Here is a 133770-nt window from a genome sequence, read left to right as displayed (position 1 = left end):
TATAAGGAGGTGTATTTCAGATAAGCCTGAATTTTATGCAGCTAATATTGAAATGTTCACTAATGCTGTATACAAATCTTTAGAATTCTAGAGTTACTAAGGCTTGGGCAGATGAGGCAGGAAATAAGTAATTTCTTCACCTGTCATAACACTGCTTTGGTTGGTCGAAATTCTGAGACATCGTGGAGCCTTCAGAGGCGAGGTAGTTTGATTGGATATATTGAAACAAGTGATTTAGTGTGCCAACAGGGGGGATCCAAACCATATACCTGAAGCTATAGTTTGGAAGGAGCTGGGAGGTAGAGTTCCTTGTCTGCTGGGGTGTAGTAGAGTGAGACTGTAATAAATGAGGGCCAGTTATCCACAAAAGTGATTAACTGGTTGTCTCGGTTTTGAAAGACAGGTGTCTGCTAAGGAAGGCAGAAGCCTCCCTTGAAGTGGCAGATATAACCCCTTTCCCTCTGAGTTATTATAATTTTGAAATCAAGGGCCTTTAGGCAAAGATGTGGGAAATAGGAATAACAGTTCTTTACTAGATAGATAGATAGATAGATATACAACCAGTCAAACAAAACAACAACTATGACAGTAACAGCAAACACAAACCCAGTCCCAGCCCTCTCGGCTATCACGCTATTTCCCCTCGGGTGCAGTTCCGCTCGCAGCCGGCAGGGATCGCTGGCGGCTCCCGGTGAGCAGGGCAGGTGCGATGGTTCCCCTGCGGCTGCAGGGGGCGCTCCGGAGAGAGCTTGGGGAGCACGCGGCACTGGTGCCCTGGGATCCCGGGGAAGGATGGGACAAAAGCTTCACAAACCCCTGGGCAGCCGATTCAGACTCTCGGGAACAGCAGGCTGGAACAGCAGGCTGGAGCGGCAGGCACAAACACAAATCCCGGGTGGCGGACAAGATGTATCCAAAAGGGGAAACCCCCCCAGAGGTCCAGGCAGGCAGGGCGAGCACGGCTACAATGCAGCAAAGGCTCAAAGCAGCAGCGGGGCAGGGCGGCCACAGCCCAGCCTCCAGCAGGGCAGGGAAAGCAGCCCTGGGATCCTGGCGTTGTTTCCAGCAGAAAGAAAGACGGCTGAAAAAAAAGAACCAGCAGCTCTTCTCTCTGCGGCTTCTCTCTCCAGACGCTGAGAGCAAACTCAACTCACACCCAGGTGAAAACAAAAGCCTGGCCAGGCCCTTTTGTCTTCTCTTAAGTACGGCCATTTATCTCCTAGCAACAGGCATATGGGAAAAAATTCCTTTAACAGAAAAAAACTAGGACTAAACTAAAACCCCAACATTATCCACCCCGAATTTTTTCCATACTAACATGTTACATGAAACTTAACCTTTTTAACCATATAAATACATGCATCACCCGAATTATATACATATATACATGCTGATACTGATACACTGATACAAGTACAGAGCCATGGGTAGTTCACCCTAAAACAAGGTCCCCTTGCGGTATGCATCGGGTCTCTCCATCCCTTTGCATCACCCAGCAGGTGCAACCTGGTCCCTGAGCAAAAACAACCCCATGGATGGGTTTGTCTTTGCTCAAGGCAGACTTTACCCAAACAGTTTTTCCAAGCATACCTCTCATGTGCACCACTGGAACCTTATTCCCGTCTGTCGTTTGTAGGGGTTCGGATTGGGCAGGGCCTGCTCGGCTGGTGGAGCCTCGAGTGTTAACTAACCAGGTGGCTCTTGCTAAATGCACCTCCCAGTTTTTGAAAGTCCCCCCACCCAGTGCCTTCAAGGTGGTTTTAAGCAGTCCCTTACACCGCTCAACCTTCCCAGCTGCTGGTGCATGGTAAGGGATGTGGTACACCCACTCAATGCCATGTTCTCTAGCCCAGGTGTTTATAAGGCTGTTCTTGAAATGAGTCCCATTATCAGACTCGATTCTCTCAGGGGTGCCATGCCTCCAAAGGACTTGCTTTTCGAGGCCCAGGATGGTGTTCCGGGCAGTAGCGTGAGGCACAGGGTAGGTCTCCAGCCATCCTGTGGTGGCTTCTACCATTGTGAGCACGTAGTGCTTGCCTTGGCAGGTTTGAGGCAGTGTGATGTAATCAATCTGCCAGGCCTCCCCATACTTGTATTTGGACCACCACCCACCATACCACAGGGGCTTCACCCGCTTGGCCTGCTTGATCGCAGCGCATGTCTCACAGTCATGGATCACCTGGGAGATACTGTCCATGGTTAGATCCACCCCTCGGTCTCGTGCCCACTTATAGGTGGCATCTCTGCCCTGATGGCCTGAGGCATCATGGGCCCATCGAGCTAGGAACAACTCTCCTTTATGTTGCCAATCCAAGTCTATCTGGGACACCTCTATTTTCGCAGCCTGATCTACCTGTTTGTTATTACGATGTTCTTCATTAGCCCAGCTCTTGGGGATGTGAGCATCTACATGACCTTCACAGATAGCTTCTTTACCTGAGTGGCAATGTCTTTCCACTCCTCAGCAGCCCAGATTGGTTTTCCTCTGCGCTGCCAGTTTGCCTTCTTCCACCTTTCCAGCCAACCCCACGGAGCATTGGCTACCATCCATGAATCAGTGTAGAGGTAGAGCTTTGGCCACTTCTCTCTTTCAGCTATGTCCAGAGCTAATTGAACGGCTTTGAGCTCAGCAAATTGGCTCGATCTACCTTCTCCTTCAGTAGCCTGTGCAACTTGTTGTGTGGGGCTCCATACAGTAGCTTTCCATTTCTGGCTAGCGCCTACAATTTGGCAGGAACCATCAGTGAAGAGGGCATATTGTCTTTCACTCTCTGGTAGCTCGTTATATGGTGGGGCTTCTTCGGCACGCGTCACCTGCTCCTCTTCTTCTTCAGAAGCTAACCCAAAAGTCTCACCTTCCGGCCAGTTCGTAATTATTTCCAAGATCCCATGGCGACTTGGGTTTCAAATTCAGGCGCGCTGCGTGATGAGGGCGATCCATTTGCTCCAAGTAGCGTCGGTGGCGTGATGCGTGGAGGGAACCTTTCCTTTGAACATCCACCCCAGCATTGGTAGTCGGAGTGCCAGGAGGAATTGTGCCTCTGTGCCGATTACTTCTGAGGCAGCTTGGACTCCTTCATAAGCTGCCAAGATTTCTTTCTCTGTGGGAGTGTAGATGGCTTCAGACCCTCTGTAGCTTCGGCTCCAGAATCCCAGTGGTCGGCCCCGAGTCTCACAAGGCACCTTCTGCCAGAGGCTCCAGGACAGGCCATGGCTCCCGGCTGCAGAGTAGAGCATGTTCTTCCCCTCTGGTCCTCTCCTGACTGGGCCAAGGGCTACGGCATGAGCAATTTCCTGCTTGATCTGGGCAAAGGCTTGCTGCTGTTCAGGGCCCCAGTGGAAATCGTTCTTCTTGCAGGTAACCAGGTAGAGAGGGCTCACGATCTGGCTGTACTCAGGAATGTGCATCCTCCAGAAACCTATGGCGCCTAGGAAAGCTTGTGTTTCCCTCTTACTGGTCAGTGGAGACATCACAGTGATCTTATTGATGACCTCAGTGGGAATCTGATGTCGTCCATCTTGCCACTTTACTCCCAGGAACTGGATCTCTCGAGCAGGTCCCTTGACTTTGCTCTTCTTGATGGCGAAACCAGCTTCCAGGAGAATTTAGATTATTTTCTCTCCTTTCTCAAACACTTCTGTTGCGGTGTTCCCCCATATGATGATGTCATCAATGTACTGCAGGTGTTCTGGGGCCTCACCCTTTTCCAGTGCAGCCTGGATCAGTCCATGGCAGATGGTGGGACTCTGCTTCCACCCCTGGGGCAGTTGGTTCCAGGTGTACTGCACACCCCTCCAGGTGAAGGCAAACTGAGGCCTGCACTCTGCTGCCAGAGGAATGGAGAAAAATGCATTGGCAATGTCAATAGTGTCGTACCACTTTGCTGCTTTGGACTCCACCTCGTACTGGAGCTCCAACATGTCCGGCACAGAAGTGCTCAATGGTGGAGAAACTTCATTCAAGGCACGATAGTCCACAGTCAATCTCCATTCCCCATCAGACTTGCGCACAGGCCAGATGGGGCTGTTGAAGGGTGAGTGGGTCTTACTGACCACCCCTTGGCTCTCCAGCTCACGGACCATCTTGTGGATGGGAATCACAGCATCTCGATTTGTCCGATACTGCCGGCGGTGCACTGTCGAGGTGGCAATTGGCACTCGTTGCTCTTCCACTTTCAGGACCCCAACTGCAGAAGGATTCTCAGATAGTCCAGGCAGGGTGTTCCAATTGCCTAATGCCCTCTGCCTCCACAGCAGCAATCCCAAACACCCACCTGAGTCCTTTTGGGTCTTTGTAATAGCCATTCTGGAGGAAGTCTATGCCCAGAATACACGTGGCCGCTGGGCCAGTCACAATCGGATGCTTTTGCCACTCCTTCCCAGTCAGACTCACCTCGGCCTCCAACAGGGTCAACTGCTGTGATCCCCCGGTCACCCCAGCGATGGATACAGGTTCTGCCCCCACATGTCCCGATGGCATTAAAGTACCCTGTGCCCCAGTATCAACCAATGCATCATATTTTTGTGGCTCTGATGTGCCAGGCCATCGAATCCACACCGTCCAGAAAACGTGGTTCTCCCGTGCCTCTTCCTGGCTAGAGGCAGGGCCCCTCTAGCCCTGGTTATCATTCTTTCCCTGGGTGTACATGCTCGAGGTACCTTCAAGGGGATCTGACATATCATCCTCTCTTTTGTAATACCTGGCAGCTCGGTCACAGGAGGCTGAGGCTACTTTCACCTTAGTGGAACCCCCTCCGTTAGTGCCTCCCTCCTTGAGTTCACGCACCCGCGCTGCCAGGACAGAGGTGGGTTTCCCATCCCACCTTCTCATGTCTTCCCCATGCTCACACAGGAAAAACCACAGCTCAGCTTGTGGGGTGCACCCTCTCTCTCTAGCAGGGGGAGGACGGGCTCTGACTTGGGGGCCTGTGACTCGCACTGGTGCCACACTGACCTTCCTCATCTCCTCCATCTCCTCCCTCATTTCCTTCCTCATCTCCTTCATCTCCTCTTTGAAGTCCTGGACCACAGCAGAGACATGAGCTTTCAGTGGACCATTGACCATACTGTCATAATTCCTGAGCCTGTTGGCGACAGAGCCCACTGTTTCTCGGGTATTGTCAGCATCAATCATTGCAATGAAGGTGGTGTATTGCGATGGCCCTAGCCTTGCCAGGTTCCACATCATCTGTCCTGTGCACCTGACCTTATCGGGATCATTACCGTGCTGTCCATCCTTCCCAAAGAGTACCTCTAATACTGCCACCTCTCTTAGCTGTTGGATCCCTTCCTCAAGTGTCTTCCACTGCATTCTACGATGGTACTCCTGCATTCTTTCTTTATGAATGAACCTTTCTCTCACACTCCTTAAGAGCCGCTCCCAGAGAGAAAGGGGCCCTGGCTCTCTCACAAATATCTGGTTCACACCTGGGTCCTGGGTCAACGATCCCAGATACCTTGCCTCACCACTGTCCAGTTGCACACTTGTGCCCATAAGGTCCCAAACCCAAAGCAGCCAGGTTGTATAAGGCTCATGTCCCCGTTGCACAATGTCTTTTCGCATACCACGGAGACTGTTGTACTACAGGGACTCAGTGATGATTTCTGGCTCTGGCTCTCTTGCTGGTTGTGAGGGCCCTGGTTCCCCATCATCATTAACTGGGCATACTGATTTGGTCTTACACTTCCTCCTTTGCACAGGGTCAACTGATGCTGGCTGTGGTTGTCCTTGTGGTTCAGCTGAAACCTGGACGGTTGTAACATCTGTGTGTTCCACTGCTGTACCATCGGACTCACCCTCTTTGGGGCAGGGAGAGGGTTTTTCACTAGCTGAGGAGGTGTATTCCCTTAGCACCTGGCATATCTCCTGGCGCACCTGGCCCATCTCCTGGCATATCCCCTGGTGCACCTGGCCCATCTCCTGGCATATCTCCTGCATCCCTTTCGCCAGTACCCCCACCCAGTTCGGGTAGTCCATTTCTGAGGTGGGCTGTTGGGCGGTATCAGGCTGTGGGGCAGGGTCTCTAGTGTCTGCGGCTGTGTCAGGCTCTGGGGCTGAATCAGGCTCTAGGGTAGGATCTCTAGTGTCTGGGGCTATGTCAGGTTCTGGGGCAGGATCAGGCTCTGGAGTAGGATCTCTACTCTCTGGGGCTGGTGTCTGGGTAGTTATCCAAGTCAATCTCAACTTATCTTTAAGTGCTAAATAGAGTAGGCCTACCAGCAGCAGATGGTTAGTATTCAGAGGGAATATAAACCCTTCGAAAACTGATGGGGTGGGTCCAAAGAACTGGTTGAGGGGCTGGGGGAAAACTTCCCCTGGTGTCATTTCCTCACAGAAGGTGCCATTGTTAACATAACCCCAAAACCATGAGCTCAGTGTGTGATAGCCGTTTATCCATGTGCCCACATTCCAGAGGAAGTTAAAAACCCATGAATTCCTCACCTTATCAACCCATAGCGCAAGCTGGATAACAGCAATGGTAGCCTTAGTCAGAGGACCCATATTCAAGTAAGGAGCTGCAGAGGGGAAGAATATAGCCACAGCCACATGCCACCCGAACCAGGGTAAAGTAGACCACATATTGCGGCCTAACAAGGTTCCTATATCCAGCACACAAAATTAATTTATCCAGGAACTGTTATTCCTTTTTCACCTCTCTCTCTTAATGCCCTCAGGCCCTACGGTTGGGCGCCAAGATCTGTCTTGGTTTTGAAAGACAGGTGTCTGCTAAGGAAGACAGAAGCCTCCCTTGAAGTGGCAGATATAACCCCTTTCCCTCTAAGTTATTATAATTTTGAAATCAAGGGCCTTTAGGCAAAGATGTGGGAAACAGGAATAACAGTTCTTTACTATATATATATATATATATGTAGATATACAACCAGTCAAACAAAACAACAACAACTATGGCAGTAACAGCAAACAATCACAAACCCAGTCCCAGCCTTCTCGGCTGTCACGCTATTTCCCCTCGGGTGCAGTTCCGCTCGCTGCCGGCAGGGATCGCTAGCGGCTCCCGGTGAGCAGGGCAGGTGCGATGATTCCCCCACGGCTGCAGGGGGCACTCTGGAGAGAGCTTGGGGAGCACGCGGCACTGGTGCCCTGGGATCCCGGGGAAGGATGGGACAAAAGCTTCACAAACCCCTGGGCAGCCGATCCCGGACTCTCGGGAACAGCAGGCTGGAACAGCAGGCTGGAGCGGCAGGCACAAACACAAATCCCGGGTGGCAGACGAGATGTATCCAAAAGGGGAAACCCCCCGGAGGTCCAGGCAGGCAGGGCGAGCACGGCTACAACGCAGCAAAGGCTCAAAGCAGCAGCGGGGCAGGGCGGCCACAGCCCAGCCTCCAGCAGGGCAGGGAAAGCAGCCCTGGGATCCCGGCGTTGTTTCCAGCAGAAAGAAAGACGGCCGAAAAAAAAGAACCAGCAGCTCTTCTCTCTGCGGCTTCTCTCTCCAGACGCTGAGAGCAAACTCAACTCACACCCAAGTGAAAACAAAAGCCTGGCCAGGCCCTTTTGTCTTCTCTTAAGTATGGCCATTTATCTCCTAGCAACAGGCATATGGGAAAAAATTCCTTTAACAGAAAAAAACTAGGACTAAACTAAAACCCCAACACTGGTGATTTATTAAAACTAAAGAGAACAAAACAAAAAGACCAGGTGGAAGAACCAGGAGGGGGAGTAGCCCTCTCCTCTTAACCCAGAGGCAGGAGGACCTCGCAGTGGCAGGTTTCAATCACAGGAGGACTTCACCGTGAGAGTCTTGAAGACACAGGAGGATGTGTTCTCAGGTGAACACTGCCTTTTATGGTCTCTTTCAGTCCTTCTAATTGGTCAGTCCACAGGGCTGCTGCTTAGCAACTCAGTTCATTGGCTTAGATTTCCCACTTCTCAGGTGATGATTGGCTCATCGCTAGGTCTCTCTCTCTCCCCTCACGGTGCATCGAGTGATTGGTGCAAGGTCCAGGTTGGAGGGAGGCTGGTGATTGGTGGGTGCAGCTGCCTCTCTCAAGGCTGATGTCATCCCGACGGGGCTTAGGGACCTTCAATACTCTATATCACCAACTCCTGGCCTCTTTATATTAAGTGCAGTCTTTTTAAACAAAGGGCTTCCAATTCCATTCAACAGTTTAAACAGCGTAACTTCATACAACCCAAATCATAACCTTCAACCATCCTACCTAACACCCATACAACCCAAATTAGAACTCATCAAACCCCCTAAACTGGAATAACTCCTATAACAAGACAATGGTTTATTTTAATATATCCAATCTTATGCTCTCATTGTAAAATTAACTTGTGAAGTGGTGCCTTCAGGTTCAATTTAATGTTGGAATAGTTTCCATTTGATTTAAAGCTGGTGTTCAGATTTGGCTTCAGCATTTTCAGTGCCGTGGAGGGAGAAGACTGTTCATAGTAACTGATAAGAATGGAGGACACAAAGGACAAAACTCACAGCGGGGTTTTGACTTCTTTCATTGTGGGGTGTAATTTCAGATGTATAACTGGATACACAGAGTGAGATGTGGTGGCGGCAGCAGTTACGTATTCCCTGAGATAGGTGGAGCCACTGACTTCAGCTATAGAGCACATAAAAAATTGGCAAGAGAACCAAGTGTCTCAAGTCCCTGGGTCCTGCTTATGGAAGCAACTTTTGCAATACTCCCAGAGAGTATCCACCTCATCTGACAAAGTCAGGCTGGTGTATGTGAAATGGGGAAAAGAAAACAGTTCTGAAAAAAATTCCAGTTCTTTTTAACAAGAAGGAATTACAGCACTGGTGATCAGAAACAGGAATGAGTTTCATGACTATTGTGGTTTATCTTCTAGGGATGTTGCATTCTGTGGAAGACAGTGGTTCCCTGAACCTATTCGTTGAAGGTGAGAGACAAATGCCACATCTCAATTACTAGCAGTTTGTGAAGGGGAGAATCTGTCTTGTCTGATACCTATAGTGGAATGCTCAGCTTTGACACAGTTCAAGTGGGGAAGATCATCTATTTTCTATCCATGCAACGAAAATGAGTGGTCTGCTCCAATATTTGGGGGCAGGGGAGTGCCTGCACATTTAAATATTTAACGTTTCTTTCACAGGTTCTGTGTGTGTCATGAATTTAGTATCAGATGTATAACAGTATGTCCTGGGTTGCAGTGTATTCCATTACCATCCTCATGAGCTGTTGAAATCAGGTGGGGCAGTGTTTCCTTGCCTCCTCCCCCCAGACTATCTTGCTGTTAATGGCCCATCAATGCCATGCTGCATGACTCAGAGATAACTCCCTCTGGACTATCTTCTGTTAATTAGCCTAATCAACACTTGGCCTCATGACTCATTACCCCATTGTGAGATGCTCCACCCAGAGGGAGGAACCAAGCATTCCATCCTGGATATAATCTGAGATGCTGAACACCAGAGACAACCTTTCCACTGGACTCCCAGAGGACAGGAGCTACATAGCCACCACTGGACCTTCTGAAGAAGAGCAGACCTTCTTTCTACAGGATCACCGCTTCAGGAGGACTGCAGCCACCATTCCACCAGACTGCTACCACCACCCTGACTAACAGAGTGTCAGGTTGTATCTTGACTCTATCAGTTTGAACCAGTGATTTCTTTTAGTTTTTTCCCTTTTCTTTAATTTCCCCATTAAATTGTTATTCTGACTTGGTGCCTCCCACTGGTTTGTTGTCAAGCTCGTACACAGTGCTTCAATTTTGGCATTGTTGGACCTGACCAAATTGTTAAAGCAAGTGGAAATCTATGGGATCTACTGCTTTCTTCTCAGGAGTAGAGGGTGTTTGTGATTTAGCTGTATAGACTGTAGAGTCCTCTTTGTGAGCAGTTCCTCATTAAAAAACTGAAGGAAACATCTGCAGGGCTGACAAAGGAATCTCTGCAGTCCAGTTAACCTTGGGCGCCTCTGCTGGGTCTAGAGATATTAGCAGTGCAATGATGCATTTCATGTCCAACCGTGAAAACTAAAAGGAGCTATGACAAACTTATTCCAGAGGGATTTTAGTTTTCAGACACTTGCTTGAAATGGGGTTGAAAAGGTGTCAGAGACTGAAATATTATAGTTTATGACTTAAACATTTTCTTAAAGGACTTTTAAAACTGTATTACAAAAGCTGCAGAGAAGACTACTGCACCCTGAATAGAGCCCTGACTGAGGCCTTACATGGCTCGCTGATGTATGTAAGATAAAGTAACAACTCAGGGCTGGGGACATTCACAAAGCACAAGCTTAACACCTCCAAGGTGGAGACTTGGCTTACTTGATAGACCCAGGGCTGTCAGCTGCCAGGCTCACACAGAACCTTGCGCCAAAGGGTGGGGGAGCAGAGGCTTTGGGTGTCTTGGAAAAGCCTCTGGTCAGAGGTGCAGTGACTGCCCATCCTCCACTGTGCAGAGGAGCCCAGCTGAGGGGCCCTCACATGGGGAGGGGAAAGCTTATCCACAGCAGAAGGGTTGACATGGCTCATCAAAGGGGCCCTCCTCAAAGGCGTCCTCAGACCCTGCACCAGAGCACCAGAGATGATGCAACAGACCCTCAGTGTTGCAAGGGACAGCGTCAAGCTAGCCCCTGCAAGGGAGACACATGGGCGTTCCCACCTGGCCCAAAGTGTATATTAATCCACAGGATTCTGTACTCTTTGGCATGTGGCGGCATGGCCATAGCGGTGATGGGGGACCCTCACTGTTGGAAGACATACCAGTTTAAAAAATTTTTATATAGAACTTTAGCCGGGTTTGTTCACCTTTGGCCTGGGGGAAGGGAACTGAAGCTTCTTTCCCAGGCATTGTTTCTCTAGGTGAGGTCTGATGGGCTTGGCATTTCAACAGACTGGGAGTAGCCAGTTATAAGTGTTATAAGTGGTTTGATCTCCGCTAATTAATTAGGTAAATGAGTAAATGAATTAAGTTAATAGGCTGTTTGGGGTTAGAGGATTCAGGTATAATTGATTGTTAACTGAAGTTCAATGTTAAGAATAGGTTTGTATTTGGAGTAGCACTTATGTCTCACCATTGGACAGCGCCTGGGACCGGTTGGTGGGTTGGAGTATCTAGAAAGTTCTGAGATGGACATTATATCATCACTTACTGCACCAGAGAGGATAAGGATTGGACTATAAGAGCAACCAATGAAATTGCCCCTTGGGCAAATGATTGGTCAGGAATGCACCCCTAAATGAGCCAGTGACAGTGTGGATCAAAAGTGAGACTGACCAATCCGGAGCGAGCCAAAAGACTGTATAAACTGCTCCGGTGCCTGGCACCGGGTCCTCCTTTGCTGACATGCCTGTCAGGGGAGCACCCAGCGTTGCGTGCGCTGCTTTACCTGCCTTGTCATTTTGGGTTCTTGAGCTACTCTCGGTTCCCATTCTCAGTCACTGTTAATAAAACCAATTAAAATTGGTAATGTTGTCAGCCTGTTTCTGACACCAATGAGATAAGGCCATCAACAGAACATCAACAGAACATCAGCAGCCATCTACGAACATCTACCCCAGACTCTGCCTCTGGCAGAGTTGGAGACATCTCCTCTGGAAAAGACTGATAAGGAATGAAGATCTAATTAACATCAGAAGTGAAGAAATCTCCAATAGGAGACCAAATACTAAGAACTACACAATTTTACACCAATGAACACTGACCCAATTCGTTTTTATGAGTTTTGACTGTATAAAAGATCTGAAAATTCTAGTAAAGGTCATGTATCATAGAATGATTCTCTCTGCACACCCGGGTTATGTGTGGATGAGATGATTTCTGTGGTACGTCCTGGCCAGATAATAAAGTAATGCCTTGACTCTAGCGTTAAAAATGTTGTTGGAGGGTTTTTGTTTTTCCTGCCATTTTGGTGACATCTCTACCAGAAGGCCAGATGGAGGGGAGCAACGAGATGTTGTTGGGACCCTCGGATGGGTGATACGCGTACCTAACCCCTGTCACCTCTCCCTGTTCTTCCAGGCCCCAGGCACACTTCTTTCTCTATGTCTTTCTTCTTTTGATAATGGTTGATCAATAGTTATCTCATGTAAACACAGTTAACTATTAAGAGACAGCAAATGGTAATTACAAAACCTAAGAAGTGAGATTTGCCTTAATCTTGTCAAGATAAAGGAAGCAGGAATTCATTTGGAATCAACACACAAATTGCCGAATCATTCCACAAAGGACTGCACATTCTTTGCAAAGAAAGGTTAAAAGCGCATTGTGATGAAGCCTACTCGCCTTCATCACAAAGACCCCCAAGGAAGAAGAGGAGCCTCCCTCAGTGTGACCACCAGGATAGACCACACATGCCCATGCGTGCATGGCACGTATGCTAATGGTATTAATGACTTCCGAGAAATAATTTGTATAACACTCCAATCCCAAGGAATGTGATGAATATTCATGAATTTTACCCATAATAATGTGTTGTAGGAAAGTGCCAGTGTGTGTGTTTGGAGGAGAGATCCCCCACAACCACCGTGCTGAATAAAGCAAATACCTACTTCTCTGACTCTGTCTCTGAAGTGTCTGCTGGCCCGGTGTGGGGTGATTCACTTTCCTTCTTTTCTCTTTCCTTGTCTTTGACTCTTTTATTATTAAATAAAATACATCAAATTTTTTGGTGCCAACATCTAACCTTGTTTTGTTTTAATCTTGCTTTTGGGAATATTTTGAACCTTCTCTAAGTTCCTTCCAGTTATACACAAAGACTTAGTTTTCTTTGCTCTTCTTGGTTTAAGCTGGATTGCAACATTTTAATTGGCGTCATGGAATAACAGAATTCCCTTAAAATGGGAGTGTTTTTTCCAAAAAGTCAATGAATTGCTAATTCTTATGATCAATCATTTTAGAAAAACAAAACAAAGTACATTTCTACATTTCTAAATACCTCTCTACTTTGCTTACCCTCTCTGACTCATTTGCTTGTTTGTTTGTTTGCTTGCTTGCTTGTGTTTGCACGTGTACCTGTGCTAAAACGGTGCTCCCAAGGCCGAAGGTCTGGGAAATTGGTACTCCCGAGGTGAAAGACCTGGGAGATCGGGAAGTAACTTTGTGACTTGTAACTTTGGTAAACACTAGGTGCTCTCGAGGTGTAAGGAGTAGGACTTCAGAAAATATTTTATAAGGGGTGCCCCTAGAGAGAGACTACTCTGCTGTTTGTAACTTTATTTTTGTTTAAGAGGCGCCTTCGCAGAGAGAGGAGTGAGACTTTTGAAAATTCGCTTTTAAGCAGGGCACCCTCTGGGAAAGATCACTCCGACATGTGTGGTAACATAAAATACCTTGCACAAGCTTTGTTTCCTTTGTTGAATTAATTTGATGCCAGCTCATCTTCCTCAGGGATGGTCTGTGCACTGAAATGATTGGTGTAACATCCAAGTGGTCATTATTGTTTAATTCTCTACTCTGCTGGCGGGCAAGAGATAAAAGAGACTGCAGGCCGAGCCATTGCCTGCTGCCGAACTTGATTGTCATGTCCAAAGAAAGCTTTGGAATGCAAATGAGAGAGAATTTTACGGGGAAAAAACTGTGAAGTTTTGAACCTGTAACATTCTCTGAAGTGTGGTCTAAAGTAGTATGTAGACCCTGAATTAAAACTCACAAGGGTCAGAAAACTACTACTGAAACGGTATGGCTACTGAAAAATCAAAATTTGGCCATAAGCCCGGCAAAACTGGAATACAGTCAATAAAATGTAGTGAAACAGTAATGTACTAGTTTGAAAACAAACCAGTGGGAGGCACCAAGTCAGAATAACAATTTAGTGGGGAAATTAAAGAAAAGGAAAAAAAATAAAAGAAAACACTGGTTCAAACGGACAGAATCAAGATACAACCTGACACCCTGTTGTAGCAGTCTGGTGGAATGGTGGCTGCAGTCCCCTGAAGCGGTGATCCTGTAGAAAAGGGTCTGCTCTTCTTCAGAAAGTCCAGTGGTGGCTGTGTAGCTCCTGTCCTCTGGGAGTCCATTAGAAAGGGTTGTCTCTGGTGTTCAGCATCTCAGATTATATCCAGGATGGGATGCTTGGTTCCTCCCTCTGGGTGGAGCATCTCACAATGGGGTAATGAGTCATGAGGCCAAGTGTTGATTAGGCTCATTAACAGAAGATATTCCGGAGGGAGTTATCTCTGAGTCATGCAGCATGGCATTGATGGGCCATTAACAGCAAGATAGTCTGGGGGGAGGAGGCAAGGAAACACTGCCCCACCTGATTTCAACAGCTCATGAGGATGGTAATGGAATACACTGCAACCCAGGACAAGTAAAAAGACTGGGTGAACAGCAAAACTGAATAAAAGGAGCAGATGTTATGTGCGAAACTGATAAGACCAATTGCTCCAGGCAGAAATGCCCTGAAAAATAAAGGTAGTTCAAATGTCTAAACCACTCTCTCGGCCGAACTTAAATCAGCTGGAGGAGACCCCACTGAAAAACTGTGGGACAGAACATGAAAACTAAAACCCTACCTAAATAATAATAATAATTTTATGCAATTAACAACTTGTTTTACCCAGGCATATTTTGCCTGGGAAGCTTTTTTTCTCTTTCTAGGAATTCCAAACATCCCTGCACTAAAGAAAAGGAGAATGAATTAGGGAGTAGCAAAACTGCAAGCAGCAGATTCACACATAGATGTGATAACCATCTCTTCACTTTAAGTACCATCACTTTGTAATAACTATAAGAAGTTTTTGTTTTCTTTTAAGATCAGTCTGTAGTAGGCTGAATTTTTACTTTCCTTTTATGGGAACCTACCAACAGATGAGATGGAGCTGTGTGAGAACCAATGGAACTTTTAAATTGTCACCATGACTGCTTGCATTGTCAATTAATTTCTTAATATTTGTAATTTGTATGTGTTTGCATTGCAAGGAAATCAAATATTAGTCAAAGCATTTTATATATTGTTAAGTTTGAGTTCTTTTGCCAAGGACTTGTGGCAAAAAGTCTTATGAATGTACAATTTTTTAAACTGATTTTATCTTGAAAGTTGGTACAAGAATATATACATATATGAAATCATACATACATATATGTATTGCCCTTCCCAACTCTACCTAGGAATCATTATAATTTGACTAATTTTTTTTCTCTTTTTTTCAAGAGTTATCAATTAGTCAACTAAAGAATCCTAACGGAATACAAGATAAAATAAAAAACAATCTTCTACCAACTCTCAAACACACTTTAACATCTTTAATGTACTTTTAAGTTTCCTATGTCCAAGAACATTTTAATTCTACCTCACTTCTTCTAATCATGCTACTAAAGTTCAAAAGAAAAAAAGTTTCTTAGAGTTATACAACTAAATTTAAAGGAGAATTATTTCTTCTCTTCCCTTTTGTTTTTTTTTTATCCCACCAATAACAAAACTACAGTTTCCGTTTTGTGTCAAAATTAAATTACAACAGTGCTATAATCTATTCCCTGACAAATGGAACATAGCCTTGGTGTAAAAATGTGTTTGCATGAAAATCTTTTGTATGAAAATGTTTTTATATTTTTTGTGAATTTGATATGATAGAAGTTAATTTTTCATAGATTTACCCAGCAGAACAGGAATACTACCAATTAAATTCTTCCAACTCTATGTGAATGCAGTCAAGAAAAATCCTATTTTTCAGCCTTGAAGTATGCAAAAGCACACATCTTCAACAAACATATTCACATTTGTTCCAGGGTACAATTATATTACTAGAGCTTAAGATCTCCTGGAAACTCGACTGATTGATACAGGTTAATAGTTTAGTTTAGTTTAGTTTAGTTTAGTTTAGTTTAGTTTAGTTTAGTTTAGTTTAGTTTAGTTTAGTTTAGATGGAAAAATTAAAACCTGCTGTGTAACTCTATGATCAATTTCAAAACATATAAAGTCAACATCCAAGAAACACCATATTGGGGAATCCCTCACACCCACTATCCAATAAAGAAAAACTGATCTTTGGGTTCACAGGGTGGGAGGCACCTACTAATAATCATTGGATTAATGATTGCAGTTGAATTTACATTTTTGATGATTGGAATAACTATTGTACTACTTGCATTATTACTACTTCTTCTATCTTTTCTCTTACTAACATCTCTACATATCACCCACCATGGGTAACCCATAAACTGAAGAAACATCAGAAGAAAAGTTTAAGTCACAGGGTGGATTGTCAGAGACTGAAATATTATAGTTTATGACTTAAACATTTTCATAAAGGACTTTTAAAACTGTATTACAAAAGCTGCAGAGAAGACCAACACACCCTGAATGGGGCCCTGACTGAGGCCTTACATGGCTCAATAATGAAGATAAGATAAAGTAACACTCAGGGCTGGGGGCATTCACAAAGCACAAGCTTAACACCTCCAAGGTGGAGACCACAGCCCCAAGGCTGTCAGCTGCCAGGCTCACACAGAACCTCCACCAAAGGGTGGGGGAGGAGACGCTTTGGGTGTCTTGGAAAAGCCTCTGGTCAGAGGCACAGTGACTGCCCATCCTCCAACTGTGCAAAGGAGCCCAGCTGAGGGGCCCTCACCTGGGGAGGGGAAAGCTTATCCACAGCAGAAGGGGTGACATGGTTCATCAAAAGGGCCCTCCTCAAAGGGGTCCTCAGACCCTGCACCAGAGTGAAAAAGATTAACAGAAGAGCTACATTTTTTATAAATATATTATTGAATATTTATTAGTAGAACAAAGGCTGGGGCACTTGGCAATACTGCCAGAGGCATGCTCCATTCATTTTACTGTGGACTTAAGTACTCTCTTAAACTGTTACATATTCATTAAGCCCAGGAAGTAATTTACACTTCTCTGGTCTCTGTCCCCTTCCACCAGTATAATGCCGCGTCAGACCTCTGGATAGCTTCAGAATTGAAGGCAGGCACCCCCCTCCGGTGCCTCCTCAGTTTCCAGCCTAACTTGTAGTTGACAGTTTCCATGGGAGGTTTGAGTTTTGATGAGATAAAAGTCTTCCTGGGATGCATGCGGTTTATCTTCTTTGTTTCTCTAAGATATCTTGGTTCCTGGCTCTGTAGTTTCTCAGCTCAAAAGACATTTATTAACCATGTGTTTATTAATACATTTCTTAACAGATTACAACTATTTCGAAGTTACAATTTACCTAAATCTCTTTCTACTTTAACTACATTTTACCTTAACATTATTTCTACATAGTACATTATCACTTCTAAATGTTAAAATCCTAGATGCGAAAGACAACATTTACCATTCACTCATTTATCACCAGAGCACCAGAGATGATGCAATAGACCCTCAGCGTTGCAAGGGACAGTGTCAAACTAGCACCTTCAAGGGAGACACATGGGCGTTCCCACCTGACCCAAAGCCTATATTAATCCACGGGATTCTGTACTCTTTGGCGTGTGGCATCACGGCCACAGCGGCGACGGGGGACCCTCACCACCAGCAGATCAGATGGAGGGGAGCAACGAGACATCGTTGGGGCCCTCGGATGGGTGAGATGCTTCCACCTAACCCCTGTCATGTCTCCCTGTTCCCCCACCCCCCATGCACACTTCTTTTTCTATTTCTTTCTTCCTTTATTTTCTCTTTCTTTCTCTTTGCCTCTTTTACTATTAAATAAAACATATCAAATTTTTTGGCATCAATATTTAATCTCGATTGGTTTTAATCTCGTTTCTGGGAATATTTTGAACCTTCTAAGTTCTTTCTGGTTTATGCACAGAGACTTAGCTTGCTTTGCTTTTCTGGGTTTAAACCGGATCATAACATCTCCCCAGTGGTGTTGTCTGTAAATACAAAATCACAAAGGGTTTGTATACAAATGCATCCTTTTCCAACATACACTAATACAGCTTCAGCAGGTTAATCAGTGTCCTGGGTTGCAGTGTATTCTATTACCATCCTCATGAGCTGTGGAAATCAGGTGGGGCAGTGTTTCCTTGCCTCCTCCCCCCAGACTATCTTGCTCTTAATGGCCCATCATTGTCCTGCTGCATGACTCAGAAATAACTCCCTCTGGACTGTCTTCTGTTAATGAGCCTAATCAACACTTGGCCTCATGACTCATTACCCCATTGTGAGATGTTCCACCCAGAGGGAGGAACCAACCATCCCATCGTGGATATAATCTGAGATGCTGAACACCAGAGACAACCCTTTCTAATGGACTTCCAGAGGACAGGAGCTACACAGCCACCACTGGACTTTCTGAGGAAGAGCAGACCCTTTTTCTACAGGATCACCGCTTCAGAGGACTGCAGCCACCATTCTACCAGACTGCTACCACCACCCTGACTAACAGGGTGTCAGGTTGTATCTTGACTCTGTCCGTTTGAACCAGTGTTTTCTTTTATTTTTTTTCCTTTTCTTTAATTTCCCCACTAAATTGTTATTCTGACTTGGTGCCTCCCACTGGTTTGTTGTCAAACTAGTACAATCAGGATGTTTCAAAATGACAAACATTTTGTTCAGTGTCAAGACAAGTGTCTTGGGCCATAATGGTATTGCTTTCCCAAATAAATCTGTTGTTCCTGTACAACACATGCATCAACACCCCACTCTTGTGACAACCCCTGCCCTCTTGATCATCCCCTCCCCAGCCATGCTAAAGCCCCTTCAGCAGTTTCGTGAAGTGGGGTCCCATGCCCACTTTTTACTTTCTTTAATTCCTTTCTATTGGCATGTAAATCTCAACTATTAATTTCATTAGCTCTCATTAAAATATGTTTTATACCAACACTTCTGTGGACATAGATATTGAATATATGTTATGTATACATACATATATAAAGTGTATCTAGTTATAAATAAAAAATACAGACATGTTTTTACACTCATATATATATATATATTACTGTCTACATATATGTACACATAGTCAAGCATGGAGGGCACAGAGTACATCAAATACCAATCACCTCAGAGGAGCTGGTCCAACGGGATCAGTGCCTTATCAAGAGAAAAGATGCATGCACAGCTCCCCTCTCACACTCCCCATAACTGGCCAGCAGTGCAATTACATGCTGTAAAGTATTTGAATAGTAAAGCACGCTTCCAAGGCTTTACCTTTATCCCTACTGACAGGCAGCGTAAACAACAATTTTAGCTTTCCACTTATGTTTCTCATCCACTTCCCCCTCACATTTCCTGCCCTTTTCCACCTCATGTTTTCCACCCTTTTTCCTCTCACCTTCCCCACCTTTATCACCTTGCATTTCCCGCCCTTTCTCCCTCTGTTGAAATACTTAAATTGTTAGAAAAAGGGGGGTTTTCCCTCAATCTAAACCCTTAAAATCAAGGGAAAACAGGGATTCCCTTGGTATTTAAACCTTAAGATGGTGAAAATGGGGAGCTTGCCCTCAACCCATAAAATGGCATTATAAAGGTTTTCCCCTTCCCTTTAAACCAGAAAAGAACAATTCCCCATCAACTGATACCCCTAAATTGTGGAAAATACAGGTTTTCCTTCAATTGATACCCTTAAAATCGTGGTGAATTGGAATTTAAACACAGACAATAATGGAAAAGGAGGTTTTCCACCTCAATTTTAACCCTTTTCCCCTCAAACCCCTCTTTTTCTGGGGTCACTGGTGTTATAAACATGAATAATTCGTGGACCAGTTATGGTTATACAGTTAAATGAAGTTATAATTGTTATAATATTAAGAGTTGGTTGGGTTATATTGGGGCTGAGTTTTAAGGTTGATTAGTTGTTAGCAGAAGTTAATTGGGATAGGCGCATGCGTGATGTACGGGTGTAATGCCTCTGGAAACTCGACAGATGGCAACAGCATATGGGTAGGTTAGGTGAGAATTTTCTAGAAGGATTCAACAGGTAAAGTGACATCATCCCGAGTGTGGATTGGTTAACAGAGAGAGCCAATGAGACACTTTTTGAGAGAATGACTGGTCAGGAATGCACCCTGGAATGAGCCAATCTGGAGTCCCCTACATGAGCCAATGGAAGAGCGGATTGAAAATCGGCCCAATCCTGACCAACAAAGGACTATACGAACTCTTCTGGTGTTCTGCACCAGGTCCTCCCCTCGTGTCGTGTGGCTCAGAGAGCACCCAGTGTCTCGTGAGTGCTGTTTTTCCTCTGCTTTGTTGTTGGGGTCTTGGGCATATCTGGGGTTCCTATCTCCAGTTGTTTGTTTTGTTTCATTAATAAATCAGTTAACCTGCCCAGGTGACTGACTGCATTTTTATTACTGGGATGGACTGAGGAGGGACTGGGATGGGATTGAGAGCACTTGGGAGGGACTGAAGGCACAGGGATGGGACTGGCAAGATGAAATCGAAAAGAGAAAGAAGATCTTCATCTCCACACACTGCCCCACCTGCTCAGGTGCACTGCTTCCCTCTCCTGCGCTGCCCTGTGGCAGAAGGCTTGTCCCTTTGCACATCCTGAGTAATGCTCCAAGAGCACCCAGGTGTTCCCCTGCTCCTACAGGATGTTCTCATTGTTGTCCTGTGAGAGATACTCGGAGATGGCCCACTCCAGAGACTCCAGTAACCCTCCTGAAAGCAGCCCTCAACAGGGCCTACCCCTCCTCACCCTCACTGACCACACCTGGAGCTGCCCCACCCCTCCTCACCCTCACTGACCACACCTGGGACTTCCCCACCCCTCCTCACCCTCACTGACCACACCTGGGACTTCCCCACCCCTCCTCACCCTCACTGACCACACCTGGGACTTCCCCACCCCTCCTCACCCTCACTGACCACACCTGGGGCTGCCCCACCCCTCCTCACCCTCACTGACCACACCTGGGGCTGCCCCACCCCTCCTCACCCTCACTGACCACACCTGGGGCTGCCCCACCCCTCCTCACCCTCACTGACCACACCTGGGGCTGCCCCACCCCTCCTCACCCTCACTGACCACACCTGGGGCTGCCCCACCCCTCCTCACCCTCACTGACCACACCTGGGGCTGCTCCACCCCTCCTCACCCTCACTGACCACACCTGGGGCTGCTCCACCCCTCCTCACCCTCACTGACCACACCTGGAGCTGCCCTAGGCACTGATTTACACAGGAGTTTCACTAAATCCCACTCTGAGTCTTGCTCAATAAGATGAGAAAACCTTGCTGCTGTTCATATCAAATATGAAGCTGACTAATATGGAAAAATATGAAGAAATAATAGAATCGACGCGGATTACAGCGGTCATTGCGATAAAGTTTGCCTGGTTCGGGTATGGCATCGGGGAAAACCCGGACTGGATTTACCAGGAATACAGAATGGGGGAACCTCGGACTGGATTGCGGCTCGATCCCGGAATTGGTGGAAAAGCTGGGGTTTGATCCCAGTTTTTTGTACAGAGATGTACAGCTGATACTACACACACATTACATAAATACCAAATGGGCGGGAAGAACCCTTTCGGGGCGGGTGCGCACGGGAGGACTCATGCCCACCTCGGCCCGCGGGAGGAGAGGAGTTTTGGTGCTACTGCTCGCCGTAGGTGGAGCCGCCGCGGCCGCGCAGCAGCGAGGTCGTGTCCTGGGGAAGTCGCCGCGGTGGCTGTGCCCGGGGCGGGCGGGGCGATGTCGGGGGCCGGCGGCGGCGCGGCGCGGGGCCGGTTCGCGGTGGTGGGCGGTGGCATCGCGGGGGTCACCTGCGCCGAGAAGGTAAAAGGGGCCGGGGCCGCGGCCGCGCCGCCGCGCGCGTGCGCACGGTGCTCTCCCTCCGCTCCTCCCCGCCTTCCCGCGCGCGGGGGTGCGGAGCCCGCTCGGCGCCCGCCGGGAATTGTCCCCCGGGATCCGGGAGGATCCCCGACCCCATGGCGGAGCCTTAGTCTGTCAGGGCCCTTGGCGGCCCTGTGCAGCCGCCTGGACCGGCCGTGAGCTGGTGGAACCGGGCTGCGCGGCTGGCGGGACCGCCCCGGTGCCCGCGCTTGCTTAGAGGCATAAACGCTCTCAGGGGCATCCTGTGCACGGTCATAGAAACAGATCTACACAGTAATTGCGTAAATATTCGCGTGTATACTGTAGTTCCATACTCTGTCCTGCTCCCCCCTAATCCCCACTTCTTAAAAATCATTTGTCTCGCTTGGGAAAGCAAAAACCAAACGCAGCCCCAGGACCGCAATACTGTAATATAACGATATTTATCTGTGTAGAAATACGTCTCAAGAGGTTCAAACCTCTAAGGCTATTTTGAAGCAATTTACGGACATTTCATAGAAGGAGAGTTACAACTTCATAACTGCAGAAAGCCGGCACTCTGTGCCCTGGTCCAGAGGTCGGGGACATCAGTATTCCTGTAGGAATTAACTGCAGGAATTACTCCTCATAGCCATAAAGGCCGAGCTGAAGGCTGCTGTGATGTGCTTCCTTTTATTAATACTGCTCAGTTTTTACAGGATCCATGTTCTAGAGCTGTATACCAGCTCTCTGAGAGCCCAAGCTCTAAAAGTAAATTAACCTGTTTCTTGGTTTCAAGGTTTTTGATGTTTTAACGTAACAGTAATTGGAGGTAATTTTGTACCTGTAGAATGAAATTATGTGGGTATTAGTTTGGTGAGAGTATTTTATCTGTTAGAACTGCAGAGCAGGATAAAGGCTGTGTCTTGGATGCATGTGTTCTCTGGTGATGTCAGGGTCTCTCCGGATGGCATCCTTTCCCTACAACAGCACCACTTGCCTTGGTGTACCTGTCACCTTGCTGAGCAATGCACATTTAAAATGGAAATTCTTCCCTTTTGCTTGGGGCTTTAAAAGTCTTGAATTGCTTAACGCACCCTGAAGATGATAATCTATTTATCAGTTTACTATGTAGGGTTTAAAATATCCAGTAAAAATCAGCATTTCCTCTGTGAAAATGAAACCTGTAACCAATTAGTCCCTGCTATGCTGTAAAAAAATGTGTATCCAGCAACTGGGTGTTTCCAGAAATCACATGATCATAGTCTGATCTATCAGACGGTCTTTGGAATATTATTACAATAAAGTAGTCCTTTACACTATGGCTGCAGTTCTTGAAGGTATATTTATGTATAAATGAAGGTATATTTATGTGTGAATGAAATAAATGTCTCCAGATTCTCTTCAGTCATTATCCTTCTGTTATCCTGAAGTAGTGTTTATTCAATAAGATTCTGCAAAATCAAAGTAATGTATTAAGATATGCTACTTTTCACCAATAGTTTTATTGTGTTAAAGTCTGATGATGGCTCTCATCATAGTTTCTGTTTCTTTACAAGCTGGCTGCAGAATTCCCATCAGAAGACATTTTTTTAATAACAGCTTCCCCAGTTATAAAAGCTGTAACTAATTTCAAGCAGGTAAGAGACACTTAATTTTTCTTACAGCAAGACATCTTCAAAGTTTTTATGTGCAGATAATTTAGAACCCAGTGGTGAAAATGCTCATGACATTGTGCTTGTTTTCCTATTAGTGTGACTGCAGTGGTGTTAGTAGGACTGATGAGCTGTTTTATAGTGGTGTTAGGAAGACTGATGAGCTACTTTATAATGATCCATTATTAGTAATTGGTGAATATATTAACACAATTCAACGAAAGGTTAAACTAGGTACTTACATGGTTGAAGTGTTTCGAATTACTGAAGCTTTATTTCACTGCTTTATTAGTGAGCGACCTCTTTTAAGCACTGAAATGGTATCGTGGTCTTGCTCACATTTATATTTGGGGCTAAAACAGCCTTCTGACAAGTAGTGAAAGAAGGGACAGCCTTCTGGGAAATTGCCTTGAGCTTTATCTACTCCAGCAGCTGCTGATTCAGTGACATCTTTCCTGCTGGTTTGAAAAAGAAAATCAAATTCATGCATGAATTCAGATTTGTGGCTAGTAGGGTCATTAAGCTGAGTCTTAGAGCTCTCTGTGAGATTGTTGGAGTAGCACCCAACTAAAGAATGCTTTCTGAAAGTGCTGGCAGCAGTGCCATGAGTGTCCAGTAAAAACATTTGCACAGTGCAGAGATGTAAAGTCTATCATTCAAATCAGCGAAACTTTACATACCTGAAGAATAAGGGAATAGCTAAGCATTATTTAAAGGCAGCAGCATTTATGTTTTGGACATGAGCATCTTCATTTCTCTCTGAATTGCAAGCATGATGTGGCTTCTGGTTCCTAAATGTGTTCCAAACTCTGGATATTCAATAAAGTAGCAGGCCTGGAGGTTTCCATGCAGCCACTCTCTTTTGGAAAAAAAACCAAATTGTCATTACTTACTTGAATGTTTTTCAGGTTCTGGTTTGCCTCTTTGGGGTTTTTATTTTGTTTGTGTTTGTTTTCTGCTTGGTGTTGCCCATTTCACCCCCAGGTCTCTGAAATATCAGATAGTGGCTCTGGATGAGTTATTTTATCAAAGTTACAACAAAGAGAAAAACAGGATTTTAACGCTATGTCAGATAAGTTAAAAAGCAGCGTTAACAACTCTGATAATAGACTTATTTATGGAATAAAACACTGTAGCAGTTAAAGCAACTGTCAGGGTTCTCCATTTTTGCTTAATCTCTATCTTTAGGATTAAAATTCTCTGTAGTACTTTGACTCTTTAACCAGGAACAGGCATGGAAAGATTCTGTATTAAAAAAGGAACTTTTATCAGTTACATGATAACAGATCTTCAGACAATATGGGCTTTATGTTGTGAGTTTTTTACTGGAAATGAGCACCTTCTGTCAAAAGCTGTAGAAGAAGATATGGATAAATGATCCATACTTTTAAATAACTCTCTTTCTCTTACAGGTCTCCAAAACACTTGAGGAATTTGATGTCGAAGAGCAGCCAAGTTCCTTATTAGAAAAACGATATCCCAATATTAGAGTTATACAGTCTGGAGTAAAGCAGTTGAAAAGTGATGAACATGTAAGATAATGTTTTCGTTTTTATTTGGTTTTTCAAGTTATGTATATAAAAATAATTTAAGAAGTAGTTGAATGTTTTGGGTGAGAAATTTTATTCAAGAACATTCTGGTTATTGAACTGATAAGTTACCAAAATTACAAGAAAATACTTCCTAATTTTAATTTCACTTACTGTATAACACTGTTTCTCAAGTAGAAATATATACAGGGGACAAAATAAATCTTGAAAGAACCAACATTTCCCCATTTTCTTCCTTCTATTTAGCAGGAAATACGTTGCAAATACGAGCAATGGATAGCATGTACACACCCTTGTTAGCTCTGTGTCAACATGTTATTTTTCACTTCAGCACATCCAAAGCTCACTTTGCTCACTTTTAAGTCTTGGAGATGTAATTTTGGGTAGATTCTGCTAACATTCTGAATCCAATGGTTTTCTTACATCATTACTAGGATAGTGTTTTAGTTTAGGTCTTGGTGGACACAAATAATTAATGCATGTGGATTTGGAGGATCTTTTGCCCAAAACCACTTTAAACTATGCAGCTTCTAGTTTGTAGAACAACAAATAATGTCATAAAATGTTAAAATGTAAGGTCTTCTTTCTCAGAATGATGTAGCTTGTTTAGTGCCTCCACCTTTTCTTCAGCAAAGAACAGATCTACAGTCTTTCTAAACTGTGTGCTATCCTGTGCCTGGTTAACACAGAGCTACTGCTGTTGAAATGTTTTGAGGGAGATTCTCAATTGCTAACATACACTAGTGCATAGTTCTGTTACTATAGGCCAGAGGGACATTTGTCACATAGAAAACACAGCTCTCTTCTGGCACAGCCAGTGAGTACAAAGTGCCACCAAGTGGTAAACTTGATCTTGCTTGGAGTGTGCTGTGTACACCTCCCATTTTATTGGTGACATACTTGTGGTGAGTGTGATGGGAATAAATGACACACAGTCAGTGAGGGTATGAAGGCTTGTTCCTTAAGAAGCCCCTTACAGTTTTTAATCTCTGCAAATTACTATGACATTAAGGAAGAATGTTCTGATGTTCTCTTAGATGTCTTGATTTAGATTAATTCTCTTAGATGAATTGATTTTTACTTTCTCCTCATTGTTAACAGAAAATTTGCACTGAGGATGGGAAAGAATACATATATGAAAAACTTTGCCTGTGTGCTGGAGCCAAACCGAAATTAATTGTTGAAGGGAACCCGTATGTATTAGGAATCCGGGATACTGACAGTGCACAGGTAAATGTGTTTTGGACTTAAAAACGTGTCATATATTCCTGCTTCTGGTGCAAAATACCAAAATTATTGTGGAGTGAAATGGAGATGCAGAAAATAATGTTTGTTATTATATATTCTTAAATAGGAACATTTTCACTAGAAGAAAAACAGCCTTAAAATGCCAGTAAGTAAATTAATTAGCCACTACATTTGTTAATTTTATAGATAGCTCATACACAGTATTTCTAACATGATAATATGGAATAAATGATATTCTTTCATCCTCCAGGCAGAATCCAATTGGAAAATATAAACAGGAAGTAGGCACTAGTAGAAACTTCCCTGGGAAGGTGTGTGTTGTACATGGTACAGTGGGCTGCTTCTTACAGTGGAAAGCTACTGAAGGAATGACTTTTTATTTCCTTTTAGTTCTACTGTAGCTTCTCCTCTTAGTGTAGAAAAGAGTTAGTTATAGTCAAAGTTGTGGAAAAATTTTCACCTGAGAAATTATTTAATAGACTAAAAATGAAGCTTGGAAGCCAAAGGTGAAGTTTCACTGCTATAGGTCTTCAGAATCAGAAGAGGCAGGGGGAGCACTGCTTCTCCGTAACAGGGAACTGCCATTCATCAAATGAAGTTGGACCTCGAGGATAAAAAAAGGAGTTAACATTTTCAAATAATCTGAAGTGAAACTGAAATTGTTTGTTACAGCAGCTTCTGTTACAGATCTCAACCTAACTGTATGTGTATCAATAGTCTGAGAAAATCAAAACTAAGAGCAAGAAAATACTGAAAAGGATATAGTTAACTGGTGTGAGGGAACATGCTCTAAGTTCTAACTGACATTTTTCCTTTCTTAATGCAGGCTTTTCAGAAGAATTTAGCTCAAGCTGAGAGAATAGTTGTGGTAGGAAATGGTGGGATTGCCCTTGAATTAGTGTAAGTAAACAAAAAATATATATTCAAATAAAATCTTTAACGATGCAATGCTAAATCTAGTGTACATGAGTTTGGGGAGAAGGTTGACTTACAAAATTGTATCTCTTAAAGCAGTTAGTAGCAAAACTGATGACAGTTGTGGTTTTTTTTGCAACATAGTGGTTCTTAACTGACACATAAAATTAGGAAAGCTCCAGAAGAAGCTTTGACACAGAGATGTCAAGAATATACAGTTTGTGTTCCACATAGTGCAAACAAGACCCAAATGCCTGGTTTTAGCAGTGGAGTCCAGCAGAAATCCACTCCTTTTTCATTATGGGGAGCAGGAAATACTAATTATTACTATTACAAATTTGACCTGCACCCCCCCCCACCACTCCCTGCCCCAGTTCAGTCGAGGTTGTGTTGGTGAGAGTATGACTTGTCAATTTGAAGAGATATTTTTTAATGGGTTCCTTGTGTAAATATTTAGAAGTGGATTTGATAGGTTGGAAAGTCTTGGATCCCCTAGTTCTGGCTTCTGGAAGGAAACTTGACACACTTCTGCTTGTGTTGCTAACAGTCAGATCCTTTTCAGGCAGTCTGTCACTTTATCCCTTGTTTAAATGTCCACAGGTATGAAATTCAAGGCTGTGAAGTAATCTGGGCTATCAAAGACAAAGCCATTGGAAACACTTTCTTTGATGCAGGAGCAGCTGAATTTCTCATTCCAAAGCTCACTGCTGAAAGCCGAGAGACTCCAATCGAGTGTAAAAGAACCAAGTACACAGTGGAAGGTATGGGGGGTTTAGTTTCCTGACACTGCAGCCAGCAGTATTTTGTATTAAAGATAGTCTGAAAATCAGTCAGTTTAGCAGCTTGGAATAAGGCTTACTGTTATCTTTAATGACATTTCATTCTTCCAAAAACTGAGAGTAAAAAAGCAACATGAAAACGCATCCTGAATTTCTGTAGACAGAATGTAATACAGTTACTTGCAAACTGTAAAAAAGTGCTAACCTTTGTGCCAAATTTATATTCCCTGTATTTTTTCTGCTGAAGAACTTGTTCTATTTTCTGTAATGTTTTGAAGTGAACTATCTCACCATTATATAGGAAGGAGCTGTCGTGTAGTAAGATACTGGAGGAGCAGATGAAACCTCACAGAACATTATTACAGATGGAGTGAAACTGCAGTCTCAGAAACAACAGTTAACTAGGACTGCATGAACAAACATCACACAAACATATGTAGGACCAAAATCATCACAAAAAGAAAAGCATGGTTCTAGACATCAGGCAGGAAGAAGAAGGATATTACTCTTCCATCTTCCCCTTTGGCAGCCAGATGGTATTCTTCTATTAATTGAGAATCTTTGTTCTGAATTCTGTGGACAAGGAAGTATGCACACTAAATCTGATATACTCCATCTCTTTCCTTAAGGAATTGAGGAAAAAGGAAGACCTACAGCAGCATGTGACAAGCTGGGCAGTGCCTTAGGCCCTGACTGGCACGAGGGCTTACACCTTAAAGGGACTAAAGAGGTATGGGTGTAACCTTGCTTTCATATTTGTTTAAATGTTGTGGGCATGAGCATTGTGTAGAGTTTCCTGTTTGCAATAAAGCAGAAATCCTCACATATAATTTTTTTCTTCATTTATGAATTCCTTAGCTGTTAGATGTTTGCATCTGTTTCACATTTAAAAAATGCAGGGCTGATCAGTTGTAGACCAGCTAAAGGATGGTTAGGATATTTTGCAGCTTAATCAGTGGTGATTTGTCTGTTGAAGGTGATGGAACTGTATTTGTGTCGTGGAGAATAAAACAAGGCCCAAATTCACAAAATAATTTAGAGAAACAGGTAACTTTCCAACTTCTGGTTTGAGCTCGGAATATGGTTGAAATGTGGGTTGATGTACAGAATACTTTTTCTTTTTACAGTCTTTAGAATAAAAACTTATTATTATTATCAGAATTTAATTCATGATAGAAAAACAAAGGATTTGCAATCCTGAAAGACGGAAAAGATAGTTTACTTTATTCTGTTAAGTTTTGAACTCACTTCCTGTAAGCTCAGGGGAACTTGAATACATTTTCTGGCATGCCAGAAAAATCCAATTGTTACGGACTTTCAAGGAACATCAGATACGTGCTGAAAAAGCAGGTAAATTGCCATTGGCTATGGCTAGATCTGTGCCAAAAGAGGAAAAAGTGTGGGAATTCAGTTAGTGGGCTGGGATATATGGTGGGGGGTTTTCCAGCTTAGTAATGTCAATTTAGGTGAAGATATACTTGCTATTAACAATCTTGTGATTGCTAATCATTATAATTTTGTCAATCTTTCTTTAGTTTTCTCATAAAGTACATATTGAAATACTGTGTGAAGTAAAGAAAATACACTTACAGCAAGAATTTATCCAGCTGCAGCAGACTTCCTTGACTTTTCCTAAAGAAGAAAATGTAGAACCAGATGAGGGTGAGTGCCAGTGCTGATAAGATGTTGAAGATAAATTTGTGCTGGAGCATGTTTGATCTTGTTTGCTGTTTTAAAGCAAATACAGATTTGAAAAATAAATCTTTTATCTCTATAAATTGAGGTCTAGCAGTTTATAGTAATTAAATTTATGGGCTACAATTAAATTACAAAATCTTATGGATCAGACCATTTTTTCCACAAAGTAACCAAAATCCTGTATGCAGAATATCCCATCCTTAACACAATCCATTAAAATAATATTTTAATAGTGAGGTTAAAACAGGAGAAAAAAACCACCAACATTTTATATCAAAACTGAAGTAAACCTTCAAAGTAGAGGAAAATATCCCTTTTTTCATTTTAATTCTGCCTATAATTTCCACCTAATTAAAATGAATATTTAAAATACTATTTTAGTAATCAGTTACTTTCAGCATAAGTCAAATCTGTGACATTCTTTTTGCTTTTGAGGCACTTCCTGTGCATCTGTAAATTTCTATGCAAAAGAATATTTGGCAATTGCATACTTGAGAGAACACCCCTCAGGATACAGTATCTTCCCCCTACAAATGAGGGCTTTAATTGAGGAAAATTCTGAAAAAAGTTATTAGTAGGAGTTGGACATCCAAAATAATTTTGTTCTCTAGTTCTGAGCAATGGTAAGAAATGTTATAGGTGACTTCTGATAATTTTTTCCTTTTTTTTTTTAAATTTTAATCTTTCTTTACCTATTCAGTTACGTCAAAGGTTTTGTGGGTTTTTTTCTTTCATATCTTATCATAAGACATAATTAATAAAATAATTTGTTGGTTACATTCTAAGCGCAAAATTTTCCCCTTTTTCAGTGTTGTGGCCTGTATATGTGGAATTAACTAATGGAAAAATTTATGGATGCAATTTCATTGTCAGTGCAACTGGAGTTGTGCCTAATGTTGAGCTGTTTCTTGATGGCAATAACGTAAGTATACTGATTTCTTTTGGAGCTTTTTAGGTAAGGTGAAAAAAACTTTTTCAGCTGGTTTATGTTTTTCTTTCAACATGAAACATGGATTGCTAAAGATTAAATATTGTGCAGCAACTCAGAATAAGGCAGGTTGTGTTGATACGGAGACATCCAACGTGATACAAATGTATTTGATTTGTGGTCTTGGTTTATGATGTTGTTCCCCAGGTGTATATATACCATATATATGCAGTATAAACTGTTAAATTAAGCCTATGCAAAGACAGAAGAGCATCTGTATAATTGGCGAATGTGGCAAAAATGTAGAATAATTTTTGTGTTAATGCTGTACCATATTCTTACCCTTTAAATCATGACATTTGCTCCTGGAAAGGAAGCAACTATTTCCAATATTTTTCATGTGGGACACTGAGCTGTCAGGGTGCTTGTGTTTATTGAGGGAAGTCACCCTGAGTCAGCACCCAAATGTGGATGGGGATCCAGAGTTCTTAAATGCAGCGTGAATTTCCAGGCCTCAAGATCATTCCATTTCTGTGTTCAGTGTCTGCTCAGCAACAACTAAAACATCCCTGGGTTATTAACACTGTTTCATCACAAATCCAACAAATAGCCCCATACAAGCTACTACTAAAAAATTATCCCAGACAAAACCAGGCTGTTGGGGTATTTGGGGTTTAGTGGTGCCATCTGATTAGGAAGTAAAAGTCTGTGCTCTGGTTAAAGCAAATGATGAAAACATAGATCTGATGTTGAGCCATGAGATATTTCCAGGCCTATGCTATAAGCTTAGATCAGGAATTAAGTTTCTGCAATGGTATTTTCTTGCTTAGCAAAATTACAAAGTGATCTCTTAAGACTGGGTGTCCCTGTAACACAGTGTGATTTGGAATTTGGCAAGCCCTGTTACTTCCCGACCTAGGTATCAGTAACAGTCCTTTAAAAACCTGTGCTGTGGTCTAGCAATAATAATAACAATAATGCTTTGTACTTTCCATGGAGGTCTTGCCACTCAGGATGGTCTCATGTTCAATAATAAAGTAACAGATGATTGCTTAAGGCAGAGGAAGTTGAATGAGTTGACTTGTTTTATTGCTGATGTGTGCAAACCCTTCAGTTTGCTGTGGGTGAAGATGGAGGACTGAAGGTAGACAAGCACATGCACACGTCGCTGCCAGATGTGTATGCAGCTGGAGATATCTGCACGGCGGCGTGGGAGCCGAGCCCTGTGTGGCACCAGGTACAGCCTCGGATGCGTGTGATCCACAGGGAATTACACATCAGTGCACACACCGAGGAGTGAAGGGTTAAGCAAGTGGCTAATCCTCAGTGTGTTGACGACAGAGTTTTATGGAGGTGGCTGGAAACTGAGCTGGCCAGCCCTTCTGAGTATTAAAAACACAAAGTCTGCACTGAGGAGAGCAGTGAGTGTGGTTGTGGCACAGTGATGGTCTTGTGACTTAAATCTTTCCAATCTCCTTCAGATGAGGTTGTGGACCCAAGCTCGGCAGATGGGATGGTATGCAGCAAAGTGCATGGCAGCAGATGCTTTAGGGGAATCTATTGATATGGATTTCAGCTTTGAACTATTTGCTCACATTACAAAATTTTTCAATTACAAGGTCAGTACAGTCTGGGAGTTGTAAACCCCTGAGTAACATATACTGCTTGCTTATCTTCACTTGCTGATACTGTGCAGATGCTTTAATACTGACAAACAGGTTTCTTTATATAATTAATCCCATCTTAGATTTTCTCCTTTTGTACTAATGTGTATGATATTTCAGGGGAAGATGTTTGAGTCCACTGTGTGTTTGCAAGCCAGTGGGGGGGAGGGACCCTAGAGATAAGTATTTCCCTGTTTGCATCACTTTTGAGGCCTAGAAGTGTTAGCAACAGAAATGCTAAAAGCCACTGCAATGCTCTTAAGAGAGCTTTTTCTTTTCCCCTTTCCTTCTGTTAGGTGGTGGTTTTGGGAAAGTACAATGCCCAGGGCTTGGGCTCAGACCATGAGCTGATGCTGAGATGTACCAAGGGACACGAGTATGTGAAAGTGGTGATGCAGAATGGCCGCATGATGGGAGCTGTGCTGATTGGTGAAACGGACTTGGAAGAAACCTTTGAAAACTTAATTCTAAATCAAATGGATCTTTCAGCCTATGGTGAAGATCTTCTAAATCCAGATATTGATATAGAAGATTATTTTGATTGAACAATACCCCATTCCCATTTTGAAAGATACCAAGTAATAAATCTTAGAAAACCATTTTCTCAGGATTACCAGAAATGAGGGATAAATGCAATTCTCTGTAAAGACTTTGGGTTGATCTTGCCAAAATACTGACACAGGTACCAGCTCTGTTGAGCTGGCTCGGATGAACAGAGAACAGTTTTAGGGCAGAGGGTGCTCAGAGCTCTTACTACCTGGAATGTGGGTTGCAAATATAAGGCCTTATGCCTTTTTTTTCCCCCCCATAAGTTTACTTCTGAAATACATTTATTTTCTACTCAGTTAAGTACAGAACACAAGCTTTGCACAATGAAAGTCAGGATGAGATGGCAGTTGAGAACAGCTTTTTAACTGCTTGTCCCTTCAGCTGTCCAGGTGTTGGGGTAGAGCTGCACTGTTTTGCACAGTGCCAGCCTGGACAGCAGTTTCATCCTGGCTTTTGATTTTGTTCTACTGTTGCTACTTGGGAGTTGCTATTTATTTAGGGTCAAATTGGGAACAATTTATTGTACTCCAGTCAATGCAGAGCTGGCAGTACATATTGAGACTGCTCCCAGCCAAATCACTTATATTTTTTTGAGAATGACTGTTTTTAACTAAATTAATTCAATTTTTGGCAAAGGTCTTAGCTAAAGGATGGGTGAAAGACTATAGGCTTTAGTCACTGGCACAATTTTATCAGAAAAATAAAGATGAAGAGCATGTTCTTAATGATACTTGTTTTGTATTTGTTATACACGCAAGTGTTGGGGGAGGAAGGGAGAAGAACCATAATGCAACCACCCAGAACTTGTGTTTGTTAGTGAAACTGAACTTGCCTTTTTGATCTTTGGCTGCAACGATGTTAAAAGTAAGTAAATAAAATTGAATATAGCACTCAGCATGTGTGCCTGAGAATGCTTGCAAGCAGCAGTAGCTGTTGAGTTTTTCCCAGGCTGGCAGGTTGTCTTGTGTGTAAACCTAAATTTAGGTACTTTTGCAAAGCACAAAAGTTATAACTTTCTATTTGAATAACAAGCTAGAGAAACCTAATTCTAAAAGCAACAGACATTTCAAAGGGACAAATACACGTAATATTTCACTCAAATACAGTATTTCACTCTAATATACCACAGTGGGTGTAGGGACACATGTCCTTGCTCAGAACTGCAGAGATGGCAATGCCCACATGGGCTGGGCCAACCAGCCCTGGCAGAGCAGCAGCTTTGATGCAGCCAGGGCTCCAGAGGAAGGATGCAGCAGCATCCCAGTCTCTGGCTGTCCGATGTCACTCCCTGGGGCTGGTGACAGCAGCCGCCCTGGGGAAGCTGTGCTGTGGCTGCAGTGGAATCACTGGTGAAGGAGGAGAGTCACCTGCACAGCAGGCAGAAGGAACAGGAGGTGACAGGGTCTCCAGAGACACTGCAGAGCTAAGGACCACCACAGTCCTGTGCTGCAAAGGAGGGAAACTTCAAGATGACTCTCACGGGAGTAGTGGGTGGAGACTCCCACAGGAAGGAAGTTTGCAAACCTCTGGAAGTCTGTCCCAGATGACATGATCCTGCCATAGTGTTACTATGATAGTACACTTCCAAAAGAGTTAAAAAAGCAACATCGTTTATACAGGTTTTGTAATCATTGCTGTATCCTAAGATATGCACCAATTATTTTGATAGGAAACACTTTTTCCTTTACTACTAGCCTCCTTCTAGATTTGACAGTTTTAAAAAATATTTGTTCCCTGTTCAGTGTTTATTAAATAAAAATCCCATTACTAAAGCACAAACTGAACTTACACACTGCATTGTCCATGGAGCAGCAACCATTATTAGATCCTAAATGTAGTCTATGACACTCAGTCAATAACTACTGGTTGGTCATTTCCACCTCCCTGAAGCTTAGGCTTCTTTGCTTTTAAATTAGGACCACAGCTGGGCCGTTTATGTTCCTGTGATTTCTTCACCACTGAATCTTGGACAGTCTTTGATACAGTCTGGGCATTTTCTCTGCTTCCTTTCAAATTTGAAGATTGGGATGGTTTGACCTGTAAGATATAAAGACTTCAGTTAAAATTCTAACATTGTTTTCCTTCTTTTTCCATGTTCCCACATAAGAGAGAAGGTATTTATGACTGTATTACTACAAAACATATTTTGAGCAGATACCAAATCATTAAATTAAGCTCTAATGGAGAAGATATCTATATAGCAAACCAGTACAGATCTAAATACCTTGAAAACACTTTTCCCATTTGTTATCCCTTCTATGGTGATCACATGTCCATCATTTTTCAGCAGCCGGGCTTTCGGTCCCACCTTCAGGTAGGATATTGTAGCAAAGGCTGTGAAGCTGAAATCCTCCCTGCATGAATTAAATTAGTGTTACAAGGGAAGGCTGGGGACAGAGGCCAGAGTATGCAGAGGGAAAAAAATCATAGAATCATTAAGGTTAGAAGACCTCCAAGATCATAAAGTCCAACCATCAAGCCAGCACCGCCACCAAACATGTCCTCAAGTGCCATATCCACGTGTTTTGTGAACACTCCCAGGGCTGGTGACTCCACCACTTCCCTGGGCAGCCTGCTTTTATCTCAACAACTCTTCCCATATTGAAAGGGACACATGACCCTTCACATAATCCATTCTGATCAATGTTCCAAACAGCAGCTTCATTCTGCTTTACCTATCCAAGCAGGCACTCAGTTGACTTAGAGCTACTCTGGCCAACACTTAACACAATTCAGTTTGTGGACCTTTAAACACACAAAAACACTCAGACACGCACTTGTCAATCTCTTGAAACACGTGGAGGAAAAGGAAGAAAGATGTAATAAGTCATCTGCTCACCCTCTTAGTAATATAAAAAAAAGTCAGCTGTATGGAGAGATGCAAAGAAAAATTAAGACAAAATAAAGGGATTAGGTATTTGTAGATATTCTTGAATTTATAAAATTGTATGAGAAGACAAAACACATAGCACACAGACAGCTTACAGAGGCAGCACTGTTGTTATTTTACTATGCTTTCTTAAAATTTCTGAGTAGCATTTTACACATTAGCCAGTCTTTCCTGACTTAGACATCATATGGGCTTTTGCTCTCCTTATGCATGGAATGTGAGTGAGATCTGTATAAACTGCAGGCTTCTCCAAAATGAATCCTGCTGCAGATTTAAACATTCTATCTGAATATAGAAGACCCCAGCTTTTTAAATTGCACAAGATGCAGCATGTCAAATGTTCCTCCAACTTTTGAAATAGAAATAGAGCAATATTTGAAGCATTTTTAAGAATACATTAAATGCATCTGAAATAAAAACAAGAATACAGAATGTATCCATTAATGTTATACAGAAGTTACAAGAGAGCAAAGAAAAATGACTACTGAATGTTAAAAAACCAAAACAAAGAAAACAAAAGTTATCTTACATACTTCAGATACTGCTGCAGCAGTAAATGGGCAATAATTCTCTCCAGCTCCTCTCGAGGGTGCTTGGGTGGAGTAACCTCAGGCACCCTGAATTTGGACACACCTTTCCCAGACCAGGCATCAATTAATTTCAGTGGGGTGAGTTTCTCACTCATGCTGTCAGCTTGCTCAATGATCTTGATTAGATCCCTGCAGTATCCTGTTACATCCATCTTCTCACATGCTGCAAGTAAAAGTAAAGGAACTAAATAGAAAGTTCTTTGTAGTTATATATAGGTATTAATACATATCTTTGTGCTGTATAATAGCAATACTTTTTTTGTTTTGCTTTTATACTAACTTAACAAATAAAGTGGTAACTTTTGTTCTGTCAAATCAGGATATATGTATACTCGCATATTTTTCTCCATTATTGAAACTCCCATCTGACAAACATTTGTACTTGCATTTAATGTTACAAACCAGAAATTATTTCAAAGCATAAAATTTGCAATGTAGCTACTATGTTACTCTAGAACTGGATTCCTTTTCCTCACCCACAGTGTTTATTATGAAAAGATTAGAGAGCACAGAAGAGGTGAAGACTGTGAGACATTTCTTCTCTCAAGACAGGTATGGACAAAATGAGACAGACAAAAAGCAATAATTACATTATAATAATTAGCTTCATGATCAATAACAATTCTGAGCATCAACTCATCAACATAGTACATAATGATCAGATCATGGCACAGAATTACCTCAACTGACTGATACTAAGGATTAAGTACTGAAAAACAAGTACTACTGCTAAGTTTCCTTAGAGCTTGCTTAAGTATCAAAAGGCCCTAGAGGCGAAGAAGTAAACAGGATATATTTCAACTTTATTTCATCACAGGGCTCCTGCTAGCCTTGGGGACAAGCCAGCTCCATACTCTTCCCAACCTCTGATCCCAGAGTACGTTTCAGCTAAGCCCCATTTCTAATTAGGAGATAACAAGACATTGTTACTTGCAAGATTTTGCAAAAGACTTTTATTATACAATAAAACTGTATAATGAAAAAAAGTTAAATTTTGGTTTGTCTGCTTTACACCCCAGAAACATGGAGGGAAATAAAGTCATTATGAGAACAGCTTTGAATACAGAATTGTTCCTAAGTTTTTTCAAGTGTTGATCACTGTATTATCCAAATGATTTTTGCAACAGATGTGTTATGAGGAGACAGTATTTTCCACATATTACAAGAATTCACCTAGTTGGTCCTCAGTAAGATTTAAGGTGATTTTGTACAACCTTTAGAGATGCCCAAGACCAACTTTCTCTCAGCTCTTTCAGAGCTTTCTTGCTTTCCATGGGGTTTCCCATGTTCAAGTCACAGCACTCACTTTTTAAGTGCAACAACAGATGCTTTGTTCATCTGCTGAGTCTTTCAGCTTTCTGATGGGTACCAAAAATCACAGCAAAACCTTGAATTAGAGTGCTCAGTTGTCCTGCACACCTGTCATGTGCAGTCCTGACACAGGAACATCTCATGAGCGTGCAGCCCTGAAATCCTCAGGGATTTTTCCAGGCAAGTTGTGAGAGGCCGTGCAAACTGTACCTTCCTCAGAGCCTGAGTGTGAACAGTCTGGTCTGCAGGGGCTCTTCCTCAATAAAGCTTTCACACCCAAAAAAACCCTGAAACAAAACCTGACACAACCAGAATTCTTTTAAAACAGGTAAACCAATCTCCCCCTTGCCCCAGCTTTTCTTGTGGGAACGGGTGAACAGCTGAGCCTGAAAAATACTGAAGTGTCCAACCTCAGGCAAAAAGCCAAACCAGGAAGTATCCTGCTAAACACCCTGAACCTGGCAACAGCAGGCCACCAAAAACTGATGTCCATAACAAAATCTGCACCTTGAAAACAGTCAGTAATACAAGCACAGATCCCAAAATTTGCTTACAGTTTTTCTACACAAGGTGTTTCTTTAAATCAACTTTTCCCATGTTCTCTGTCCTTTACCTACCATTCTCTCTACAGCAGTTATCACACATTCTGTTGCAGTTTGCAGAATCCCACACTTCATCAAAGTGGTGGGCTATGAGCACCCGGCGACACCTAAAGAGCAGAGAGCAGAGGGAGGCTATAGAACACAAGTGAATTTATAACACCTCTGTTATACGTCATGAAAATGGCAAAAAAGGTCCCTAGGGACAGCTCAGATCTCAAAACAAGCATGAAGAATTATCACAGGAAAAATGAGAGAACAAACACTGCAACACCAGTATTCCCTATCAGCTATGCCAATAGGAATAATGATTTAACACTGGTGTAGGAACAGTTTGGTTGAAGCGGAAGAGTATAATCTGCAATTTCAAGAGAATGAAAAATGGTAAGAATATGAACTCATTGTTACACTGAGGCCACCAAAGGCTTTACTGGATGCACCAGTTGTCCACAACACAGGTATACCTGTTTTCCATGAAGTATTCCAGATAGCAGGTGAAGCATTAAACACTGTAGCTTAGAGTCAAAACCAAAGCATTCCAGTATTTCCTCTGAAATCCAAACAGTGTTTGTTGACAAATATTTCACCTCAACATAACCACTTCCAGAACTGAATCCTGAAGCTGGCAAGCTCATTCCTGTTTTTGTGGGTATTTTGTTTGGTGATGGGTTCATTTTGGTTTTGTTTCCTGTTTTTTCTTTTGTTTTGGTTGTTTTTTGTTTTTTTTTTTTTTTTTTAATGCCCTCTAAAAACCCCAACAAAGTTGGCCTATTTAAAAACTAAGCAACCAAGCCACCACAGTAACTTACTTGTTCATATTTTGGCAATAAGATACCATATCATACAGCTTCTCTTGGCCAACATTTTCCATCACTACCATTGAGCTGATTCTGAATATATCTCCGAACCCGTAATACAAAATGCAGTCAGCTTTTTGGTCATCTCTACCTGCAATGCATTAAAATGAACAGAAAATTAAAACCTCAACCAATTGCCCCTCAAGTTCCTTGAAAAGCTTTTCTCCACATATACTCAAATCTGCCTTTAAAAAAGTACTGAAATGAACAAGATCAAAAAAACCAAACCATCACAAAATGTTTTTTGGGGGGGGAGGGGGAGATTGGCCAGAACAGGTATTTAGTGCTGCTGAACATTGATCAATTCTTAAAATTCCCTGCTCCAGACTCCCCATCCTACTTGTATTTCTGAAATTCATACAGTGATTAAACACCATCTAGAGACAATCTGAGCAAATCATACATCCCAGTCACTATGCAAAATTAAAAAATGAAAAATTGTATGTCAAATCCACATCATGTTATTCTGGTAAGCCACAGACATGATAAAAACCAAGTAATTAAAAAAATGCAGAGTGGAGGTCTAGGTACCCAGTCATTCTTTGTTACACTGCAGTAGAGGCCAGGTCATGAATGCAGTTTATATTTACAGCCTCTTCACAGAGGCAGTGTCATTTTACCCTTTGAAAACTATTTCAAAGCCAGGAGACTTTGCACAAATGCCTGGAAAACTGAAGGACAGCTTTACTGGTTTAATAGATGTAAATGGCAACTTCACAAAAGCCATTTCCTGCAATACCTGCACGTCCACTCTCTTGGTAGTAGTTTTCCATGGACTTGCTCATAGAGTGATGAATTACAAACCTCACATCAGGTTTATCAATTCCCATGCCAAAAGCAACTGTTGCCACTACAACCTGGAAAAAAGAAAAAGATTAAGAAATCATCAAGGTACCAAAACACAATTTGTTTAAATGAGACGTAAGTACATGAACAGTATTTACTTAACCTGGATTTGATTTGTTGCCCATCCTTTATGAACTTTGGTTTTATATTTAGCATCCATGTTTGCATGGTAAGTCCCTGCCTTGATTCCCAGCTTCTGCAAACTCACAGTAACTTGCTCAGAATCCTTCTGAGAAAAACAGTAAACAATTCCTGCACAAAAGTCAAAGAGGTCTCATTGTAATGCCTCAAAAAGGCCAAACAATCCCCAACACTTAAAAACAATTGTGAAAGTTTTATTAGCTTATAAAAGAAATAATTAAAAAACATTATACAGTCTTTGAGCCTGTTTAGTCCATGGTATTGGTATTCATGAAGGAAACTTCAATTATCAGCTTGGACCTGAAGGCTAAAGAGGAAATACAGGTGCCAACCCATAGAATCATGGAAGTATCCTATTAATGGTTCAAGGAGGACAATGCTTATTAAAGCTACTATAAAGAGGTGCTATTCCTTATGACATCTGTGGCATCTCACCTGAGGTTTCAGTTAAATCTGCTTTTTGTCATTAGCCAGGCTGGGCTAAGTGAAGGATTACACACAAAGCCATGTGATTTGTGATCATCTTAGCACAGTTTGTGCTCAGGGAGCTGCTCCTCACAGCCACAGAGCTCCAAGCAGAGACAGGGACAGACTGCTGCTCTGGAAACCTGGGTTCTGCTGCCTTGGAAAGATGTCTCTCCTCTTTATTTCCACTACATAATTTATTGATTACACAAGTCCAACTTTTACAGTTCTGCTTTTATCTGCAATTCACCCCATAACACCCATTCTGGGCACTGAGTAACAGATGACCCTTATGATCAAATATGAAAAAATATGTTAAAGATAACAAGTATCCTGACACATAGATACTAAATTATGTGTGATTTAAGAACATAGAGACAACCTTTTCTGAGCTTTGCTTTTCCAATCTTAAAACTTCCTATTATTCTTACCTATGTAAACATTGTTCTACAGACATCAACATTCCAGTTCAATACTTCAGAAGATGCAAGTAAGCAGTAAAGACATTTAAACACTAATGAATGAAGAGAGCAATCATTCAAGGTATGGATCTTACTAAATTTAATTTATTCTAATGCTGGATATTTAATGTATGGTAAAGGCAGAATTTCTCTACAGGCTTCAAGATCACTTGAAAACATCCCAATACCCTTGTAATGCTGAAGGTTATGAAAAATAACGTGTGGTTTTTTTGACACTTTTTACCTGACAGTCCTTTGTATCTTCCATTAATGGTCTTAACTATGTCCTCAATGAAATCTTCGTTATTTGAAGGCTTATGCCGAACCTCAAAAATATATTATGCACAAGTCAGAGTTCAAGTGGGCAAACAGTCTGCCAAAAATCTTTTTTCACTTTTTCCAGTATAATAAACACAACTCTTCTGCCATTGAAAAAAATTACTATATTCTCTTTATGAACAATCAGATTACAACTCAAAAGTCCATGGAAAAATAAACCCCAAAACAAACCTGCAAGCTTTCCCCACAAAGAACAATAAACAAGCCTGTGGCCAGAGTGAAAATACAGCACAACACAATAATTCACAACCTTCTTGCCATCATGGGACATATTTTCCAACAGGTTGAAGCAGTCTGAACCTGCTGCCTGCCTCTCTCCTTCCCAGAAACAGCACAACAGCACTGCAGTCAAAAAAACAGGTAACAAGACCTACCTCATAGTAAAGGTTGGGTCGGTTGAAGGAAGCAGTAAAGGTAATGCACTTCTGAACATGCAAAATGTTCTGAGCATCCTTTAAAACATGATTGGTAGCTGTTGCTGTCAATCCAATCAAGGGAGTATTGGGAAACTGTCTTTTCAAGATGCCAAGAGACTTGTAGTCTAAGCAAGAAAACAAAAAGGGGAAAGAAAAAGATTTTTCATACCACAAATGCAAACTTAAAAAAGACATTAATGTAGATAGTATTGAATGGAGTAATACTGCAATAAATGTTATTACTGCTAAACTACTACAGAACTAGTTTACACATCCAAAGGAAATAACAAGCAGATGCACTTGTCAAAACAGATGTCTTCTAATTGAATTTTAAAGAAGCAATCACAGAATCATTTGAGTTGGAAAACACCTTAAAGACCATCTTGTTCCAACCCCCCTGCCATGGGCAGGGACACCTTCCACTATACCAGGTTGCTCACAGCCCCATCCAACCTGGCCTTGAACACCTCCAGGGATGGGGCATCCATAACTTCTCTGGGCAACTGTTCCCATGCCTCACCATCCTCACAGAAAAGGATTTCTTCCTAATATCCAGTCTAAATGTACTCTCAGTTTGAAGCTATTCCCCCTTGGCCTGTCACTCCAGGCTCTTCTAAAAAGTCCCTCCCCAGTTTTCTTTTAGGCTCCCTCCAGGTACTGTAAGGCTGCAATTATCAGCCACAATTCAGAAGGCAAAAATATATGGAAATATAAATTTTTATAAAGTTAGAAAAATATGTGTGGCACTGTATTAAACAACACTCAGGTTATTTTGCAGGTCTGTTTTTACAAACAGCTTTTGAGTAAACAGAACTTTTCTAATAAACAAGCAATGTGGAATTTGGATACATAGACCAGACTGTAATAATAAAAGACGTTAAACGCTCAGTACTGACAATCACCTGCTGCCTTAGAACAGAAATGCAGCCAGAGGTACATATCCAAATTCCACACTGCCTGTTGAACTAGCCTGGCTCTTGGCTCAGGCACCACTTTCTAGCAAAACCGCTAAGAGTGACTTTACAGTTAATATTGCTTCAAATCAGGTTTTCTTTCAAAGACAAAGAAACAGTAACCAACAATATTCTATAATCTCCAAGAGAGGAAAAAGACTGAAGCACACCTTTTTTTCCTGTAAGCAAAGGACATTTGTTTCCACTTGCTTTAGAGATGATTAAAGTATGCCTCATGAATTTACAGAATGCTCTACCTCTTTCACCGTAAGTACCAGGGAGTAGTGTACAGGATGACACTTTCATGTAGCAGTAGATTAAAGGTAACTATTGTCCATATTAAAGATGCCAGCTAAAATCTTTGATTTTATAAAGCTCCAATTAAAGTAAGCTGAATAAGGCATTTATCAGAATACTGACAGCAAAATCTATGTTGAAATCATCACTGGTATAAACTTAGCTCCTGGACAATTTGCAAATTAAAGTCCTTGAGCTAACACAGGTACTTGTCACACATTAAGAATTTACTTAACACAAAGAAAGCAGCTGGCCTTGTTTCAGGCCCAACTCATTACACACTGATGCCTGAAGAACCATGCAAAGGGCATTTCTGAGGAGCATACCAGGCCTGAAGTCATGGCCCCACTGACTGCAGCAATGCACCTCATCCACAGCAATGCGAGCCAGGCACCCAGCCTGATAAGCCTTCTCCAGCTTGGACATGAACATTTTGCTCTTTGCAATCTTCTCAGGGGTCACATAAATGAGCTTCAGTTTTGAATTCCTGTTCAGCATTTCTGTGTGGACCCACTTCACATGTTCCTGTTCAAAACAAAACGAGAGAGCAGGGGGTAACAAACTGGGACAACACACTGAGGTTGCCTAGTGCTAAGGTTCTTAAGATTATGATTAGCAATTCATAAGGTGTAATTAACAGAGACTGATAAACTGTTCCACGGTATTGACCACTATAAGCCTTTGTAGAAGATCACAATATATAAAATGGTCATTTTAATACTTAGAAAATCTGTGATGGAACTTTGAAGAAGCAAAATGTTGAATATGTGTCTTTGCTCCATTGTGTGGTATCAGTATTTTCCCAATAAACTATGATGTACCAAACATGCCTGTGATACTGCAAGTGTAAAATAATTCCTTGCACACGACAGTGGTTTTTATTACTGAGTTTTCAGAGTGCTCTGCATCAAAGCAGGCTTCAAGTTTGGCACAAGCACATTTGATTTATCGAATCCAGTGTCACATGCAAGTTAATGATCACAGCCGCCTGCTAGTCAGGAAATAACTGTAAAAGAAGCAATTGTCTAGTAAGAGACTGGGAAATAAGTTGCTTCTTGGCCTCTGGATCAAACAGCTCACCACCCTATAGTAAGAGAGAAATAATTATATGTAAAAGCCTGCACTGCTCAACATGATAGTAGTGGACAAAAATCACCTACTTCAAGTCTAGAAACTGAGTAAAAATGTACAACACACACCAGCCAAAGGTACTTCACATCCTCTAAATAGCTCCAAGAAATCTATTTATTCCACAGAAGATGCTGGTTCCCATGTGTTGTTGTCAGTAAAACATGAACACAAGATACTTAACCACCTTGCCGATATCACCGCACCCTCCTGGCTGTTGATAGAACAGCATTAGCTGATAAATCTCTCATCCATTCACCATTCACAAGTAACTACACAGAGGGGAGACACCAGCACATACACCACAAAACACGTGAAGTTAAACATACCTTGCTGCTTGAGGCATTTAATAAAGCTGCAGAAATACCAAGCTGTTCCAAAACCATGAGCTGATCTTCCATGAGAGATATCAAAGGACATATCACCAGTGTGAAACCTGTAACAGCCAATCGTGCAAACTGAGCAGTTCAGATGTCACAAATATCCCCTCTAATTCTTTTTACTGATGTGTCAGCCCTGCTCTGAAGAAACTGCCAGATGTAAGCTTAAGCTTCAAACACAGCAGCAGATTCCCCTCCTAGATAGCTGGCATGTGAGTGCCAGATCCCATAGGGATAATTCTTATTAAAGGCCCATGGCATGCACCTCCCCACAGCATCTAGACCACAAACAACTGAGCTGCAACAGACAGAGTATAAAGATATACAAAACAAAACAAGTTGGATATCTGTGTCATGAGGTGCTGATTTACCATAGAACTAAGCAGTGACAGGTAGTGGTAAATTTGGCCTTTGTAAACAAGTAAACTTCCAGTGCAATTGAATGAGTTATTAAAAAAACCTAACCAAACAAAACCAAATCAACCAAACAAAAACCACACCAAATAATGTTCATTCTCCAAACAACTATAAAAGGGAAAAAATAAATCTAATTCTTTATATTATGTCCTTTTTTTCCCCTTCCATACCATCAGAACAGACAGCTGGTAACTGGTAACAAAGGCTCTTTCCACCACCTGTAGGCATGACAAGAAATATATCCTTTCCTGCCATTGCAGCATTTACTGTTTCAAGTTGCAGGGATCTAAACTTCTGGAGTTTAAATTTGCTCTGCAGTGCAGTCTTTATCTTCTCATACCATGGAAAATCTGTTAAGGGAAAAAACCAACTCAACAAACACATTTCATAAGCAAATTAAAATATAAGAAGGAGGAGTAATTTACATATTCAATAACTAAATCTGGCAGCAACACAATTTTAGATCTGGAAAAGTGTTTAAAGATTCAATAATGGCACAGAAAAAGCTCCATGCAACCTGAGTCTGGATGCACCATTTTCTAGGGTGGACCTTTGAAAACTCAAATTGTAAACACAATCCACCGTGAGACCAAAGCTCTCACTGCACATGGATGTGAACTAATGTGAAAAACTCAGAACATATGAACTTCAGAGTGCTAACGATCGTGTTAACTCATTAGTCCAAAATTAACTAGAAATTAGAAACCCTCCCTGAAAATAAATAAAACCAGACACTGAGCCCTACAAGAGTTACTCAAATGCCTCCCTCATAGAAATGCAGCAATTATAAATAGTATAATTGAGTAGGGATACAATTTTCCATATATTCCATCAGTAATAAGCATTCGTAAAAACAAAAAAAAAAAGGAGGGGGAAAAGTTGTTTAATCTTCCCCAAAATCACCACCCCAACATGCTTATAATAGGTTTTTCTTTTCTTCAACAAAGAGCTAAAGACTACATTTTTTAAAGATGAAATACTGTAAAAACTTAAATTATGCTTCCTGATGCATCTTTTTGGTACCATTAAAATTAAAATGCAGCAAAACCGTGGGAGCTCCAGGTTACACCACATGCAATGCAAGAATTAACTCTGGGACCTGAGGTGACATTGCAAAGAAATTTACAAAGAGCACAGTCAAAATCCAAGGCTCTCTGAAACCAAGAAAAGCCTCCCACTGACTTCTATGAGCTTTCTACTGGGAACGAATTTAGCTGCTGCTCTTGTTCAACACATACACAGCATCTGATTGCAAAGATACTAATTTTCAAAGCACAGGAGGACAGAATTAGGCATAGAACTACACAAACCAAGGGATTTTTTCAATAGCATAATTTGCAATGATAAAGTATCAGTATTCTTACATTTGCATAATACTCTTCAAACACATAGATAAATATGGATTCAACTACAACATTAATTTCATTTTTTAAAAAGACAAAAAAGCTTATATATACAATAGATATCGGCATTTCCAAATTTAAAATTAAATTAAAATGGAGAAAAAAAAATATCTGAGTAAAATTTGGCAAGGCATAACATGGCCAAGAACCACCAACTATCCAGGACTTCAGTTACTGTTTAACTTGAAAGACAGCAGCTCTCACACCACCACGAGGCACTTGCCACTTGCACTAATTCTACCACGATAATGTATTCTAGGTTATTTTTGGCAGTCAGCATCCATCTAATTCGCATTAATTTGGTAAGACAATGAAGCTACATAACCCATCACAAATGCCACCAATGTCCTACCCACTCAAGCAAGAGGAAACACAAAACCAGCAAGAAACAACTCTAAGTGCAAAATTGTCATTATCAAATCCTGAGAAAATCCAGAGCAATTTGTTTTACTACACAAACAAGGATAAGTATTGCAATATAATTTAAGTATTTAGTATAAAAGCATTGTAATAAAAATTTACTCTGGAATTCTAAGAGCAAATCAAATCATGACTTTGCAACAAGCAAAGAATTAAAGTCGTTGTAACAGGCCATTCTGACAGAACAGATAATTCTGCCTAGAAAAACTCAAGATTAGTGTTTAGGAATATCCAGTGAGACAAGTACAAACATTACCCCATTACCCTGGCATGTCAGCCAGCTGATGAAAAATGAATAGGACAATACCATTATCCAAACAAAACTCTGTATAAAGTGCAATTTCCTCTACTGAATTAGTTCACCTTTCTGCTAAAATACTAGAATTTGAATCTGCAAACCTTTTTTGTTCCATTCCTCAGCTGAGGTTTCAGTGTCTTTACTTCCACCTGCCTCCAAGTCTCCTGAGGACTGTTTTATCAGATTCTTTACTCTCATCTTCTTTTGAAGGAGTTCCTGCTGCTTATCCACAAGCTCCTGTATCTGCATCTCCACTGCTTGCAGCTCATTCTCAATGGACACCAGCACCTCCTCTAGCACTGCAAGGAAAAGCAAGAAGAAGGCACAATAGAGACTAGTCATGTGCTGATGCCAGTTTTAATTATATTAATTGTACTCCAATCCCAACATAAGCATAACACGAGGAAGTTGTTAATAGAAAGCATTTATTTACATGTGAGAAGCAACATTAACCTCAGCAAGTTAAATTCTTCTGGAGTTGAAAATAGGGCCATTAGCAAAAAGCTACATTTCATGCACCAAGATCTCCCTCCTGCACAGAACAAGAGGATCTGATGAACAACAAGGTTTGGATATAGCAGAAAATGTTTTTACAAACACAAGCCATTGTTCACATGAAAAAAATGAAGGAAACACTCCTCAAAAGCTTAGCTTACACAAGTGAATCTTTGGCAGGAATTTGCCTCTTTCCATCCCAATAGGCATGAGTGTGAATTGCAGATTGTGTTCTAGAAGCCAATCCCCAGAGTTTAAAAGAATAATTAACACATACGCCTGCATGCCAAGCATGTATCACTATTTCAGAGCCAGGTCAGAAGAGCATAAGTAGAAATTACTTCCTCCCCCACACTCAGAAAACCCAAGAGATTTTGGTCCAACTAGAGCAGATATTATAATATGGTTATGGAAACAAAAATGTGCGATATGAAAAAAATATCCTCATTTCAAATGGCACAAAATGGTGACAAGTTGTCTTCCTAAATGCCCACTGCTACTCAGCAGAAAAGAGTTACAAATATCATAAAATATGAAGCACATTTTCAAAATACTGAAAACCAAGTAATTTCCTTGACAAACTTGATTTTCATCATACAATAGCTTGGGTTGGAAGGGACCTTAAAGCTCATCTTGTTCCAATCCCTCTGCCACTAGAACAGGTTGCCCAGAACCCTATCCAAACTGGCCTTGAACACTTCCAGGGATGGGGCATTTTGGGTTAGTTTTACCTAAGAAATAAAAAGTTTTCCAGTACAAGAATTTTTTTCCTTCAAATCTTAAGTATAATAGCACAGACTCCATGAACTCTTTTCTGCATACCATAAATTCATATAAATAACAATAAGTAACATCAGGTGATTGTGTCTGTGATAGTTAAACAACAGCAAAATGAACATATGGAATATTAATTGTGGATTACCTGCAACAGCTGTCATCTTTAGAGATTAAAGAATGTTATCCTTGGGAGATCTTATTTAACCAAGCAAGTGTCACTAAAAAGAAAATGAAATAAATATATTTTAAAATATATTTTATAAGGCAACCTTCTCAACTTAGAACAAATTTACTGCAGGAGATTCTTCATTACCAGAGCTGTTAATGTAACAGTTTAAGAACTGGTTAATTTAATTTGCTTATGTAAAGAAGCTCCACTAGATGACAACTGCTTTCTCTCTTCTGTAAAATGGATGAACACAAACTCACAACCAATTCCCACAGCCACAACTCACCAGGCTTCTAAATGAATCCAAGTGAATTTTGACCAAGTCATAAACTTCCTGCAAGAAGAATGCTCTAACATAGACCAGTCACTCACCAAGTGTCCATTATCTTTTTTGATCTCTTCAAAGACCATTTTACAGAAGTCTGAACACATTATGTTGTGCCCCTTAGAAAGGGAGCCACCATAAGACCTAGAGGACCTGTTAGGAGGAAGTGAAAATGTGGTTTGGTTCAGAGAAGGGCGACTGATTCTGAATAGATCATCAGTGAAATGAACATAGAATTCTATTTATTGGCTCATTTTCTGAACAAGAATCTTCGTCATACTATACATTAACAATACCAAACTCAAGAAACTTGATGTTTTCTCTCTTATTGAATTTTGAACTATTTATTACATAGATGGAAGCAGAGTCTAATGGAAGGTGAAAGGGAATAAATTCAGCAGATCCTCACTATCAGCTGATTCCACCATAACAAAGATCTTCCCCGCTCCTATAAATGGAGGAGGAAATATATATTAAAAATGATGTGCGAATAAAACACTTCTGCATCACCCAGGGCCAGATCCAGACGCTTCTTAATCCCTTCCAGGGATGGTGACTCCACCACATCCCTGGGCAACCTGCTCCAGTGTGGGAATATTCGTACACATAGAATGTGACTATTATATGGAACACATACACGAAGATATATAGTGAACATATACATTGGAATATCCTCCACACTCCTCACCCACACGCCAGCCGCGGGCACGGTGCTTTTCAGGCCGGAAGCACCTACTCGGTAGGGCTGCATGGCGGGGCGGGAGAGATGAACGGACAGACGGAGGCTGCGGACGGCAGGCAAGGAAGCCCCTGCTCGGCGATGCAGGATGGAGCGTGGCAGGATGGAAGAAGGGAAGGAGATTGCTGGGGGAGGCAAAGAAGCACCTGCTCGGGGAGTGCAGGGGAGGGAGGCACTTACTCGGTGGATGCAGGGCGGAGCGGGACGGATGAAGGGACAGAGGCTGCCAGGGCCAGGCAGGGGAACCTCCCGTGCGGCGGGCTTAGGCCTGGCTCAGACTGACAGCTCCCACAGCTACCCCAAGGGTTAGTAGCAGCCGCGCTCCCGCACCTTTTATCCCTGATCCCTTTATCCCTCATCCCTCACCCGCCCCGCGCCCCCGCTCCCACCTGTGCCGCGCGCCGGCCCCGCCCCTTCCGCCGCCCGCCCTCAGCCACTGGCGTGCGAGGCCCGCCGCGAGCGCCTCCCCTCCACCAATCAGCGCAGGCCGCGGGCCGTGGGCGGGGGAGCGCGCCCGAGCGGCGATACAAGGCGGCTGCTGATTGGCGGCTGGCGTGACCAATCGGCGGGCGTCTCTCATCCGGCGGGGTGCGTGTTTCCGGAAGACGTGGCCGCCGCCGCTCCCGCTGGTCCCGCTCCCGCTCGTCCTGATCCCGGTCCTGCTCCCGGGCCCGCCGCCACCATGATCTCCCTGTCCGACACACAGAGTAAGCTCTGGCGCCGCTCCTGGGGGGGAAGCGGGGAGGGGCCGCCCGCTGCGGGGCTGGGGGCGTCGGGGGCAGGGGGTCCCAGGGCGGCCGGGCTCGCCGGGCCCGCACCCTTTGTCCGCGGCGGGGCCTCCCGGGAGCGGCCGAGCAGCGTCCGGCTGGGCCCCTGCAGACCGGCTGGAGCCAGCGGCGGGGTGGGAGCGGGCAGGGGCGGGGGGCAGCTCTCACGGCCGCATCCCCGCCGTGGAAGCCGCGGCGGCCCGGTGCGGCGGTACCGTGAGCTGGCGGGGAGCACGGAAAGGGAAATGGGATGGAGAGCTCGGCAGGGTCCCTCGCCCGTAGGAGAGCTCTGTCACCAGCGCGGCCGGCTTTTGTCTGGGGCTTGGAGTGCTCGGTGTGCTGTGGTGGGATCACAGAATGGTTTGGGTTGGAAGAGACCTTAAAGATCATTGAGTTCCAACCCCGTGCCATGAGCAGGGATACCTTCCACCAGACCAGGTTGCTCACAGCCCCGTCCCACCTGGTCTTGGACACTTCCAGGAATGGGGTATCCACAGCTTCTCTGGACAACCTGTTCCAGTGCCTGACCACCCTTACGGGAAAAAATTTCTTTCTGATATCTAACCTAGCGCCTCTGTGGGTTTGTACCCGTCACACCTTGACTGATCACTATGAATGAATGAATGAAAGCTGAGCAGTAAAGAAAGTAACGCTTAGCTCGTATCCTCCCGTGTGCCTCCCTGTGGACGTCAGTGGTCTGGAACCACTTAATTTTCTGTAAATGGCTTTAAAAATACTTGTATGTGGCCATAGTTTTGTTTCCACTGAAGTACTTGGAAATAGAGATGAAAGAAATTGGTGCCCAGCAACAAGATGAGGCGGAATGGCAGTAAACTAAAAGGCAGAGCTTCACCTGAAGATGAGGAAGAGCTTCTTCCCATTGAGGGTGGCAGAGCCCTGGAAGAGCTACCCGGGGAGGGCGTGGAGTCTCTCTTTCTGGAGACATTCCAAACCCACCTGGACACATTTTTGCGTCACCTGCTGCAGGTGACCCTGCCTTGGCACCGGGGGTTGGACTGGGTGATCTCCAGAGGACCCTTCCAGCCCTAACAATTGTGATTCTGTGATAACAGCTTAAACTGCAAGATAAAGGACAACGTTGGGCCTTTGATTTAAATTACCATCTCATGTATGATGCATTTCTCTTATGATTGCCACAGAAGGATATGAGTCTGCCTGGTACGCACCACAGCATCAGTTATGGAGGATGGTGTGAAAAATTTAGAAAAAAAAAGTTAAAATAACCAAGTTTGATAGCAGGATACTGGAAATTGAGGTATTGGAGAGCCAGTTAAGGCCAAGGATGAAGACAGGCAGCAGAGTCTAGCAGCATTCAGGGTCAATGATTTCTTGAGATATTCAGATATTGTGCTGCTACTGGAATGAGTACTAACCCTTGGGGTTAATTTTTAGATTTCTGAATGTTTAAGCCCTTGTGGTCATTGTTTTTGCCTTTAACTTCCCGTCTGGAGTATTTGTTAGGCAGAAAAAGAAAAATCTCTTCAGAGAGAGACTCACTGTTTTTCTTTTCCTTAGCTCCTCATTTGGGACCTTCAGCTATTTCCACTGCTAAGACTGTTGGTTTTAAATGCCAGAGACAAGCGTAGTAAATAAAATACTGTGACATTTAGGGGTTTTAAGGGTTTGGGGTTTTTTTCAGTTTTTCTGAAATTCTGAAGATAGTTCATCAGATATTTTAAAACTCATGGCTGTCTGGAAAAATACAGAGTTAGCCAGAGAGTCACTGGTGGAGTAGTGTGATAAATACCTAGAGAGAACCACTGCATTGGTTGATGTTTGGAAAGTTAATTTTGCATCTGTAGTCTAGAAAATAATTTTAAGTGGTGCATTGAATGGTGTTATAAACCACCAGTAATTGCAAAAGAATGCACTTGGCTTTTCCCAAATTAAATTTTCAATACTGAAAAATACTGCTAGCAAAATAATAGTTATACATTGAATATAAATTGTATTCGTTTTTGTCTTCTGGGAGCCTATAGCACACAATTCCTTTTTATTTGCACTGTATAGTGCACTATTAAAGACTGGGGATGTGCATTGTCTGCCCTAATTTTTCACAAGCAATGTATCTTAATTTTTAATCTTAATATCTACTAAGATGTTTTGACACAGTGCTGCAGCACTCTTGCACAGCTTATGGAATTTCTGGAGAAACACTGATGAAGGTTTGATCCCTTGTCTCAGGAAATCATAATCAGAATAAATGCAAGCTGGCTAGTGTGTGTTTCTGCATTTCTAGGCATTGATATGTTGTATTTGACTAATGTGGGAAAGCTCTTCTGGCAAAGGAGAAAGCATTTAAAAATAGTGTGCTCCCTCTATAAATATTCATAGTTTGTTGTTGAAAAGATTTTATACAAAATGCCAGCACTTTTTCTTTTCCTTCCTCTAAGAACGGTAGTTAAATATATTTCCAAACTCTGATATAAATCAAGTCAGTAACACCCTCTGCTGAGATATCAGCACCAGAGGATAATAGTCGTGGACCATTCATCTTCTTCCAGCAGTTATTTTGGGATAATGAGAATAATGTTCCTTTATCTTTTTTCCCTTTCCCTCCACTAACCAGAGAATATGGGCGACTTCTGAAGTGAATCAGAATCCATTGTGGCAGAAGTGATTACAAACACGTTTCGGGTGATTAGAGAAGTGTCAGAGTGGTGATTGCAGCAGCTGTTGGGAGTTGGCCTCTGCCTCCTTGCCAGATCCATACCTTGTGCTGTGTCTGCGGGAGGAGTGAATCCTCACTTCCCATGACTGCATATTTATCTTGCTGGCAGCTGGTAATTCGCCTGGAGTCCTGCCTCCAAGTTTTTTCCCTCCAGAATACAGATTGTTTCTGCTCTTCTGAAGTAAAGAGTACTAGAGAAAAGGGCAGTTGCAATTGTTATATTGCCTTCAGTCAGCAGATCGATGGAGAATACAATTTGCAGTTCCATTTTTCATTGTAAACAAGTACAGAGAGTGCCTGTAGTAAATTGATTGTATTGAGTTACTTAGTGGTTTTAATTGTGGGGTGTTAAAATGCTCATAGTAACAGTTTAAAGTGGCAGGCAATACTACAGAACTACAGCTCTAACAGCATGTGCTCTGCAGCCATGCTGAAAGCCAAGCCCTTACAGAAGTTTGGGGAGTGGCATGTTGCTGGGACAAATCTCTTTGAGCTGTTTTGAAATGTATTTCCAATAACTACTTGGAAACAGGCCTGAAACAGGCATGGTTATCCTCCTTTACTCCCAAGCTCATCAAGTGACAACAAATGACCAACTACACCTACTAAGTGCAATTAAAATATATTGAGGTAGATCTGCCAACAGTAGCACTGAAAGCTGTGATTGTGGGTGTGGTTTTTTGTTTGTTTCAGGACAGGCTATGCAAAACTATTTGGAATTTCAAAATACACATATATACGGGCACATACTGGGCTGCCAGCCTGTCTGTAGTATTAGGGCTGGTTTTGCTAAGCTGTTTTTGTGTTCTATAGGTTTCTAAATTGTCTGCTCCCAGGGAAAGCAATAATAAATGCCTGTGTTTTTGCAGACGTGTTGCTGCTGTTCCTGGTTTTTCTCTCTCATTCAGTCTGTGTGAGAGTCAAAGGAAGGCTTTAGAGATTTAAAATTAAAAGCAGGATGTATTATTTCTAAGAGCAGTCTTCAAGATACTTTAGAGGCTGTTATCAAATGGTAGTTTTAATCATAGCTTGACATTTTTAGCCTGGTTTCTCATACAAACCTTCCATCCTACTCTTGGCTTCCCAGTATTTCTTGAGCATCCTTTGCAGAATTCGAAGTTTATAGAATTATTTAGATTGGAGAAAAACCTTTAAGAGCATTGAGTCCAACTGTTAACCCAGCACTGCCCAGCCTACAATAGAAGCAAATATGTAAAGTACAAAAGCTATTTTAAAAAAATCTACAAATTAAGATCATAAAATGAAAAATTTCATAAAATGAAACTGCTATACAACACTGGCAGTCTAGAGATATTGTACCTATGAGTAATATAAATCTATCATTTAATTATGAAAAATGAAATATTAAGCATGAAAAATATAATTGAACATGAATCCCTCAATATTTACTATCTAATAGTTTTGTGAAAACTGGCAGTTGTCTGGAGACCCAGGCTAGTGTCTGATAGCTGTCAGCACATGTGTAGCTTGGAAAACTCCTGAAGGATTCATTCAAGTTATGTTCCATCTGGAAAGTGGGGGGAGTTGGACTGCTATGCAAGGTTATGGGCAATTGAACATGAGGTCTCAGGAGGATGAAGAGAACCAGGGTACTTACATTACTGTGCTAAAGATAATGGGATAAGATCTGCATGTTCCAGAATATTCCGAGTTGAAAGGGAAGGATCACAATGATCCACAAGGATCATTGAGTCCAGTTCTTCTGTGAATGACCCGTACGGGAATCAAACCCACAACCTTGGTGTTATTTGCACTGTGTACTGACCAACTGATCTAATCTGGAAAACAAAGTTTGATTTTCTCTTTACAAAGCAACCCTTTTCTCCATACTAGCAATTAATCAAAAGGGATATATGTCTTTGCCCTATGTATGCATTGCTTTTGGTTGCATTCAATTTCAGTGTCTAGTTCCAAATATGGACTTTTTTGATAAACAGCTTCCAAAGATCTGTCTCTTGAAGTAATTGGTATCTACAAGATTTATGATATTTGTACACTCAGGGAAGTTTCTAAATTTAAAATGTCTTTAGATTGGATGTTCTAATTTTTTTCCCGATTTTTATGTATGACTTTATCTTGGTACCATGTTTTGTTATGTGCCTAAATTTGCTTTTTTTTCAGAGATTGGAATGGGACTAACAGGCTTTGGAGTGTTTTTCCTCTTCTTTGGAATGATACTCTTCTTTGATAAAGCTCTTTTGGCTATTGGAAATGTAAGTGCCTTTTCTGCACTGCTTAGAATCAAGTATGTGATCTATTAAAGATAAACTAAAAATAGAAGAGTATGTTACCAGTTTGAAGCTGCATGACAAAGATTACTGTGGTGATTTGGTATAAAGGAGGAGTTGTGTTCAGTGATAGGAGTGATTCATTTTTCCTGATTGAGGTTAGAACAGCTCACACTGATGTGAGTATCACCTTGGGTCAGGCCTGTGGGATGTTGGTAGACAAGAAACAGCTTGTTCCACAGTTGTTGTGCTGCTGCAATGTGATTTTTTGTGATCCTCTAAGATAACTGTCAATTTAAGTATATATTTGGATAAGAATCATTAAGTATGTGCTAGTGAATGTAGCTTTGCAGTGCCGCATGAGGAAAGAAAGAAGTATGAATTGCTGACAGTTCTGGCTTTAGAAGAGCCAGACCCCCTTCATAAGGAGAGATTCAGTATCTTCAGCTTTTACCAAATAGAAGTTGTTGGTCAAAGCAGCACAGAAAATAAATCCTCGTTCTGGTACACGAAATTTCCAATCCAAATATAAAATGACAGGGTGTTTTCTGCATGTGATAATCTCTGTGTCTCCGCTGTTCTCAGCTTTGCCAGCCAGCCAAAGCACAGCCTGGTTGGTAGAGGTTCACCCCCTCATGCTGATGCCTAAAAGTCTGCAGTCAAAACAGATCAGTTTCATTTTCAAATACTGAGATTCACTGAAGGAAAATACAAAATAGTGTATCTGAATTTGAATGCATTAGCTGAAGCATTGTTATGAACCATCAAATCAAGTGTGCAGTGGAAGAGTGAAAAATTAAATAATGCTTATTTTTTCTTTTCCTAATGTAAGGTGGAAATACGAGATCCTGTTTAGGGAAAATGATGAAAACATAGGTAGGAAGAGACAATGACAGGCTATGTGGTAACCAAAGATAATGCAAGAAAAGGTTCTGTATCCTTGCAGAGAGTTGTTTTTATTAAAAAAAAGTTTTATCAGAAAGGATAGGAGGTTCTAAGACAGTGATTAATTAAATACTGTACAAACTTAAACTTGAGTAAAATAATCTTGAGTAAAATCTGAGATGCCATCGCTTTCTGAGCAAAAATGTTACCCAGATGTGTGCTTACAAGCTGAAATAATTATGAGTCCTGTTGCTGCAGGACACCAGAAGTAGTTCTAACTAGTTGAGACTAGTGTGATAGCTTTCAGTCTATACTGGAACAAATAAATAAACAGTAAAAAGGCTCTACACAGTAAAAAACAACTTTTCAGCTGTTTTCCTTCTCTGGTTTTGCACTATGAGTAGATCAGTACAAGCTGTTGAAGATTCAGTGACACAGAACAGGTGCTTTTATGTGTGTTCTTAGTTTTCAGGAACCTTTGCTGTCAGTAGTACAAAGCTTCAGCACCACTTGTGGTAAAGACTGTATGTATGTGACAAGGCAGATATACCTGTTGTCAGCAGGTCTTTTGTCTTGAGTGTGTTTGGCAGTGACCACAAAGGATAGACTCTTTACTTTCAAGCAGTTGAGAGCTACAAGTGCTTTAAGATGGACCTTACAAAAGAAAATCAATAGTAAATTCATTCTCACCATCTGTCTTTTGGTATTAGAAGTCGTGCAAGAAAAGCAGTCTAATTTTTTAAAATATATATATATGTATGTCTACATCCTGTACTTGGGAACATAATTACCTATTTTCTTTCTTTGGTTTGTTTTTGTCTTTTCTAGGTTTTATTTGTGGCTGGCTTGTCTTTTGTTATTGGTTTAGAAAGAACATTCAGATTCTTCTTTCAAAAACACAAAATGAAAGCAACGGGCTTCTTCCTGGGTGGTGTGCTCATAGTTCTCATTGGTTGGCCTTTAATAGGAATGATCCTTGAAATTTATGGGTTCTTCCTATTGTTCAGGTAAGTCTTGTTTGAAAATAACTTTCTATGTTGGTGTATCTAGGAATAAATGTGTTCATGTAGTGTTTCTGTGTTAGAGTTGAGAAAGCAGCGTCCTTTAAATGTTCATTTTTGTCAGATTTTATGTGAAATTGTTTATTTACAAGTTGGTAAGTATTTTTCCAAGACTCAAATCTGCTGATGTTTGTGAGACATTTACCAAAGTGACTTCAATAATGTTGATGTATAACCAAAGAATTGTAAAGCTTCAAAACATGTGGGAGCCCAAATTGTTAGCAGTGTGAAGTCTAAATATTTCCTCACAGAAAAGGGATACTTGGTACTTTTTTTGGTGGGGAGTTTGTTCCTTTCTTTAACAAACAGGGCAAAATATTTAGTTACTACCATTCTAGGTTTGTAACCTTACCATTTCATCATTATGGCAGCCCAGGGAAAAGATGTTTTCTGTCATGTTTCTTTACAATTGTGCCTTAGAATCAGAACTGCTTGTTTGGGTTAGCAGTATCTTGACTGAGTTAAAGAAAAATGGAAATTCTAACTTTTTTAACAGCCATCTTGAAACATGTATAACTCTCACAATGTGTCACTTAAGTTCTTTATAAATGCAACTGTAATAGTGAAAGAATTTGACTTGTTACAACCTGCACAGATATCTGTATTTTTATCTTTATTTCCACGGTTGAAGTTTCCATGCTTCCCTACAGAAAAAAGCAAAAAGTACGCAAAAAAGTAGAAAGGGAGGCTTCTAGTTGTTCTTGGACTTCTGTCCCGATGCAGACTGTTTCACTAATGCTTATTGATCAAGTTTCAGACCCTAAAGTGTTCAGTGAATGGCTAAATAATACTGTCCTGTTAATCAAAGTGAAACCACTGTTCTCATGGAGCTCTTTTTGTACTCAGTAAAAGCATATGTTAATCTGGTATTTAGTTCAGATAAAATGTTTATTTTTAAAAACAAATCTGAACTTGGCTCCTACTGAAGACAGTGAAATTTCAGAAAATGTATTTTGTGGGTTTAATGTATTTCTTATTGTTCTACTCTGTGTTACTGTGAATTCTGTCACTGCAAGTGCTTTGATAATCACAGTATTTCACTGAATACATTGTCACTTCTTGCATGTAGTGCTTGGTTTAATCAGCCAGTACAAAGCACGTAGAATGTGTTTCCAACAAAACACTCTCCTTTTAAAAGATCTCAGAAGAGTTATAAGGTACTATGTCTAAGCAGATATGCTTATGGATTATCTAGTGGTGCTAGCAAGGTAAAATAATGTTGAGAGGTTTATAAAAGATCAATAATTACCCCTAGGACAATCCCTTAGCCTGAAGGGTATCAACAAGGGATAGATAATTCCATCTGATCTGTTTTAATTTAAAGCATCTGGAGACCAGTGGTTTGGACTGAATGATCTTAAATGTCTTTTCCATCCTTGATGATTCCATGATTCTGTGACCATCTTTTCCAGTGCTTAATAGTTGATAGAATCTAAATCCCTTGCTTCAAGGTCGGCTAGTGACTACTTCAAGCAAAGCTTTTTGTTTTGCTTCAACCTTGTTGACTTCAACCATCATCATGTTGTCAGCAACTTGCTCCTTTCTGCAGAAGTTAGAAATGAAGTCTTTCCTCAAGCATCATTTTATACTGTTCCTTTATACTGTTCCATTTATTCTGCTGCTTGGTTGCATAGCAGAAAACTGACCTGGCTATTGTGGGACAGTTGTTGTAATCTAAGGTGCTTTTGGAGCCTTGTTCAGATTATAGGTGTGCAGAGTTATGGCTGACGTATTATCCCTGCTGTACTGTATTCTTTATTCTTGCATACAGCAGTTGTTTTAATCTGTTACAAGTGGTTTGCCCTGCATCACAACTTACTGGACTACTGAAATTATCTGGTTTCTAAAAAAAAAAATATATCAAAAAACCCCCTTACCAGTATGGATATTACCCAGCAAATAGTTCTTAGCTGTGTGGTGAAGAGGATGATGACTTGTGAAACTTCACTGTTTCACTGTGGCTGAGGCCTCATTGAATGTTAATCCTTATTCCACGCAGGGAATGTTCAACACGAGATCGCTGGGAATGCCACCAGCTGGCTGCAAACAGCTGAGATACTGCCACAGAAAATTTGTTTTTCTGCTGCAGAGATTAAGTGGGCAGTGCAAGGGCTACACCATAGCAGCTATGCCAGGCAACATCCCTAGGGTCATGATTCAAACTGATGCCATGATAATTTTTTGCCTTTTCTTTTATACCCTTTTTATACCCCTTTACAACTTCTGTATTCTTGGTGGTTTTTGGCCTACATTCTTGGGCTTGTTTGTCAAGCTAGGAAACTAAACATTTTAGAAGCTTCGTAGTTAGGGATCAGACCCCAAGGTCCTCTCCAGAACACATTTTGTAAACTAAGATAGAATCATCCAAGGGAAGGTTTCTTGGGGAGGGGAGGTCATTGAAGCCTCTCATTGGGGAATCTTTGGTAGATATGCTAATTAGTAACACCTATAATGTTATACCAGATCTTTTGGGGTGGGCATTTTGCTGGGTGCATTTCAGTGCATTCAACCTGGCTGTGTGACCCCAAGGATCCTTAAAATAAATACCAAGGTAAAATCCCTTTTCCTCTTCTAACCGTGTATGACTCTTGATTTTAAGACCAGGAAAAGGCATCAAAACTGCTTACTTAAATTTGGGAAATAAATGAATACACAGCTCTGTCATGCTCCATTTTCTTTAGTTAATGTAAAGAGTACCGTACATGGCTTTAATTGTTCAGAACTAACTTCACTTGTTTCTACAGTGGGTCTTGAATGTATTTTCTATAATATAGAAAGTAATTATCTCAACATATATATGCTAATTTTGAGAAATCAGTTTTGCTGACTAAGTTGGGTATTCTCACTTGAGTTACTTTTTGACTGAGAGTTGCCAGCTACAAAGAAAATTAAATCCATTTAAAAATACACCATTTCTTTCCTGTTTTTTTCCTTTCTCTGCTGAATGTGTGTTGATATATTTGGTAAACAAGAGTGCTGCTAACAAGTTGCAAGATTTTATGTAATCTTGGTTTTAAAATTACCTGCTATTTTTTTCATGTTATAGCAATATGAGAAAAAATTAATTATAAAAACTAATGCAATCTTCTGATATCTTACCTAAAGGGGCTTCTTTCCTGTGGTGGTTGGCTTTATTAGAAGAGTTCCAGTTCTTGGATATCTCTTGAATTTACCTGGTATAAGCTCGGTAAGTTTGGTATTTCATGCAACAATTGAAGTTTGTTCTGGTTTTTATTCCACTGATTAGCACTAGTTGAAATGCATCAAAAATAAAGCAAATATTACTTTGGAGCAGTGACTTCAAGCGCATTCCTGTACAGTTCTTGCACCATACACATCACATTCATTCCCAGGGAGAGACTTGTAGGTGTAAAAGGAACAAAAGGACACGTTTGCAGAAGCTGCCCCTGCTCACGGGTAGTGAAGTGGGAAGAGCCCTGCATTGTGACTGGCAATGCTGGGTTTCTTCATGCTTTGCTGTTGGCCCTGGGTGACCAGATAGGTAAATTCTGCTACTGCCCTGGGCCTCTTCTCCTGTCTGTACAATGAGGAGGATACCATTCGCGGTGCAGTATTTGGGTGGACTTATGAAAAGTGGCCTGTAAAAGCAAACAGTGGAATTCAATATTAAGTTGCAGCTTGTATGGTGAACCCAGAAATTCTCATGATGCATAGTCATTCATCAGACATATTTATTAAGGTGCATCAGGGTACATCTTTTTATTACTAAGATTTGTATTTTTTCAAATGGAGTTTTCCATTTTTTTAACCAAATGGCCAGGGATTTGAAGACAATTAACAGGTACCAGTAACATGCTAATCCAGGGTGTTTCAGTCAACTACTTTTACTGTGCTAATTTTGGTATGTATTTTTAACACAAGCATTTGTAATACTCATTTTGAAAGTAACAGTTTTAATAGCTACTACTAAAAATTAATAGTGTGAATAACTTAGATACATACAGGCTGGTTTTTAAAAATGAGTGTTCCAGATCATCTGTTCCAATCTCACAGTTAGGCCAAGTTGTGGCTCATAATTCATGATCAATTGAATGTTTCATTTGTCAATTGATCTTAATCATATTCAGTTTGATCATAATGGGGTTAAATCTTATTTTTAAAAGATAATTGTTAATGTTTTGTTCAAAGCCTACGTAGGCTCAGAAGAGAATCCACAGTAATGGTCAGTTGAAATATCTTCCTTGGTCTACTAATGCATGTGTGGCTGAGATTGTATTGTTTTGTTTTAACCATTAAGCTGGCAGTGTTTTCTGCATTCTTCTATTTCCTTTCTCATTCTGTTGCATCTTCATGTTGCACTGTTAATGTCTATATGAGAAAAACATGTCATGCAGAAACACAATTGCAATTGTAAGAATTTTGGTTTTCACAAACCTAAACCATGAGACCTTGGTGAGTACTACTTGACTCTCATTTCCAGTCACATACTAACTGTGTAAGTAGCAAGCACTATTTGAGAGTAGCTTCACTGTATATAAATGTCATCAGCTTAAAACCTTTTTGTCTTCTTTTCCACAGCTTGTAGATAAAGTTGGAGAAAGCAACAACATGGTATAATGATGAGAGGGTGGAAGACTGATCTAAACTTTTACTGTATTATTTATAAAATCCCTTTGAAGAATACTCAGCACAAAGATTAAGTTGTGTACAAAGGAAAAAGCTTGTTACATTCTTTACATAACAGTTTAATTTAAAATGTATAGTCAACAATATACATTAGAAAAGAAGCTCGGCAAGTATGCTTCTAGGAAAGTAACTCCAGAGTTCAGGAAGCAAACTGAAGAGGGGAAAGTCATGGAATAACCCATGTTACAACTGTTCAAGACTGTTTTTGTTGGTTTTGGAAAACATGCTAGAGGCAATGAACCCTTGTGGAATTAACAGTGCCTGTCCTTTACCTCCTTATTTTGAAGGTGCAGTAGAGCGAACAGGCCTACATTTTTAAGGGTGACCCAAATTTACCCAACCCTCTGCTTGCTATCCTCAGAGTGCAAAAAATCAAACAGGAAACTTCTTGTGTAACAAGAGATGCATCTTTGCATGAAGGTTAAGATGACTTTCATCTATAAGTGTCAATAAAAAGGAAACCCTACACAGTTCTGTTGTAAACATTTTTGTAAATATCTGGCTGAAATACAGCATTGTTATCTTAGTGTTTCAAAGCCAAATGTTAGTTGATTGTATTTGCCTTCCATTTTGGAATATGCAAAAGGTCAATCTTTAATAACTTTGGTCTTAAATGTTGGTTCTGAACATGTAGAGCTCAGTGGGGAACTCTGGCAGCTGACTTGCAGTCCTTCCAGGTTGTTCTCCTTGAGCCTTGTTACATGTGCATCCAGATGAGAATGTAGCCCCTTGTCACTAACATGAAAACTTTGTGAAATACACTTAGTTCACAAAAAAATGCATTAGATTGAGGTGCTGATGTGAACCCTGTGAAATGTAACTTATCAGAATTTTGAGCTTTGTTTTTAAACAGTTTGAAACTAAGCTTTCTTTGTTTACTCTGGAACTACAAATTGACTTTTATTTTTTACGGTAATAAAATGGAAACCTAAAGTTCTGTGTATGTGAGTCTCTGGGGAGAAAACTGAGTGTCTGGAGCTGACTAAAGATCAAGTGCCAATCTCCATGTGTTTGTAACTTGTTACTGGGTTATCTGGTTATCTTCAAACAATTTTTCTTGGTTACAGAAACAGCTTTGTTTTTATAGAGGATTCTTGGCTAACCTGGAATAAATGTCCCCTCCTAAAGCATGGGTCACGTTTCTGCTTCTCATGGAATGTTAAACATTGTGCACTTTCAATAGTCTTAGTTACAGTGTCCTCACCTAACAAACCGGGCTCATTCAGTGAATTGTGTTTGTGCAGGCTGGGGGGGGGGAGGGTGGTTCTGTTGCGTTTCACTTTCTTTTCCCTTTCATGTAATCCTGAACCAATTACCCAATGTAGTATTAAAAGTAGCTATCTAGCCTAAAGGTCTAATGACTGGGTTTTTTTGGGTTTTTTGTGGGTTTTTTTGTTTGTTTGTTTTGGTTTTTTCCTTATTATGCAGTTAAAATTGGAATTTTCCAAAATAAGTTTTAAGTTAAAAGAATCCTTATGTATCAACCCTTTTGAAAGTTGCTTTGAAGTTTATTTGTATAAAACATGGGGTTTTTTCATTGCAAATGTATAAATAGCCACAATCTGCTATCATAAATACTTAATTTGCTTTCTTCTAAAAGAGGCACAAAATTATTCAGAAAAAAAAAAGCTGTTATTTTATAATTAATAATATCTGAAAAATAAGTGGGTTTATTATACAAATGACCAAAAATGGCTATATTTGCTTGATGGCATGTGCATTACAGTTTACAGACAGGAGTAAATATGACTTGTGGGCTCTACCTCAAGAGATAAACCATTTTAGATAACCCAATTTTAACTGCTCCTATAGCTCTGTTGAGTGTTACAGTGACTAGAGAATAACACTACAGCAGCTTAGCCAACTTGTCCTGTTTTCTGTGATAGGGCACTAGTCTGTGCTGTGGGAACCAAGTGCTGTCTAAAGCAGACAGTGTTCATCATTTACCTTAGAAATCAGCTACCTGAAGGTTTTCATTCTTCTCTCTTGAAAAATAATGCGATAGGAAAGGTGGATTGTACCACGTGACTGTGATTTCTCTCTGGCTGCAGCAACTTACTTGGTAAGCTGAAGTACCTTCATCAACAAGAAAGCTGATGATGTCTTTTGGAGGTGGTTAATGTGTTGCTGTGGATGATCTTGTGTTGCTGTGAATGATCTTTTGCCTCTGAAAAGTTGGGGTATAGGCAGGTCATCTCATTTATATTTAATTCATTGTTTTTAATCAAAAGTCAATTTTTTGTCACATGTGAACTGTTGTGAAAAGCATCAGAGGGAACACAATTGTATGTTGAATTTAGCATAGTCTACCCCTCAAGGTAATCTTGTCTTTGAGATGGCTTTGCCAAGATAAATGTGGGTGGCAGCAAAGGTCAAAACAACTTAGCCTTAAAGTGTTTCTGTCCTTGTAAAAATATCTCTTAACAGAAACATGCTTGGAATGTTTCCCCTTTTAAATGTAATTTATAATTGCTGCTTTAAAACTCGTAAGGATGGATCTTACTCTGAGAAAATGAATACTGTAAATATCCTTGTCATACCTTGAATAAATGGGTACCTTTTTTATAATTTGTCTTTGTGTCTTTGTCTGCACATGAAAGTCTGTTGACAAGTTTTCCTTTCCAGAGGGTCGGGAGTACAAGCTGTTACTGCTTGGCTGTCTTACACTGTTGTGGCTTTTACAGTAAGTAGGGGCTTGGATTAATGTTAAATGGAAAGGTTTCCTCCCTTTTTTACAACAAATCTTTTACATAAGCATCCCCCTAGTTTTTCAAGTTCCAGTTTTGAGCACAGCACAACAAAACATGAAATTTCAGTTACTTGGGAGACTACCTCCTTTTTTTTTTCTGAGGAAACAACTGTGAAACTTCAGGAGAAAAGGAGCATGTGTCTAGATCTTGGAGCAGGTTTTTAGTCTAGTTCAAGTATATGACCATGAGTTCCCTGTGTCCTAGAGAGTGGCCTGATAAGCAGGTTTACCATTCAGTGGTGCTCTGCAAGCTTGTGGCCCATTGAGGATTTTCACAGAGGGAGTAGAGCAGCAAAGCAAAGCTTTTAACTGGTTGTTGAGGTGTTGGTGCTATGTACCGGTTAGTACCCTAAAAACTTAATTTGACCAAAGTTCCAGCCTCTCAACTAACTTTGACCAAAGTTGCTTTGTATAGTAAGGATTCCAAAGAACTGGCACTTCCTAATTCAAGAGGAAAAAAACCCCACAGCAATGTCTGGTTCCATTTGTTAAACTATAAGAGGTATAATTTTAAATCTGTATGTAGCTCCTGGCCAGTTACTTTCAGTGACTAGTTGCCATTCATTAACGGGGAATACTTTGACTTTGTTGCTGCTCACAATGTGGTACCATATGCAGTTTAGTGACTTTACACTGACAAAAGCAGTGTAAAGAAAGGAATCCTGTCCCTGTGGCAGATGTCAAAATCAAGGTTTTATGGGATTACTTTAAATTGTTTACTCATCAGATTTCAAGGTACAGATTCATCTCCTTGTTGCCTTTCTGGATCATTGATTATCAGTCAGACTGGAGAGTAGTCCATATCCCTAAACCAAACATCTATCTCCCAGCTGTCTCTTCAGAGGTCATTGCTAGCCCTTGGACTTCCATCTCTGCTTCTCTGGCTGCCACGTCCTGGCTCGCTTTGGCTGTTCTACCCTTCAGACTGCCAGTACTAGCTGTGACATCACTGGCATGTCATTACCAGACTGATTTACCAGCAGAACTTGGCCCTTGTGGCCCATTTGTTCTAAGCTCTGCCCCTCTAGTATTGATCTTGGCACATTAAAGCATCTCTTAGAAGACTTGGATCTCATGCTCAGCCCAACAATGAGATTCTGCAGCTGCTGTAATCCATCGCCAAGCCTAATTTCACCACAATTATATGCTATAACATCTTCCTCAAACATATAACAATTCACAGAAAAATGACATGGCTACTGTGGGGTAATTTGGTGTGGAATTCATTATCTCAGATGAAGTATTATGACTGATAACCTGAGATATGGAGCAATATCTATTTATAGGAATGCATTTATGTGTTGGTAACCAGTCATTAATGGTAGTGTAATTAACAGTTTACCTGCTGAGGTAGTGCATACCAATAAATGCGCTTGCCAAAAAGCATCTGTGCTGCTGTATGCTTTCTAGCAGACACCATTTTCCATTGAGTACTGCTTTTCCGAGGAATGTGGTGGATCTCCTCTAAAAATATGTAAGTTTGGGGTATCTTACTGCTCACAGAAGCACTGGGCTCATAGCTGAGCATCACAGGACATGGTGGTCCCGCGGTCAGGGGTCCCCCCGCGGCCACCAGGAGGAGCCACGAGAAAGCGAAATTCACAGGCCCCGGGGTCAAGGACAGCAGGAGGGGCCTGGGGGCTTGGGGAATCACCGGCTCCCTGGGAGCACCAGCATGGAGCCCCTGTCCCTGCAAAACCTGGGCAGGAGGTCAAGTGATGATGTGCTCAAGGGCAAAACATACCTTTTATTGTCTTCTTTTCAATCAGCCCCAGCGCACGCTAACAGCTCCGAGTCCTATTGCTGGTAAGCGGGACCTGGAAAACAGCTTGAAATTTCCTGACTGGATTTTTTGTGCACTTCTTTCTGAAGTCTTTTTAGGCTTGATTTAATTTAGACTGGGGAACCACAGTGGGGCTTTAGAGCACAAAAGAGGATGTTGAGCTTTTTATAGAGCACTGTCAGAGCCGAAATGTTGCACGTCAGCCCCTCTCTGGGCTGGCAGGATTTGAAGCAGCCGGGTTGTACTTGGGACGTCTGGAAAGCAGGCTTTCCGCTTTGGCACAGCCCAGCTGCCTTGCTGCCTCCTTTTCTCCAGGCACTCCAAAGCTCTTCCAGTAACATCAGAGAAATCAAGATTTCACATTGATTTCTACAAGTTAATTCTACTGCTTTTAAATATAAGGCTTTTTTGGATCCAGATGTTTTACTCCACCAAACCCACACACCCATTAGGTCAGTCTTTGAATATTGATTTTGTTTTTATAATGAAACCAAGCAGTTCTGCAGTGAATCTTCCAGATGCTCCAGCTGAGTGGCTTTTATCATTAACTGTCAAACTTTGTGATCCAAAGAAGGGTAACAAAGCTGGTGAAGGGTCTGGAGCACAAGTCCTGTGAGGAGCAGCTGAGGGACCTGAGGAAAAAAGGAGGCTTGGGGGAGACCTTATCACTCTCTACAATTCCCCATCAGGAGGATATAGCCAGATGAGGGTCGGGCTTTGCGCTCAGGCAACCAGCAACAGGACAAGAGGAAATGGCCTCAAGCTGCACCAGAGCAGTTTAAGTTCAACATTAGGCAAAATTTCTTCACAGAAAGAGTGATTAGACATTGGAATGGGCTGCCGAGGGAGGTGGTGGAGTCACCATCCCTGGAGGTATTTAAAACAAGTGTGGATGTGGTACCCAGGGACATAGTTTAGTGGTGGGCTTGGAAGTGTTGGGTAATGATTGGACTCAGTGATCTTAAAAGTCTTTTCCCACCTAAATAGTTCTATTGTTCTATGAACTTGTGTGGAGAATTATCCTCCACTTGCTTCTTCCCCCCTCAAAAAAACCCCTCAACTGCACAAAACATCAAGTGTTTCCCCTCTCACTTTTCTACTAGCAAAATAAGCAGGGCTGAGTAGGAGACAGAAACAACTTTGGGAGTAACATTAGATGGGAAAAATGGGCAAGCAAAGAATCCTGGTACTCCCTTTAAAAGGTGAATGGGTTCACATGACCCAGGTGCTAAAGCCTCAAATAGAGCCAGCTGGGGTGGGTTTGGCCCCTGCTGTTTACCCTATGTCTCCTCCACTCCTAGCTCTGGAACACCTAAACTCCTTTAAAAGCCTTTTGAAGGCTTTGCTTTGATGAAGATGTGACCTACAGGAAGCCTGTCCCATTCCAACAGGGCTGGGGGCCGGCAACACTAGGATAAGGCAGGTGCAGCCACCCAGAACCTTCTGGAAGAGCCCCTGAGGAGGCAGAGGTGAGGTGAGTAGCTGGAAATCAGAAGGCTGGAAGAAACGTTGAACTCTGTTCTTGGTTAATTCCCGGAGCGCGATGTTTTTCTTGCCTCTGCGGGCAGAAGTAAGCGACACATTCACGAAGTGCTTGTTTAGGAGGAATGCGTAAAATGCTGTTTCCCTCAGAGGGTGGGAATGAAAGGGGGGAGATGTGTTTATTTGGTTCCAATTACTCTCACGCATGCAGGCCTTTTCCTTTCAGCCTTTTTCTCGGCATTTCCCTGGTTGTCAGATGTTGTGTGGCTGCTTTCCTTTTTATCTCCTCTCCCGGCTCTTGGTTTTTAATGCTTCTTTCTGTGAGGGTAATCGTGCAGCCCGTGCTCTTTGTGAGGGCGCCAGCTGAGGCGCTTTCCTCCCTTCAGCATCTCCGACAATCGCTTCCTACTCCCGGGCTTTTTATCTGGGCTTTTTACACCCAGATCACTCTGCTAATGGGTTTTACAGCAGAGCCCGCACACAGCGGGGCTGGTATGGCCAAGGACGTGGGGAAATTGCGAGAGGATGGAAGCGAGGAAATGAGTACTGGGAGAGGGGGCTGCCGCAAAAAGATCTCGCTGATCTGCAAATCACATCCCCTGAAACCTTGCATCCCACTCGAGCCCTTCCAGCAGGAGACAGGCCATGGTGCTTTCCTCTTTCTGTTTCTGCAAACAATCCTAACTTTCTTCTCCTTTTCCAAAAGGAAGACTAGTAATTGCAACCATCCGCTTCGCCCATCATTGTTGTAGTCCCAAACGACCAGTCTTTAAAGGACCTCTCCTTCCCCAAAATAAAAACATTTTAAAAACATCCCACCTTACTATTTTGTACGTATCTGAACACATATATGTATATAATTACATAATACTTTACATACATGTATAATAATTACATAATGCTTTTTATTTTCTTTTAGGAGATTTCTACAGTACCAACCTGATACTTAACCAAAGGTTTGTCTTCCCCTCACTTTAAAAGCTTTCCACAACTATATTCCCAGTTCTGCAAGGCAGCTATATGGACATCATGTCCTGAAATTACTTTCTTAATAGTTCTTATGAGTTTTAGTTTTGTGGCTGAAAACAGACACAGGTTTTCCCTGAAAAATATTGTAGATGAAAGTTGATGTTTCCTTATTTTAAATATTTGTGCCAATGCACTTACATGCAGTCATAGAAACTATGCAAGATTAAGTTTTAGTAAAAAAGCTAAAGTAGAAGTAAAGTATTTCACAAAGATCAAAACATAACATTCTGGTATTTCTGGAAGAGATACAATTATTTTTTTAAATAGCTTTGGAACACATTTTGAAAGATTACATTACAAAGAGCTTTGAAAGATCAGGATCAAACTGAAGCACAGTCTTTGTCTGAATGATACGTTTTGATTTAATCAAATTTTGTTTCTCCACATTATTCTACAGGAAGTTTTCATGCCATTTCAGAAGAAAGAAGAAAATCTCAGAATCCTAGCTTTCTCTTACATGGAAAACCTGGTTTCTACCCACCTTCTCCCTGTCCTCTTCAGAGGATACAACCAGGGTTGTAGAGGAAACCTTGGAAAGTGTATCAAGAAGGGTTTCTGCTCTTTATTCTTATAGAATTATAGAACTACAAGCTTCCACTTTCAACATTTCCCATTTGGCTTTGTATCGTACAGCCTTTTCATTTCCACAACAGTAGTTTCTCATATTTCAGTGGCTTAAAGGTGAGCTTATTCAGGTCTGGTTTGCAAAATGTGTGTGACTCAAATTCTTCACCTCATGAATCCCTAGAACTTGTGGAAACACTTTGAACTCAGAGCATATAAACTACCTTATTCTCTCATATGTGTGAAAAATTTACTTATTAAAACTTCTAAAGTTTAACAGTGCTGTCAAGCATTCACAGAATTCTTGGTGTTAATAGAAAAACTAGCGTTAAAATGAATAATGTTTTATGAAAATTAAATATTTAGACTGTAGAAAATGTAATTTCTTACTGAAGGATCAATGCAACTGAGTGAATCACTAGAGATAAAGATCTAGTGTCCCTTGCCTTGTAACTTCTGCAGTGTTACATAAAGGACTGTAACTAGACTGAGGTAATGCAAGCTATCCCTGCAAAAATACACCTGGTATGGCACATTTACTAATGGCAACTTCAGGTTTTGGGAATTTTTAGCAAGATGCAACTTTTAAAGTAAGTTGTGCAGCTTTTCTGAGTTTTGGTCTCCTTTTTCTGACTTTTATTTGCAGGTTTGACTTTTACATTGCAGCTTGGCCCTGAATAAAAGCAAAAGATCAATACAAAGATCTCTTTTTATTACATATCCTAGATATGTAATAAATAGTGGTTTGGCTTTCCACAATTCCTCTGTAGCTCAGATAATATTTCTTCTTTTCCTTTCCTTCTCCTATTTCTTAGTTTTGCCCAGGCCATGGATTCTGCTCTGTACCTCAGTAGTTGGCAGCAGTTTAAGGATGAAATGTGCCTCTATGGGTGGAGCATGTTCCAGAGAAGTTAAAAAAAGGGCTGATTGTTCAGACTGGTAAACTGAGCTCTGGAAACAGTAAAATTGCACTCAAACAGATTTTTTTTTTTTTTTTTTTTTTTTTTTTTTTTTTTTTTTTTGGTAGAGGGACTCAGGATACTGAAGTGAGTCTGAAGAAAATGTACAACCTGTAATAAGAAATGCAAAAAGATATAGGGATAAATATGCCATTGAGAGGCAGAGTCAGCACGATTTTTCTGAAAGGCAATCCTGACCTGTCTATCTATAAACTTCTTGAAAGGAAGTAGAGGTCCAATGGATACCATCTAATTTGGTTTCCAAAGCATTTGACAAAGTCTCTTAGCAAAGGCTCATAGAAAAGAAAGGTGCTTTCATGGTTGCTCTCTTTAATTGGGTAAGAGTTAAGAAACAGAAGAGAGAGTCTGTAACTGAGAGAAGGGGAAACTGAGGCAAACAGAGAAAGGACAAAGTTTGCTGATGAGTTGTAAAGTTTTCAGGGTAAGGGTGTTAATTCAGCCAAACTAGGGCTATTGGCAGCAGGACCTTATGAAACTGAATATACAGTTGTAAAAACAACATACAATAATGTCTGTGAGTATAAAATTATGCACATAGCAAAAAAAAAAAAAAAATCTCAATTTATAAAATGAGTGGGTTATGAATGAAATGTTGCCTTTCAGCAGCCTTAGGATTAAGTAGTTCACAAATCGGTTCTTTTTAAGTGCTCATGAACTAAGTCAAAACAGGAAAAAGGACGATAATGAAAACAAATAGAGGAGCAGAAAAAAGGCACATTAAAAGTAAATATGGTGACCTGCTTTTTGAGAGTGTTGTGTAGTTCATGTCCCCATCCTAAATCAAGGATGATCAAGGTTATTGAACTGTTTTATAGTAAACAAAAAAGATTAGAACTTCTCATCTGGAGAAAGGAGATGGCTGACAGAGGATTCAACAACTGCCTGTAAAATCACAAATGACATCCAGGGGCTGAAATGCTCTTCATTTGTGCTTACAGTCTCACAGTATAAGAAAAATGGAGAATGATGTGAAATTTGCAAGAGGCAAATTCAAAATAAAGCATTATGAGTTTTTCCACAGAACAGAGCTAAACTGTGGAACTGATGAGCACAAGATCTGATAGACAGCAAATTTTATGTAGGTTCAAGGACCAAAGTAATAGAACAAAAATCCAAGAGGAACTGTTAAGCCTAGAGACTTCATCTTTCAGGAAGCTGATGTGGTACAAACCCCTTGAGGATAAGAGTGTGTACTGAAGGAGCAAAGTGTCTCTATGTGCTTATTCTCTTCTTGAAACTCTTCTGCAGGCATTATTATTGTGTACTGTCAGTGACAGGATATTGAATTAAATGCACCCTGCCCCGATGACGAGTTTTATCTGCCTGAAGCCTCTTTGCCGCTTTCTCTGCCTCCTGTTTTTCGCTCCATCTTTCTCCTCTCCTAAACAGCTGCTGAAACATCACTGCTCATGTGAACTTGCATTTTGGGCACTGTCACTTACCTGTGTTCTTTTGGAATCCAAAATGCTTGTAAATCCATTAAATGGCACTTTTTTACCTGTCTGAAGAGCAGGAGGAACAAAAATCTACTTATGTAACCAATCTCTGGCACTGTGCAACAGAGAATAATTCATGTACATTGTACAAAGCAGAACTTGGCACTTCTGACAGTCGCACTGAGATGAAACGGCTTCCTACAACAACTCTAAAGGAGATCAGAAGGGGAAAACTTTTACGAAAACATTAGTAAAGGAAGAAAAGACATAAATGTAAAATCAGCTATGATGAAAGTAGGCACTTCGTGAACATGACACTGGCATTTTCTCTGAAAAGTTCGTGGCTTTTTTCTTGTATTAGTTTCACTAGCAGCAGCACGGGTAGAAACAACACAGTGGACAGGCTGCTATATTTATTCTTTTGTCTTCGGGTGCTGGTCAGCTGCCTGCCAGGTACCAGAACTCGGAGGGTAAGGCAGGAGTGGTGGCCAATGGTGTGCAGAGCTGTGCAGGTACCTACCAGCCCTTCAGCATGGACTGGGGGCACGGGTGAGCGGGGAAACACGTGGCAGCCCCACTAATTCCAGCTAAAATGGAATGGCCTCCCTGTGTTGGGGGGCACCAGCCGTGCCCGGAGCGGTGGCGGGGGAAACAGGGAAGAGCTGGCGATGGGAGGGATAACTGAGGTGTTGGTGTGTCAGCCGAGTCGCACGCGAGACAGAGGAAATGACTCAGAATACGGTGAGTGGGTTAATGCTCGCTAAGGAGACGGGGCTGAGGAGAACGTGTCGCCCTCAGTTTGAATTACAGCACAAGCACTGAATTGTCTCCGCTCCGCCGGCGCCGCGCACGATGCGGGGCCATTTTAGGGCCGGGGTGACCCGGGCGGGAAAGGTGCGGGCGGGGGCTCGGCCGCGCCGGTGCTTCCCGAGGCTTCGGCGGGCGGGAGGAGGTGTCGGTGCCGCCGGCAGCAGCGGGGCGGGGCGGCCCCCAGCCCCTCGCCGAGCTCCCCGAGCGCCCGCCGTGCGCGCCGCCCTCGCCCGCTGATGCAATCCGAGCCCGGCGGCGGCAGCAGCCCCAGCACCGGCAGTCGGAGCAGCAGCCTCAGCCCCGGCGGCAGCAGCGGGCGCTCCGGCCGGCCCCGATCCCGCGCAGCGCCGGCGCCGCTGTATCCGCCCCCGGGGCTCGGCGATCCGCCGCTCCATCCCTCTGAGAGCCCGGCAGGAACATTTTCTCCCCCCCCGCGCCTGCCAGCATGATCAAGGTAAGCGGAGCGGGTTTCCTGCCGAAATCCACTCGTCCATCCTTCCGGGGATGCGGAGCGGCAGAGCTTCTCCATGGCAAATCGGTAGCTCGCCGATTTGTGTCCACAGATTTTAGTGCCCCGATTTACTTGTGCTCTGCGAAACGGATTTCTGTCCCCGATGGATTTGTTGTTTGAGATTTAGAGGCAGGATGTATGTGATTCTGCCTCTTTCCTTGCTCTTTCATTGCAGACAGCATGTGTGGAAAAGAAGTAATTCTGTGGAAAAGAAATAATGAGGGGGGATGGAGAAGGAGGAAGGGAAGGTGTATGATTTCCTTTAGAGGAATTTCTTGTTTATGGGACTCTCAATGATTAAAAAAACCTAAACAAAAAAAACAACAAACCAAAAGCCTGCAGAGGTTATGGTCTCCTGGCAGACATCAAGTATTTTTATGCCTGTGAGTTTGTTAAAGCTCTTATGTCTGCCCTTGTACTAAAATAGACTATGGGTAAAATCCAGTAACATGTGCTTAGAGGTTTTGAGTAGTTTCAGAAATAACTTTAAATAATGAGAGAGGAGTTGTCGGTAGCAAGCACTAATGTGGCACATCAGCATCTGTGGGCACTCTCCTTTTATAAATGTCATGTTTATGCTCTTCTACTTAGTGAGGCTGATCTGGGGATTAAAAAGAAGTCTTCCTTGTCAAGGCAAAGGGCATGGAGTTAGCACTGGTGCTTTTCAATTAGACCAAGGAAACACCACAGCCACGTTACACCCTGTGGAACAACTGCAATAATGCTTGGGTTTTGAGGAAGGTCGGCGCTGGGCCGACTGTGAACTGCACAGCTGCAGTCTGATGCCAAAGTTAACAGCTGAGGAAAACACGGCTGAGTTATTTGCTTTCCTTGGGTCACTTTAGCAGATGGAATATAGGCACAACAGGTATGTGACTGGCAGGTGTCTCCCCAGCTCCTCTCTGCTGCTGATGGCAAGTGTTCCTCACATCCAGCAATACTGTCCCCTGGGTGACTCTGGCAGTGGTGCAGTTGCTACTCATGGTGGCAGGGCTAGGATGGATGAGCCTCTGGAGGAGCCTTGGGATGCTGTCATAGCCCTGTTTGCCCTCCTTGCAGCTGGAGAGTGGCAGACCAGCCATGGCAGAAAACTGGTCTGAAACCACTGAGGGAAAATACCCAAGAGCTCTCCCAGCCACAATGCTCAGAGACAGAATGAAGCATCTGAAGGAAGGGGCAGACTTCTGTGTTTTATTTAGTTTCTGATGTACCTGTTGTGTGTCAAGGAAAGAGGGCATGGCTCCCGTTTCTAGGGTGTCCTCCAGCACCTCTCAGGAATGTGCTGGCATGGCCTTACAAAAAAAAAAAACGAGTAACAGGGGAACCATAGACCTACCAACCTGTCTGCTTAAAGCAGCACTGACATCTCGTTGGCTTCTTCTCACCTGCTCAAAACCAACCTTCGCTTTGTCTTTTTACTGAAGAAGACATGGAAGGAAGCAATAGCTACAGCAGTAAAAGGATGCTCTTCCCACTTGGAAGTGATGTGGCCTTGGGCAGGTCAGCACTTGTCTGAGCCCTTTAGCCTTTATTTGCCTTGTCTGTTCCGACTGTCAGCTCTCCAGGGCTCTGGCTGTCACTGTGTGTTTGTAGCACATTTATCAAAGGTACAGAAAATTACGATTCGATTATCACCATACTTATGTAAAAACTGATACATTTGTAAATGTTTCAGTAATCAATAGCATTATTGCACCTCCTTGTCCCTTCCTCTCTCCCTTCATCATTTCCTGTGTTTAGTCACAACCCTCTATTTTTCCTTGAACTATTTCCAGCTCAACCACAACCCTCCCTTTCTGTCCTGTTTAAAGTAATGTATAAGAAATGAATTACGCCTCTGGTTTCTGCAGTCTCTGCCTTGTCCACCTAATGCACTGATTGTTACTGACAGGCCTAGCACTCCTGTGTGATCCAGTGGATATGCTGATTTTTTGCAATGGAAATTGAGCACTGAAATATGCTGCAAAGCCATAGGTAAAAGAGAAGATTGCAAAGTCATAAGGTAGCTTTAACACTACTGGTATCTTGCTAAAATAGTACATAGGCCATATCCTTGGTTTAATTTGATAGATGAAAATAATTCAGATGGATTTCATTAGTCATAATTTATCCCTGGGAGGAAAATGTTAGGAAATTAGGTAAATCGGTTCATTAACTGTGCAAACACTCAGGTGCTCTGCATTTATTCAGGCATTTTAAAACAAATTAGGTGATGTGGGCATGGTAAAGAATTAGAACAGGCATTTTCATTGCTTCCCTGTGTTATGCCATTTTCTTACATGAATAATCATAGCTGAATATATAATGCAGAAAATTACCAGTAGGTTTGAGGGCAGGACCTTCAGTGTCAGAATGAAGGAGCCAAGGGGTAAATTCTCTCTGTAAAATTCGCATAATCAGCCTTCTTAGGCCACAGATGTGAGGGCTGGCACGTTCATGTTGCCACAGCGGCACATTACGTTCTTCATGCTGCTGGATAAGCTCAGCAGGCAGCTCCATGAGTTCAAGGCACTCAGTATTGATTGTGGCTTTCGATAATGAATTGTGGCCACCCGCCTGCAACGATGGCTGTAGTGGAGAGATTAAACGCCCAAACTTCATCTTTAAAGTCTGACTTTAGATGGTAGTTGAGCATAAACCAAAGTAGTATGTGACCCTAATATGTTATGTTCATAGTCGCTTCCATGCTTGCACCTTAATGCCTCCAATTCTAACACAGGATGAAGTGAATGGGTGGCCCTATTTACCTTGGAAACAGCTTCATTATTTTATGGCTTTATACATTAGAGGTCCAGGTAAAATTACATCATAAAATAGAGCACCTGTTGTAGAAGGGCAATTTAGGAAGTATTACCATATGCTGCTGCAGAGGAAAATCCAGTGTTATGCTTATGGAAAGCACCCTTTGGTGTGTACATCTGAGGATCCCAAACTTAACATGAGAATAGTTGAAACTATCTTTAAAATGATCAAGAACTTTTACCCATCAGGTTTTTTGTGCATATTGACCCATAGTTTATTACTGGTTTTGCAAAATAATGTCATAATACCATTCCAACAGAGTTACTCATTTACTTCTTCCCTTGAGGTCTGCAATGTGTTCCAAGTTTTATTTTAGAGTATACCTGAAGCATTAATAAAGGGCAGCATATAACTTCCGAGCAGGTACACAGTAACTGCTAACTGCTGCTAACAGTTTGCCTATTAGAGCATTTCACACGCCATCTTGATAAAAACATTCCTAGTAAGCACAATTTGTATACCAGGAAAAAATTGTTTTTCCTGGTATACAAATAGGGTTTATTTCCACAAGGTTCTGATTGGAATAATTTCCACTAGGATTCAGAGACATCACTGCCACACAAATCGTGTCCACTTGTTTAATTTCATTTAGACTGTTGTCTTAAGGGTCATCACTTCTGTAATCTGACTTTGCAGTACTCTTACTGAGAATGAAGTTTTTGAAACCTTTGGCACTGTGAGTTTGAAGGAACAGAGTGTGTTCAGTCCGGAGAAGGCTCTGGGATGCTGTAACAGCAGCCTTCCACAATCTAGAGGAAAATGATGGAGATGTGGCGAGGCTTAGCAGTCCTATATGACAGGAGGACGAGAGACGATGGCATAAACTGAAACAAAAAAGGTTCAGATGGGGTATAAGGAAAAAATTCTCTCCACAAGGACAGTTGGGAAGTGGGCTACCAAGAGAGACTGTGCAGTTTCCATCCTTGGGAGCCCTGAAGACCCAGCTGGATCAAGCCTTAGAAAAATGGTCTGAGCTCAGAGCTCACCGTGCTTTGAGCAGGAGGTTGAATTAAAGACATCCTGACGTCCCTTCCAGCCTGGATTTTCCTGTGGTCCTGAGAAGAAGCTTACAAACTAACTTTTTTTAAATCCAGTCTTCGTTTTTGACACGCTCAGTGGTGTGGACCAATACATATTTGTCCAGAGCCCTGACTGCTTGGCTTTTAACAGCACAAAGAAGTCTGTGCAAAGGTGGTGTTTGAAGTCACCACTGTAGGCAGATTTCTTTGCAGAAGGTATATTCTTTAACATGTCAGTATAGTAGTATTATTTTCATTATTATCTTGAGGAAGTCCCTGTGCTTAACAGAAGAGGTTAAGCTGGAAAACTGTAAAGCACTGAATAATATTTTTGATTTCCAGGAATGTGAACTTTAAATTGCTGCATCTGAATTACAATTTATAAGGTTACCACATGAAATTGCATATTCTACTCTTATAAAATGATACATTTGCATATCATCATGCAATTAATTGACAATTACAGATAGTCCACCTGAAATCAGCAGTAACAATGCAATTTCTTTTGATGTAGAGTTTCTCAACCTCCATTAAAATAAAGGAAATTCTTAATCAAACGAGTATGGAAAAGAAACTTCAAGTGTTAACATTTACTATGAAGTTACCCTCAACATAGCTGGCAGGCCAGTTGCTAAGTGAATTTCTTACCAGATGCAAGATGCAGGTTTTATTTCCCTGATTTTAAAGTTTGAGGAAACTGGTGGAGAGGCTAAGTTTTTGATCCTGGATGAAGAAAAAGCGTAAGGTTTTTTTTTTTATTGGCTCTATAGTTTATAGTTTGTTTGTTATGAACTATTTTTATAGATTTATAGTTAAGAGTACCATAATTATTTTTTGAGAACAGAACATCAAGATTTATTATCAAATTATCAACATCACAGTCCTTCTGAATTCTGCCCTGTGGCAATGCCTGCTTAAAATTTGACAAACCCCTTCCTAATTGCTAGAAAGTATTACCTGAAATATAGAGGGTAAAAGCTAGAAAGAATGAGTAAGCATGAAGTAATAGTTTTAGCACAGGGTATTACTACATGTAGTGGTTACACAGGCACAGTTTTGCCACAGCTGTTCAGCTGCATGTCTACATGCATGCAGAAAAAACATAATTTTATTCACGTGCTCATGTATTTGAGGCGTTTATCCATCATGAGTACATCATCTGTGCTTTTCAATATTTTTAATATTATCCTTTATCTTTCAACACTTTTTCAGAGACCATTTTTGGCATTTACCATTTGATTCCCTTCTTGACACCTGAAGATAGAAGTTCAGTAACAGCATTCCTTTCTGGTTGGTCGCTGAGCTGAAAATTAGCATTTACAATTGTTTCCTTTTGGATTTTCTATTAAGGTGGTGTGCTGTAGCCAGCAATGTTTTCACCATGTTAATTGGGCAAAATATTTATTAGAGCATACATATAAAATTAATGTTCTGTCCTGCCATTTCCAGGTGAACTGGATTTCAGCAGTGGACAAATCAGATGCAATTCTAAACTGTTTTAAGGTGCTCGAGATTAGCTTCATACATTCCAAAATGTCAAAAACATTGATGCTCACCTAGATTGAAGCCCCACAAAGCCTTTTGTTTATGTTATAAATGAGTCATTTGTCAATTTAGATTTGGGGAGCTGAGCAGGGCTGTTTGATCAATGATACAGATGTTGAACTGTAGGAGGACAAGCCTACGTTACTTGTCATACACCAGTTTATTATCTTCATTACCAGTGCCATTTCTTAGCATTTCAAAGCTGTCATTTTTCTAATAGAGACTGCATCACTCCTGATTTATGTTTGTTATAGCTTTTGCCATGCTATGATTTGGGCAAAGGTCCTCTCTTTGCTTTGTGTACTTCATGTGTGCTGAACGCTCACACCTCTACAAATACCTCATCTGTGACCACACTTTTCCAAGGCCACTTTTATGTGCTGAGTGATATTTTGCTCTCAAATTCCCTGGGCAGCATTCAGTTTGCTCTGGGCACTGTCAACAAATGATAGGGGATTTCAGATGAAGGACTTGCTCATGTTCTTTAGAAAGGACACATAGGATAAAGTTTAGCGCAGCTCCAAAATTTTGGAGTGTTATAATCCATGATTTTTCCCTCTCTTAGAGTTGTTACACAGTTGAATAAATATTAAATAAGTCACTCGTTTGAAATATTTTACCTCTTTTGAGCAGATGATATTAAGAAAAGCAGCTTCTTCTGGGTGTTATCTTCTTGTTGTACCACATTCAAGGGAGTAAAGTGTGACACTGCAGTGACCCTGTAGTTGTGCCCTGCTTTTCCTGCCTTGTTAGTAAGCTTCCGTGGGATTATTTACATTTGCTTGGTGTGGTGGATAATGCTTATTACCTTCTGTTACACCCTCTGCAACTCATAAAGGATGTAAAGCAATTAAGTTCCTAGAATATTCTGAGCTGAACATCTATCCTGCAAATATGCTCCCTGTTGTTACTGGAACAAGAACATTTTTGTAGATGCTGTCCTCAAACAGGTCCCAAGGATTTTCCCTTTGGTTTAGCTCTGTTCCTAGTGCCCTTTACATCAAGAGGAAAGCTTCAGTTTCCTTTCTACTTTGTTGAACTGTGTCCAGAGCAGTGTTTGAACATACAGCAAAACACACGTCACAGAAGGTATAACCCAGGCTTTAGAGAGGTCTCTCGTTGCTTCAAACCAATTATGCGAGGCTTAAAACCCACTGGAGCTGGTATAGGCAGGTGTTCTGCAGCCATCACCTGTGTGTTGTTAGGCAAGAAACTTGAATAGGTTATAGCTGTGAGTAGTGAACAGCCAAACCCACTGTAAATCAGTCATTTGCACCTGTTCTTCTTCCTTGGGAAGAACGGTAATGGATTTGATGGGTATGTTTTAGTTCTTGGGGGGCTGTGCACACCCTATTCTGGCACCCAGTGAATTCCCTGAAGGAGCTGCCAAACAAGGTGAAGTGTGCCAGTGGGACAATCCATGCCTCAGTTTCCTGTTTGTAGAAGAGATGGATATTTCTGCCTTCTTTCACCTAGGTGTTGTGACTGTAGAGCCAGGCTTCCAAGTCTTACAGTGAGGAGATCCTTTAAAGCTTATAAATAATGAGGGTCTTGGTTCTGTATCTAGAACAAACAGTTCCAGCCTGCCATTAGAATCCAAGAGAACACAGTATTTGCAATATTTCCAGAAAGCTTGCCGTCCTGTTGGGGTTTTTTTGTTTTGTTTTGTTTTGTTTTTTTCCCCTACCCTGCCTTGCATCATCTGTTTGAAGAGATACAGGATAATTTTAATGCATCTCTTAACAGGACCTGCTAGATCACTGTGATCCCTGAAAGCTCGGTTCAGGGTCTTTCTGCAACATTGTGGCTGAATGTCTAGGCAGAACCCACATCTGCATGTGCACGGTTCTTCCTGCAAGCAAAGAAATGTGGCTTTGCTCAGCCATTTGAGAAGACTGACACAGCGGAGGAACACATTTTTAAGGAGCATTCCTCTGACTAGTGGAGCAGAGTGTACCTGCAGACTTGAGCCCATTCAGATCCCCAGGTTAGATAGCTGCTGCCATGCTTTATCAACTTCATCTGTTGGACACTTCACAAGCATACCAGCCTCTTGGGGAACAGGGAATAACAGCACTAACAGCCAACACACTGCGGAAAGTCATGCTTCTTGTGCTTTTCAGCAGTGGCATTTGATAATGGGTTATGATTAAACAGGCCATGTAAAGCTACCAGAGCTAAATGTGGTATCAAGTCAGCCTGCGTCAGCCCTTTATGTACCAGCAACCACACGTGCACTTGCATACACGAGCCAGCTGTGGAAGTTACAGTTCTAGGATCGCTAGTGAGACTGTCCATGGGACTTAGGGTGAAAAAAGTAACTCCTTCTTCCTCCAAAAGCTGTTTTTTTCCCTCCACAGACCTTTCGTTTTCAGTGTGCCATTCATCTTTGCTCAGTGTCTTATGTAAACCTTTATTCCAGTGCAAAATGGACTTAAGTGGGACACGGTCTGAGCACTCTGAGAATAGCTACAAATGACCCCTTATACAGGCCAGTGATTCTGGCCTGACCTCGTGCTTCTCCTGGTGCTGCTGTAGTTAGGAAGGAGCTTGCAAACAGGACTGTGTCCTTAAAAACAGGTTTTTGTCTGCTAGCTCTTTTCTTTGAGCATGTCAGTTCTCATTTTGGAATCCATCACTGTCTCTGCTGTGGTTTGGTTGGGTTTTTTCCCCCCAGGAGTCTACAATGATTTATTTGCAAACTGCAGAAGCTTTGGTCTCCTGCACTAAATTGTCTGCTTCCAGTTCTAAGCCCTCAGTAACTCTTCAGACAATGATTTGATTTGTTTCTGCTCTCTATGCTTTCATGTTATTTATATTTTCATTTGGTAATTGCATAAAACCAATTGCCTTGGTCATCAGCTGCAGGATCTGTGTGGAGTTTCCACCATCAGGCAATTTCACAAATAAATTGCAAGCTATATTTTATGCATCTTTAAATCAGATCTATCATTTATCTGTACAGCTGTTTCAGAATAAAAAATATAGTCAGTGTAACTGAATCTCCAAGGAAAATAAACAAACTAATTTTTATTGTGCTTAGGCTCATCTTTTCTGGTATAACAGTACAGTTAAAGATGCATCCTGCTTAATTTTACTATAAAAATCTTAAAATGCCAGTTTAGTACCTGGCATTATAGAATATGTGAGCAAAATGTTAGAGAAAACATAATGAACACAAGCTTGTGATAAAGAGCAAAACCCTGTTAGAGTGCTAGGGGAAAGCATGTACTAGCATTTATACCCTTTCTTGTTGCCAGTTTCATACAAAAAATCTCATACCAAAGAACTGGGCCTAGACACAATGAAGCTGTGGTGCCTTTCAGAATTTTCATTTATTTTGTTTGAGCAATCACTGTATCATATAGCCATGAGACACTATCTACTTAGGAAACAAGCAGATGAATTTATAGGTCAACTCGATCCAGCTGGTTGCTTTAACATGTTTTCCTTCATGCCATTCTGGCAAACAATGCACTTGTTAAAAACCTAATTAATGCTAGAAGGGACAAACAAACCAACAAAAGAGTCACTTAGAGGCACTGTTCATAGGAGTTAGAGATGGAAGAGCTCCGTTAGGTCATCTGCCTCTTCCCCTCATTGTGCGAGGCTGTTTTCCCAAATCAGAAGGGAAGAGCCAGTAAACTGTGAAGACAGAGGAAATGGCACTGGAGAATGACAGAGTAACAGGAGGGTCATAGGAAGTAAAACAATCAAGAGCAGTGTGAGCAGTGGGTTTAGAAATCGAGGTTGAAGCACACTGCATTTGGAGGTCATTTGTGAAGAGAATTTCTTTAGAGTACTTGCCTATTTCTGCAAAGAAAATAGGAAGGAGAATTGTATAGATGTGCAGGAAATGTATTAAGACCAAACTGACTGTTGATAAAGGGGCACCATGCAGAGATTATAGCTGCTCTGTGTTCTTTATTGGATGGGACTGGTGGGAGGCTTTCAGTATTTTTCCTTTGGGGAGGATTGCACTTGAGACTCCATGTTGTATTTCACAGCTCATGTAAATTTTTCTGAAATACGTGACAAAATAAATTCAGCCTGAGGCTGAAGATCACTGGTCAGGTTCTCCTTAGGGTATTAGTTTCAGCAAATTAATTTGTTTTCTATTTCTGCTGATCTCTTTGTTCCTTTACGGTTCTTGATAATTCAGCTTGTCAAGCACCCATTCTTCTTGGACTTCAGAAGTAGTTCTTCTTCACCTTGCCTAGCCTTGCTATCTTTCAGGTGAACTGAGACAAGCTTTCTTCTGCATCAGTTCAGGCATTACTGAACTTACTCAAGTATTAATTTAAACACTGAGTCAAAAAATTGATATTCGTTCTGTAACAGGTTCTTCACCAGAGTGCTGCTTGCAATGGCTTTACTTTGCAAACATTGTTCTGCCTTTATTTTTCTCGTGAAACCAACTTTGTGTGCTTTTGCAAAGTGATATAGCTATAACTGTTACTGAACATGAGTCTTGGATGGACTAGCTGAATATTTCCACTTCTTGATGGTCTCTGTTTTAAGGTTTTTCTAATCAATAAGTTGTGCTTATTGTTCATATAATCTGAATTGTCTTTTATTTAAGCATAATAAAAACAATGATGCCTGTTTTAAGAGGAACATATTTCAGTTTTAGTCAAACTAATTAAACTGCTTTAAATTAAAGACGGTAAACTGCTGAAGTCAGGGATAAGTGCCTGCACAGTTCTTTGGACTAATTTAATTACAATCTATTTCAATTCAGCTGTATTTTATGCAATTCAGCTTTCTTGGACATAGAATCTCTTGTATGTTCTAAGCCCCAATGCCTTCACTGTGAGGCAAAATTATTATTAAATAGTGTGGAAGCCTTCTCTTTCTGCTACACTAGTTGCCTTGTGTTTTTCTTTGTTGTATGCTGTCATTGCACAGCCTCTGTTTAACCAACAGTAGTGCCAGCCCAAGGCTGAACAAGCAGCCACAGTAAGGTGATAATGCCAAGCTGACAAGGCATCAGGGAAGATCTATGTAAGGAGGAACAGTCTTAAAAAATGTATCGGAAGTGCAGGAATCAGCACTGTAAATTGCGTAAACGGCCCAGCCCAACGAATGTGCTTGGTGGCACTTGCATGGTAGCATATGTGTTGTGTATGTTCATGTTCACATACCTGCAATATAAAAACAGGATTAAAACACTTTTGTACTACTCCGAAGCTGAAGTAAACATGCCTGGCTGTTGGCTTCCACAAATGAGCTTCTTAAACTATGGAAGTCTTTCACAAATGTCATTCAATAAATATTTTTCAGTTGATATTAAAAATAGTATTATATTACTTGGCCCTTCAGTAATTTCTTTCTGTCTGACAATGTGCAGGGTTTTTTATTTTGGTTTGGTTTTGGTTTGTTTCTTTTGTTAAGCTGTGAACATTATTACTGAGGGGGGGGGGTGCATTCTGCAAATTCATCTTTTATGCGGTGTGGCTGCAAAATTGTATTAACATTTCCTAGGGACAGGTAAAAGCTGTTTTGAGGTCATGGAAGTGTTTTTTTTCTGACTGTAGCAATACACAGAATAGATGGCATTTGTGCACATTGGATTCTATTTTATACGTGGCGCAGAAAGGCAGCTCTGATGTGTACAGCTGGGAATGACAGAGTACCTGTCACCACACACCTCATTCGGCTTGCCTGTACGCAGTACCAGGGTATGAGTCATGTATCGGGTTTATTGATCTGCTGTATTCCTGCAGTCGGGCAAGTGTCCTAATTTCATTATCCTTCCAGTGCAAATTAGAGCATGAAATATTTCTTAGGCACTTAGTAGCCAGAAGCAGGCATGGGGAAAAAGCAGTAAGACACTGTTTTGGCTTGGAGAAATGTCTCAGAAACCACTTTGTTGAAAGCTGTCTTTCATATGACTTCTGACTGAGAGGAAATTCCTGATCCATCTTTTCTGGGGCCTGATGACTGCTACAAGATATGATGGTGTTTATAGCAGGAAATGGGTTTGCTTTGGTAGAAAGAACTCTGTGCAATGACTGCTGTGCATCTGTGGCTTATTTGGTTTTTTTAGGTTCTTGTCCTCCATGAATAGCCGATGCTTGCCCAAAAAAGCACTGTCTGTGGTTCTTTCATGGGCATGAAGTTAGGTTTCCAGATGTTCCCTGTCACTGGTGGTACTCTACTAGGACACTGGTACTGTTGATGAAATGTTGATGAAATTCTCCATTAGAGTGGAGTCTGTGGGGGGCTTCACACAGATGACTGGTGAAACCAAGAAAGATGACTCAGGATTTTGGGAAGCTGGAGAACTTGAGTAGTTTTGAAAAGCATCCAATATGATTTCCTAGCTGAAAGTGTGAGCTCTGTAGACAACATTTTCAATTTATTTCTTTACTCTTGCCTTCTGCTAGGGAAAGTTTCCTGCTCCCTGGTGGTGAGAAGAGTTCTCAAACAACAGGGAAAATTAAGTGAAGAGAGAACTGATTAAAGAATCAGTTTTCTTTGAGAATGAGTGACAAAGTACATGGCATATAGAGTTAACTGCAAAATTTTTTTGAGAACTGGTGACTTTTTTTTTTTAAATAAATCATATCATATGCTATAGGTTAAAGAAATGCAGTTTGCAGTTGAAGTTCACAGTGATGAAGCTCCTGATAATCTTCAGTTCCTGTTTCATAACTAAAGATGAGCCGATGAGATAGAGTAGCTAAACCCCAAGCATAGCAGTTTGACAAAGCACCTGGTGGAATAGCAGTTTATAGGACAGTCCCAAATGAGAACAAAGATGCTGATGCTTCTGCTGAGTGTCTTAAAAGCCCCCAAGTGTGAAGGCACTGGAGGACCTAAGGCACACTCATGCAGTCTAGGAAGCCTGGGGAGTTTAGGGAGGAGATGGGCCTGTTTTTGTAGCAGAAGGATGAATGATCTGACTGCATAGAAGAAGTAGAGAAGGTGTGCCAAAGACAGCAGGGAAAGCATTGACTGCAGCATCATGATGCTAGAAGATGTTGAAGATATGTATGTCTAAGGCAGCCTGAGGACCAAGTGCAGGAGTTGAGGGTCCAGGTTTGGGAAAGCTCTAGCAGAAGTGCAGGTGACAACTATTAAGCCTAAAATTTGCCAGAAGTGCCAGTAAGTGTTACATACACAAATACCCACCTAAGGCTTTACCTCTGCCTTGCATAAGAATTAGGTTGGAACTAAGTGCTAATGTGAGGGAGCACTGTTACCCAGCTGAGTGTATTGTGATTACTTATGTCAATGCTAGAGGATTTATAATGGTCATTATAGCATTGAGGTCTTCTGTAAAAGTAATAACAGAATTACTACTCAGCAGGTCTTTATTTCAGTAGTGTTCCAGAGAGATTAAATGACATATAAACCCCATTTTTTAACCAAGTTTAATCTGTTGTAAGACTTTACACCTCATTCTCATACAGGCTTTACAGTAATGTTAAAATCAATATGTTTTCAGTATTTTTGAAGAAACACTATGAAATACTCTTCTATTTCCCATTTAGAAAAAGCAGTTACATATACCACAGAGAAAATGCTGATGTCTCTACAACACAACATAGGAAATAATGTCATGCTTGTGTAATTGTACAGCAACTTGAGACAGTCTTGAGTGACTTCTGAGAACATGTTGACTCAGTGGCTCAAATGTATCTTTAGGATAACATCAGTGTTTTAATGGAGGCAGTTTTAAATCTGCCGTGCTATTAAACACAAAGGGCAAATTTATGCTTGCCATATCTCTCTTGGCAATGTTGGCACTAAACCAGGGAGCAATTTTCCTTATTGCATTTAGCAACATGTTTCAGATTTATAAGCCATGGAGCCATTAAAATATGACTCCATTAATTAGAAAGTAATTGTGGTATTTCTTTCTAGTGCCAAGGGATTAACTCAGTTTAATCTCAGTGTGGTTAACAAAGGCAGTTAGCTATTTGCTTTAAATATGAGTTAAATCTGTAAAAAATAATGACTTCATGAAGAACAGGATTGGCCCCATGGTATGCCCAAAAATTGGGCTGTTGACTTCGCTGAGTTCAGTGGTAATCTTGAACTGAAGGGCAACACGATGGAGCCCCCAGGGGCTGTTCCTGTAGGTGGTCTGTACTTGAAATTCACATGAAAGCTTGGTATCTTTAAAAAAGATCATGAAAGAGAATATTAAACTGTATCCAGCTTCAGTGCTCTGTGTTGATGCCAACTCTTGCTTTAGGGCAACTTCACAAAGCAGCAGCAGGAAGAAACTGAAGCATAATGGTTGAGTACTTGTCAGTATTTGCTGTCACCAGTAATTATTAGAAAATCCAACTTGGCATAGTGGATATTAGACAAAAGCCAGCAATGGAGCTGGAGCTCCTTGAGATATTCTTGTTCCGCAGCTGGCAGTTCCCATCCTGTTAGCTGGTAACCAGCACACTCTCCGTCCTAATTTGCTGCAGTGCAAAGAAAAATCAGTTGGCTCAGCTCATCTGTGGAATACTTCATTACTGTAAACTGATGGTGTCATGAAGGCTTTCTAGGATTTTACCAGTGAATTTGGAAGTATTTGAAGAATTACAGGGAAAGCAAGGACCTGTTATTATACAGTGTCCTTTGCTTTGGGTAACACTTTAGTCCTGCTTGGGTCTGCCACTGAATGCCCATGCACACTCCGCCGAAGTCTTGTCTTTCTGGAGTAGAAAACCCTAAGATTTAAGGCAAATAAAACATACTTTTAGTGAAGGATAAAGCATATTGGGATATTGTAAAGAGATTTATGATATCTCTTGGCACATTGTCCTTTAATGGATAGGGAGGGTCCTGTAGCCACGATTGCCTGCCTTGCTGTAGAGGGTTAGAAAAAAAGAGGAACAGAAGGGTTAAAGCTGAGAAAAGGCAGGAGGGATGTGGGGGGCTCCCTGGGGGGAAGAGGAAGTGAGATCTGCTGTGGCTGAGAGTTTGCCTTTTACTTTTTGTTGCTAGCAAGGCTGTGATCTGTGGAAGGTCCACTGAAAATACTGCTTTTTGTTTTTTGTATGTTTTACCATGTTCCCAAGATCTGTAAAAAGGGAAAAGAATCATGTTATTTACTTTGTGTGTCATGCTTCCCAACCTGTGATACGTGTGGTCCCAGCCTTGGCCCCACACTTTGGTGGCTGCTGCAGGACTGGGGTGGCTGCTGTGTCCCTGCCACTGCCATCCACCTGCACACAGCCCTCCCTGTGGGGTGAGGGCTGCTCACTGGTGATGAGCTGGGATCTCATAGGCTGACCATGAAAGGTTTTCTGTGCATCTTTTCTTAAGGGGATTATACCTTTCATCTGGGGCTTCCCCACCTGGACTGGGAGTTCCCACTCAAGATGCAGCAAGGCTGAGGGGTGGCAGGGTGAGAGGCAGCCACCAAGTCCTTTCCATCTTTCTGGCTGTGGTCCCTTATACCATCATCCCAGCCATCCTCTTTCATGGCTCATCACCCCAGCCTCTTGCTCTTGGTGCCTTCTTCCCTCTCCCAAGCCTCTGCACCCACTTTACCTTTTCAGCTCTTTCTTGAAGGCTGCTGGGAAACAAGAAACCCTGTCAGGGCTGTATTTGTCTCCTTTGTTCCACGCTGTTGGGTATAACATGTATTTAGTGGCTACTGGCAGAGAAGGTCCAGGTAGTGGAGGAGGGATGCTAACCTGATGTGTGGGAACTGGGAATCTTGTTTTTAGGTAGATGGCTTGCACCTGTCTGTTATCCCTCTGTTGAACAGAAGGATGCCTGGAACTAGCACTCCTTTTTTTTTTTCGTCCTTTCCCCTCCTGGTTCCTTGGCAGAAGCCTGAAGTTCAACATTGTAGATGATACAAAATATTCTCATTATTTATTCATATACGTGAGAATTCCTTATTACTGTCTTTGTTTAATGAAGGATTTAACAGAACCAATTCTTTTTTTTTCTTCCATTCTCTTTGCCTACTCAGCCTTCTCTGAGAAAAGGCAAAAGCAAACCTGTTAGGTAGATACTTTAGTAGAGAAACTTGGCTCTGATGGAATTGTGTAAAAACCCAATTTATTTATTCAGCTCTGAATGAAAGACTTGTGATGTTGTCCATAACCTTGTACACTTCAGTCATAATCTAGTCTAGGATGTTATATTTGTATATATATATATATGTTATATATATAATGACCTGAACTGCAGTTGCACAAAACAATGCAAATGAAGTAAAACTGAGAACCGAGAAGACGGAAGGTTGTGCTAAGAACCTACCACAAAGTTCTTACTAATATATTTACTGATGACAACGTCTGATGATTCAATGCAATCTGTCCCTGAAATGAATTAACTGAATGTGTATCAACTTTTCTGCAAAGTGCATTGAATTTGATTTTCTCTGGTTTTATTTTTTCTAGGGCTGCCAGAATGAGTGCACGGGTGGCGGATGTTCGGGAGAATCAGGAAAGCAAATGACTGAATCTTTCAAGGTATTTATCAATAGTCTTCAGAAGCAGGTTTTTCCATTGGGTCGCAAAGTTGCAGACCTAAGGATTGCAGAAGGACTTCAAAGCACTGCAGCTCTGGAACATTATCAGCACTCCACAACTATGACAGTAAGGAATGCTGAGCAGCTGCCAGGAACTGACATGAAATTGCATCCCTCTCTTTTTATTTTAATCTTATTCTTAGAAATGAGCTTAGTTAAGATACTGTTCTTTTCGTCTGCTTCCTTCCTGAATGCAGTGCTAGTAACTAAGAGCTGATTTTAAAAACTGTATGGATACAGATGTCAGCTGCCAGTTTCCTGTTGAAAGTGCAGAGCCTGTCAGCAAGTGCTCCTTTGAATTCTACATCTGTCCTAATTTCCTTTTTTCCTGCCTTTTATACTTCTTTTACCTTTATTCTTTATGACACACATCTGTAATTCTTCTCCTCTTATATTCCGATTTACAGTCTTTAAAAAAGCCTCATCTATATTTAGCAGAAATATAAAAGTAGTACTCAGAAAAACTCACGTTTTTTCAGCAGTTCCTTTCCTGTTATTTCTGACTATTGTCAGCAGTACATGAGATGAAAATATGATGATACACTTTGTAAGTTACATGTTCTTCCTGATGTTATTGGTCAGTGCCACTGCTGCGCAATCATCTGAATTATTCTAAAGTAATTATTTCCCCTTCAGTTGTTAGGCTTTAAATGGATATGAAAAATTAATGCTGCAATAAATATGTTGGACCCTTTGATAAGGTTTATTCTGATGTTGGGCTCATTGAAAACACAAAGAATTCTTGAGAGTCCATGACTACAGAATTTCACCATGTAGTAACATGCTGTTTGATTTCTATTTCCTCATTCTCAGCCCTTTCCAGTTCTTCTCTTCCTCATTTCTTCTTGTTGTGTCTCTCTGTCAATTCTGCCCAAGGAGGAAAACTCAGGATGACTTTTCAGCTAGAAGGTCTGATTTGAAAAATGTTAACAAAAACAGGCATGCAGCGAGTTTTGAAACCACAAGAAACCACACGTCTCGAGTGCAAGGGTTGTTTTGTGAATTCACCTTCAATAAATAGACAGATCTCACTAGATTCATTCAGCAGAGTGTGCTGGTGTATTTGCAAACAAGAATTGCTTTACAGAGAGGAGACTCTTGTGTAACCAAACTGAGCTGTGTCTTTCACTCACTGAGGCAGTCCCTAAGGAAGGCAAAGTGACGACAAACTCTTGGTAGTGTTTGGGTCACAGGTGAACTTGGCATAAACTAAAGCAGGCTTAAGGCAGATTTAATTATACCAGCAGTCAAGCAGGTGCCTTTCCAAAGCTCCCAGTACTGGGTGGCACAAAGTTGGATTTAGTCCAGGTTCCTTTCCATTGATATTTGTGTGTCAGCCAGAATAGCAAATCATTGTAGTGGAGAGGCTGGGTGAGGGGAAAAATACATTAGCAGGTGGGACAGATGGTCATAAAGGGAATAATGCTAGGAGAAAGCAGCTGGCTCAGGCTGAAGTCTAATTTGTAAGACTTCATTCCTGCCTTATGGCATTGTTTCTGAAGATTAGCTGCAGTCATCAGAGGGGAATAGATTTCTAGAAAATACTATACTGTGGGAGGTGTGTGTATGAAAGTTAAGGTGAGAGTATAGGTCCTGGTTGTAGTATCATACATTATAATAATTATTTTCAGCCTCTTTAACTTCATAGTAAAATTAAGAAGGAAAAAACTTCATAAATGAATCAAAAACCAGCAACATAAAATGAAAATAAAATGGCCTGGATTAATTCTAGGAAACTTCACAAACGTTTTTTTGGAAGACAGTTACAGTTACAATTTCAGAAACTATAGCTAATAATATTTCAAAGGAATCAAGTTGACCCATGGGGCTGACTGTACTGAAGAAAACTGCAATTTTGTGCCAGTGACCTAAGCAATCCAAGATTGTGGGAATGTAGAAAACAGGGTATGGTTTTGGTTAAAGCTTACATAAAACATATTGTTTACAGTGGGTCATGCCCAACATTTGAATGCCAGATTAGGCCTCTGAAGACATTTCTGTTTAGAATGCAGTGCTGTGCTTTTTAGGTGGGGTGAGCTGCTTTGAATTTTACTGCAGTTTCTGTCTGACTTTGAAAGGTGGAGTCAGAAAGTCCCTGTACACTGGGAGGGAAGGAATGAATGTTGCCTATGATTTCTGTCAGGCAGTGAGCCCCTCTGCTAACTGCTCGCTGTTCTCTAGTCTCAGGAACTTCTTTAAAAGCAGCAGGTTGGAATTGGTACTTCCTTCATCCTGACTGCTACTGAACTACCTTAATTTGACTCAATTCTGCAGTTAAAAATCTCATCCCGGCAGGTCTGTGATTTATTATGCATTTAATATATGGCATTTAGAGTTGACACATGAGCACTGATCTTGGAACAGCTAAGAGACATTAAAGGAAATTGTGATTGTGCTACAGTTTCCTGTATTGTATAAAGTGTCAGAGCTCCAGAATTTGTCATCTAAGCTCCTTCCACGTGAGTGAAGTCTTCCTCCCTCCCTCAACCGTTGTATGCATGCATTAATATATCTGTTTATTTAAATAGCTGCTGGTGATTTGTGCCCACACCTAAGTTGTAGTTTTTGTCTATTGCCAGCATTGGATCTCTGTGAGGGGGATATTGCACCAGTCAGGGAGAGTACAGTCATCCTTTGTGCCACTGAATGTTTTTCGGGAAGTTGAATCAAGAAATGCACGTATCTGGTTTTGTTCTTATACTTGCATCCAATAATACCACTAAATAGCACACAGTTATGTCTAAGGCACTTAATTTTTATGACTAAAAATCTGGTCGTTTCTTTAATGCATTCATTCTGCTTATTGTGCTGTCACAAGACAGAATGAATGTTGTTTGGAGAATGTAGCAGTCTGTTTCCATATGTAACTCTGATTTGGTTTCTTTTAATGTGTGAATTAGCTCTGACTTGGAATTCCTAACACTTGATGTTAAGAAACTAAAGGCAGCTGTGATGTCTTTTATTTGTCTCATATCCAGAAAGATGATTTAATGTAGTCTTTTGTCTTGGAATTTGTCTTTGTTTTCCCTTTGAGACTGATACATGGAGCACTTTAAAAAGGTATTACCTACTCCTATTATGTTTCTCTGAGTTTCAATGATCTGAAGCTCTGGAAAAATTGGCATCTTAGTGGTGCAAAGTTCAGTTCTTTTGTTTTACTTTTTAACAGCCTATTTAGTGTGCCAAAGTGGTGCAGACTTTCTAGGGAATTTCGAGGAAATACTGGCTAGTCTGCTACACCAAAGCAGAATGGAGTAGCTGTAGCTTGCAAGCGCATCTGGATTGAGTTGCTGATGTGAAGACCCGTGGTGGCAGAATGAGAAATGTTTAACTGGGGCTTCTGTGTCTCAATGGCTGCTCGTGCTACTCTGAATATCTGTGTGTGCTCCCACACAGTTTTCTGCGGACAGACTCAACCTTCCAGGCTCCGAGCCAGTGGGATGTGAGCCCGTGGCAGACTGGAAGCTGCATGGGCAGGTTAGTGCAGTGCTGTGCTCCAACTGGTGATCCCTGTCGGGATCTTGGACTTGCTAGACGAAGTACAGTGCTCTGCTAATATGCTTGCATGGCTTCCACTTTGAAGCTATCTCACGTCTAGCCAGGTAAAACGCTGGATATATTGAATTTTCTGTAATGATGTATGGTTTATTATTTGTTTCTTGCATTGCTCTAATGTTTTAACGCCCAAGCTGTGAATTAGCTGACACTGTGCTAAGTATTGTACAAATCAGAACATAAAGATTATTTCCACTCTACATGCATAAAATCCCCCAAAAAATCCTAACCAAAATCTGACAATTTTTCCACAGAATCTAAAGCTGTAGTGTATTTTACACTAGAAGAAGCTGAAATTCTTTTTCCAGTGCAGGCATTTGTGGTTCAAATTGAGAGATTGCCAATGAAAGTTTTACATTGCTGTGAGCCAAAACCATTTTTATACTAAATGGGCCTATGATTTGTGGCAAATACAGTGGGATATAGGATTCCTTATTCTGGGAATTGGAAGAGGGAACAATCCATTTTGAAAAAATAGACGGTTTTAAGCTTTATTTTAGAAAACTACTTTATATGTGAAAAGTTTGCTGACAGTGATAACAAACAATTTTCTGATCCTGGGTTTTTTTTTAATGAAAGCTGAATATTGTTTTTTCACCAAACTTTCTTGTTTCCCATCCAATGCAAAGATCAAAGTGTATAAAATAAAGAACAGTCTAATTTTTGAATTAGTGTCTTAAAGTCTAAACTAATTGACTTTATCACATTAGCACATTAGTGTGATAGGGTTAAAGTTCCACTCCTTGAAGAGTTTAGGAAGTACCAAGCAGTTTTCCTTTGTTTAGGTAAAGTTACTGACATGCTCAGAGCGTATGGATCAAGGGAACACTGAAGTAGTTTTGGAATGAGGAAATACACGCAGTATAGTTGCCATATTACCTGCAAGGCCAGTGAATATAAAGCAATTTACATGGTTTATATATAAAATATATATATAGTTTTCAAATTATATACATGGTTTTCAAATATATATTATTTCCTCCCCGGCTTGTCCTCAATTTGTCATTTTCTACTGACATCAATAAATTATTTATCTGCCGAAGCATATGTGCACTCAGTGAGGCTTTTTGTCGTATTGCAGCTGTTGATTCTTCAGGGGTTTGACTGTTGGGTGGGCATATTAGAAGAATACCCTGCATTGCCATTTTAAATTCTTAAATTATATTAGAATCCTTTTAAATGGATATTAGAATCCATTTTAAATTTTGCTTGATGAGACAGAACATTTCCTTTATATTAAATTGTATGGGAAAAGATTTATTATAGAAGTTTAATGATATCTTGATGCCGTGATGAGCAGTAGCTCCCCAGAATGCGTGTATAGAAAATCTGCTCTTATATAAACTGTCTTGAAGCAGTAAGAGACAACCAATTGGATATCTGTATTGGGTATGTGTGTGTAACAAGCTACAGTAAGGATCTCCAAATATTTTGTGAAGTAGAACCTTAGCCCATCCAGTCCATCCTCCCACTGAAAGTGCGGCTCTCATCAGCACTACAGCAGGACAGCTGTGGCTTTGTCTGCTGGATGCAGTGCTGGGCTGCTCTTTTAAAGAATCTTTGTTTTCCTGGTGTCCAGTCTGATCCTCTTAAGCTAAAACCATGTCAGTTACCATTTGGTAGGTCATCTCTGTATCACCTCCATGGAAGTACATAGCTGTAGCCACTCTTGGATCAGGAATGCCAAGCTAGAGGCCGGTTCTGTTATTCCCATAACAATATTTAGCGTGTGTGGGCTGGGCATTGCTTTAGAAAAGGACATTCTGATTTTATCTTGATTTCAGCTGAATCTGTTTACTTTATGTCATTGTCACTGGTAATAAAACTATTTGCTTTTTGTGATGTGTTGGATAAAAGCAGATTGACGAGTAAATATTGCTAAATCACTGTACTTTCATCTCACCTGATTATCCCTCTTAGTAGGTATGTATATGCTGAAGAATTATTTCAGGTGATACAATCAAATCCATTCCCTCATCTTTACCTGCCAAGAGGAAAACCAGCTCCAGGACAAAGAGTGCTGAGTGGTTTCTGTGGTATTCTGCATCCACATGGGCATGGCATAAATTATTTTGAGTATTACTATTAATAGGTGGATCAGACTGACACATATCTGCTGCTCTTGTTTCAGTTATTAGGAAAGAATTTGGGATCTGTGGCAGCTCCTTTCAGTTTCAGCTTGATGGCAAGTGGTTCTATGTTTCTCTTCAAGTGGGTTATGTTCTTCAAATAGTTGCAAGCTTTTAGCAAATAGATTTTCTAAGCTGTAGTAGAGGAACTGATTGTCCCATTATCTGAAGCTGAAGGATTTGCAAATAAAGCTAATTGTCTTTGGCAAATAACAGGAGCTTTTAGCCAAGATAAAAGGAAACTGCTAAAAAAACAGCCAAGGGCAGTTTGGCTGAGTTGATTCATAGCACAAGAAAGTGATGCTTTATCACTTTTTTGCACTAGGAGCTTAAGATGTAGTTGGTGTCTGTAAAAGCACAGAAATGGTACTGGAATTTTGGAGATTACATTTAGCTTGTATCATTTTCTGGGTTCGTTTTTCCCAAGGTAAAGAATTGCTTTTAAAATGCAAGGCTTAGCACCAGTCAGTGATTCTCAAAGTAAACTTGCAAACTGACTCCCAAACTTAGCAAATCCATAGTGTCCATACCTACTTCCAAGATTTCTTAAATTTTGATGTCATTGTGATATCATATCCCCAGTTTTGACAGTAAATGTTTTCTTTGCTGAACACACTTGAATGGAAGCTACAATTTAGGAAGAGAATTAAGTTTGGTTGGTTTTTCTCCATAGGGTTCTCTTGGCTTTCCTGCTTGCTTTTGGAAAGATATAAGAACTTTCAATGAATTAACAGCCTAGAGAGTTGGAAGAGGTTTATGTTAATCCCATATTTAGTCCCTGTTTCTAAGAAAATACTGAGTGGAATGAAATGGCAAACTCTGGCAGTTTCATTGGCAGATGAGACACTGAATTTTGTGGCAATTTTTAAGTTTACCTTCTGTGTACCACTGTCAAAAGGAGATGGAATCAGAGAAAAAGGCAGGTGTGGTTAACTGAATCTTTGAAATGGTTCCCGTAACCTCTGTATAATATAGACACTGTACCATGAAAGCATTTTATATTTCCAAAAGGTTTTGAATGCCTGCATTCCATGAATCCTCTTCCCTGCATGTGTGCAAGCTTATTAAAATCAGGTAAGAAGATTTAATTGCAACTGCTCAGGACCTGGACATGTGAGATTATGATTCTATTCTTGGCTATTCCACACAACATGTTTGTGACTGGCCAGGCTACTTAGGCAAAATACTTCCAACTTGTTTGTCTGAAATTTAGGTTTGCAATTCATTTCTTCGTTCAGCATGGCTACTTCTTTCGGGGAAGATTAGATGCAAAAATCTCATTTTTTTGTTTCAATTGCTTCATGTGAAATACAAATGATGTTTTCCAAACCAGGAGACGGTAGTATCTTGAATCTTTGTTCAAAGATGTGTTATTGGTGAAATGTCAGAGACTTCTCTATTCGAGTCTTGTGTCACAGGCCAGTGTGAGCCCTCAGCTTGTATTAGACTCAAATCTTCTCCCAGGCAAACTCTTTCTAAAAATGAAACATTGTGTTTATGCTACAATGCAGAAATACAGTGGTTGTGAGGCAAGGAGCAGCACAGCATCAGGAATTGGATTAACCAAGCTGTCAGATCTTTGAGAAGAAGCAGTTTGTGTTAATACTGGATCATATGAATTAGGTAACTAGCCAGTGTCTTCCATTAGTGAAAAATGGTCCTAGTTCTGTTTTTATGAAATGGTTTGTGTACGAATGCATGAGAGGACTTTCTGCTATTAGAGAATTGCAGTCTGTGTTTCCCTAAATGGAATTGCTTCTTTCTAATCTGAATCCCAGGTGTGTCTACACTGCAGACGTGAAGTGCAGTTGCACAGACAAAGAGGATTTTTAGAGTTGAGTTGCCCAAAAGTAACAGTGGGCTTGCAGCAGTGTGTTTTTCACACCAGTGCAATGACTGCATTTAAGCCTGCTCACACGTCCTGATGACCCCACTTAGTTGATTGGAATAGCTGTTACCAAACAGAAATGATGCATAGGACCAAAATACAATAAGTGTGTCTGGTTTTTATTCCAATGTTAAATAGTCTCATCAGCACCTTGGTGGTTTGAATTATATAGAGAGAATCATATTTGAAATGTTTTAGGGAACTTTTTATAGAAGAGATACTAAGTGACTGTTCCTTGTAGATCTGAAAATACAAATACCTGGAGTAGAAGAGGTAGACCTCACTAAATTCAAGTAGATTATTTTCTTAAGATTTCCTTAATATCCGGTGGAAAGTTTCCTTAGGATCTGTAGGAACCCCATCCCAGCTTCTTTCTTAACCTTAAAATACATCTTTCAAAACTTGTTAGTGGAAAACAGACGAATGAGTAATGGAGAAGAACCCCCCAAACCTAACGATTATAAATGCATGTAATTTTCCTGAAGCAGAAGAAATGGATGAGGCTGTAAAGATTCAAGTAGTTTTACCTGCCTTACAATCCATATTCGTACAAAGCTGGAAGAAATGGTCTTTATTAACTTAAATGGTTTCTGGATCAAATCAGTGGGAAGTTATGCAGACAGCACTTCAGCAACATGGAAAAACTCGTAAAATTTAGCTAGTGCTATTGAAATGAATGATACGTTTTTAGGGCAAAATAAATGTCTTCTATGCTTTCTCTATCATCTAGCCTGACTGTAGCTTTCCAACATCTTTATTTCCCTTCTGTTGTGTTTTGAGGGCTTTAGAATATATTCTCAGCTGTGCTGCTGCCCTAGGTGCCCTTTTCACTCCTTCAGGCAAGAATTTTACGTCAATTCCAACCACTTCTCTGTTTTCTTGTCAGAGCAGGTTTACTTCCCTGCCTACTGCTCCAGATCAAACATTGCTGCACCAGAGTTGGAGCCTCTGCAGGATCAGGGGAAAGGTTAAAGAAGCCAGCAGTAGGTTATGCTGCCCTCCTTTTCTTGCAGAGTGTAGCAGAATTTCATTCTTTGCTTAGACAAATATTTGAGAAGTATCTGTTATGAATAGTTTAGGTTAGATGCCTTGCATAGGATGGACTAGGCATAGTCCTTTCAGCCATATTTTCTGCTGTTTCCATGACTGTCTCACAACTGATTCAGAGCCTTGACTCTCTTTTGCTTTGTCATTTGTTTTGTGGTTTATTACCCAATGTACAGCCAACGTGATGCAGTGATTTCAGGCCTCAGTCCAATTACGTGTGCTAACATATTCTGAGATGAAGTTTCTGGGAAGCTTTATGTTGAAACATTCCTAATATTTTTGATATGTTCCCTGGGATCGCAGAAGGATGATTTTTTAAAAAATTTTTAAATTTTTTTTTTGGTAGTAGTAGTAGGAAAAATAGGGCTTTCTTCCCCCTCAAATCTTATTACATCTTGGCACACTTTCCATTCTCAAGCCTCAGGCTCTGCTGTAAATTTAAAATAGTATTGATGGTAAAGGGATTATAGGATAGCTTACATGAACGTTAATTTTATACTTACAAGGTGGTAATAGATTTCTAAGAATTTATTTGACTTTCTTACTCTTGTTTTGAGTTGATAGAATTCTGTGTTCTTATTATTGCTACTGTAGACTTTATTATTGTGATAAGAGCTATACAGGGCTCTGTATAGAAAGTAATGGTCTCTGCCCCTAGAACTAGCAGTCTTTTCTGAAGAAGATGGTGATGGGAAAAGAAACAGGGCATGACTGGGAAATGAATGTGGGGTCTCCCAGTGCTGATGAGCAGAATGACTTTGTGGTGGGTGAGGGGCCTGGCACATGCCTGGTTCTGTGGTGCTTTTTAGGCTGTCTGTGGTGCTTTCTCACCCACCATTGTTTCTGAATTGGCCCAGGCTGACAGTGGTTGTCCGTCTTGTCTGCCGTGGAGCTGTGGGAGAGCCACGTTGGGCTGTGTGGCGTTTGTGACTGCTGTTCATGTCCTGAGCAGTACTGGATCCTGTCTGCTCCGGGTTGGGGGAAGCAGCTGCTGCTCTGGACTGCCAAACAGCCATGGGACAGCCCCGATGCCGCCTGGCTGACAGGGCAGGGGCTGCTGGTCTTGGCAGTCTGGGCTGGCACATGGCTGGGGGACCTGCGGTGTTTTTCAGGCTGTGTGTCTGAGCTTTGTGCTCACTGTTGTCTTTGTGCATCAGATGTGGTCTGTCCCAGGTTGACTGGAAAGGCTGCTGCTTTTGGGCACCAGAGAGCCATGGAAGAGCCTGGATATTGCCTGACAGGAGGGGCTGGGGCTGACAAGCTCTGCATTGTCAGTGGGGTCTGCAAGAAAAGGCACAGCAGCAGTTCCCAGATGGGGAAGCAAATGAGTTGCTGCTTGTGAGGACAGTGACAAAGGACATCAAGTGTTGGCCTGGCAGAGCCCTAGTTCTTAGTCCTTCCTCCCCGAACCCCCGCGGGGAGTTGGAGCTCCCATGCAGAGCACTGGATTGCTGCTTTGTCAGCTAACCCCTCTTCCTCCCCGTGCTCCCTGCCTCCTGGGCAAAGGCATATTCTGGCATGGCAGCAGATCTGCATCTCATCGAACTGCCTGACTGCGTGGTCAGCTCCCATCATGGGACTCTGCCAGAGAAGGAGGGGAAAGTGTTGATCCCCAGCTGTCCCAGCATCAGGCAGATCCAGGCAGTCCCTGCCCTGTTTTCAGCTTCCCTATGAAGCTGAGGACAAGTTGTGGGACAGAAGGTGACCAGGCCTGCCAGGGAATCTCTGGGCTGGCACTGTGCTTGTGCCTGATGTCTCATGAGAACACCAGTGCACAGAGCATGTGGATTGGTTCAGGATGGGATCAAGTTAGCTTTGTGTGCTGCCGAGTTTTGGATTTGTGGCCAAAGCAGCATGGGTGACATGCCACTGCTTGAGCCACAGCTGAGCAGTGAGTGCACAGTGCCGAGGCCTTTTCCGCTCCTTGCCCCAGCACCAGTGAGTAGGCTGGGGGACACAGGATGCTGGGAAGGGGATACAGCCAGGACAGCTGACCCTGCTGGGGATAGCCCACTCCTCATTACATCTGCTCAGCAACACAACTGCAAGCTCCTGCTCCTCCTCCTGCACTGGTGAGGCATCAGGTGGCTGGTAATGTGAGCCATCATGGCCTTTTGCATCACTTGTTCGGTTTTCTTTTGTTTTCTTAATTCATAGAATCATCAAGGTTGGAAGAGGCTTTAAGATCATCAAATCCAACTGTCAATCCAGCACTATCATTTTAACCCCTAAAGCATATCACCCAGATATTAAACTGTCTTAGCCCGCGAGGTTTGGTCCTATCACCTACTGAGCTGTAATGTCCTAAGTGTGTTGAATACCAAGATTCGTTCAGCATCCCATCAGCATTCCCAATCCCAGTGACATAAAGACCTGCACAAGCTTGGTTCCCCACCCCTGCCCTGTCAAGCTCTCCGCCACAACTCACAACAACCCCAGGCAATACCCCAGGCGTGGGGAAGAGTGGCTGGAAAGCTGAGTGCTGGAAAAGATGAGCGAGCCACAGCCATAAGGACTGAAAGGCAGGAAATCCTCATCCCTGGAGCCTGCTTCAATAGCATTCTGTATAGACCCAAACTCATTCTCTCCAACTCTTCTCAACTATGCTTTGTTACCTTTCCCCTTTATAGTAATTCCTTGTGCTTTTTGTAATCTGTGTCCTTCTCAGAATTTGCTCCATTGCTGTTCACAAGTGCAGGGGCAAAGCAAGTTACTTGATTTTGCCTGTGCTTCCCTGTTTGTTATTGCATGAGAAGGCCCTGATCTTTCCTAGGATATGCTTAAAAACTCAGCATAAGATAAAAAATTGTTGCAGTTGCTTGTGATCTTGAATGAGTCACCTTGACTGGAAGTCAGGGATGTTCATACCCTTTTACTTATTTCATTAGAAGATATTGCAGTAAGTCTCACTGGGTGCATGTTAACAGTTTGAGGATCTCTGCTGAAACTTGCTGCTGTTGTTAGGTAACCTGTGAGCTATTTTATAGCTGAGGCTGCCAGGTGTGTTTTTACTCAAGTAAGTGATAGAAATGCCTGGCCTAGCACAGTGTTTAGAAGAGTTTGGGTATGTCAAATGAATTACAGTTGTTACAGCTGCCCAACCTACTGCTTATGGTCTAGGATTTTCAGTGAAAATAACTGCAGCCAAGGATGATTTGGGAAGGTATTGACTTGGTAGAAAGAGTAGGACAAATATGATCTTGCCGTCTGCACCTACCTGAGACAGCTGTGTAGGGTAAGAAAGGTAGGAATGCAACAATGAGAGTAACAGGTCTGGCCAGGGGCTGCTGTCAGCTCCAAATCAACTTAAAGCTACTGCCAAGGCCAGGTAGAACAAGCATTAAACTGACGGCTTGGCCAGGGGCACCAGGATGTCTTGTCACAGCTTTGGTTAGAATGGACATGAACCAGCATGTCACCTTTAATTTGACCCATCTCATAAGTGAGAAGATCTGTTTTGATCAAATGATGAATTTTCGTTTCAAGAGGTCACAGTCACATTATATCTTCTTTACTTGGGCTGGGTAAAGCTTTGCCCTGAAAGAAGCTGCATTGGAATTAACAGGCACTTTTCAGATGAGGGGGTTCTCAAAAAAAAAATCTTTTTGAGCCAGTGGCCCTTTGCAGGTATAATGTTGCCATATAAGCCCTGAAAATCAGCAGTATCCGGCTGGCTTCCCCATCACTCCCTTTTGCCTCCCATAGGCAGGGCAATCTGATGCTTCCTATTCCCTTACCAGAGTGTCCTGGGCTGGCATATTGGCACGCACATCTTGTATGTACGTTCCTTTCTGCTGTGACATGGAGATTTTGCAGGCTCAGGACAATGTCTTTATCATTTTACTTTAGGCAACAGGTGCTAAATAACTGCACTCACCATGTGCCACATCCACTTCTTTTTTTAATCTCTCTTATCCTTTTTGTTTGGCATTTACAGGTTTTCCTTCCAGTTTAATGGTTTTATTAGGCAACAGCGTCAGGAGGTGCTTTGAGAGCATGTTGGATAAACAAAGCCAGCAAAACACAAGTCCAGCTGAAAGTTCCCCTTTGTGTTGGCAGTACAAACAGTGGAGAGATCTGGATGGGTGCTAATGCCAATCCCTAATGCATCCTTAACATGCTGCTTTCAGGGCTTGGGGAATGTTGGCAAAGGAAAAAAGTAAATTGCTGTTTTTAAAGGTCATAGGTGATAGCGGGGTAGCACTGTGATAATCTTTTAATGAGTGATATTAACATAAGAGGCATTGATACTTAATCAGTACCCTGGCATTTGTCACCTGGCTGTGCTCTGCTTCCCTTTTGTGGGTTCTTCTGAGTGATTTCCCTCTTGGTGCTCTTGAATAAGTGAAGCCCAAAGGGTTTGTGAGCCAGGTGAGGTGTTGTGTAGGGCGTCCCACTTCTCAGGGACCCAGAAGAGGCTGAGGGTGCTGGTAATACTTTGTGCAGACCACCCTGTGGTGGGAGTACTCCAAAGATGATCCTCCAACACCTCCTCTCAATGTGTCATCCTTCACAGAAAAAGAAGACCAAATGCATTGCAGCACTTGATGCTGTCTTGGCACAAAAAGCATTTAGATTCTGAAAGATTTGGGTGCTTTTGCATGCTGTTAATTTGCACTGCTTGGTAGAAACAGGGAGAAAAAGACATAGTGGATAGAGTCCTAAGAAAGGATATTAAGAAAGTAATGGCCAAAAGAGTGGCTCTCCAGAGAGCTTAACAGGATTATAAGAATGAGAAAAATTGCCTTTTTGCCTGTTGGATGATTGTTGCCCTACTGGTCTGTGCAGTTTAGCCTCTCTCTGAGGTCTTACCAAGGGTGTTCCCTACGGTTGTTTGAAGGAATTGTTATGGGTCAAGTGCTGTACCTGATATTGTTGACTCAGGCGTTGGCACGGTGTCTGGAGGAAAACTGGTTTCCCCAAATTCTGAAGGAGGTGAGAAAGAGCAAGTGGGATCCCTGGTCAGACTGTGTACTTCCAGGAAGCTCTGTGGTCTGGGAGCTGTCTGTTTCTTTTCTGGATAAGGATCATAGTTTCTTACGTCTCCAGGCTTTCTGCCTTCAAGGGACTCGAAGTGCAGTGAGTGTATTTACTTGTGGCTGCAGCTTGCTGTTCCCTCTACATGTGCTTGTGGGTTTATGAGAAGAGCCAAGTTAAAATTCATTCCCATCCTTAAATAAAAGCTATTTCCGGGCCAGTTTATTGTAAAGATAATTACCCTAATGCAAGTGACCCGAGATGCAGAAGGCTGGACTCCAGGGAAAGCAGATGATACCACTGGAAGAGGGAGTTCTTTAGAAGCTGTGGTTCTGTGCAGAGATAAACACAAAGATATAGTTGTATTCTACATACTCACTTAAGCCCCACTGACATCCCTGCTTCATGTAGTTGTTTGCTTGAGCTGTCTTGCACTGTGGATGATTGCAAACACTCCTCCGTGGCTTTTATTTTGATCCCCGTCTTCTGTGATACCTTTTTTTTCTAAAGCATGATAAGAGTGGTAAGAGGTTGCCAGGTAAAATTAGTTTCAGGACATCATTAGGTAGTGCTTCTCCTGTTGGAGCATTCACTGTCAGAAGAATAAAGGGAAGAGTTAAGAAGAGTAATTGTTGTTTCATCAGATTATGTATTAATTCAACCAGACTAATGCACTGTAATATCTCGACAAGCCCTATAATTGGAGATAGTTGAAACAAGCTTTTAACTATTAATGTGCTCCCGCTCTAAGTTAATTTCACATCTAAGCCATTAAGCAAAAACAAACCCAACCAAACAACCAAACCTAAACCAAAACAACCAGTCAATAAGAAACAGGTTCATTAAAGGCATCTTGAAAATTAGGTTGTTTGAAGAAGCAGGGGTACACATATTCTTTTTTCAAAAGCTTGGGACTGATTTTGCCTCATTTTGCAAAATGTGTGCAGGGGCTTAGAAGTCCAAGACACTGATATTTCTTGCGGAAGCACCTTTTAGAGCATTTGCAAATCATTTGATCACTATTCTGGATTACCTGTGTTCCAGTCTATTCCATATGCACTCAGCACAGAGGAGCAGGATTTCACTTTGGGGGTCTGTAATAAGGGACAGTGCTTTCTGACTTATGTTAGGAAGGAAAATGGAGCTTTGAATGTGATTCTTTGAATTCTCCCTTGCTTTTGAGCAGCACAGTTTAAATGCTCAGATGGTATAGGAAGAGAAGGAAGAGGGTGAATCAAGGCTCTGCCTACTTTGTAGCCCTTTCTAGTTGTTCAGCCCCTACCTATGAATAAAAGGGGAGTGACGTGCCAGAGATCCTGCATTCCTTATCAGAGATCCTGTATTCCTTATTTCCCTGCTGTTCTTTCGGATGATTCACACCACAGGAGCTACCATAAAGAAATATTAGCCAAAAACAGTACAAACCCCTGCGGTGCATGTCTGCTGCTAATCATGGCTTACAAGAGAGTCTCTGCAGTCCCTCATGCAGGGAAACATTTAGCCTTCTTTGCTAATGGGTTCTTTCTAGGAAGATAAGTGTGTGAATGAGCAAGTTATGGTGACATAAGTAACTTGCTGACTGCAGGCTCTGATCTCTTACACTGGTTTTATGTATTAAAGGAAAATCAGTGTAACATCTACTTAGTTGTGACGGAGATTAATTTCTGATGATCAGCTTATATTTTGTGGTACAGCAATTGGGTGTTTCTAGAACTTGTACAGGGCTGTTAACCTTACTGTCCAAGAGATTTCGTGTGCTAATTTTCTAGTTTTATACCTTGTACTGCTACTTTAACTTAATTCTTAAACAGAATTTCAAAATATGCTACTTCTTGTATAACAGCACTGTGTATATGTTTGTGTGCACTTTATGAATATTTCTCCAGCTACTTAGAGGTTAGTTGCCTTTAACCATCATGTCATTAAATATCCCTACAGAGAAAATGTTAAGGCTTGTCTATGTTCACTGATGCAGAATAATTTTAAATCAGTCTGACTTCATTATTTTGATACACTTCATTTTTGTCTCTGTGTTCCTTCAGGCTTCCGACTTGATTATCACCCCAGCTACGACGTTCAAGGAAAAACCAGACCCCACTGGTTTGGTATTTGGAACTGTGTTCACTGATAATATGCTGACAATAGAATGGTCCTTGGCTTCAGGATGGGAGAAACCCTATATTAAGCCACTAGAGAACCTCTCATTACATCCAGCCTCCTCAGCCCTGCATTATGCTATAGAAGTGAGTATTAAATTGATTTGGAAACCACTATTTTATTAACTCTGGAAGACACAGCTTTGTAATACAAGGACTATTACTGCCTTAAGTTCATTAGTATTGAGTTACATTTTGTTTTGTTAACTGGTGTTCTTCCAGAATAATTGCATTATTTATAACAGGGTTATGTATAACACAGAAGCAGCTGTGGCCTGGGGATTAGAGCACACTTAAAAGTCCTGTCCTAGGGAAGGTGAGCTCTTTCTTGTGTGGTGATAAATTTATTTGAAAAACCATTCTCATTCACTGACAATGGGTTGGTCCAGTTACTGTCTCTGATGTGGCAGTGCAGGACTGTGTAAGCCTGTGAGATTCTCAGAGTAGCTTTAATTGGGGGACTGAACATGTACTTCGTGAAAGTGTCTTGAAGCTGATTTAAAGGTTGATAGCTTGGATTGCAGGACAAACTAGATAGGTGCTTGTTTGGAACTCTGAAAATCCCTCAAGCTCGGAACTAGATGTGATGCACTCAGCATGTACAAGTGTCTTTAAGGAGAGAACATACACCAAGGAACTTTGGGAAGTGGAATGTCAAGTCGGAAACCAGCGTGGTTAAAGTTTCTGTGCTTAAAGTTTCTGTGCTTAGCTGATTACTGCATAAAGCTGCCTTTTGTGCCTTCAGAGCAGCTCTGGCTGTACTCACACCTGTGTGGGAGCCCCAGCAGGGCACAGGCCCTGAAATGGAAGCCCACTTCTCCTCCCACTTCTGGGTAGGTGGGAGTGTCTCCACTGAAGTGTGTGGAGTTGCTTGTGCTGCTTTTACTATTTCTTATATTTTTCCTTTTTTCCTTTTTTAAAATTTTTTGTATTTTAACCAGCGGTATAAGGGAAGATTTCCCTGCTTGTTGTCCCTGAGCTTCTGCCTTCACCATTTTTATTTTGACTGATTTTTCTCCATCTAGTCACCAAGCCTCCAGAGGTCCTGTGTAAATTACAACAGACCCCTGTGACCGAGGCTGTAGCTCTTGATCTGCACTTCTTACTTCTTGTAAGAAACCACGCTGGAGTCCCAAATCTGTATTTCACTCTTAGTAGCATATTGCTGTAATGCTTGGCCTCTGACCTGGTCTGAAATCATTGCTAATATGAATATGCTCTTATTTTTTTTTCCATTTTTTTTTTTATTCTTTTACCCTTATTGCATCACGTTTCCTCTAGCCAAGAGGACAGACAGAGGAGAATCTGGTGTCATTGCTGTGGCTCAATGAATACACAGTGGGTATAATAAAAGTGATGAATTTGGCATTCCCTCCCCTTTCTCCTTGCCCTTCATGATGCAGTGTGGTAATCTGGATCTGCTGAACTCCAGATCCAGCTCTCGTGATGTACAGATGTCAGACAATACTGTTTTCACACCACTGTAGCAACCAACCATCGAGCAACCACAGCAGTTGCTTTCATTAAAGCTGAACATTTCTGGAACACATCACTGTCTCCCTTTTTAATGAGTCAAAGGTTTTACTGAGCTCTGGAAGATTAAAAGCATTTATTTTTAGAGAAAAAGATTTAACATCGTGAGAAGGCTTTGTGTTTCAGTAATGATGTGATTTTTACTTCTGTCAAACCATTGATCAAATCTTAATAGTGACATTCCTCCCTTTTCCCTCTCATTGAAAGTTCTGTGAATGTGTTTGGGAGAAGGGTGAGGGGAGGGAAATGTGTTCTGTGATAAGAAAGTAACATTCCAACAATGTGCCATCAGTTAGTAACTGGCCCAGTAAAAATCGTATCAAATTATCAGCCAGATGACCAGCTATGCTATCCTTTATTAAAGATATTTTTCTTTTTCTTGTGGCTACAATGTCTACCCTAGGAACAACTTATTTTTCAAAACTGTGCCAAGGTTTCAGTAAAGTTGGCATTGCCATAGGACTAAGATAAGTTTTGAAGGCAAAAAGTTGTGGGTTCTAATTCTGGTTCTGCTACATAATTGGCACACAGCCTGAGGAAAATTGCTGGGATTCTGCAACCCAATTACAACCCAATTAAAATTTGTCATGTGGAAGGACCTAGCTCTGCCATGAAACTGCATGCAAGCTTTCTAAAGATTGCATTTCACTGATCCTTATGGAAAAATATAATGGAATTTGATAATAGTGAAACCTGAAATATTCTGTTAAAATGACTTGTGCACAAATACAGGATTATTTTTTTCCAAATAAAATAATGCCTGTCTAGACTTCCAACCACATAGGATGCAGTTCCAGCCACTTTTTGTGGAACAGTCAGAGGAGAAGAAGCCTGAGAGGCTGACAGCAGTGATGCAGTTAAATTCATAGCACTTACACTGGAATTTAATGTACCAAGAAATGCTTTGGAAGATAAATTCTAAGAATCTGAACTGTTGTCTCTAAGCATATCTGAGCCTTTTATACTTAATCTAAATAATACCTGTGTATACATATGTATTAGTGTGAGTTTATATATGTGTTTTCTGTCTATAACTAGAAATTACCAATCTGTAACTGAAAATAACTGGATATTTTGTGGGCATGTTTTTTGATGTGGTTTGGAGATGCTGTAAGGCATTTTTCTGGGAGGGCATTGATAGGATAAGGATTTCTGATTGTCAACACCAGTTGTCTGGATCCTGCAGTCCGATGGGATAACTATGTTTAAATTTCCTGTAAAGTGTATAGAGAAAATATTTTCATGCACTTTATCTCTAGTGTAAGGCTTCATCACTGTCATGCAGGCTAAACACCATTCCACAGCATAGGGGTAAAAGGGGGAAATAAGTGACCAGTTCCTGCTACAATTACAGCAAGAACTTTACAAGAGTTCTCTCAATTACCTTATTCTATGCTTCCTAACAAAGATGTGTTTTGGACAGACCCCTAAAAATAATCAACATGTATTTTATAAAATTCTGTAGATCCCTTATGTAAGTGAAAATGCTGTTTTGACTCAGGTATTAGTCAGGATGTGAGGGAATAGTTAAGTCAAACACATGCTACAAATTTTAATTGCTGTAACCAAATTACGAAAAAAGAAAAAAAAAAGGTTATCATGAAGTTCCTTGACAGAGAAAGAACTACGAAGTTTGTATTACAGAGATGACCTGCCTATACTTCAGATAAATCTATCTCACAGGAATGTGTTGCCAGAATTCACTAGTTAGCATTTTTGCGTTTGCGTACTGTGAGCAGGAAGGTGAAGATTTTATTTCCAAAGGGTGTGTTCTGCTTTTGCACAGATCATCATGAGGTAACATCTCAATTACTACTTGATTTCTTTTCCCTCCTTGTCTGGCTCGGTAGTTGTTCGAAGGGATGAAGGCTTACCGAGGAGTGGATGGCAAGATCCGCCTGTTCCGGCCAGCCCTCAACATGGACAGGATGGCGCGATCAGCACGGAGAACAACTCTGCCAGTACGTACCCAAGGCATCTCTTGCTCCTTAAGTCACAGCATGTTTTCATTTTCAGAGTGCAAATCTCTAAAGCTTTTCAGTAGTAGTATTTACCAAACGCTTTTAAGTCTTTGATAGCTCAGTAAAACTCTGTTAACTGATCTTATTAATTGAAGGAAACTGTTTGAATTCCTTATTTTAAAAAAGTCAGAACACTGAGTGCTTTGCTTTCATTGTTGTTTCCCTGCTGCCTTGGATGTACAGAGTGTTTCTGAGGGATGGGTTCTGTTCTGTAGGTATTTGCATACAGACAGCTGTCTGATTTGCCCTGGTGCTAATGTTCTCCCTTTTCTTCTTTCCACTTCAGTTAAGTTGTTCGGCCTCTTGAGTGCCTTTGGTTTTGGTAATGCCAGTAGCCTAACACTGCTTTTAGCAATTGTACCTTGACCAGTGAACTTCCTCCCAGGCTTATTAGCTTAATTGCTGTAAGAACTTGGGAACTTTGGGAGACTTGCTGGCCCCTTGGAGTTGTGAACCAAAGCACTCTTCTGTAGAAGAGATGGTGCAGTAACTTGCAGCATGCCTGGCTGAGTTGGCTGCACAGAGAGTTCTCCCCATGCTTTGGAGGCAAGAAGAGTCAATGGTTCCTTTTTACCATCTCAGGAGGATACTTTGGAGCAAAGGAGGTCATTCAGGATACTGCACAAAAAGGCACAGTAGCTAAGACCATGGGATATTAAATTCTGTGAGGAATGAACTCAAGGAAGGTGATGTATGTAGTCCTGTGAACCTCTACAGTGTCACTGTTGCATATCCTTGAGGAATTGCTCCCTGTAGCATATGGATCTGTAAAGACCACAAAGTGTTCTGGCTTTATTTCTCCATTTGCTTTCATCCCTTTCTTTTCCTTCCCAGTCTTTTGACCAGAACGAGCTGTTAGAGTGCATCCGTAAGCTTGTGGAAGTGGAACAGGAATGGGTCCCATACTCAACCTCTGCCAGCCTGTACATCCGTCCTACCCTAATTGGAACTGAGGTGGGCAGCATTATTTTTTTCCTTTCTTTAACTCTTGTTTATTTAGGTACGAGGCAAAATCCTCCGTCCATAAAGGGAAATACTCAGCAGTCCGTAGGTGACAGGATTAAGTTTGGGGCAGATCGGTTTTTTGGTTTTATTTTGGAGTCCCTCGGCTATAGCGCCACAGCACAAATTTAACGTTGACCACACCGCCACTTAGTGGCCACACTGGTTCAGAGCACGGAAAGTAAACCGAGTAACTACTCGCAGTGGGAATGGAACAACGCATGTCAGTATTGGGGTTGTGCTGAAAGGATAGTTATAGGTGACATGGTAATATTAAAATCCTAATAATTCGGAGGGAACGTGATGGAACAGAAATTGCTGTGTACATTTTGTGATTTCAAGTCATATCTGAACTTAGTGAGGAGTTTTTGGAAGATTTTACCCTGTAAATTAAGATGTCTCAGAAGAGACGCTTTCAGCAGAACTAGGGACTAGTTCCTGTGTCCATTTATTCTTGAACCTGACCTTCTAAGAGGCTCCTTAGCCTTAGGTATTAATGTGTCCTCTCTGAGTTTCATGTGTGAGTCAATTCTATAGTATTGATAAAGGGAGTTAGAAAGAGAGAGTTTATTTTATTAAATCTTTCAGGATTCTGTTTTTCAGCAGTAGCAAGAGAGAATCATATAATGGTAGAGCATAGGGCAAGGAAGCTAAAGAATGTGGGTTCCAAACTAGGTAAGCTAAACTTCTGCAGAATCCATATCTGTAAGTATTTACCATACGTGAACATTTTACATTTCACATAAGTTCTAGGACTCCATTAATTTAATACTTTTAAACTAGTTGCAGATTTTCAGATTAAAAAATCTCCACTGAGTAACTATAAAGTACTGGTATTAAAAATTGAGGGGTTTACCCCTGTTTTTGTTCTTGGAAATTCTTCTGCTTTAAGCTTTGTTTCAGGATAGCCAACACTGTAGCCTTTCCACTGTGTCACATGTTGTTTCCAGATTGCTGTCCTACTAAGCTTTTATGAATCACTACAATTAGAAACCCAGGCAGCACAATCTTTTGGATGATCATGTCAGCAAAAATATGAAGATCTCAGTTAATCCTGTTAGAAGTCTTTCTGAAGCAGTAAGGTAGACAGAAATCAAAAGAACCCTTTCAGCACCTGGGGGACTTTGGCCAACACCAGACTTTCAAGTATTGATGGTGATGACTTGGAGTGTGAGAAGCCATCTCTCAGAGAGGAGGGGGAGAAGAAACTGTTACATTCTTGGTTATTTCCTGTGCAGTTGAACTATAGTGAACTATTTTTAGCAGGCAGATAATTTTAGCTATCACACAGGCATTCAGAGAGCCAGCACTCAACTCTAGCAATGTCAGTTCTAAGTGGCACTGGCCAGTTCTCACTAATGCAGCTGACAGTGGTTTCTCCACTGTTGTTATTGCTAGGAATGGTCTTGACACTCCTTCCCCCAGAAGGCTTTGTGGGCTTCTGGTATGATTATATAGCACTTTGTTAAGCTAATCTTTGAATTCTCAAAAGCTTGAAACTATTTGAGAACACTAGAATAATACATAGATAAGTGGAATGGCTGTAAGTGGATGGTGGCAGTATATAAAATCAGGGTTGTTGTTTCGATAGGGGGGACATTATAGAAATATTTTTTTCTTCATTGCAGCACTTTACACTGTCCTGGTAAAAGCACTCTCATGCTGCAGTTCTGCTGAAAGCAGTGTTTCAAAAGCTGATGGTGCAGCACCTGGTGTTTGAAGGATACCAGTAACTTTTGATTTGTTTACATTCCTTATTTTCAGCCTTCCCTTGGAGTGAAGAAGCCGACTAAAGCCCTACTATATGTCATACTGAGCCCTGTGGGCCCTTACTTTGCAAGTGGAAGCTTTAATCCAATATCCTTATGGGCAGATCCAAAATACGTAAGAGCGTGGAAAGGGGGAACGGGAGACTGCAAAGTGGGAGGGTAAGAAAACATTATCCTGCATTTTCTACATAGCTCACAAAGCAGATTTGGGTTTTAGTGAGGTATCTAATCCAGCAGAAATAGAGATATTAAATGCAGTAGTTAAACAAACAACATACTACAACAAAGAGTTCAAAATTCTACTTTGCAAATACTCAGTTGCATATTTTTGTTTGAATATTACAGTCAATTGATTTTTTTGCAGCATCTCAAGCTGAGGAACTGCACCTGGAAGGTGTCCATATAATACTTTGGCTCTTGCCCTTGCAGCAGTTGACAGTGAAGTTACCACTTTGTGCTGCATCATCAGTATAGCAGCCTGCTGCCAACAGAGCAGGGAGCAGCTCTGTCTGCTGACCTCCTTCCTTGAATTGTCCTACCCAGGAGTTTCTTGGCTAGGCAGGAAGTCAGTAGCTGTCAAGTGCTGCTCAGCTGAGCTGGTAGAATAATCAGAGGGCAGGAAAATAACTAATTCATTCAAGCTGATATTCTGAACCTTCATTCTTTGTTTATGAGATTTAGCTTACTTTTAGAAATATATTGCTTCCTGTGCATCCTTCATACATCAGCTGTGAAAAAATGGAGTAGTCATTACTGACTTGATTTGTGCCCAGAGGTGAGAACTTGACTTCAGTGTGATCAGCATTTTGGAGCTGCTGACTTTTCGTCTTGAAGGTTGTTGACCATCAGAAGCAAAAAGGGGTATTTTCCCCCTCAAAGCAGCAGGCATTATTCAGTCAGGTTCACTCTGTAGGCAGCATTTTAGAAAAACATTTGCTCCTGAAGGATATGGAATTCATTGAGACACAATTGCATTTCCTGGAGATGCTTGTTCTGTGACTATCTTTTACTAGAAAAAAAAAAACAACTCACCTCTGGTGATACTTGTGCTCCAAGAGTTTCACCTAACATATATTACCCATCTGACATGAGGTAGATGATTAAAAAAAACCAAAAAAACCCTAAAAGCTGGAGGGCAATTGTTGCTCTCTCTCCAGGATGCCAACTGCTAAATAAAGATAAGTGCTTTCTGAGGCTTTTTAGTTGCAATAATTAATGTCCAGAATGTAGAACAAGAGGTATGTTTAAGACAATTTGGATGGATATGCTTGAGTTGTTGGTGCTCTTCAGCCCTTCAAAGTTTTTGGGTTGTAGGTACAAATGATCTAGTAAAATACTAGTGGGGTACTTACAATGAAAATATCCCAGGGACAAGCAGTGACAAGCAGTGACTGTTGCAGAGCACTTGCTCATAAGGTAGATGTGCACAAAATCTTGTTTAAATTGAGAAGATGCCAAACCAGCTACTCGTAACTCTTTGGTTTTTTTTCCTGAAGGAATTATGGTTCTGCTCTTTATGCCCAGCAAGAAGCCCTGGAGTTTGGCTGCCAGCAGGTTTTGTGGCTCTATGGAGAAGATCACCAAATAACTGAAGTTGGAACAATGAATCTGTTTCTCTACTGGATAAATGAAGATGGAGGTATGGTAACATAAAGCATGAAAACTTTAACAAAGTAGACATTTGGGACCGTAATCCACAACATGATTATTAGAATACAGATCATAATCTTTTTAATGAAGATGATTTAACAAAGAAAATGCCTATTCTCTTCTGAAAATTACTAGGTGACTGTTAGTTGTGAGAGGGGAGATTCTGGAGCAGCTGTGAGTGCTGCCTGCTGATAACAGACTAAACTGCTGGGCTAGTCCCCATGCTCAGAATGGCAGAGTTTAGCCATGCACAAGGTCACACATCAGCTTTGGTGTCAGCAGGATGTTTGATCTCCAAGGAGGTGTTGGCTCGGAAGCAGTGCAGACGTGCTAAAAGGCAGCTTATGGCTGTGCAACTCTTCAGAGACTGTATCTTTGAGTATGAGTGGCTCCCATCATCACGTGGTGACAAGTCAAATATTCCTGAACCTATCCAAAAGCGTTTCAGCATCCAATTGATGAAGAACTCTGTTTTCTTTGAAGAATTTGAAGTTTTGTCCAGTGGTGGCAGGGAGAGCGATACATGTCGGTCAGTGTCCTGTATCACTAATGCTCAAAAGATGTTTTCAAGACATCATTCTTGAACCTATTTTTACCTCTTTCTACCCACAGTCATCTCTGAGCAAGGTACATACCGATTAGAAAACTGTCTAGGTAATGAGCAGCCAACCATTTAGGCATCTCAAAACCACCCATTGGGGATGCAAGTGTTCAGTGCTTGAGATGTGATAGCTGCAATAACTGGTTATGGGTGATAGCTGTACCTGATAACTGGTTCAGACTACAGGCAAGTGAATAAAAGGATACCTCATGGCTTCCATGAATGCTGGCTCTCCATGAAAATGAAGTTCCTGCATTTTTGCATAGCAGCAGATGCAGGGGGTCAGACTGATTTCCTTGTAGTGCCCGGGGTACCTTTGAAAACTGTCAGCTTTCTGACAGCGCTCAGCTGCAGAAAACAGGCAACATTTTGTGGGGATAGCAGTGTGCTGTGGATAATGTAGTGTGATCAGGATCCAGCTACCTGACTCCCATCTCCAGTTTTGGTGCCTGTTCTTCTGCAAAATCTTTACCACTTTTGTAAGAAGAGAAATAATACTCCCTCAGTGTTGAATGAGTCTGCAAAGCTTTATGAATGAAGTGAAATATTAGACATTTTCTTGTTGTTACAGCAGCAGTCGATTTGTCAGTGTAGATAGATGGCCAAATTTATGCCTTGTGGAACTTTGCTGGAAAAACATGAAAATAGATTTTGGCTTGTTCTTCCCAGAGAAAGGACACTGAAGCGAGGACATAATTAGAATTCAATGTTCTCATTGTACTTAAACCAGGAATATGCTGGAATTATCCAGCTGCAGCACCGTAGTGTTCCAAAGATCTGCCAGTCACTGTGTTACCAGTGCACTGCTGAATGGTGCTATTGTGAGGTGGCTGTAGCAAACAACTTGTAATTCCTGCCACCCAAGCAGGCTGTGTGCTGGCAAACCTGTCATTTCACAGGACACGGGCATTATCCTCATGGGGCACTTCACTGTCTCCCAGGGTGCTGAGTAACTCTTTAATTTATGGGATCTTTGGCTGGCAATCACTCACACTGCATGCGTGTGTCATCACATACCTGCCTGTGGCTTTGCACTGGGATTTAGAGCATGCTTGTCATTGTGTTCTGCCACTTCACAAAGGACACTCAGGCTGTGGTTTGGTTTTGTTATGCAAATGCTGCAGCTGAGAGGGATCAAAAAAAGTGAGGCAGAAATTGCAGATCATCATCAAAAGAAAATGCCCTTCTTTGTGTGTTCTGAGGTCACTGCCGAGCTGTCTGAACTGCTCTGCTTGGTTTATAACCAAAGGCTCATCCCAGTAAAGCCTGGACTGGAGGACAGCCAGGCTTCCAATGGGAGTAGGCTTTCCTTGCAGCCTTTGCTGTATATTTTCAGTTACAGCATTGTGACTAAAGGTGACATGTTGTCCTGGATGGCAGGAGGAGGCTGAAAAAATATTTTGTTTGTAACATCAAGGACGGAGTAGGGAAAAAAACTGCTCAATTTTTGGTGAAATAGCGTGACTTGCTCTGTACTGTTCTTGTATTCTCACTGCTACTCTGAGGCTTATAATATGACCAAAACTGGATCCCCGCTGTTGCATAAATACAGGAATGTGATACTTCATTCATCAAATCATATTTACAGTTTATGTTCCCTAAGTGAAAAATTTAGTCACCCTACATCCCCTTTCACCTGCCTCTTCAGAGCATATAACTATCCCAGAAGCTCTTGACATTGAGACTTGCTTCCTGTCACAATGTCTGTTCTTCTGCCTAGAATATAGGCTTGGCTTTATGGAAAACTTTAAAATTTAAATATATGTCCAATCTGAAGATTGCTAACTATGAAATCTGTGTACAGTTTTGAAAAATTACGTTTCTTCAAAATGATCTGCAACCATTTGGGCTCTACTTCTATCTTTAATGTTAAGGCATTGTGAACAGTATTCAGGCATTATTTAATATTTTTGTGCTGCTGTTAAAATGGTGATTAATAGTACCCACTTCAAAATTTCATAAATTAAAAATTAAATCTGTTAAAAGATTCTCTGGAACAATCTGGTAAAATTTAAAGCAAGTTTGCGTAGTATTCTCTAGTTGGAACATTAGCTGTGCAACAGAATTGTCTTGTACAATTACATTACTAACAAGATCAGGATTGTAGCTTCTGTTCTAACAGAGAGCCCCAGCAATAGCATGGAGGGGGGAGCAGCAAATGAACGAGGTGGCAGACAAAGCCAAGGATGAAAAAGTAATTGAGGAAAGCAAATTAACAGACAGATGCCAAGATAGTGATTGCATGAGGGAAAAGTTGGAGAAAAGCTAAGGGAAGTAAACAAGAAAGACCCAGAACAAAGTGGTAGAAGTTAGCTGTTAATATTAGTGAAACAGGGTTTTCTGCATTCTCCTTGATCCTGGGGTTCACTTGGAATTTGTTATCACTTTGGCAAAATACATATTTAGGTGGATTTCTCAGGATTGTTACAGCATGACTAGTACTGAAGGCATCCCATGATTGTAATCTTACCTGCTCAGTATTCATAAGTACAGGTAGTGTAACAGGTGACGCTGTGTAATATGGAAGACCTCATTTTAAAAACCCCTTTAAACACTCTGATACAATTCTGTTGTTAGAGCAAACCCATACCAGGTTTAACAGGGCTCTGGGCAGACAGTATTACTGCTATAACAATAGCAGGAGTCAACTGAAGAGCAACCCTGACACTTCCCTTCAAATGCTTTTCTCCCCCTTTTTGCAACTATACATTTTAAGGCTTCTATCCCATCAAAACAATTCAGAAGGCAAATGGAGTCTGTGAGCTCACAGTCTGTTTTTTGGGAGATGGACAAACTGATGTCATATGGAGCTTGGTTTGGCATCAGTTCACAGAGAGGATGAGCTTTTGGCATGCCATGTTGGATAGTGTTACCATCTCTGCCGGATACCAGGGGAGCAGATGTTCCCTGGGTGGCCCCAGGCTGGTAGGCATCATATGTATACTTGACAGAATTCTACAGAGCAGCCTGTTTGGAACATTTTGAGACTTTCATGTCCTGTCTGCTTAGTGCTGTTTGGCGGCTGGTTTGGCCTGGCACCTTTTCAAACTAGCTCAAATCAGTTAATATATGTTATTGAGCTTAAGCAGGTCCTGGACAAGATCTGTGGCAACATCACCAAGCAGAGAAGTGTAATCACAAACTTTGGTATCAAAGTCCACAGTATTTGAAGTTTTCTGTTAAAGAAAGGAGTGTATTAGATTGTGACTGGGTCACAAATGCAGACTGTCAGGTTTTCAGTGTTTAGAATCAGGTGAGCCCCGTGGCTCATGGAAAGTTTTAAAGTCCTCACCTTGTGATAGTTGTGCCAGAATTAGGACCAGACATGCATCACAAGTAGGAATGATGCTAGACAGACTCCAAAAAGGCAACGCTGTTATTCCTGACTGTATGAGAAAGAAGAGATGGCTGCTGTATTTAGAAGTCTGGGATAGGTTGGGGAATGACACTGTGAGCTAGTCAAACCAGAGCAGAACATACAGCCTGTTCTGGGGCACCTTTTTGATACATTTTGGCATGGCAGTTTACACCTAATACTTACGTGTGTAAAGTTCCTCATAAAAGGAACATGGAAGCACTGGTATGAAAGTCCAAATTAATAAATTGAGGGGTGGCTGCATTAGAAAGTAACAGGTATTTCCTGAGAGAATGGATAGTGAGTAGCAGATTCAGTGAATTTATCCTCCACTTCCCCTATCCTGTCCCAGCTCCCAATACCCCCTCTTGCAGAGTGGGGGAGCCCAGGATATAATCAATCTGAAGCTGGCAGGCAGTGTTTATTCACAGAAATATCTTGTTGAGTGCTGAAAACAGAATTGAGCAGCTGAGCTCAACCTGCTCTCACAGACCAAGGACAAATACCATGTTTCTCTCTTCTACCCAGCTGCAAATATTCACAGGACCTATAGAAATTAATTTTAAAGAGAGGTTCTCCTTTGAGAAAGGTTCAGTCGAGCCTAGATTCAGTGATCCTTTTGCAACCAGGGAGAAAGGGGACATAAGATATGTATCTTCATGTTTTTATTGGTTTTTTTTATGTGACCTAGGTAAAAATATGCAAAACTCTTAATGGTTTGTGGATTATTGAGCAGGGATAGTATGCTTATAATGTCAAAGAAGAAAAAGGATTATAAATAGGGAAAGAAAATGGTTAGGGAAAAGTATGAAGAGTATTACTGAAAGACTGGATGTCTTGACTTAGTGAAAATTTGTGACTGTCTTAAAGGCTCTGTCTGAAAAGAGTAAAAGGTCAGTCTTCTCTGATAGTAGAAACGAGTGAGTACACTATGTGATGGTTTAAAATGAAAAAGATTAACTCTGATTGCTGCAGAGACCGGATGGAAGAACAAAGTCTACATACAAACTTGTGTTTTAAGTCAAGTATTTACCAACTATGGATTGTTTACCAAGTGTTTATTGTTTACCATTTATCTATAATTTCATTAGTTTTTAGATGAACTTTTATCTAATGTTCTTTTTCAAAAGCAAACAAGAAACACAAGCTAACAAACCGAACTAGTTGAACAAGTTGAATTATTGTTGTTGTATTTTTCTTAGGATTGCTCTAATTGTGTAAAGAGAAAATTAGCAGGGAAAAAGGGTGTCTAGACTACAACAAAAGATCATTAAGGAAGTCTCCTTCCAAGGAGGGTTGGCAAGATTTCCACTGCTTTGCTGTTTCAGTAAATGAACTTCAAAATTTTTGGTAAATGTTTCATATTGCTGCTGTAGAATGGATATACTAAATCCCATATTCCCAAATTAAATAAAACATTTCAAGGAAAGTTGTGATCTGCCCTGGGATCATCAGACATGGCTTTCCCTCTGCCTTTCTACTGTGAATTTGAAGACTGAACCATTTCATATTTTGCAGTAGTTGCACAGTGCAGTTATGCAACTCCTCAGTGTACAGAGGAGTAAAACCACCTACAAGGCATTAGGCAAGTATATATTAATGTATTAAATATGTTTCTTCCCCCACCCATGGAAGTGTACTCAAATGGTTTCAGACACTCAACAACAACTTACTTGAACTGAGTATCTGTTTGTGTTCTTGAAGAACTCTGCTAAATATGTTGCATCTTACTGGATAGGGAATATTTTTGATGCCACACAATCATGTAATATCCTGAGTTGGAAGGGACCCACATGTTTGGTGTATAATTAGTAAACTTTAGTTTGTTTTTCAACCAGTGCTTCTCTTTTGTTTGTCAGAAAATGAACTGGCAACGCCACCTTTAGATGGCATCATCCTTCCAGGAGTGACAAGGCAAAGCATTTTGGATCTGGCACGCAATTGGGTGAGCGTTTTGGCAGTAATGGCTTCAATTATCATGTTATAACATCAGCAGAAGTAAACATTTCTGGTGCTCAGTATCTTAAAGTTCAACTGATCTGGTTGAATCATAGGATCATAGAACAGTCTGGCTTCCTAGAATTGCACAATGGCCTGGGTTGTAAGAGAGCTTAAAGATCATCTTGTTCCGACCCCCCTGCCATGGGCAGGGACACCTTCCAGTATCCCAGCCTGCTGAGAGCCCCATCCAACCTGACATTGGAAAGGACCTTTAAAGGCCATCTATTCCAACCTCCCTGCAATGAGTAGGGGCATCTTCAACTATTGCTCAGAGTTGAGCTCTGAGTTGCTCTGAGTTCAGTTGTCAGAAACTCTGCTTTCAGGTTACCTCTGGATGGCACCTCTTCCCTTCAGCATGTCAGCCGCACCGCACAGCTTGGCTTTGCTGACAAAACTTGCTGAGCATGGATTCAATCCCTTTAATCTAATGGGAACTAAGGGCATGCTACTTCAGGGATTCTTAGGAACATCATCAGAATACCCACACCTGTCACGCAGAACAATACCAAGCTTGTTAAAGTAGCTCCGTATAGTATTTAACATGAAAATTGTAATTAAATCCACTGGTACCAGCAACTCAAAGCAAGGAAACAAAGAATTACCATGCATGACCATAGCTATACTTCAGTCATCAGCACATTATTTCTGCATTTAGTTCTCATGCTTCCAACCTTGTTTCTACTAACTAGCATGCAGCCTACCCAGCCACAGTTTTGAAGTCATCTGTCTGTTTCTCATTCCTGTTCTGTAGTGTAGCAATCCAAGAACTTATTGAACACTTGGGACTAGGTCACATCTTGAAATGCAGCAAACTCTTCCGTACTGTATTCAAAGGTTTTATTGCAGCCTGGGTAAGGATGCTGCACAGCCAAAGGCTCATCAAGCCCAGTATCCTGTCTGCTGGATTTGGCTGGGCTAATGCTTAGAGCGGGATAACAGGAGTAACACATACATGAAATGAAAATTTCAAAGTCTGATGTTTATTTTTTTTCTTGAAACACATCCCTTCAATTGATTCCTATGCATTCTTCACTCTTGTAGGTGGTAAAACTCTTCCAGTGTTAGACTGTCCAGTGCAAATGGCTTTACTCATACCTGCGGTACAATTAATTTTTGTGTGTGACAGCTGCATGCAGACTACACTGGAAAATTTCACTAGGGATTAAAAATATATATCACATAGTTGGCCTGGCAGTTGAAATTAATCAACAGAATGTATCTTGCTTAGGAGAATTCTGAGACTGGGATGCAAAGGCTCTCTTGATGTAATTGAGTAATTTTTGGACAAACTCGAATGTGCTAGAGACCGTGAGTAGAGAGATCCAGTGTCCCATAACAATTCTTCTATGTTATTCCATAATGTGATAATGATATTCTGCACCAAAACAGTGGCAAGTGCCACTTAATCATCAGCATTCTATCTGGCAAACCACTGGCTTCTTTGGGGGGTGTCCTTTGATGAAAATCTATCTTGTGTGATAGTGGGATGTTTGAAAAGATCACAAGATCAGAGTCAAGACTTATTGTCACTAGGCTAAAAGTTTTATTGGAAGTGTTTCAATCTAGAAAACAAAAGTACGAATGGTTTTAAACTCTTTACAATTCTTATGGTTTCTTCTTCTTGTGCAGGGAGAATTCAAAGTGTCTGAGCGATACATCACCATGAGTGACCTGACAGCTGCTTTGGAAGAGAACAGAGTAAAGGAGATGTTTGGTGCTGGAACAGCTTGTGTTGTATGTCCCATCTCTAAAATTTTATATAAGGGCAAGGTAAGGACATGTCTATTTTTTTTTACCCCTTTCCTTCTTTCTTCTGAATTTTATCACAATCAATTGCAACTGAAGCCAAAACCAGGGGAGATAGAAAAGATGCACTGCCTGGAGATGAACAGTGTCAGTATGTTGTTTCCCAAGTGAGTTACTGGCTGTCAGAAGGGAACTTTTCCTCTTGTCTTCTGGTGTTTTTTTAAATAGCTGAAAATATAAAATCTCAAGTTCTGGGAAAGTGAAAGAAAAAAACAGTTCCCAGCCTGTTTGCAAATGTAGAAAAATACATTATTCCGCATTTCTTTTATTCACTATTTTTTGCTAAGGTACCTGGGAAGGGTGAGGAGAGAAAAGACTTCCACAGGGAACCAAATTTCTGAGCCACTGCAGTCCTTCCTTCTCAAGTTCCTCTCTTCTTCACCCCTCATTGCAGGGATCCCAGCTCTGATGGAAGAGCTGTTTCAAGACAGTGCACAGCTGCTTTCACCTACTATTCACCATATGGGAGATTTCTCCTGCACAGGTGGAATTCCCCAGGCATTCAGACTGTTAAGCTGACTTGATGCTATTTAGTCAGCACAAAGTTAGTTCAGAGGACTAGGGATAGTGCAGCTGCATAAAAGCATTGTGCTTTGTCCTTTAAACATAAGTACAATAAATGTCTGTTGGGTGATATTTCCTGAATGAATAAAATAGAATAAATGTATTGATATTACCTGATGCTAAGATAATGAGACATCGAGGTGCCGAGTGGTAAGTACTGTCAGTATAAGTGTTGTATTTCTACACAATATACTTTGAAATGAAATACTGTATATAATATTACTACTCTTGCCTGCACAATATTCCCTCCATTTCAGGCAGATCTCTTGGAAGGCTTAGATTTGCCTTTATTGAACAATAGCATAACAATTTAGCTCTCTAGCTTTTCACTGGCTCAGCAATGCCCTCCTGTTTAAAAACAACCAGCTAACCAAAAACCCAACAAAAATCCCCAAACCAACCACCCTTGCCTGCTCATAAGGAGGGCTGGCCAGTATGATAAATATTTATTAAAATTTTTGGCAACCGTAAGGTATTCGTATATATGTAAAGCTATTATTACATGTTATTCTCTTTCTCTCCCCTTCTCCCTCTTCTTTATTCCATGCCAGCACTTGCATGTTCCAACAATGGAGAATGGGCCTGAGTTAACAACCCGTTTCCTGAATAAGCTAAGTGATATCCAGGTAAGGTGTTTCCTCTTCTATAATGAGATATAATAATAAAAGGTGAACATTTTAAAGCTTTGGAAAACAATCTTTTTGGTAGTGATGCTATAGGTGACATTATATAATAATATAGATTCTTTTGTCTGCTGTGATTATTCTGCCAATTTTCTTTCCTTGAGAAAGTATGATAGTGATGAAGTATAGTATAACTTTTCCCTATTCATCTTGGAAGCTGCATAAGAGCTGCAAGATATTGCTGTTATCAGTGAAATCTAATGCTGTTGTTAGAGGTTGCTTTTTAAGGGAAAAAGACAGGATTATGAAGCATCTTAACCACAATCACAACTGAGTACAGGTTAATCAATAAAGAGATGGGTGAGGCAATAAACACTCACTGGGCACAGCCAGCTGATCACCATTTCCATTTCTCATTATCTTTCCAATCAAACAGTCTCTTCTTCTTAAAACAGTTCCGTCCTCTGACATTTGGTAAATATCAATGTCTGTTTGGAATCTGTGCTTTATCTCCATGTCTGGGCATAGGAACCAATACTCAGGTAAAGTCAATGAGCAGCAGGTGATGGCCCTTCTTATTTAAGTTGCCTGGGTTTTCTTCCTTATTTAGTGTAGTTCATGGTGTGGGGGATTTGGGGATAGGAGAAGGTCTTGGCCCTTCAAGGGCCTTACGAAGCCCCTTTATTTAAGATCTGATAGCAGTTGCTTGGCAGTATTGTCAGGATTTCTTCAAATTGATTCTGATGGTTTCCATTCTACATTTTTGGCTCAAAGCGTTCTTAGATTTGCTACTAAAATTTTAAACTTCCTGCCGGTAATCCTGTGATCTGTGTCTTTCTCCATTGAGATAGTGAGTAGTGTAAGACAAGTTTATCCAGTCTTTTCCCTGAGGCATCCTTCCATGCCCCCCTCCCTGGTCACAGAATCTCAGAATGGGTCAGGCTGGAAGGGCCCACCATGGTATTTAGTCCCACCTCCCAGTTCCAGCAGGGCCATCCCAGAGCACATGGCACAGGACTGTGCCTGGACAGTTTTGGAATATCTCCAGTAAGGGAAACTCCACAGCCTCTCTGGATGATCTGTTCCAGTGCTTGGTCACTGCACAATAAAGAAGTTCTTCCTCATGTTCAGGTGGAACTTCCTGGGCATCAGTTCCTGCCTGTTGCCTCTTGAGTTATCACCGTTTTTTTCCACCACTGACCAAGGCTCAGGAGGAGGCTGAAAAAGTGTGGATTGTTACTACACTGTATCTTTCTTGGACCTTTTCACTTTACTTGCCTGTTGATATGGACCTTTTCACCTTTCAGCTGTGTACATAGTCTGTGTTCATCAGTTACATGCCAGGAGTAAATTTGTTACTCCTGGAAAAATGCTGGACCATTATGTATATGCTTACTTCCGGGTTCTCTTCCTTCTTTAAAAAAATCAGGAGAGTTAGAACACATAATCATTGAAAACGTGATTTTAAAGAGACTGATGGTTGCTTCCCTTATAAGAGTCAATCAGTGGTTGCTGGTTGTGTCTCTTCACCTTTCTATCTGTGGAGAGATGGGCTCATCTGGAAGGACTCCAGGATGTCGCACAGAAAACAATGCTGCAGCACAAAAAAGGGACTATATAGTATTCTTAAAATGTCAGAGGAGAATCTTTGACCAAGATCGTCTATGTTCTCTACCAGGAGTAAAAAATAAAAGATCTCTCTGCAGTATCATTGGACTAATGTCATATCATTTGGGCAATCTGAGGCTGTTAATTCCAAAAAATCTTCCAGTTTTGAAGAATAAAATGCAATGGAAATAGCAGTAAAACACAGCTTTGCTCTCTGTGCTGTTCTGTTGCCTGAACTGAGGCAGTGTATCCATTTCATGTTGAACAATGGGAATTTGTAAAAAAATAAAAATTCTCAGCACCACCATGTCCTGCATGTGAACCTGTGTCCAAGAGGTGCAAGCTCCATATCCACTGTCATTATACCCCTTCCCTTGTGCACAGTACATGCTTCTTTTATTATTTTCATATTTTTTCAGTATTATGTTTCCAAGTCTGTGTTCATGCTGTCCATTGTTCTTTTGCAAGTCTGCCATGTTCAACAGGATGTCTTTGGATGTGAACAGCTGTTCAGTGGAACCAGAGCTGGAGTGACAAATTAGAAACTCATGGGCAGAACTGATTCAATTTCTCATGCCAGTTGAGAGAGACAGTGGTGGCACTGCAATACACACTTCCCTTCCTGTCACTGAGTAGATATCGTGATTACTGAAGGCTGATAAAGACTTCAAATTAAAGCATGTACATTATATAAATTAATGGTGTGCTTATGAATGAATTAGTGCACTCTTCCATAGCTGCTTGAGTTAGTAGATTTAGGGATGAGGTTCTTTCTCTGGGAATACTCACACTGAAATACCACTTATATTTTTCTGTGGATTTGCATCCATTCTTTGAGAATAAACAAGCTTTTACTATGCCCTTTAAAACATAGGTTAAGGTGCAACTTTGAAGGGATGGATAGAAAGTCAGACACATTGCTTATGTTACATGTTATTAAATACATTTAAACACTGCAGTCAAAGCAACAGAGAAGAGACATTTAATCAAACCCCTTTTCTTTCTCTGGGTAGGTCAGTGGAAAACAACCAGGAAAGGACAATGTATGTGTTAATTTTTACAAAGAACGACCTGGAGGTGGTTGACAGTGGAAGAGGGATGGGATTGACTAGCCTGAGGTCACAAAGCCGTTGACAGAATTAAAAAAGGAAGCCAAATCTGCTTTTATTTGCAGAAAGAAATGATCTTCATTGAGTTATCACATCCTAATTCCCCTTTTAATTCTGGAAGCAGATGCAAACTGTAGTCAAATGGCAACTCAGACTGGTCCTTGAAACAATTTCTGTATCAGAACATTAGATGATACTACTGCCTAAAGATAGCAAAATTTACGAATAACTGCAGCTGCAGAATAGGAACAGCAGAATTAGTAATAAAAAGGAAAAGTAGATGTGATGCTTGTGAAGGTCAGTTAGAGGCCTTGCCTGCTAAAGAGTAAAACACAAGCACACTGAGCACCATTCCTTTGTGGATCTAGAAGTGTGTTTCTTCTGGCTCATCCTGATTTGGAGCTGTTGTCTTTTCCCTGCTTTTAGTGATCTGTTATCTCTTTTCCTGCTGGTGCAGAACCTGTACAGAGGAACTTCCTCTTCTCCTCTGTGGAGAAATTAGGTGATCTTTTTAGCCTACATAGAGCTTCTAAAATCAGTCTTCATCTCATGATTGAGAAAGTGTTTTCAAGCTCCCTGAACATAACGCTATCAGGGAAAGGACTCCCTACTCCCATCTGCTGCTGTCTCTCCACCTCTGAATTATTTACCTTCTTGAGCCCTGTGTGTGTTTTGGGGTCTATATGGAGCATTGTTTACAGGACTGGTGAGAGAGCTTTAGAACATGGAACCAGTCTAGCAATCAAAAGTGCTGCCTTGGGGCTATATCCTCCCCTGGAAGGGATATGGCTGCATGCCATGGGTTGCCTTCATTTCTGCTTGTTGATCTCATTCGTTTGTATACAGAAAGACAACTTGTTTTATTTTGGATTACAATTCTCCCTAATTGTACTCTGTGGGATTTGTGATGGTTTTATTTCACATTCAATCAGAATGTTTTAATAAAAAGCCACCTTGACAATAAAAAGAAATAAAATGAAATGTGTTTGTTTATTGGAGCTTGAGCAGGGGCATACTTATGAGTGAATTAGTGAGCAGGCCTCAGGGAGTAACTGCATTAAACTGGTGGAAGTGAAGCAGGACTGTTCTGTGTCGTCTGTAATGAGTATCAGCATTGCCCCTTCCTAAACCACCTATTGTAATATGGATAAAGCAAGCTATCTTTAGGCTGTGCCAAATCAAAGACAGAAGCAATGGCTTAAGAAATAATGTAAACTACTCTCAGAGCAATGGATATGAATGTTTTTGAGGATAGATCTAAGAAGTTATCATAAACATACACTGGTTCTTTTAACTTTTATTCTTAAACTCCATTTTTTGCTTTGTTTCAGTATGGAAGAGAAGACAGCGATTGGGCAGTGCTGGTGTCATGAAGGTGGCAGAGTCCAGACCCTGCAGACAGACCTGACATCTGAATAATGACAACTTCTGTAGCTGCCAGTGCGTAGCATAGTCTCAGTATCAATTTGCTCCCCAGGATGATTGTTTCCACAATCTGGCAAATATGAACACAATCATTTTGATTTCTACTGTAATCCTGTTGGTAGAAGCCTGTCTTCTTGGTAGAGGTGCTAAATGTTAGCAATAGAACTTTCCTAATGGTTTTCTTAGTGCCTCCTTATATACAGTCTGATAACTTGTAAAATGCTCTTCAACTGCTCTTCAGTTTGGTTTGTTTACTGCCACCATCAGCAGAACATGTGTCACATGAGGGTGTTGTTGCCTGTTAGCTGCCCACAGGGTTCTGTTGACATTATTCTGCCTTTTGCTCTGTGGTTGGGAAACAAATAGGTTTAGCCATACACTCCTTCCTTTCATACTCTGCTTGTATGGGAGATTCCTGAGTTTGCATAGCCTGGTAGATGCCCTCATACTCTGTCCAATAACTCTGGCCTTTAGCCCAAAATTCTCTGAGTCAGTCTAGCCTGTAAGATAGTCCATGGGGATGTGCAGTGGCTGCCTGGGCAGTGCATAGCTCTCTAATAGTTGAGTACATCCTTCTAGACATGATTTAAAAGGCTGGGTCAGACCCTGCTGAGACAAAAATTCCCTTTTGGCCTAGCACAGAGCTGGGTTCTGCAGACACAGTGTTGCCTTCCAGGTGAGTGTCTAGAAAATGAGATTAGACAACTCTGGCTGCGAAAATTGAACCATTCTTCACAGCAACCAAAACTTTGGATTGAGGAATTTCTTTCATCATCCACTCACATAATTTAAGTCAGCAAAATGTTTTTCTTGTCCCTTTCACGTACTTGCTGTATCCAGCCTCCACTGACACGTGTGCTGTAGAAGGGCCTTCCTGTTAAGGAACAAGCAATGTTGTCAACAGAAAATGTCTAGAAGGAAAGAGATTTCATTCAAACCCTTATTTCATTCTGGTTAAGCAGATAATTCATATAATGCTGCTTTCTCACATGCAGTCTTGATGCTTTGGAAGCAAGACAGAGCATGTAGCCCATAGCTGGGGAAGTTCGTTCTGCAAATGCTCACTAACGATCATTCTGTAATATTTATTAGCTTTCTCCTTCTGCACACAGCTTTGCTGAACAGCTTTAAGATACCTCTTGCCAAAAAGGATAACCATATTCTGTATCAATGTTCCAAAGTGCTACTTCAGTATAAAACTAGTGGAACTTTATTGACACTTTATTGGAGTCCTATAAGAAGTAAAAGTGAAACATTTATTGTTCTAGTTTGCAGTAGAGATGCACCAATATTAAGGGAAAAATTTAGCACTTTAATTTTTTTAAGACCAACAGTATCTCTCCCATGCTTTCTAAGTCCTTCGTAGTTACTGGCATGTGTTAACATAGTTTTAAAAGGAAAGTATAATTTCTAATGGACCATCCATGCCTTATGCAGCTGTTAAAGAGCAGCCTTATGGCTTCCTGTTCATTTTTGGTCACATTTTGAAGATCCCTCCTTAGCCATCACTTTCTTTTGCTCCCTCAGATCATGACTTTTCCTGTCTTTAACTGCAGTCCAATCTGATCTTTTAATGAAGAACAGTTGAAGGTTCTCTCTGACAATGTAACTATTGTTAAAATTGATGGATTTTTTTTTCTTTAGACTACAGCTTCAAGCACAAAATGTTGTTTCACTTACAGTAGCCATAGTGTTGTGACCATTTGAATCTGTATCATGTGCGGTTCTTTGTTCAGTATCTTACTATGTGTTACAAGCTGCTGGTAGTCTTTCCTTTTATTTCATTAGATGGGTGGAAAAATTAACATGGGGAATATGTCAAGATGCAGCATGGGGTAGAGAGTTTTATCCAACAAGACCAGTATCGAAATTAGAGTGCCTTTAACCAGAGTGTGGCATGGAGCTGTCTAAAGATTATGTAATGAGCAACCATATGTGGCTTACTGGTACTGAACTATCTAATCTTTCCCTTAAGTTCATCTTTGATTTAGCAGCAAAAGGAAAAGTGAAAATATCTAACTTCAGATGTGTGGCAGAGTGGTTGTGCAATACCTTAACATCTCAGCTTTGATGGAGTTGATATGTGATACCGTATATCGAAAATCCCCATGAAGGCCTCAGTATACCAGCAGTAATCTATTCACTAGGCAGAATGAATAAGGACCAGTTAGAAGAATTATTTTACTGAAATGTAAACCTGAAAGTTGCATAAAACTCTTCTTAAATTGGTTGCAAGTCATTTAACATGAAGAAACCAGGTGGTTTCATTTGTTGTGCTTTGCACTGTTTCCCACACTGACCAGAGGGACACCTCTCTTTTTTTTTGCTCACGGAGACCTCAAAATGAGGAGAATTGATAGTGGAATGACCCACAGAAATGAGTGGTCTTTTCTTGCAGGGAAGAATGAAAACGTGGAGTGTGTGTATGTTAATTGTTGTCTTTAATACCTTGGTTAATTGCCTTACTCTGTCAACTCAAAGCTGTGCTTGTTTCCAAGTGGAATCCAGGGCAATAGGTTATAGATTTTAAACTTTGAAACCTAAGTAAGAGAGCTGACAGGTCAGTATAGCACAGGGAATTCTTCTGATGTTGAATGCTGTCCTAGTCTGAATTCTGGCACTGCATTCTATCCCGTTAACCAAAGGAAAGAAATAATATGTGTAAATAACAATCAGTATTTGATATTGCATTCTCCTTGTTTTCGCTTGTAAAATTTAGGAGGGAACTGTGGTATTCCCTGAGCTAATAACAGATTGTAAAAGAACATCTGCACATCTTTTCTCCATGTGCCCTATTTGTTTAATTGCAACAGATTTACATAGAAAGAGTATGGTACATCATAACTAGGCAATTATCCATTCTTCATCACTTAGTTATGGTTCTGGTAATTGATCATTTAAGACATAAGATAGTCTAACATTAGGAGAATTTGAAACTGTTCAAAAAAGATCAACAAATTAATATTGTTGTGTGGTATTTGCATAATTGGCTGCAATTATTTAATGTTTAATTGGGTTGATCAAATGAGATTCAGCCTTTCACATGCTTATGTTTTACAAACACTGGTACTTTAAAATGATAATAATGAAATCTAATTTTCATATGTTCTTTCTTCTCCCCTTCATTCTTTTGATTATTATTTTCAGTATTGAGCATGTCCTTAATTTTCAGTTTGGTTAGCATGATCCATGCCTAGGAAAAAAATCCTTCAAATAACAGAATTTTCATGAAATTGGCATTTCACACAAGCTGTCCTGGTGCCAAGATTTATGGCTTCAGCAATTGGCATTACTTAACCAGATTGTTAACTGCAGTGAGGGCAAATTCGCTGAGAATTTACAAGGACAGACCCAGGTGAGGATGCTAATAAAGGTTCCTAGGGTAGATAATCTGTTCAGTCCCTAGCAGTGCAAAGCAAACATTATTTTTCTGGGATATAGAAGAGAAGTCTGATAAGACAAAAGCAAGGTAGTGGGATCTCTCTACCCAGCTGTTGTTTACACCTGTTCAACTCTTTCAAGCCAAAAAGCAGTTATCAGCCACTCCTCTTTGTACATGACCTCTTGTTTGGGTTTGCCTGATTCAACATAGAGATACCATAGATCCTTTCCTGTATACTTATTTTATATTATTTATCCTCAGGCATGAAAAATGGTAATTTGGAAAAATGATACTTGAAAGTCATTTGGAGTGCAAGTTATTTGAAATGTCTGTCTTCCAAGAGGTAGACAGAAAAACAGCTGAGACTGATCTCAGAGCTGCTTAATTAAAGGAGGAACCCTCTTGAATTCAATGGCCTCTCCAAAACAATCTGCATAATCCCAGCAGATTTCTGAGTGTGAACTGTCTGTTCATTGTGCCTTGCTATGGAATAGAATACAAAGATGTACAAGGATGGTGGCACAGCCTGGCAGACTATGGTACAATGTCTTTCTCTGCATGGGATCCACCCTACTGAGGGTAAATTTTAATGTTCTGGTGGCAAGCTGATATCCTGAGAGTGGCAGCTGTAATGATGGCTGAGCATGCCCTGAGAGAGCTGTTCTTTGTTGTCTTTCTCTCCCTTTCACACAGACTTGAACCCCTTTTCCCCCAGCCTTCTATTGTTGTCTCGTATTTAAAAGTGACTATTTAAGCAAATTTCCATCCTTCTTGCTTTTAGCAGTAGTAAAAGTTAAAAACAAAAACAAAACCAGTAGGTTTTTTTCATATTCCGGGTTTTGAGGGATCAGACTTGTGCTTTACCACTGGAACAGGTAATCCCTGAACAGACTGCCAATGACTGGATAAGTTATCTAAACTCTTTGTAAGTGCAGAGTAGCAGTACTACCACTTACACCACTTTTAACTCTAATCCAAACTTTTGGATAAAACCTTATTTTATTACAGATCAAGTTAAGCTTTCCAGAAAAAGCTTTTTAAGGAACAAGAAAGATGCCATATAAAGTCCAGTATTTCAGGCATTACATTAGAATAGACTAACTTGATTATGCAGAGAAAAATGTTATTCAAATGAGAAATACATTCAGGGTTTGCTGCGTAAACCCATAAATGTGTAACATATGTAGTTCAGAAATAAAAACATCAGAATACAGAATGATCTTGACAAGAGAATTCACCTCAAACTGGGCTATCCTATTAAAAAGTGATGCTTGAAGGAATCATGACACCTCTCAATGTAAAGCATGGGACTATTTTAGAGGTGCACTTGGTCATGTAGCGCTGAGACAGACCTCTTCATCAATCTTGACCAAAAATTTGCTGAGCTGCAGTGCTTACCAATTTGGAAGTGTGAAAGACCTATGTTTTACTGTATTTTTTCTCTGTGTTTAAGATTTGGAAAGATAATTCATAGGTCCTAAATCATGTAAGCTAAGAAGCTTCTTAATGAGTTATTTGTATTTTTAGCCATAAGAACAAAAGAGAATACTGGCATTGCATTGGTGAAAAATACTGTTGTAGCAGTCCTCCTGTCCATGCCTTGCTTTGAGCATGATGTTTATTAGTAGGAATTCCAGGATATTTTCTCTGACTGTGCAAAATCTGAGTGCCATCTATAGTACACTTGGCAGATATATCCCCAGCTCTGTAAACAAAACTAACCTGGCATTACCTTGAGCTAGAACAGTCAGGTATATTAGGACTTAGAAGATGAGGAACAATGCTGCATTAAAGTAGTAAATAGATTTGAAGTAAGGTTAGTCAATAGATTTGGAATTAAGTTTTGGAATTAGTAGCTCAGATAAAGAGAAGTCTCATTAATCACTCTAGCAAGGTTAACCACACCCAAATATACTAAAAATAATGGTAGTTCTATTTACCAGTAGTAACAGCATGGCTCTCTCTGAACATGAATTTATACTCTTTGCTTATCTTAAAACTTAATTTATCATGTCTGATTTTAACCACAATCCTGCATTTTCATGCCGTGCTTTTAAAAAAGAAAAGTCTCTTAAAATTCATGTTCGTGGGAAGATCTTAAGGAGGATTTAAGACCTTGATATAGAATTTTAAGCCTTTAAAATATCTCTGGGTAAAGTTAAGGCAGAAACAGAGAAGACAACTTTGTGGAAGTATTTGACTAGTGTTCCAAGTGGTTTACCAACACTGGCCATTTTTGGTTTTTACCAAACAGGTAAAATGCAGGGAATAGTTGATAAAATAAGCTTATTGCTTGTTTTTCTAAGCAGGAGTTGGGGAAGTTTCTAAGAGCTGTCTCTCTTAACACTAACTGTGTAGTTCTTGATTCTGTCAGGCTTAGAGCAGTCATGTCAGGGAGAGGTGGAGGAGCTCAGAAGCTTATCTCAAGCGGTACTGTCTTGCAGAAACAGATTTTCTTTCATTGTATGATCAAAGTGATCAAGGTATGAACATGGGATCTTTTAAACTTTGCACCTTTTTATAAAACTTTTGTTTTTCATTTTAGAATTCTGGTACAGTGTTGCTGAACTATTATCTTACACTATCATATTTCAGTAGCTTATAGGAAGAAAGCAAACATTCTTATTCTTTATGTAATCACCTTTCTGTATGCCAAATCCCCTGTTCACTATGATTCAGTTGCCACTAGAATCGTGATCACTTCAGGTGAAATAACTGCACCCTACTTGTACTTCTAATAAGGACTAAATGCTTGCAGCAAACACCAGAGCAGTAAGTGAAGTCTGCTGTGGCCAGAACAGCATGCCAGGAGCAAGAGTAAAAATACCCATCAGGTCAGTGAGGGCAGGAAGTCAGAAGAACATCATTGCCATTCTTGTTCAGTCCAACTGAGAGATACCCAGGTACACCAAAAGTCTAGCAGGATCAGAGATTGGTGTTGATATTTAAGAATGCTCTTACTCAGTTGCTTAAATACCTACATCTGAGCCTACATTTTCGTAACTTGGGCCCCTGTATCTTAACTGGAACCTGCAACATACTTTATATGTTGTAAAATGGTGGAATATTTGGTCAAACAGGTAATGCTCTGTACCGTCTAACAGGTCACTGCTGTATTCTCTTCCATAATTTGTATTAAGCCCGGTGGTTGACTAGAACTGCAAGTAGGAGGCAAACACATCGTTAACACTATTTCATCGTCAAGGATGTTCACAAAGAGTGGATCTATTCCCTTCATCTCCCAGGGAGACGGCTTAGACTCACCTTGGCCACTGGGTGACAAAATGTAAAAGGTTCTTTGCCATAATGGAGACAAGTGAGAGTTTTATCTGAAGCTATATACAGACAGTTTCTGTCGAGGCAGAAATTTGGAAAGCCAGAAGTCCTGATCTACTTGACCTTTGAGGCGTTTAGAAGGGTGCAGTAGTAGTTACTGAAATTTTAGCACATAAGCAGTGGGAAATTAGCAACTTACAGAGAGAGAAGTAAACACCTCTGAAGGGTCTCTGTTTTCTCAAATGTTGAAAGTTAACTGGGTATTTTACAAGAATCTGAAGTATATAAAAGCAGTAAAGGACACATGTGTGAAAAAGTACTGGATAAACTAAAGGAAACTCTACCTCATTCTTCTCTAAAGGTTTTGTAGAAGCACAATTAAGCGCTCCTAATGGCATTGTTACGTACTGACCATCTGGCATGAAAGAAGCACTGTATTTGTATGTCTATAAATCCTGTAAGAGCTGTATTTTGCTGGCAGTAGAAACAGTCTATACTCTTTGCAGTTTTCCTCATCAAATCTGTAATTATGCAATGTTTCTGTCTCCAATAAAGAAATTTAATTGGCACCTGTTTGTGGCGTGTTATGAAATCATCAGTGTTGAATACAGTTAACTAAGTGTAATGATCCCATAGATGGGAGCTGCTATGAAATAAATTCTTGAAGGCTGGATTAAAAGAAAAAAAAAAGCTCCTGGATGAAGTGTGGCATGTAAGAACAGCAAAGCAAGACTCAAGTGGCAGACATGCACCTACCCTGCCAAGCCCGGAGGCTGAGCCAGTTATCTCACTTACAGTAAAATGCTGGACAAATTAAGCAGCAAAAGTACCTACCTGCTAACCATGTAGTCATGAAACAGTTTTTAATGTGCCAGGACTGTGTAGCAGTGATTGAATACAGCTCCCATTCTAAGGGTTTGTGGGTGATGAAGTCAAGGGAGAGAATGCCAGAAAACGGCTTTATACTTGGAGCACTTACTTCACAGGGCATTTTTGAACAGTCATTTCTCCAAAGTATGTCAACCAGTGGGAAGCCTTTTGAAGATGGAAAGTACTGAAAGTGAGTGTCATTAAAATCTTGACATTTGCCATGTGTGGTGGCTATATTTACTAAAAAACTTCATGTATTCCCCCTTTGCAGTGCAGGGAATACTGTGATTAAAGGTAGTACTGATCCATGCTGTGGTAAAGTAAACATAAGGGTACATTTTCCACTTGGTGTGGTTCTCAGTGACTTCAGAGAAAGCTGGCATGGGTACAGGACACTTTAAAGAAGCTTTAGCTAGGTAAGTACTAAGAGTTATTAATTACTGCTAGGAGAATGAACCTAATATGTCAGGATCTGACTTTTTTCCTGTGTTTTGGCCTCTCCCCCTTTCATCCTCAGGGAATCTTTCTTAATCATAACTCTAGCTTGAGCTCCAGCTTTCAAAACTCACTTATCCCAAGTAGTAG

General features: G+C 41.2%; 4 protein-coding genes and 1 long non-coding RNA gene across 12 annotated transcripts; 4 read left to right on the top strand and 1 right to left on the bottom strand.

Annotated features, from left to right (window-relative positions):
- The first annotated feature begins 19874 nt into the window (after window positions 1-19874).
- On the top strand, window positions 19875-33343 carry PYROXD1 (pyridine nucleotide-disulphide oxidoreductase domain 1). Of its 3 annotated transcripts, none has more exons than XM_069003516.1 (12): window positions 19875-20053; window positions 23187-23267; window positions 24695-24814; window positions 25934-26062; window positions 26907-26980; window positions 27596-27756; window positions 28404-28504; window positions 29310-29436; window positions 30282-30394; window positions 31515-31637; window positions 31882-32019; window positions 32361-33343. In XM_069003516.1, exons 1-12 carry the CDS (start codon window positions 19889-19891, stop codon window positions 32607-32609), a joined length of 1581 nt encoding a protein of 526 aa, XP_068859617.1. In that variant the 5' UTR covers window positions 19875-19888; the 3' UTR covers window positions 32610-33343. The 3 variants fall into 3 exon arrangements, with proteins under 3 accessions (XP_068859617.1, XP_068859619.1, XP_068859618.1); XM_069003518.1 differs by lacking the exon at window positions 19875-20053 and adding an exon at window positions 21377-21442; XM_069003517.1 differs by lacking the exon at window positions 19875-20053 and adding an exon at window positions 21499-21612.
- Window positions 33344-34339: 996 nt separating this feature from the next.
- On the bottom strand, window positions 34340-49738 carry RECQL (RecQ like helicase). 4 transcript variants are annotated; one of them, XM_069003513.1, is made up of 16 exons: window positions 49510-49675; window positions 48638-48743; window positions 48242-48314; window positions 46926-47123; window positions 44874-45053; window positions 44236-44342; window positions 43105-43303; window positions 41487-41653; window positions 41018-41099; window positions 39810-39958; window positions 39600-39717; window positions 38813-38951; window positions 38022-38113; window positions 36037-36256; window positions 34838-34967; window positions 34340-34650 (listed from the first exon to the last, which is right to left on the bottom strand). In XM_069003513.1, the coding sequence occupies exons 3-16, from the start codon at window positions 48255-48257 to the stop codon at window positions 34462-34464; spliced, it is 1986 nt and encodes a 661-aa protein (XP_068859614.1). In that variant the 5' UTR covers window positions 48258-48314; window positions 48638-48743; window positions 49510-49675; the 3' UTR covers window positions 34340-34461. The 4 variants fall into 4 exon arrangements, with proteins under 4 accessions (XP_068859614.1, XP_068859615.1, XP_068859613.1 ...); XM_069003514.1 differs by lacking the exons at window positions 48638-48743; window positions 49510-49675 and adding an exon at window positions 49719-49738; XM_069003512.1 differs by lacking the exon at window positions 48638-48743.
- Window positions 49739-49908: 170 nt separating this feature from the next.
- On the top strand, window positions 49909-64179 carry GOLT1B (golgi transport 1B). The gene is made up of 5 exons (XM_069003511.1): window positions 49909-50036; window positions 54931-55022; window positions 56751-56929; window positions 60089-60170; window positions 61523-64179. The coding sequence occupies exons 1-5, from the start codon at window positions 50012-50014 to the stop codon at window positions 61559-61561; spliced, it is 417 nt and encodes a 138-aa protein (XP_068859612.1). The 5' UTR covers window positions 49909-50011; the 3' UTR covers window positions 61562-64179.
- A 3243-nt stretch (window positions 64180-67422) lies between these two features.
- LOC138104779 (uncharacterized) lies at window positions 67423-70253 on the top strand. The gene is made up of 3 exons (XR_011148279.1): window positions 67423-67636; window positions 68564-68600; window positions 69071-70253. It is a non-coding gene; the product is annotated as an uncharacterized lncRNA (long non-coding RNA).
- Window positions 70254-72144: 1891 nt separating this feature from the next.
- Window positions 72145-132884, top strand: BCAT1 (branched chain amino acid transaminase 1). Of its 3 annotated transcripts, none has more exons than XM_069003508.1 (11): window positions 72145-72165; window positions 88708-88779; window positions 104477-104677; window positions 107974-108084; window positions 108979-109098; window positions 110911-111074; window positions 112412-112554; window positions 118381-118466; window positions 120152-120292; window positions 121444-121518; window positions 125564-132884. In XM_069003508.1, the coding sequence occupies exons 1-11, from the start codon at window positions 72145-72147 to the stop codon at window positions 125603-125605; spliced, it is 1176 nt and encodes a 391-aa protein (XP_068859609.1). In that variant the 3' UTR covers window positions 125606-132884. The 3 variants fall into 3 exon arrangements, with proteins under 3 accessions (XP_068859609.1, XP_068859610.1, XP_068859611.1); XM_069003509.1 differs by lacking the exon at window positions 72145-72165 and adding an exon at window positions 72687-72917; XM_069003510.1 differs by lacking the exons at window positions 72145-72165; window positions 88708-88779 and adding an exon at window positions 92243-92315.
- The last annotated feature ends 886 nt before the right edge of the window (window positions 132885-133770 follow it).

Source organism: Aphelocoma coerulescens, chromosome 1A, assembly GCF_041296385.1.
Source record: "Aphelocoma coerulescens isolate FSJ_1873_10779 chromosome 1A, UR_Acoe_1.0, whole genome shotgun sequence".
NCBI lineage: Eukaryota > Metazoa > Chordata > Aves > Passeriformes > Corvidae > Aphelocoma > Aphelocoma coerulescens.
This window is presented reverse-complemented; position numbering and strand designations above follow the sequence as displayed.

Bases quoted from the DNA above. Each gene is read 5' to 3' on its own strand.
- PYROXD1 (XM_069003516.1), top strand. From the start codon at position 19,889: ATGCACCCTGGAATGAGCCAATCTGGAGTCCCCTACATGAGCCAATGG. The intron at 20,054-23,186 runs GTGAGTGCTGTT...TTTCTTTACAAG, and splicing joins CAGAGAGCACCCAGTGTCTC to CTGGCTGCAGAATTCCCATC. The intron at 32,020-32,360 runs GTCAGTACAGTC...TCCTTCTGTTAG, and splicing joins CAAAATTTTTCAATTACAAG to GTGGTGGTTTTGGGAAAGTA.
- GOLT1B (XM_069003511.1), top strand. From the start codon at position 50,012: ATGATCTCCCTGTCCGACACACAGA. The intron at 50,037-54,930 runs GTAAGCTCTGGC...CTTTTTTTTCAG, and splicing joins CTCCCTGTCCGACACACAGA to AGATTGGAATGGGACTAACA. The intron at 60,171-61,522 runs GTAAGTTTGGTA...TCTTTTCCACAG, and splicing joins ATTTACCTGGTATAAGCTCG to CTTGTAGATAAAGTTGGAGA.
- BCAT1 (XM_069003508.1), top strand. From the start codon at position 72,145: ATGGTGTGCAGAGCTGTGCAG. The intron at 109,099-110,910 runs GTGGGCAGCATT...CCTTATTTTCAG, and splicing joins CTACCCTAATTGGAACTGAG to CCTTCCCTTGGAGTGAAGAA. The intron at 120,293-121,443 runs GTAAGGACATGT...ATTCCATGCCAG, and splicing joins AAATTTTATATAAGGGCAAG to CACTTGCATGTTCCAACAAT.
- RECQL (XM_069003514.1), bottom strand. The intron at 41,654-43,104 runs GTATGCTCCTCA...TTTCTTGCTTAG, and splicing joins GGGCCATGACTTCAGGCCTG to ACTACAAGTCTCTTGGCATC. The intron at 34,651-34,837 runs GTATTTAGATCT...TATATCTTACAG, and splicing joins ATGGGAAAAGTGTTTTCAAG to GTCAAACCATCCCAATCTTC.